Source organism: Balaenoptera acutorostrata, chromosome 6 (genome assembly GCF_949987535.1).
Source record: "Balaenoptera acutorostrata chromosome 6, mBalAcu1.1, whole genome shotgun sequence".
Taxonomy (NCBI): domain Eukaryota; kingdom Metazoa; phylum Chordata; class Mammalia; order Artiodactyla; family Balaenopteridae; genus Balaenoptera; species Balaenoptera acutorostrata.
In genome coordinates, this window is record NC_080069.1 from 41,751,415 (window position 1) to 41,874,421 (window position 123,007).

At 38.8% G+C, this 123,007-nt stretch overlaps 3 protein-coding genes and 2 pseudogenes across 12 annotated transcripts; 4 read left to right on the plus strand and 1 right to left on the minus strand.

Annotated features, from left to right (window-relative positions):
* Nucleotides 1-7,872: 7,872 nt before the first annotated feature.
* LOC103020034 (ATP synthase subunit g, mitochondrial-like) lies at nucleotides 7,873-8,183 on the plus strand (annotated as a pseudogene).
* Nucleotides 8,184-54,952: 46,769 nt separating this feature from the next.
* On the minus strand, nucleotides 54,953-72,847 carry RMI1 (RecQ mediated genome instability 1). The gene is made up of 4 exons (XM_007176932.2): nucleotides 72,654-72,847; nucleotides 66,180-66,240; nucleotides 57,837-57,933; nucleotides 54,953-57,065 (listed from the first exon to the last, which is right to left on the minus strand). Exon 4 carries the CDS (start codon nucleotides 57,027-57,029, stop codon nucleotides 55,146-55,148), a length of 1,884 nt encoding a protein of 627 aa, XP_007176994.2. The 5' UTR covers nucleotides 57,030-57,065; nucleotides 57,837-57,933; nucleotides 66,180-66,240; nucleotides 72,654-72,847; the 3' UTR covers nucleotides 54,953-55,145.
* Nucleotides 72,848-72,876: 29 nt separating this feature from the next.
* On the plus strand, nucleotides 72,877-86,684 carry HNRNPK (heterogeneous nuclear ribonucleoprotein K). Of its 9 annotated transcripts, none has more exons than XM_007176934.2 (17): nucleotides 72,880-73,032; nucleotides 74,964-75,042; nucleotides 75,150-75,234; nucleotides 75,686-75,783; nucleotides 76,464-76,520; nucleotides 77,958-78,001; nucleotides 78,877-78,949; nucleotides 79,483-79,554; nucleotides 80,058-80,171; nucleotides 80,510-80,638; nucleotides 81,253-81,560; nucleotides 81,678-81,732; nucleotides 82,038-82,121; nucleotides 82,399-82,414; nucleotides 82,491-82,573; nucleotides 82,972-83,141; nucleotides 83,855-86,684. In XM_007176934.2, the coding sequence occupies exons 3-17, from the start codon at nucleotides 75,177-75,179 to the stop codon at nucleotides 83,886-83,888; spliced, it is 1,395 nt and encodes a 464-aa protein (XP_007176996.1). In that variant the 5' UTR covers nucleotides 72,880-73,032; nucleotides 74,964-75,042; nucleotides 75,150-75,176; the 3' UTR covers nucleotides 83,889-86,684. The 9 variants fall into 9 exon arrangements, with proteins under 9 accessions (XP_007176995.1, XP_007176996.1, XP_007176998.1 ...); XM_007176936.2 differs by having other exon boundaries at nucleotides 83,915-86,684; XM_057547795.1 differs by having other exon boundaries at nucleotides 82,506-82,573.
* A 2,320-nt stretch (nucleotides 86,685-89,004) lies between these two features.
* LOC103019744 (phosphoserine aminotransferase-like) lies at nucleotides 89,005-92,966 on the plus strand (annotated as a pseudogene).
* A 7,173-nt stretch (nucleotides 92,967-100,139) lies between these two features.
* On the plus strand, nucleotides 100,140-113,689 carry QNG1 (Q-nucleotide N-glycosylase 1). 2 transcript variants are annotated; one of them, XM_028165116.2, is made up of 4 exons: nucleotides 100,140-100,431; nucleotides 101,510-101,769; nucleotides 107,858-108,053; nucleotides 112,876-113,689. In XM_028165116.2, exons 2-4 carry the CDS (start codon nucleotides 101,518-101,520, stop codon nucleotides 113,106-113,108), a joined length of 681 nt encoding a protein of 226 aa, XP_028020917.2. In that variant the 5' UTR covers nucleotides 100,140-100,431; nucleotides 101,510-101,517; the 3' UTR covers nucleotides 113,109-113,689. The 2 variants fall into 2 exon arrangements, with proteins under 2 accessions (XP_028020917.2, XP_007176993.2); XM_007176931.3 differs by lacking the exon at nucleotides 100,140-100,431 and adding an exon at nucleotides 100,451-100,972.
* The last annotated feature ends 9,318 nt before the right edge of the window (nucleotides 113,690-123,007 follow it).

Here is a 123,007-nt window from a genome sequence, read left to right on the forward strand (position 1 = left end):
ATGGTGCTGGTGGGTGTGTCATTTAGCATGCTAATGTATTACAATGAGCGTATAATGAGGTTCAAGGTCCACTGGAAGTCAAATCTTCCACCACCTTGGACCTAGTTGGTTCTAGCCAGTTTTTGTCATGTCCTATGTCTACGTCATTCTTTTAAAGGTTGCGACCTGCCCCCTCCCCTCTTGTCTCACTACCATCTCCCCAGGCCACAGGCCCCTCTGCCAGGAGGCAGTAGAGAAAGAGCAGCAATTAAGAGGATGGGCCAGGAGGTTGGGCCACTGGGCGCTCAGTCCTGATGGTTTGCTATGCTTTGCTAGTTATGTGACCTTGGGCAAGGTGCTTCCCTCTCATGGTTCAGTTTCCTCATTTGAAAAGTTTTGAATAAAAATAATCTCTGTTTAGAAAGACAAATACTATATGATTTCACTTACATGTGGAATCTAAAAAAACAAATGAACAAACATAACAAAACAGAAACAGATATAGATACAGAGAACAAATAGGTGGTTGCCAGAGGGGAGAGGAGTGGGGAGAGGAAAGAAGTAGGTGAGGGAGATTAAGAGGTCCAAACTTCCAGTTGCAAAATAAATGAGTCACGGGTATGAAACAGTACAGTGTGGGGAATACAGTCATAACTATGTAATATATTTTTATGGTAACTGATGTAACTAGACTTATTGTGGTGATCATTTTGAAATGTATAGAAATATTGAATCACTATGTTGTGTAACAGGAGCTAACATAGTGTTGTAGGTCAATTATACTTCAAAAACAAACAAACTCATTGAAAAAAAGATCAGATTTGTAGTTACCAGTGGCAGGGGGTTAGGGGAGAGGGAACTGGGTGAAGGCAGTCAAAAGGTACAAACTTCCAGATATAAGATAAATAAGTATTAGGGATATAATGTGCAACATGATAAATATAATTAACACTGCTGTATGTAATATATGAAAGTTGTTAAAAATGTAAATCCTAAGAGTTCTCATCACAAGGAAAAAAGTTTTTTCTATTTCTTTAATTTTGTATCTATATGAGATGATGGATGTTCTCTAAACTTGTGAAATCATTTCATGATGTATGTAAGTCAAATCACTATGCTTACACAAACTTATGTCAATTATATTTCAACAAAACTGGAAGAAAAAAATAGGCTCTGTTTCATGACTAACACTCATATTTACGCATTTGATCATTACAATGAAACTTATATGTTCAGATGAGAAAAATTAAGCCCTTATTCAGAGTCACACAGCTAGTAAGTGGCAAAGCTAGGATTCATACCCAACTCTCAGACAACTGGAACCAGCCTCATCAAGCCAATAAAAATGAGGAAGTTGATCTAAAAGTTGTTAAATATATTCTATTTTTGCCTAATGCAATTTTATTACTAGACCATAAGAATCTGTGATAATGGGAAATTCTAAGAAAGTTATGTCAAATATTTACTGTAAGCATATGCTCATGTTGACTTGGCCCAGCCAGTGGACAAGACAAACCCAGTAGGCTATGGTGGAATGCTCGTTCTGAATTTGCACAGGCTGGGGGGCTGCCTTGGATTCCAGACACACACTTACGTCTGGTGGCATAAAGCAGCCATCAACATTAAAAGGTTTGCCCATAGTAAGAATTTAACCTAGCATTTAACCCAGGTCGATTAATTCTATATCTTTCTACTTCATCCTTGGGTGATCAACTCATCCCAGTTTGCCTGGGACTGTCCTGGTCTTAGCACTAGGACACCCCCCATTCCTGGGCACACCAGGATACTTGATCACCTTAGTCTCTCACATTCAGTGAATGAGGTTAGAAGATTGGGGTGGGTGGAACAAGAGAGAACAGGTGACCACTTTGTTTATAAAGGTTGGGTCAGACAATGATTTCCGAGGTTGTTTCCAGTCTAATAAGTGCAAAGAAGCAAAGATGTTATCAACTCCTTAGATGTTAATTTTACAATTTAGTAGCTGGTAAGAAAGTGAGACCACACATGAGAAAAGTAATAACTCTAGCAGTACTGTGGAAGGTGAGACAGAAGATAACTTTGGGGAAGATAACTCGATTCTGTCCTCATATCTCCACACAGAATAGACCCTGCCCTCCTGCCCTGTTTCCCACACTGTATGCTATGGTCACACCTTAAATTATCTATTGAACTTGTTTGCATGCTTTTTTGTCTTACTGGACACCAAAGTTCCTTGAGAGACTGAGTCCTATCCATCATTAAATAACCTGGGACAGGGACTTCCCTGGTGGCACAGTGGTTAAGAATCTGCCTGCCGGGCTTTCCTGGTGGTTCAGTGGTTAAGAATCACCTGCCAATGCAGGGGACACGGGTTCGAGCCCTGGTCTGGGAAGATCCCACATGCTGTGGAGCAACTAAGCCCGTGCGCCCCAACTACTGAGCCTGAGCCTGTGCCCTAGAGCCCTCATGCCTAGAGCCCGTGCTCCTCAACAAGAGAAGCCACTGCAATGAGAAGCCCACACACCGCAACAGAGTATCCCCCACTCGCCACAACTAGAGAAAACCCACGCACAGCAATGAAGACCCAACACAGCCAAACATTAATTAATTAATTAATTTTAAAAAAAAGAAAAGAATCTGCCTGCCAATGCAGGGGACACAGGTTAGATCCCTACTCTGGGAAGATCCCACATGCCGCAAAGCAACTAAGCCCGTGTGCCACAACTACTGAGCCAGCGCTCTAGAGCCCGCGAGCCACAACTACTGAGCCCGCACGCCACAACTACTGAAGTCCACGTGCCTAGAGCCCACACTCTGCAACAAAGAGAAGCCACCGCAATGAGAAGCCCGCGCACTGCAACGAAGAGTAGCCCCCGCTCGCTGCAACTAGAGAAAGCCCGCATGCAGCAATGAAGACCCAACGCAGCTAAAAATAAATAAAATAAAATAAATAAATTTATTAAATAAATAAATAAATAAAGAGTGTTTGTTCCTTTTAAAAATAAATAAATAAATAAATGCCCTGGGACAGATCAGGTATTTTTTAATTATTGGTTGATTAATTGAACAAATGAATGATTAATTGAACACTTTTTTCTTCTATATTTAATTCACAATACATTTTGCTACTGAAAGCAGCTTACCTCCAGTGTGTATCATGAGTATCTTGAAAAAAAAAACAGTAGGTAATGATGGTAGCTTTCACAATAATCAAACTAATACTATTAGTGATAGAATTACTGATTACTGATGCCCTTTCACCCCCTTGAAGTTTTGCATTTATGGCAAATCTACACTGCAGCTTTCCGTTTGAATCATGCAAGGTCTAGCTGCACCATTATTACATTGTAGCCATTTCTCAGACAGATGTGGCTCTGTTGCTCAAAACTATATATCTAATCTGACAGAGGATTTCTTTACCCTGTGTCTTGTGTCTCTGAGGTTTTCCAATGTTTTTGTTGGATCTGGCTAACATTTATTAAGTACCCACTAAATATTTGGTATGAATGCCACTGATTCTTCAACATATGTTTTGTTGAATATTTAGGACTAATGAGAACATCAAAGTTGTATTATATAATCTCTGCCTTCAAGGAATTTCTGGTCTACTGGAAGAGCTAAGACTTGTAGACATGAAAAGATAACTAATACTGGATCTTACGTAAAGCAGTACATTTAATAGGCCAAATGAGTGGCATAGAAAATAAATGACAATACCCTCGATTATCATTATCTTACTTGCCTTTCCCATTATACTGTGAGTGCTTTGAGGATATATTATTTGTAAACTCAGCATCTGCTTTTCAAGAGACATCTGATTTTTAACAAGCTTCCCAGGTAATTCTAATGCACAATGAAGGTTAAGAATCAGTATTGTAGACAATAGGGAGGGATGGAGGGGTTTGAAGCAAGAAGATGTCATGATAGAAGTATCCGATGAAGATTCATCTAGCAGAGTGCAAGATGGAGCAGAGCACAGAGAAACTGGAGATCAAAGATACAGAACGAAAGCTGCTGCGTTTCTCCACTCTTGAGATAATAAAAACCAGAAACACTAGGAATAGCATAAAGGGAAAGGAAGGGATGGACATAGAAAGCACTAAGCAGGAGGAATCACCAAACTTGGTGACTGAGTGTTTGCTAGAGAAGAAGAAGAAGAATGAAAAATAACTTCAATATTTCTAACTTAAGGAACTTCAATAATAATAACAATAACAGCTAACATGTAATAATCACTGCGGCGGTCACTATGGCCAGGCTACCTCAACAACCACGCCCAACCCTCTTCTTTTGCGCTCATCTCTCATTACAGAGGCTAGAAACTAGATGGTCTCTTTCCTGGCCTCTTTCACAGACAAGGGTGGACCTCTGACTTATTCTTGGCAATCAGATGTAGGGATAAGTCCTTTGTGAGGCTCCTGGGAAAGCTGTTATTTTCCTGATGAAAGGGACAGTGGATGCTGACCCTGCCCTTCTCCCTTCTTCTTTCCTTGAATGCAGATGTGACACCTGGACTTGCAACACCTGGTGACCACAATGTGATAACCATGGAGATGAAAAGCCAGCATGCTAAAGATGGCAGAGGGGAAGGTAGGAAGAAGTGGGGTCTTTGGTGGCACCACTGAACTGCTGCACCAAACCTAGAACTACCCACCTCTAGAATTCTAGTTATGAAAGATAATTAAATATGTTTTTTTGCCTACCATACCATTAACTGCCGTTCTGTTATTTGCAACGTAACACACCCAAACTGATACAAACACTGACTATGTGCCAGGCACTGGTCTAAAGCACTTTAACCCAATGCTTCCAATAATTTGATGAGGAATGTGTTATTATTATCCCAATGATACAGATGAGGTAATTAAGGCATCAAAAAAGTCAAATAATTTGGCCAAGGCCACACACCTAGTAAGCAGCACAGCAGGGAATTGAACCCAGGCAGTCAGCCTCCCAAGCCCTCACTCTTAACCATTACATACCTAGTCTCTCAATATTGGTGAGAGCATAGACAGAAATAAGGATGTTGGGAATAGGTGTCAACAGCTGGAAATCCAAGTGGAAATGTCCATCAGGCAGTTAGAAATGCCAAGTCTGCAGCACAAGAATATAAAGGACCTTATTTAGAACAAGGAGCTATCTGCATTGAAATAAGAGTTGATTTAGTAACTACAAAAGTTCCAAATTCTCTCCTATCTACAAGGTGAGCTGAGCTGAACAGAACCATACATGTAGCAGCCCTAGCTTGGCCGGAATAATGATGCTTTTGACAAAATGCCTTTGACTATCCAAAAGCTGGCTCCCTTGTTAGTGCAGCATTTAGGTTCTGGCTTATGAGTTCATTGTTTAAAGGAATGTTGTTAAGTGTTACTCTTGACTTCTTAATGCCAGAGAAGATTGTTGGCTGTGTGTAGCAATTTCCCAGGGCAGGCCAATGCAGAACATGACCCCAATCTTCCAGATAGCTGCCAGTTTGCAAGGCTGGCCTGACCCAGCAAAATTACCTGGAATCTGGAATAGGGCTTCCAGGGCTGCTGACTGTTCTATCACCTTCAACAACAGGACAGCCTGTTCTCAGCAAAGAGAATGAATGTTGTTTACCTTCATACCACTGAGGTTCAGAGTAAAAGATGTTTGTGAGAGTGGGAAAAAGAGGGGGAAATAGGTGACATTCATTCCAAATAATGGTAATAAGAGCTTGCACTTATTGAGTCCTGGCTCTGTGTTGAGTGAGTGCCTTTGGTGCATTATCTCACTCAAAACACGGTAATTTCTGGTCTGTTTTTATTTTAACAGAATCACAAAATGTCCAGAGAAAATTGTTGTTAATCTCTGATAGTACCTTGGCACTTGCCAATCGTTTTTTGTTGTTGTTGTTTTCCATCTTTCCTCAAAGGCCTAATAAAGGTCAGCTGGAACACTCTATTGATGCCCATGACACAGCAATAATTCTCATACAAGGCTGACAACTAGGAAAATAGATCAGTCCTGTGGAAAACAAATTGGCCTGCCTGAGAGATCTGAGAGGCCACGTATATGAAAAAGATACATCTATGAACTTCCTATTGCCAACTTTGAAAGGTTGGTATTTACATGGTCCTAGAAATGGAGCCAACCTAATCCTTACTGATCCAACATAAGGTTATAAATGCTCTGCCGCATTGGAAAAGAACTAAAGAAGGGAAAGATGTCTATTACACAATCCAGGTATTGGTCAGAATGTGTTGTCCTTTCCTTGGTGATGAGCTTCAGTTCTGATCTAGATGTTCTGATCCTCATCACAAATCACAGAGGACACTGGAACAATTTTACTATCATTAAATGCTTAAACGATGTTACAATCACTTAAGCAACTAGAGTACGCATATTAAACCTTTAATTTATAATCCTTTTGCCAAAGCACTTCTGTTAGAATTTAATATTTCTCTGGACTCACACTCCAAGCCCAATCATTACAATTAATTCCAATCTACCTAATCAAGGACGCATGTCTTTACTTATTCTCCCTAAAAGTAACAGAGATTACAAATGGATGGATTTCATTACTGTTCACGATTGTGGTCAGTTGTTCTCAGGTCCTCGGTCTGGAACCATTTCCCACCGGGATGCTATTTGGAAGCTAAACAACCATAGATTTAGCTGCTAACAACAATAACAAAAAGGAGACAGGAAAAAATACACATCACGCTTATTACAGAGATAAGAATGAGACAGGCTGAATCACCATTGAAGGGGTCAGTAGTCCAAGGCCACTCATGCCTCATGATTGGCAGCTGCAAAGAGTTCCCTTTGCCAAGCCCACTGTCCAGAGGGCAAGAGGTCATAAAAGCAGGGACAGTGCCTTGGAGAAGTGGCTCATCCAGCATTAGTGGCTAAATCCAGGAAGACTGGAAAAACACCTGCAGGTGGCATCTCATCTAGTATTTAAAAGCACACAGGGAAGTAACTAGCAAGTCCCCTCACAATTCTGCAAAAGTTGATTTTTTTTTGGTCCCAAAAGAGAATGAAGGAGAAATGAATTCCCCCCTAGACTTCAAACTCCTCCAAGATACACACCTAGTGGAGTACTAGGTGCACAATAGGAGATTAATAAATGTTTGTTGGAACTGAAATTAACTGACATGTCCTATCACTGAATCTGCATAACTACCTGACAAAATAGGTACTGTTGTCCCATTTTACCGTGAAGAAATTGAGAAAGAATAGTTTGGTAGCTTGTTAAAAAGGAGTAAAGCCAGGACACAAACTCACGTCTTTGCGGCCCCAAAGCTAATGTTCTTTCCATTGTGTCATGATGCTGCAAACCACCTGCTTTGTTAAATTAGAAAAGAACTCCTGCATCTCTTCTTTTTTTTTTAAATTAATAATTATTTATTTATTTTTGGCTGCATTGGGTCTTTGTTGCTGCACGCGAGCTTTCTCTAGTTTCAGCGAGCAGGGGCTACTCTTAGTTGTGGCGTGGGCTTCTCATTGCAGAGCACAGGCTCTAGGTGCGTGGGTTTCAGTAGTTGTGGCACGCGGGCTCAGTAATTGTGGCTTGCGGGCTCTAGAGCTCAGGCTCAGTAGTTGTGGCACATGAGCTTAGTTGCTCCACGGATCTTCCCGGACCAGGGCTCGAACCCGTGGTCCCTGCACTGGCAGGCAAATTCTTAGCCACTGTGCCACCAGGGAAGTCCCCTGCATCTTTCCTAATTATAACTTTTATAAGACTATTCGATATATGTAAAATCCCCTTTTATTCAGGTCTCCTTATTTCCTGCAGGTGATCTTGTTTATTTCTTTATTCAAAATGTGGACATGCTTCCACATTAACACCACTTCTTTGTCTTTTCCCCCATCCTCCCTTCCTTCACTACTGTCACAGAGAAAGTGGTGGCCCTCTAGTTCTGGGTGAGATTTTTCTGTCATAGAACCATGGCCCTATTTGTTCATAACCTCACAGAGAAGGCTCAAGCCCTGGTCAGTGCTGCTGTGACTTACATGAAGCCTTGACTGGCCACATTTTGGCAATAGGTCAGTGTTGAGCTGGTTCCTCCAACCCTGCTGAGATCCCTACTCCTATTCAGAGGTTTTAAGAAATAGTCATTAGTGCTCAAACTAGTAGCTTCAAACAGCTCACAGTTGAGGAAGCTCTGCTGAATGGTTTGGTGGCCACTGAGGTGTGAATGTGATTTTATGTTGGCAAGATCACAGGCAAGTGTGGCATTGTTGGCTATAGTGTTTGAAGACCAAACTTTAACATGTGATTATATTTGCTTTATTATTTGAGTGTCCTTGGACCACGTGTGACCAGACTGCTGCCTGATTAAAATGATGTCAAAATCAGTGTTTTCTCTATCAAACGCTACATGGATGGTCACAATATTTCTTGGTACTAAGTTGGGTTGTCTTTTGCTTTGATACATTAATACAGCTCTAAATGTATGTCTTTGCTTAGCCTGAAATTGGAAAGAATATGTGCAAACGTAACATTGTGGTACATGTATATATGGGGATAACATTTTAATTTGATGGTTTGAAACATACATATATTTTTAAATATTTATTTATATATTTATTTGGCTGTGCTGGGTCTTCATTGCAGCACACGGGATCTTTAGTTGTGATATGTGGGTTCTTAAGTTGCAGCATGCGGGCTCTTTTAGTTGCGGCATGTGGGCTCTTAATTGCTGCAGGCGGGATCTAGTTCACTGACCAGGGATAGAACCCAGGCCCCCTGCACTGGGACCATGGAGTCTTAACCACTGGACCACCAGGGAACTCCTGGTTTGAAATATATTATGCTGTAGTATATGATGTAGTTAAATCATCTCAGTAGTCATAAAGAATAAAATTTGGACTGTTTCTCCTTGTAAACATCACAGAAAGATCCTTTTGATAACAGCTATGTCTATAAATGTTAGAGTACTTCTTATCAACTTGAATATAGTCTCCTCAAGCGAGAATAGCAAGCTGGTCTTATAAATGTGTATATTTATAACATCTTTAGCAGTAGGACAGAGTGAATGAGAATCATAATCTACATTTTAAATCTAAGTTTGATACATATTATATCATTAATCTATTCAGTCTTATGATTTTTAGAACCTATCCTTGCAAAATAAAATATATAAACAGGATTAAAACTTAGTATCATCCATGGGTCTAAATAGCATATTATGTCCTGAAATAAATAGATGTGATTGGTATTAAAAAAAAAAAGCGGTCTTCCTCTATCTCAAAGTGAAAGCTCCCTCCGTGTCCCTCATTCTCATCCATTCTCTGGGGGCTTACTCCACCAATAATCCCCTCAATTTGACCACATTTTATTACATCTTCATTCTTTCTTCTGTGACTTCTTCCTGCCAATGTATAAATGTTTTGAAATGCTCCCCATCTTAATACACACAGACACACACACACAGACACACACACACACACACACACACACACACACATCACCTCCACTCACCAGGCTACCCCACCTTGAACTAATACATTCCTGCTCCTCCCTCCTTCCCTTCATTACCAAGTTCCTTTATCAAGGCCTCCATTTCCTCACCATCTAACCATGTGCATCCTCATCATGTGCAAAAAATTCTCTCTTGATAACCACTGAAGGATCAAATCCAACAGCTTTTTCTCGGTTTTCATCCTCCTCAGACTCTCCGCAGCCAGCCACCATCAACGACTCTTACTTCTTCATATTATCTTCTCCCATGATTTTTCATAATGTGTTCACTCTAAGATCTTGTTCTCATTCTCTGATTCCTCTTTCTCCTTCTGACCCCAAAAGTAAGTACTCCCTTTGGTTATGCCCATGGTTCATTTCTCTTCTCTTTATGTTCCTCCTTTGGAAATTTTACTCAATCTTTTCTACCAATCTTAGGTCTTGACTAATGCTGGAGTCCACACTTCCAACTGCTTGTTGGCATCTGCCTATCCTCCTGACAACCCAAACTCATTATGCTCAAAATATAGTGAACTTTCTTTTTGTACATATCTATTAATTATACTGTAAATACTATCCTTCTCAATCACTGTGGAAAAAAATATTCACAAGTTAAGGTTGCAGATGTCTAATGCTACAGAAGCCAAATATTAATCATAGGAGGTCTAATATTCAGATAAGATTTTTTCTTTTGTTTAAAGAATGATTTTTCAAAATTAATGAATAGTTTTCTAAAGTAATATGCATAGTAAAAAGAATAATTCAAAAATACAAAATAGGGGCTTCCCTGGTGGCGCAGTGGTTGAGAATCTGCCTGCCAATGCAGGGGACACGGGTTCGAGCCCTGGTCTGGGAAGATCCCACATGCTGCAGAGCAGCTGGGCCCGTGAGCCACAATTACTGAGCCTGCGTGTCTGGAGCCTGTGCTCCGCAACAAGAGAGGCCGGGATAGTGAGAGGCCCGCGCACTGCGATGAAGAGTGGTCCCCACCTGCCACAACTAGAGAAAGCCCTCGCACAGAAACGAAGACCCAACACAGCCATAAATAAATAAATAAATATATTTTAAAAAAAATACAAAATAGTATATTATATACAGTAAAAGGTAGGTTGTCCTCTCATCCCTGACCACCATACCTCCAATTCTCCTTCTCAGGAGCAACCTGTGTTAACAGCTTGCTATATATCCACCCAGATATAGTCTATGCATTTGCAAGTATATATGTATAGATGCTCCTTAAAAATTCCAGCACAATTCAATGGTAGCATGCTACATACATTATTCTCCAAATTACTTTTGTTCACTTAATAATATATTTTGGAGTTTATTTCTTACAAAACATACCTTATTTATTTTTAAGGATTCTATAATATAACCTTGTATGGATACATTTCCTGTTCTTTCCAGTTTTTGCTTTACAAAGAACATGTCAATGACTAGTCTGCAAACTTCTATGAACATATCTGTAGGACAAAGTACTGTAAGTGAAATTGTTAGGTCAAGGGGCTTATGCATTTTTATTTTTAATAGGTATTGCCCCCAACAGCAATGTATGAGATAATTAAAATAATAATAACTGGATTGAATTCAAATGGTCTTAAAACTTTTGAAAATGCCCCATCTTCCATTTTGTCAAGCATCTGACATTCTCTCGTTATGCGGGTGAAGGGTGGTAGGCAAAATGTAGTGAGAGGACAAGCAGGTATGGGGCAGTCTTGGATCCTGCCAATGAGGACCACCTGGAATAGTGTGAAGACCTCAGCAGGAAGATGCTAAAGAGGAACGGACAGATGTCCAACGGTTGTTGAGGCACTCATAAATAACCAGCCAGAGGAGGTCTGTTCACCTCTATCAAGGCATCCCCAAGTGGAGATCCCCAGCTATGCGAAATCGAGGGGGATGATGGTATCAAAAGAAACCACTAATGTGTCCCGAGAAAGTCTGATCACTACTAAGTTCAGACAGAATTAGCCTTAAACAGCTTCAAAGCCCAGGGAACAACAGGCAGTTAAGACATTTCCTATGCATGATCTCTTCAACCCTGGGTGTGTCAGAAGTCATGGATGCCAGGGGTGGGGGAGGTATGGTAATAGAGAGGAGGTGTAGCCCAACCTAATCTTAACTGACACAGAAGCATGCACCCTCAAAAAAATGGTTGCACATATGCACCAAGACCTGTGTGAGGATGTTCATAGCAACATTTGTAAAAGCAAAATACTGAAACAATCTGAATGTCCATGGATACATGGATGCATAAAATGTGGTCTTTTTCTACAATGAAATATTATGCATCAAAACTTGTAAACTGGGCTTCCCTGGTGGCGCAGCGGTTGAGAGTCTGCCTGCCGATGCAGGGGACACGGGTTCGAGCCCTGGTCTGAGAAGATCCCACATGCCGCGGAGCAACTAGGCCCGTGAGCCACAATTGCTGAGCCTGCGCGTCTGGAGCCTGTGCTCCGCAACAAGAGAGGCCGCGACAGTGAGAGGCCCAGGCACCGCGATGAAGAGTGGCCCCCGCTTGCTGCAACTAGAGAAACCCCTCGCACAGAAACGAAGACCCAACACAGCCATAAATAAATAAATAAATAAATAAATAATTTTTTTTTAAAAAACTTGTAAACTATAGCTACATGCATCACCATAGATGAATTTCAGGATTATAATGTTGAGGGGAGAAAAATGAGAAACAGAAAGGTATATATCACATGATTCAAATTATATAATTAACTTTATGTAAGTTAATGCTTTTAAACTAAAACATGTGACACTAAACAATATATTATTTAAGAATGCATACAGAGTGGTAAAATTAAAAAGAAAAGCAAGAAAATGTTAAACAAAAAATTCAGGATAATGGTTCCTTCTGAAGGAGGGGAGTGGAATTGGGAAGGGGCATTCTAGGGAATTCTAAAGTACTGGGAATGTTCTAGTTCTAAAGCTGTGACACTGATAATTTGTTTTATCATCATTCTTTAAACCTTAAATGTATCTTACAAATGCAGTTAATCTCTTCATTATTCAATAAAAACAAATTATAGAAAAAATAGAACCGTAGATATTTTCATTAGTCTGAAAATCCCTTAGTTTTCTTTCACTTTCATAATCATGTGGAATGCATGTAAAGCAATTAGCACAGTGCTTAACAAATGCGATCTATTTTCATGGACCTCCAACTCACCGCTTGTTTGTCCTGTGGGGTTTTTGTTTTTTTTTTTTAAACATCTTTATTAAAGTATAATTGCCTTACAATAGTGTGTTAGCTTCTGCTTTATAACAAAGTGAATCAGTTATACATATACAATATGTTCCCATTTCTCTTCCCTCTTGTCCTGTGGGGTTTTTAAAGAACTAATACAAGGGTAGCAAGAGCATCGATTTGCTGAGACAACAAGCACTCAGCAGCTTTACATGGTCCCAGGCAGTGTCAGCACAACACCCAGTGGAAGTGGGAAGGCTGGAATTGTCACGCTACCCTTCCGATGCTGACTATCTGATTTGAATTATCTTCTCACTGAAGGGAATGTCTGTCCTTCCTCCACAACTATGTTCACCTTCACAACTTATCACCACCAGCCTGCAGCCTCCTGCTCCAGGACCCTCCGCAGTTACGTTCAGCATGTCGGATCAATAATGGCCATAACCCCATGTACAGAGTGCTACTCTGTGCCAGGCATTGCTATCTAGCCCCCCAAAACCCCCCAGGCATAACGAGTTTTAAGCCCATTTTACAGAAGAAAACAAGCTCAGGGAAGATAAACAATCCGTCTAAAGTCATAGTAGTATCAAGTACTGGAGGCAGAATTCAAGTCCAGGTCTCTCTGACTCCAAGTGCAAACCTCTCAACTGGCACCCAGCACTCTTCATCATGGGACTTCCCTTGTCTCTCCAATTTTCCAATGAACCCTCCTCTCCAGTGAGGCAGGCAAGTATCCTGAATGTTTCCTGGAAAAGTCAGGCTCAGTTTGTGTTCATGCCTTTCCTTATGTTATTTCCCCTGCTGCAAACATCCTCTCCTCCACTCATCCAAATACTACAATTCTTTCAAGCTTCTATTTGGGACTGTTCTTCTGAAGTCGTCCCCAACCAATCCGGCTCCAGAGTGGTTTCACTTTATCAGAATCTTTTTTGTCTTCTAGTGTTCTTTTTTTTTTTTTTGCTTACCTAGGCTAAGGTTTCATAATAGACAAGACGCCATCTTCTTTTATATCATTTGGTTTTACTTTATTTGAGGTTCTCCACACCCAGTGACTGCAAAATAAATGAAGACAGTGATCCAGGTACTATACAGACATAATTATAATCCCTGTGGCAGTGGTTCCAAGGAGATTCCAAATTTCCCTCGGAGTTTGTTAAATCTGTAGATGCCAAGCTTCACTCCAGGAACCTAGTGAGTCAGAATCTCCTGGGGTTACAGGGTGGGAAGAACTATGTATCTGTATTTTTTACACATGATTTTAAGTGCACCCTCAGATGAGAACCTTATGCTTTGTTGCAGTTCAGGACCATGTCAATTCAGATAAACACATAAGGAAAAGTGAGTCAAAATTCTAAGAAATATGTAATTATAAGACTTATAAATACATATTTCAAGAAATCTATTTCCTTACGGGCATGATTTGTTTAAGGGAAGAAGAAGGAGAAGGAGGAAGGGAAGAAAGGAAGCAAAGAGGGAGGAAAGGAAAAGAAAGGGGAGGGAAGGGGATGGGGCTGTAACCTTGTAAAACTTCATAGACTCTCCAAGCATCTTATTCTGCATTTAAGCAGTCCTGATTTTTTTTTTTGAAACTTTCTTAATACCTTATTTTTTTAATTTTTATTTTATATTATAGTTGATTAACAATGTTGTGTTAGTTTCAGGTGTATAGCAAAGTGATTCAGTTAAACATATACATGTATCCATTCTTTTTCAAATTCTTTTCCCATTTAGGTTATTACAGAATATTGAGCAGAGCTTCCTGTGCTATTCAGAAGGTCCTTGTGGTTACCTGTTTTTTTTTTTTAGAAATTCACGTTCTTTTATTTATTTATTTATTTATTTATGACTGTGTTGAGTCTTCGTTTCTGTGCGAGGGCTTTCTCTAGTTGCGGCAAGTGGGGACCACTCTTCATTGCGGTGCGCGGCCTCTCTTGTTGCGGAGCACAGGCTCCAGATGCGCAGGCTCAGTAATTGTGGCTCACGGGCCCAGTTGCTCCGTGGCATGTGGGATCTTCCCAGACCAGGGCTCGAACCCGTGTCCCCTGCATTGGCAGGCAGATTCTCAACCACTGCGCCACCAGGGAAGCCCCTGGTTACCTGTTTTAAATATAGCAGTGTGTACTGTTGGTGGGAATGTAAATTGGTACAGCCACTATGGAGAACAGTATGGAGGTTCCTTAAAAAACTAAAAATAGTGCTACCATATGATCCAGCAATCCTACTCCTGGGCATATATTTGGAAAAAAAGCATGGTTTGAAAGGATACATGCCCCCCAATGTTCATTGCAGCACTGTTTACAATAGCCAAGACATGGAAGCAACGTAAATGTCCATCAACAGATGAATGGATAAAGAAGATGTGATTCCATATATACAATGGCATATTACTCAGCCATTAAAAATAATGAAATAATGCCATTTGCAGCAACATGGATGGACCTGGAGATTATCATACTAAGTGAAGTAAGTCAGACAGAGGAAGACAAATATCATATGATATTGCTTATATGCACAATCTAAAAAAAAGATACAAATGAACTTATTTACAAAACAGAAACAGACAAACAGACTTAGAGAACAAATTTATGGTTATGCGGGGGAGGAGGGGAAGGATAGATTGGGAGTTTGAGATTAACATGTACACACTGCTATTTTTAAAACAAGGACCTACTGTATAGCACAGGGAACTCTGCTCTATCATACTCTGTATTAACCTAAATGGGAAAAGAATTTGAAAAAGAATAGATACATGTATCTGTATAACTGAATCACTTTGCTGTACACCTGAAACTAACACAACATTGTTAATCAACTATACTCCAATATAAAATTTTAAAAATTTGTTTAAATTTAAGATAAATAAATATAGCAAATCCTATTTTTTTAAATATAGGATTCCTATCCTATAATAATATTTTAATCGATTCTCCTTAAATTTTCTAACTTCTCCACTTGAAAAAAAATGGTTAAACTATATTAGTACTCAGAATTAAAAGTAAATGATTCTGACTTTTGCTTCCGATTCTGATAGTCAGCACTGTCCCTTTGTTCTTTTTGAAGTATTCCTTTTCCTGTCTTCACTAACTCTTTTTTTTTTTTTTTTGCTGCATCGGGTCTTAGTTGTGGCACATGGGCTCCAGAGTGTGTGGGCTCAGTAGTTGCAGCACACGGGCTTTCTAGTTCTGCTGCACAGGCTCCAGAGTGCGCAGTCTTAGTTGCCCCACAGCACATGGGATTCAATTCCCTAACCAGGGATTGAACCCATGTCCCCTACATTGGAAGGCAGATTCTTAACCACTGGACCACCAGGGAAATCCCTTCATTCTTTTTTTTTTTTTTTTTTTTTTTTAATTTATTTATTTTTGGCTGTGTTGGGTCTTCGTTTCTGTGCGAGGGCTTTCTCCAGTTGCGGCAAGCGGGGGCCACTCTTCATCGCGGTGCGCGGGCCTCTCACTATCGTGGCCTCTTTTGTTGCGGAGCACAGGTTCCAGACGCACAGGCTCAGTAGTTGTGGCTCACGGACCTAGTTGCTCCGGGGCATGTGAGATCTTCCCAGACCAGGGCTCGAACCCGTGTCCCCTGCATCAGCAGGCAGATTCTCAACCACTGCGCCACCAGGGAATCCCCCCCCTTCACTCTTTATAATGAAAATCAAAACAAAATAAAATATAATGAAAGCATAACCCAGAGCTGAGAATTATAAATTCAGTAAATAAGGTTTTTTGGCAATTAAAAGTGTCCTGCTCACAGAGACAAAGGGAACACACCACAGAGGCAGATGTTGGAGTGATACTTCCATAAACCGAGGAATGTCTGGGGCTACCAGAAGATGGAAGAGACAACGAAGGGTCCTCCCCTAGAAATTTTGGAAAGAGCATGGCCTAGCAAACACCTTGATTTCATACTTCTAGCCTCCAGAACTGCAAGAGAATATGCCAAAATAATAATAATAATAATAATAATAATAATAATAAATATAATGTCTTGCTCAATGCAAGAACAATACTAGCTCCGTGTAGAAAAATTAGATAAAAGGTGCACAAAAAGAATAAATTTTAAAATATCCATAATCAGTGATGTGAACAAAAATGGCAAAGTAAGGCCTTGAAAATTCTCTGCTCTGTAAACACAAGGAAAACACCAACAAAAATTATCCGAATCAACTTCTTCAGAACTCTGGAAATTAACCAAAGGCTTGCAGTAATCCAGGGAGTGTTTATTCCAGAAAAATGGCTTGATCTCAGTAAGAACAGCAAGTTCTGTGGCATTTTAATTTACCCTGTCTCTATCCCCCTTTCCCCATCTCTGCAAGAAGCCTTGAAAACCAATATCCCGAGACTTCCGTGGTGGTCTGGTGGGTAAGACTCCATGATACCAATGGCCAGAGTTCAATCACTGGTCAGGGAACTAGATCCCTCATGCATGCCACAACTAAGAGTCTGCATGCCGCAACTAGGAGTCCACATGCCGCAACTAAGAAGCCTGCATGCCACAACTAAGAAGTCCGCATGCTGCAACTAAAGATCCCACATGCCGCAACGAAGATCCCACGTGCCACAACTAAGCCCCAGAGCAACCTAAATAAATAAATAAATAAATAATAAAAATTTTTAAATATTAAAAAAAAAAGAAAGAAAACCAACATCCCACTAGTGAAAACCAGCAGCCTGGCAGCCACTTGAAGGAGCAGAGTGGTTGGAGCGCCTTCAAAGTCCCACTTACAGAGAATTATCATTATTTGACCCGTCTGGTGGTCCCCTGGAAGACCCCACTCAGAAGGCTGTCTTTGTATGACCTAACTCAGAGGTCCTCTAGTGCTAACAACATTTTCCCTATGGGTGTTTGTCAAAAAAATCAGAGACAAAACAAAACAAGCAAAAAAATAAAACAGAAACAGACTCACAGATCCAGAGAACAAACTGTTGGTTACCACAGGGGAGAGGAGGAAGGGAAGGGGCAGAATAGGTAAAGGGGATTAAGAGGTACAAGATAGCAGTTATAAAATAAATGAGTCACAGGGACATAACATACAGCAAAGAAAATATAGTCAATATTTTATAATAACTTCGTATGGTGTGTAATCTATGAAAATATCAAATTGCTATGTTGTATACCTGAAAACAATATAATATTGTAAGTCAAATATACTTCAATAAATAATTTAAAAAAAAGAAAAAACAGAGGTAACTTTTTAACAGTGTAGCTGCCTGAGGTGGTAGATAACAGTTATGTTAAAGCGAAAGAAACCAGACACAAAGGGCCACATGTTATATGATTCCATTTACATGAAATGTCCATAATAGGTAAACTCATAGAGATAGACAGTAGATTACTGGTTCCCGGGGGCTGGGGAGAAGAGGGAAGTAGAAGTGACTGCTTAGGACAGGAATAAAGATGCAGACGTAGACGATGGACTTGAGGACACGGGGAGTGGGAAAGGTAAGCTGGGATGAAGTGAGAGAGTGGCATGGACATATATATACTACCAAATGTAAAACAGATAGCTAGTGGGAAGCAGCCACATAGCACAGGGAGATCAACTCGGTGCTTTGTGACCACCTAGAGGGGTGGGATGGGGAGGGTGGGAGGGAGACGCAAGAGGGAGAAGATATGGGGATATATGTATATGTATAGCTGATTCACATTGTTATAAAGCAGAAACTAACACACCATTGTAAAGCAATTATACTCCAATAAAGATGTTTAAAAAAAAAAAAGAAGTGACTGCTTAATGGCTAAAGAATTTCCTTTGGGAATGATGAAAATGTTCTTGAATTAGTGATGATATTTATGCAACTTTGTGAATATATAAAAACCACTGAATTGTTCACTTTAAGTCAGAAAATTTTATGGTATGTGATTTCTATTTCAATTTAAAGATAGCAATTTTTTAAATTATATGTACCCACAATTATAATTTTTTAATTTAAATAAAAGGAAACTCATAAAAATATTATCGTAATCCCATAATCCAAATATAATCACTATTAATATTTTGGTCTATTTCTAATCTTTCTCTACTGCATCAATGTTATTATGCATTGGTTAAGAGCACTCACTCTGGATCCTCAGTCTGAGTTAGAATCCTGCACTAATTGTGCAATCATGGGCAAGCTCATTAACCTCTCTGGTCTGTTCCTCATCTATACAATGGAGATAATAATATTGACTTCAAATGGTTGTTGTGAGAATTAAGGGAGTTTAAAAATGTAGAGCCCTTAAACATGTGGCTGGCACATAATAAGTGTTCAATATAGGCTGGCTATTTTTATTACTGAAAATAAAGCTGTGTGAATATTCTTGAATATATATCTTTTCATTTGTCTAATTTCTAAAATTAATTCCACAAAGTGAAATTGCTGTTTCAAAATATATGCACATGAAACAGACAAAATGTTATTTTAAGGTTGCCTGAGAGTTTTCTATTACTGGAAATGGATATACTACTGAGTGTTCACAAATTTGGAAACATGTGAAAAAAAATCAAAATAAAGAAGAAAAATAGTCCTGGGAGAAATAATCAAGGGAGAAAAAAAAGAGCGTTAAAAAGTTATAATAATAATTCTCAGAGAGATTTAAGAAAATATGGGTCCATAAAATAAGAAAAGGATGCTGTGAGAAGAAAATAATTTTTGAGTAAGAACTAGCTTTTGGAAATTAAAAAATATAATTTCCTGAACTAAAATTTAGTAAGGAGCTAGAAGACAGAGTTGAGGACATCTCCCAGGATGAAAAACAAAAGGCAAAAATAGAAAAAATATGAGAGAGAGGTAAGACACAGAGAGAGTAAATATGAGAAGCCTCACATTTGACTGATAAGGCTCCAGCAAAAGAGAAGAGAAAAAATGGAGGATTATCAAAGACCCTGTACAAGAGTTTATGCCAAAAAGAAGAATTTATCTTCATTTTGAAAAATCCACAGAACGAGTGAAAAAGACATACACCTAGACATATCTCTATGAAATTTCAGAACTCCAAGATGAAGAAAAGATCTCAAAATCTCCTGGAAGGGGGAAAGGTATGCACTACCCTGCTTATCAGCAGCCCAAGGTTCTAGAAATCAATGGCACAAGCCCTTCAAACTTCCGAGGGAAAATGATTTTCACTTTAAAATTCTATACTCAAACTTTCAGTCAGTATGAGGAGAAAATAAGGACATCATCATTCAAGGACACAGAATTTTTACTTAATCCATATATAAAAGTAACTTCTTTGCAAGTTACTTGAGGATGTACTCCAGCAAGATGAGGGAGTAATAAAGCAAAGAAATAAAAGAGGAATATTCAAAGGAAAATCCTAATATGACAACCCTGTAGCAATTGTAGAAATTGACCAGTCCAGATTGGAGCAAGAATATGGAGGCTTCTGGGAATGGGTGAGTGGTTTGCTATTGCCAGCTCCTACCAGCTCACAAGAGCCCATTGTTAAATTTCAGGAATGTTGCAAGTCAGTTCTTTAAAACATTGTTATTAAAAATTAATGTCTATAAGGGGGAGACTTTCAAGATGGTGGAGGAGTAAGATGTGGAGATCACCCTCCTCCCCTCAAATACATCAGAAACACATCTACATGTGGAACAACTCCTACAGAACACCTACTGAATGCAGGAAGAAGACCTCAGACTCCCCAAAAGGCAAGAAACTCCCCACGTACCTGGGTAGGGCAAGAGAAAAAAGAAAAAACAGAGACAAAAGGATAGGGACAGGGCCTGCACCTCTGGGAGGGAGCTGTGAAGGGGGAAAAGGTTCCAAACACTAGGAAGCCCCTTCACTGGTGGAGACGGGGGGTGGCCGGGGGAAAGCTTCAGAGTCACAGAGGAGAGCACAGCTATAGGGGTGCAGAGGGCAAAGGGGAGAGATTCCCGCACAGAGGATCGGTGCCGAGCAGCACTCACCAACCTGAGAGGCTTGTCTGCTCACCCGCTGGGGGCGGGTCAGGGCTGGGAGCTGAGTCTCAGGCTTCGGAGGTCAGATCCCAGGGAGAGGACTGGGGTTGGCTGTGTGAACACAGCCTGAAGGGGGCTAGTGCACCACAGCAAGCCGGAGGGAGTCCAAGAAAAAGTCTGGACCTGCCTAAGAGGCAAGAGACCATCATTTCAGGGTGCGCGAGGAGAGGGGATTCAGAGCACCGACTAACCGAGCTCCAGAGACGGGCGCGAGCCACGGCTATCAGCGTAGACACCAGAGATGGGCATGAAATGCTAAGGCTGCCGCTGCAGCCACCAAGAAGCCTGTGTGCAAGCACAGGTCACTATCCACACCTCCCCTCCCAGGAGCATGTGCAGCCTGCCACTGCCAGGGTCCCGTGATCCAGGGACAACTTCCCCGGGAGAACACACGGCATGCCTCAGGCTGTTGCAACATCATGCCGGCCTCTGCCATCGTAGGCTCACCCCGCATTCCATACCCCTCCCTTCCCCCGGACTGACTGAGCCAGAGCCCCCTAATCAACTGCTACTTTAACCCGGTCCTGTCTGAGCAAAGAACAGACACCCTCGGGCAACCTACATGCAGAGGTGGGGCCAAACCAAAGCTGAACCCCAGGAGCTGAGCGAACAAAGAAGAGAAAGGGAAATCTCTCCCAGCAGCCTCAGGAACAGCAGATTAAATCTCCACAGTCAACTTGATGTACCCTGCATCTGTGGAACACCTGAATAGACAATGAATCATCCCAAAACTGAGGTGGTGGATTTTGGGAGCAACTATAGACTTGGGGTTTGCTTTCTGTATCTAATTTGTTTCTGGTTTTATGTTTATCTTAGTTTAGTATTTAGTGTTTATTATCATTGGTAGATTTGTTTATCGATTTGGTTACTCTCTTCCTTTTTTATATATATATATTTTTTTTCCTTTTTCTCTTTTTGTGAGTGTGTATGTGTATGCTTCTTTGTGTGATTTTTGTCTGTGTAGCTTTACTTTTACCATTTGTCCTAGGGTTCTGTCTGTCCGTTTTTTTGTGGTTTTTTTTTTTTAGTATAGTTTTTAGTGCTTGTTATCATTGGTGGATTTCTTTTTTGGTTTGGTTGCTCTCTTCTTTCTTTCTTTTTTTCTTTTTTAATTACTTTTTAATTTTTTTATTTTTAACAATTTTTTTAATTTTTTATTTTAATAACTTTATTTTATTTTTTCTTTCTTTTTTTCGCCCTTTTCTTCTGAGCTGCGTGGCTGACAGGGTCTTGGTGCTCTGGTGGGATGTCAACCTGAGCCTTTGAGGTAGGAGAGCCGAATTCAAGACACTGGTCCACCAGAGACCTCCCGGCTCCACGTAATACCAAATGGCGAAAGCTCTCCCAGAGATCTCCATCTCAATGCTAAGAACCAGCTCCATTCAACGACCAGCAAGCTACAGTGCTGGACACCCTATGCCAAACAACTAGCAAGACAGGAACACAGCCCCATCCATTAGCAGAGAGGCTGCCTAAAATCATAATAAGGTCACAGACACCCCAAAACACACCACTGGACGCAGTCCTGCCCACCAGAAAGACAAGATCCAGCCTCGTCCACCAGAACACAGGCACCAGTCCCCTCCACCAGGAAGGCTACACAACCCACTGAACCAACCTTAGCCACTGGGGGCAGACACCAAAAACAACGGGAATTATGAACCTGAAGCCTGTGTAAAGGAGACCCCAAACACAGTAAGTTAAGCAAAATGAGAAGACAGAGAAATACGCAGCAGATGAAGGAGCAAGGTAAAAACCCACCAGACCAAACAAATGAAGAGAAAATAGGCAGTCTACCTGAAAAAGAATTCAGAGTAATGATAGTAAACATAATCCAAATTCTTGGAAATAGAATGGAGAAAATACAAGGAACGTTTAACCAGGACCTAGAAGAATTAAAGAGCAAGCAAACCATGATGAACAACACAATAAATGAAATTTAAAATTCTCTAGAAGGAATCAATAGCAGAATAACTGAGGCAGAAGAACGAATAAGTGACCTGGAAGATAAAATAGTGGAAATAACTACGGCAGAACAGAATAAAGAAAAAAGAATGAAAAGAATTGAGGACAGTCTTAGACACCTCTGGGGCAACACTAAACACACCAACATTAGAATTATAGGGGTCCCAGAAGAAGAGAAAAAGAAAGGGACTGAGAAAATATTTGAAGAGATTATAGTTGACAACTTCCCAAATATGGGAAAGGAAAGAGTCAATCAAGTCCACGATGCGCACAGAGTCCCATACAGGATAAAACCAAGGAGAAACATGCCAAGACACATATTAATCAAACTATCAAAAATTAAATACAAAGAAAAAATATTAAAAGCAGCAAGGGAAAAACAACAAATTACATACAAGGGAATCCCCATAAGGTGAACAGCTGATCTTTCATCAGAAACTCTGCAAGCCAGAAGGGAGTGGCAAGACATATTGAAAGTGATGAAAGGGAAAAACCAACAACAAAGATTACTCTACCCAGCAAGGATCTTATTCAGATTTGACAGAGAAATTAAAACCTTTACAGACAAGCAAAAGCTAAGAGAATTCAGCACCACCAAACCAGCTTTAAAACAAATGCTAAAGGAACTTCTCTAGGCAGGAAACACAAGACAAGGAAAAGACCTACAAAAACAAACCCAAAATAATTAAGAAAATGGTAATGAGAACATACATATCGGTAATTACCTTAAATGTAAATGGATTAAATACTCTAACCAAAAGACATAGACTGGATGAATGGATACAAAAACAAGATCCATATATATGCTGTCTCCAAGAGACCCACTTCAGACCTAGGGACACATACAGACTGAAAGTGAGGGGATGGATAAAGATATTCCATGTAAATAGAGATCAGAAGAAGGCTGGAGTAGCAATTCTCATATCAGAAAAAATAGATTTTAAAATAAAGACTATTACAAGAGACAAAGAAGGACACTACATAATGATCAAAGGATCAATCCAAGAAGAAGATATAACAATTGCAAATATTTATGCATGCCACATAGGAGCACCTCAATACATAAGGCAAATGCTAAGAGCCATAAAAGGGGAAATTGGCATTAACACAATCATAGTAGGGGACTTTAACACCCCACTTTCACTAATGGACACATCATCCAAAATGAAAATAAATAAGGAAACACAAGCTTTAAATGATACATTAAACAAGATGGACCTAATTGATATTTATAGGACATTCCATCCAAAAACAACAGAATACACTTTCTTCTCAAGTGCTCATGGAACATTCCCCAGGATAGATCCTATCTTGGGTCACATATCAAGCCTTGGTAAATTTAAGAAAATTGAAATCGTATCAAGTATCTTTTCCGACAACAACGCTATGAGACTAGATATCAATTACAGGAAAATATCTGTAAAAAATACAAACACATGGAGGCTAAACAATACACTACTAAATAACGAAGAGATCACTGAAGAAATCAAAGAGGAAATCCAAAACTACCTAGAAACAAATGACAATGAAAACACGACCCAAAACCTATGGGATGCAGCAAAAGAAGTTCTAAGAGGGAAGTTTATAGCAATACAATCCTACCTCAAGAAACAAGAAACATCTCAAATAAACAACTTAACCTTACACTTAAAGCAATTAGAGAAAGAAGAACAAAAAACCCCAAAGTGAGCAGAAGGAAAGAAATCATAAAGATCAGATCAGAAATAAATGAGAAAGGAATGAAGGAAACAAGAGCAAAGATCAATAAAACTAAAATCTGGTTCTTTGAAAAGATAAACAAAATTGATAAACCATTAGCCAGCCTCATCAAGAAAAAAAGGGAGAAGACTCAAATCAATAGAATTAGAAATGACAAAGGAGAAGTAACAACTGACACTGCAGAAATACAAAGGATCATGAGAGACTACTACAAGCAACTCTATGCCAATAAAATGACAACCCGGAAGAAATGGACAAATTCTTAGAAAAGCACAACCTTCCAAGACTGAACCAGGAAGAAAAAGAAATTATAAACAGACAAATCACAAACACCGAAATTGAGACTGTGATTAAAAATCTTCCAACAAATAAAAGCCCAGGACCAGATGGCTTCACAGGTGAATTCTATCAAACATTTAGAGAAGAGATAACACCTATCCTTCTGAAACTCTTCCAAAATATAGCAGAGGGAAGAACACTACAAAACTCATTCTATGAGGCCACCACCACCCTGATACCAAAACCAGACAAAGATGTCACAAAGAAAGAAAACTACAGACCAACATCACTGATGCACATGGATGCAAAAATCCTCAACAAAATATTAGCAAACAGAATCCAATAGCACATTAAAAGGATCATACACCATGATCAACTGGGGCTTATCCCAGGAATGCAAGGATTCTTCAATATATGCAAATCAATCAGTGTGATACACCATATTAACAAATTGAAGAATAAAAACCATATGATCATCTCAATAGATGCAGAAAAAGCTTTTGACAAAATTCAACACCAATTTATGATAAAAACCCTCCAGAAAGTAGGCACAGAGGAAACTTACTTCAACATAATAAAGGCCATATATGACAAACCCACAGCCAACATCGTTGTCAATGGTGAAAAACTGAAACCATTTCCTCTGAGATCAGGGACAAGACAAGGTTGTCCACTCTCACCACTATTATTCAACATAGTTTTGGAAGTTTTAGCTACAGCAATCAGAGAAGAAAAAGAAACAAAAGCAATCCAAATCGGAAAAGAAGAAGTAAAACTGTCACTGTTTGCAGATGACATGACACTGTACATAGAGAATACTAAAGGTGCTACCAGGAAACTACTAGAGCTAATCAATGAATCTGGTAAAGTAGCAGGATACAAAATTAATGCACAGAAATCGCGTGCATTCTTATACACTAATGATGAAAAATCTGAAGGAGAAATTAAGGAAACACTCCCATTTACCACTGCAACAAAAAGAATAAAATACGTAGGAATAAACCTACCTAAGGAGACAAAAGACCTGTATGTAGAAAACTATAAGACACTGATGAAAGAAATTAAAGATGATACCAACAGATGGAGAGATATACCATGTTCTTGGATTGGAAGAATCAACATTGTGAAAATGACTCTACTACCCAAAGCAATCTACAGATTCAATGCAATACTTATCAAACTACCAATGGCATTTTTCACAGAACTAGAACAAAAAATTTCACAATTTGTATGGAAACACAAAAGACCCCGAATAGCCAAAGCAATCGTGAGAAAGAAAAACGGAGCTGGAAGAATCAGGCTCCCAGACTTCAGACTATACTACAAAGCTACAGTAATCAAGACAGTATGGTACTGGCACAAAAACAGAAATATAGATCAATGTTACAGGATAGAAAGCCCAGAGATAAACCCACACACATATGGTCACCTTATTTTTTCTAAAGGAGGCAAGCATATACAATGGAGAAAAGACAGCCTCTTCAATAAGTGGTGCTGGGAAAATTGGACAGCTACATGTAAAAGAATGATATTGGAACACTCCCTGACACCATACACAAAAATAAACTCAAAGTGGATTAAAGAGCTAAATGTAAGGCCAGACACTATCAAACTCTTAGAGGAAAACATAGGCAGAACACTCTATGACATAAATCACAGCAAGATCCTTTTTGACCCACCTCCTAGAGAAATGGAAATAAAAACAAAAATAAACAAATGGGACCTAATGAAACGTAAAAGATTTTGCACAGTAAAGGAAACCATAAACAAGATGAAAAGACAACCCTCAGAATGGGAGAAAATATTTTCCAATGAAGCAACTGACAAAGGATTAATCTCCAAAATTTACAAGCAGCTCATGCAGCTCAATATCAAAAAGCAAACAACCCAATCCAAAAATGGGCAGAAGACCTAAATAGACATTTCTCCAAAGAAGACATACAGATGGCCAAGAGACACATGAAAAGCTGCTCAACATCATTAATTATTAGAGAAATGCAAATCAAAACTACAATGAGGTATCACCTCACACCAGTCAGAATGGCCATCATCAAAAAATCTACAGACGGTAAATGCTGGAGAGGGTGTGGAGAAAAGGGAACCCTCTTGCACTGTTGGTGGGAATATAAATTGATACAGCCACTATGGAGAACAGTATGGAGGTTCCTTAAAAAACTAAAAGTAGAACTACCATATGACCCAGCAATCCCACTACTGGGCATATACCCTGAGAAAACCATAATTCAAAAAGAGTCATGTACCAAAATGTTCATTGCAGCTCTATTTACAATAGCCAGGACATGGAAGCAACCTAAATGTCCATCGACAGATGAATGGATAAAGAAGATGTGGCACATATATACAATGGAATATTACTCAGCCATAAAAAGACACAAAATTGAGTTATTTGTAGTGAGGTGGATGGACCTAGGGTCTGTCATACAGAGTGAAGTAAGTCAGAAAGAGAAAAACAAATACCATATGCTAACACATATATATATGGAATCTAAAAAAAAAAAAAAAATTGGTTCTGAAGAACCTAGGGGCAGGACAGGAATAAAAACGCAGATGTAGAGAATGGACATGAGGACATGGGGAGTGGGAAGGGTAAGCTGGGACAAAGTGAGAGAGTGGCATGGACATATATACACTACCAAATGTAAAATAGATAGCTAGTGGGAAGCAGCTGCATAGCACAGGGAGACCAGCTCGGTGCTTTGTGACCACCTAGAGGGGTGGGATTGGGGGGTGGGAGGGAGATGCAAGAGGGAGGAGATATGGGGATATAAGTATACGTATAGCTGATTCACTTTGTCATACAGCAGAAACTAACACACCATTGTAAAGCAATTATATACTCCAATAAAGATGTTAAAAAAATTATTGTCTATAAATTTATAGTTAAATAAGTTATATTTTTTATAAGGGTCACGTCCTTTTTTTAATTAATTAATTAATTTATTTATTTATTTATTTGGTTGCAGGATCTTTTCGTTGCAGTGCACAGGGTCTTCGTTGTGGTGCACGGGCTTCTCAAGTTGCAGCGTGTAGGCTCTCTAGTTGTGGCGCACAGGCTCTAGAGATCACCTGCTCAGTAGTTGCCACACATGGGCTTAGTTGCCTGTGGCATGTGGGATCTTAGTTCCCAGACCAGGGATCGAACCCACGTCCCCTGAAGTCCCTAAATAAGTTATATTAAAAATAAAGATAATAATCACACAAAACTCTTCAATTCCTAATTATTTATTTTATTATCTATGCTTTTGAAGTTATTTACATCTATTTTATCTGCTTGGTGAAAATAATATGTAATAAATAAAAGAATATGGGCTACTATATATCCCTTTCCATTCAGTACCATCATGTTGGTAGCTTGAAATTGGCCATGGTGGGAATATTTACACCATGAAAATTGGTAAACGTTACAAATCAGGTCTTTATTTATTGTTTTCTTGTCTATCTAGACTTTAGGAAGTGTCAGATAAAATGTTAATAACAGACTAAACTTTAAAAGAGGTCATATCTGTAACTATTACATTACAAATAGCACAAAAATTGTCATGCAATTGCAAAATCGTTATGGATTTGCAATCATGGGTTGGCTACAGATACAAGAATTTGGCAAAAATCAGCATCCTGTGAGAATAAATTGCCTATATGGAATTTACAAAGAAGAGTATTTTATACTTTATTATAATTTGTAAATTGTGTGCTACACATCCTTCATATCAGTAAAATTCATAATAAACATATATGTACTGTATTTATATATATTATGTATATATACTATATAAAACCCAGTTGTTAAACAATTACTAGCACACCACTAGACACTAGAGAGTCTAGTGACAAAGTTTGAGGCTTTGATAAAGGGAATTAGAGATTCCATTTGAACCTGGCCCCAGGAATATTCTCTTTTGAGTGGCTCAAGTTTGGGGATGTAGAACTCATAGAAAAAGAAATATAACTCAATAGCATACATGGTTCTATGGGTTTCAACCTTAAACTTCAATCTGTTAAAATTCATCTTCTACCCTCTAAGAAGATTGTAACTAAGCAGGACCCTACGGGGCCTTCCCAGTGGCAAGCCATTGCCCCATATCCTCTGCTTTAGCTCTTCTCTGAAGTACCTAGATAACAGTATCTGCTGCACACTTCCTGAGTTGTTTTACACATGTGAAAACCCCCACCACATGGAAGTTGTTAACCACTTGATGACCATGAGCACATAGCCCCCAGGCCTCCTGGAGCCTGAGGATCGATAATGTTAACCCCTGTGACACCATCCTGTTACCTCACCATCAACCAATCAGAGAATTGGGCAGTAGCTGATCACATACCCTGCAACGCCACTCCCTCACCTGGCCTTCAAAAATACTTTGCTGAACCCTTTCACGGAGTACAGGGTTTTTGGGGCATGAGCCACCCGTCTCCTTCCATGGCCCTGCAATAAAGCTTTCCCTGCTCCAAACTCCAATGTTTCAGTTAGTTTGGCCTCACTGTGCATCAGGCACACGAACTTATGTTCACTAGCAAGATGAGCTAGCCAAACATACATATGGAAAAATTGTTAAGAGACATGCAAGTGGCCTGCAATCCTAATTTAGATTTATTACTTCTATGGGAGAATACACCAAAATTTGGTGCTAGTGATTATCGGTGCTAGTGGTAATAGTGATTATTAACTGTACAAGATGTTTGCATACTTTGTCTCATTTAAGCCTCGCAAGGCTCGCAAGACTGTAGGCTATAAATCATCACTCTCACTCTACCAATGGGAAAACTGGGGCTCAAAGAAATTAGACAGTTGCCAAGGACACATTCCCTAACACCACCACTTGGAAGCCCAAAGCCCTCCCTGGGACACTGGATCAGACTTGTCCTCTTCCAGGTGAACCTTTGCTCTGAGAACTAAAATACTGCCTGCCATATCAGTAAACAAAGGATGTTGCAGCCATCAAGCCCCCCAGACGGTGAGCCCTGAGGGAACTCAGGATGGAGACAAACAGGCTGCCCACTGCCAACCCCATCTAGCAGTCAGCTGCTGCAGCCACCCCCATCGGTGCAGCCTGAGGAAACTCAGGATGAGAAAACACAGGATACTGGCTCCAGATAGCTGAGGTGCATGATAGCAGAGGAATGATTTCAGTGAGCCCACATGCTTGCATCTTCCCATACATAGAAAAGCAATAAATTCCTTGAGATATCTGGTTTTCTTTTATTAACAGTAATCTTTTGATATTCCAACTACTTGATCTTTTGTTGCAAAAACTCCTATACACTCTGGCTCCCCACCGTTGCCTCTTTGGAGCAGTCTCTCAGAGTTATTTGAGACACTGACTCCCAGGCTTGAAGTCCTAAGACTGTCCTCTGAATAAAGCATAACTCTCAACTTTAAGTTATGCTTTTTTTTTTCAGTCGACAGCTCCATTATTATTTATGGGTTATCAGTCAGTGAACAACCATAAAAGGAGTTGAAAATTGTATATCCAATCAATATAATTCACATTAAGAAGTAAAGGCATTTTAATAAATTAATTTCTTAAATCTCTAGAATGTTGGAGGGGAGGGAAAGATTTCATTTTGTTTTGTTTGGGACATATATATGATGATTTGGGAGGGAGAAGCTGGTCAGGCGGTACCTTCCTGTTGCCCCTTAGCTACACTTCCACTCCATCACAGAAAGGCAGGAGTCGGGAATTTGTTCTCCCTTCTGAACATTTGTGAGTTCCAAGGACAAAGCCAAAACAGAAACACTTGAGACACTTCTCTTCCATTCTCCTTCCACCTTCTACTCCTTCTTCCCCTACCTCCACTCAGAGTTAAAAGTTAAAAATTTTTAAACTCTTGAGTAAATAGCTTGATAACATTTAGTGATGTTCATAATGTAAAATTACCAGGGACAATCTGTCAATCTGTATTTCCAGGAAATGCAACCTAACAAAAACATCTTAGCTCTCTGCTTCTTTTCCATAAAAAGAACATGGAGAAAAAAACAGATTAAATAAACTTGGGCTTATGCAGCTCTGTTTCATTTCATTAGCATTGAGGTCCCATAAAATTGACAAAAAAAAACAGGCAAACATGGAAAAGTAATAATGTCAAATACATATTTAAAGTTGTTTTATATTGAATCTTTTAAACACACTCTGAGTCTGCTGCCCTGAATCTCAAAGCCACAATGAATACCAACAGCATGAATTCACAAATAAGACACCAAATTTATTGAATTTACTCATGGGATAATCACCTGTCTTTCACTCCTAATTGTTCGAGACTGTTCTAAAACGTTGGTGCCCTATTGTTCATTCCAATGTTTAAGAAATACTTAAGATCATAATTAAGGAAGACAATTCACAAAAGAAGAAATACAAATGATCAGATTGGCAATGAATTTTTAATGATAATAGCTTATAAGTATTTGAGATGTTGAGAAACCACAAACTCTTAAACACTCCAGGTAGGAATATGAACTGGAAAAACTAAAAAAAAAAAGGGTAAAGTAGCTATCACTGAGTACTTACCATGTGTTAGGCACTGTGCTAACTACTTTAAAACAATATATTTTCACATTATCTCTGTTTTATGGATGAGGAAAATGATGCTCAAAAAGGGTTAAGTAACATATCCAAGAACACAAAGATAGTGGAAAACAACAACAACAGAGCTAGAATGCAATTTGGCAATGAATATTAAACATCTTTAAAATTTGTATATTTTTAGAGCCAGTAGTTCTTGGAGTTTATCATAAAGAAATAATTAGAGAAATATATAATTATATTTATACAGCAATGTCCACCTTAAAATTATTTATAAAAAGGAGAAGTGGCAACAACCTAAAGGTCCAACAATAGACAAATGGCTAGTTTCAGTGTATTGTGCATTGAAGCAATGGAATACTATATGGCTATTTTAAATGATGGTATAACTCTATACTTATTGAAATAGAAATCTAGTCCATGTTTAGTGGAAAAAGCAAAATACAGAGTAGTGTATATAGTACAACTTTATTAAAAATAGTGTAGGTATGGATGGTGACTAGACTTATTGTAGTCACCACTTTGCAATGTATAAAATATCAAATCATTGTTATATATCTGTAACTAATGTTATATATCAATTATATCTCCATTTTTTAAAAAGTCTATTAAACCATAAAAAATTAGCATAGGTATGAAAAAAACAAGAAGAATATACTCCAGTATGTTAACTCATTATGTCTTGTGGTGGCATTCTGAGTGATTTATTTTGTTTACTCACATATTTTTAAATACTTCTACAACAAAAATGAACTACCTATGTAAACATTTGTTTAAAAGGTCATAAGAGAACTCTAATACACTGCTCATGGGAATGTAAAACAATACTACCACTTTGGAAAACTGTTCAAGAGTTTCTTATAAAATTAAGCATACACCTGCAATATGACCCTGTCATTCTACTCCTAGGTGTGTACCTAAGAGAAATGAAAGTGTATATTTACACAAAGACTTGTGACAAATGTTCAAAATAGCTTTATTAACAATAGCCCCAAACTGAAGACAATTCAAATATCCATCAACAGGTGAATGAATAAACAAAATGTAGTACATCCATACAATGGAATACTACTCAGCACCAAAATGAATGAAACACTGATATGCCTGTATACACAACACAGATAAACCTCACATCCATTATACTGAGTAAAAGAAGCCAGACACAAAAGAGCACACATTATATCATGTTATTTACATAAAATACACAAGAATGCAAACTAATTTATAGTGACCAAAAAAAAGATCAGTGATTGCCTGAGGCCAGAAGCAGGAGGAATAGACTACAAAGAGACATGAGAAAATTTTGGGGGGAGGGTGATGATGGAAATGTTCTGTATCTTGATTATGTTGTTTTAAAGGTGTATATAGAATTCATCAAACTGTACCCTTTAAAAGAATGCAGCTTATTGTACATACATAATACTTCAATAAAGTTAAGTTTTTAAAAAGTTTACAGGAGCTTAATTCTTCAAAATATATATATAATTTTTTCCTAAACTCTGTATACAGGAATTTCAGGTCACCAGATTGGTTTTAAACTTAATAGTAATAACAATAACAATTGCAGGTAACATTTATAATATTCCAGAAGTTATCCTATCAATATTTTAATTCTGTTTTCACAGAAAGACAGAAATCCACCCTAAAATTCACATGGAATCTCAAGGGACTCCCAAATAGCCAAAACAACCTTGAAAAAGAATAGCAAAGTCAGAGATTTCACACTTCCTGATTTCAAAACTTATTACAAAGTCAGTAACCAAAATGGTGTGGTACTGGCATAAAGATACACATGTAGAACAATGGAATAAAACAGAGAGTCCAGAAAAAAAACAGCCTTGCATTTATGGCCAAATGAGTTTTGACAGGAGTGCCAACACCATTCAACACCACTGAAACAAATAGTGCTGGGAAAATTGAATATTCACATGCAAAAGAATGAAGTTGAACCTTTATACACCACACACACCATATGTAAAAATTAACTCAAAATAGATCAAAGAACTAAATATGAAACTCTTAGAACACAGGTGAAAAGCTTCATGACATTGATTTGGAGTTCAAGAATGATATCTTGGATATGATACCAAAAGCACATGCAACAAAAGAAAAAATAAATTAGACTACATCAAAATATAAAACTTCTGTGCATCAAGGAACACAGTAAAAAAAGTGAAAAAGCAACCTACACAATGAAAGAAAATATTTGTAAATCATGTATTTGATAACAGACTAATAGTCAGAATATATAAAGAATTCCAGGGGCTTCCCAGGTGGCGCAGTGGTTGAGAGTCTGCCTGCTAATGCAGGGGACACGGGTTCGAGCCCTGGTCTGGGAAGATCCCACATGCCGTGGAGCAACTAGGTCCGTGAGCCACAATTGCTGAGCCTGCACGTCTGGAGCCTATGCTCTGCAACGGGAGAGGCCGCGATGGTGAGAGGCCCGCACACCGCGATGAAGAGTGGCCCCCGCTTGCCACAACTAGAGAAAGCCCTCGCACAGAAACGAAGACCCAACTCAGCCATAAGTAAATAAATAAATAAATAAAGTTAAAGGAAAAAAAAAAAAAAGAATTCCAACAACTCAACAACAAAACCCAATTTCAAAATGGGCAAAGGACTTCAACAGACGTTTCTCCAAAGAAGATATGCAAATAGCCAATATGCACATGAAAAGATGTTCAACATCACTAATCACCTTAAGTTAAAAGAAATAACCAACTGTTCCCATTTATTATTTTTATTTATTTATTTATTTATTTTTGGCTGTGTTGGGTCTTCATTTCTGTGCAAGGGCTTTCTCTAGTTGCAGCAGGCGGGGGCCACTCTTCATTGCGGTGTGTGGGCCTCTCTCTATCGCGGCCTCTCTTGCTGCGGAGCACAGGCTCCCGCGCAGGCTCAGTAGTTGTGGCTCACGGGCCTAGTCGCTCCGTGGCATGTGGGATCTTCCCAGACCAGGGCTTGAACCCGTGTCCCCTGCATTGGCAGGCAGATTCTCAACCACTGTGCCACCAGGGAAGCCCTCCCATTTATTATTAGTTAGGTTCAAAACCTAATAGAAATACTTTGTGTGGTGTTCAACAGATTACACTGTGTCTCTTGAAAATGTAAGTTCCTGTAAGTTCACTGGAATGCCTGGAGCACCTCAGCAAACAGTTTGGGAACCATGGATATAGATAATCACTAAGAATAGAGAAGAAATATATAGTGAGGTTAAATACAACAACTCAAACTAAATTACATTCAAGGTTTTAGACTTGTCTAAAAACTGTGAGATTTTTTAAAAGGTGTAGTCACCGTTTTAATAGTTCTATCATAATATGGGAAATCTTATCACTATAATATTAAACTGTGTTGCTCAGTATTTGGCTTTGCCCTCCAAGTCATAAACTGAAGTATTCTATTTTCTTCTTCAAAATGTGCTTGATGCAGATTTCTATTCTACAAGACATAGTTTCAGAAAGAAGCCATTGATTGAGCTAGTATTAAATGCACTCAGATTTAAATTTAAACTTAGTTTACAATTTAGATTCAAAAGTCCCTGGGCTATAGTTGCAGCTGTGACCAGAAATGATATCTGTTACTTCTAGGCAAAGTCCGTTAAGAAACAGGCATGCCTTCACCACCTTTTCTTAGCCTGCTGGCTGGATGCAGAGAACTCTGAACTCTTAAAGGATAGCAGAGCCACAATATGGAAGAAGCCTGGGTCTCTGAATGAGCTCTAGAATAGACATCTGCTGATGAGGAACACCCACATTGTACTGCTATATAAGCAAGAAATGTACTTCTATTTTGTTAAGCCACTGAAACTTTGGAGTTGGTCTCTTACAGCAATTAATACACTCCAAACTAAGGCCCATTTCTAATATAATTGAGACTGCTTTTCAAGTATTACTATTAAGTATGACACATGCTAAACTTCCTTTGATACATCCTTTTCATCACCTTGAGTAAATTCCTCATATTCCTAGGTTGCCAAGAGATTTTGTAAGCAAGTGTATATGTTTATTGAATGTCATTTTGTCAAGAACTGTGAAGGGAGCAGAAGCAAGAAGAACTACAGTCCTGCAACCTGTGGAACGAAAACCACATTCACAGAAAGATAAACAAAATAAAAAGGCAGAGGACTATGTAACAGATGAAGGAACAAGATAAAACTCCAGAAAAACAACTAAATGAAGTGGAGATAGGGAACCTTCCAGAAAAAGAATTCAGAATAATGATAGTGAAGATGATACAGGACCTCAGAAAAAGAATGGAGGCAAAGATCACGAAGATGCAAGAAATGTTTAACAAAGACCTAGAAGAAATAAAGAACAAAGAGAGATGAACAATACAAAAACTGAAATGAAAAATACACTAGAAGGAATCAATAGCGAATAACTGAGGCAGAAAAACAGATAAGTGACCTGGAAGACAGAATGGTGGAAATCACTGCCACAGAACAGAATAAAGAAAAAAGAATGAAAACAAATGAAGACAACCAAGATTACGCTTCCCAGGAAGGATTTCATTCAGATTCCACGGAGAAATCAAAAGCTTTACAGACAAGCAACAGCTAAGAGAATTCAGCACCACAAAACTAGCTCTACAACAAAGGCTAAAGGAACTTCTCTACGTGGGAAACACAAGATAAGAAAAGGATCTACAGGGCTTCCCTGGTGGCACAGTGGTTAAGAATCTGCCTGCCAATGCAGGGGACATGGGATCGAGCCCTGGTCTGGGAAGATCCCACATGCTGCAGAGCAACTAAGCCCATGTCCCACAACTACTGAGCCTGTGCTCTAGAGCCCGTGAGCCACAACTACTGAGCCCGCATGCCACAACTACTGAAGCCCATGCACCTAGAGCCCATGCTCCACAACAAGAGAAGCCACCACAATGAGAAGCCCATGCACTGCAATGAAGAGTAGCCCCCGTTCCCCGCAACTAGAGAAAAAAAAACCCACATGCAGCAACGAAGACCCAACACAGCCAAATATATATATATATAAAAGAAAAGGACCTACAAAAACAAGCCCAAAACAATTAAGAAAATGGTCATAGGAACATTCATTTACCTTAAATGTGAATGGATTAAATGCTCCCACCAAAAGACACAGGCTCACTAAATGGATACAAAAACAAGACCCATATATATGCTGTCTACAAGAGACCCACTTCAGACCTAGGGACACATACAGACTGAAAGTGAGGGGATGGAAAAAGATATTCCATGCAAATGGAAATCAAAAGAAAGCTGGAGTAGCAATACTCATATCAGATAAAATAGGCTTTAAAATAAAGAATGTTACAAGAGACAAGGAAGGACACTACATAATGATCAAGTGATCAAACCAAGAAGAAGATATATCAATTATAAATATTTATGCACCCAACATAGGAGAACCTCAATACATAAGGCAAATGCTAACAGCTATTAAAGAGGAAATCAACAGTAATGCAATAATAGTGGGGGACTTTAGCACCTCACTCACACCAATGGACAGATCATCCAGACAGAAAATTAATAAGGAAACACAAGCTTTAAATGACATAATAGACCAGATAGATTTAATTGATATTTATAGGACATTCCATCTGAAAACAGCAGATTACACTTTCTTCTCAAATGCACACAGCAAATTCTCCAGGATAGATCACATCTTGGGTCACAAATCAAGCCTTGGTAAATTTAAGAAAACTGAAATCATTTCAAGCATCTTTTCTGGCCACAGCGCTATGAGATTAGAAATAAATTACAGGGAATAAAACGTAAAAAACGCAAACACATGGAGGATAAACAATACGTTCCTAAATAACCAAGAGAGCACTGAAGAAATCAAAGAGGAAATCAGAAAATACCTAGAGACAAATGACAACGAAAACATGATGATCCAAAACCTATAGGATGTAGCAAGAGCAGTTCTAAGAGGGAAGTTTAAAGCAATACAATCCTACCTCAAGAAATAAGAAAAATCTCAAATAACCTAACCTTACACCTAAAGGAACTAGAGAAAGAAGAACAAACAAAACCCGAAGTTAGTAGAAGGAAAGAAATAAAGATAAGAGCAGAAATAAATGAAATAGAAAAAAAACAATAGGAAAGATCAATAAAACTAAAAGCTGGTTCTTTGAGAAGATAAACAAAATTGATAACCTTTAGCCAGACTCATCAAGAGAAAGAGGGAGAGGACTCAAATCAATAAAATTAGAAATGAAAAAGGAGAAGTTACAACAGACACCACAGAAATACAAAGCATCATAAGAGACTACCACAAGCAACTCTATGCCAATAAAATGGACAACCTGGAAGAAATGGACAAATTCTTAGAAAGGTATACCCTTCCAAGCCTGAACCAGGAAGAAATAGAAAATATGAACAGACCAATCACAAGTAATGAAATTGAAGCTGTGATTAAAAATCTTCCAACAAACAAAAGTCCAGGACCAGATGGCTTCACACATGAATTCTACCAAACATTTAGAGAAGACCTAAAACCCATCCTTCTCAAACTTTTCCAAAAAATTCCAGAGGAAGGAACACTCCCAAACTCATTGTACAAGGCCAAAATCACCCTGATACCAAAACCAGACAAAGATACTACAAAAAAAAGAAAATTACAGACCAATACCACTGATGAATATAGATGTAAAAATCCTCAATAAAATACTAGCAAACAGAATCCACCAACACATTAAAAGGATCATACACCATGATCAAGTGGGATTTATCCCAGGGATGCAAGGATTCTTCAATATAGGCAAATCAATCAATGTGATACACCATATTAACAAATTGAAGAATAAAAACCATATGATCATCTCAATAGATGCAGAAAAAGCTTTTGATAAAATTCAACACCCATTTATGATAAAAACTCTCCAGAAAGTGGGCATAGAGGGAAGCTACCTCAACATAATAAAGGCCATATACAAAAAACCCACAGCAAATATCATTCTCAATGGTGAAAAACTGAAACCATTGCCTCTGAGATCAGGAACCAGACAAGGATGTCCACTCTTGCCACTATTATTCAACATAGTTTTGAAGTCCCAGCCATGGCAATCAGAGAAGAAAAAGAAACAAAAGGAATACAAATTGGAAAAGAAGAAGTAAAACTGTCACTGTTTACAGATGACATGATACTATACATAGATAAACCTAAAGATGCCACCAGAAAACTACTAGAGCTAATCAATGAATTTGGTAAAGTTGCAGGATACAAAATTAATGCACCGAAATCTCTTGCATTCCTATACACTAACAACGAAAGATCAGAAAGAGAAATTAAGGAAACAATCCCAGTCACCACTGCAACAAAAAGAATAAAATACTTAGGAATAAACCTACCTAAGGAGGTAAAAGACCTGTACTCAGAAAACTATGACACTGATGAAAGAAATCAAAGATAACACAAACAGATGGAAAGATATACTGTATTCTTGGATTGGAAGAATCAACATTGTGAAAATGACTATACTGCCCAAAGCCATCTACAGATTCAATGCAATCCCTATCAAATTACCAATGGCATTTTTTACAGAACTAGAACAAAAAATCTTAAAATTTGTATGGAGACACAAAGACCCCAAATAGCCAAAACAATCTTGAGGGAAAAAACCAGAGCTGGAGGAATCAGACTCCCTGACTTCAGACTATACTACAAAGCTACAGTAATCAAGGCAGTATGGTACTGGCACAAAAACAGAAGTATAGATCAATGGAACAGGATAGAAAGCCCAGAGATAAACCCACACACCTACAGTCAACTAATCTACGACAAAGGAGGCAAGGGTATACAATGGAGAAAAGATAGTCTCTTCAATAAGTGGTGCTGGGAAAACTGGACAGCTACATGTAAAAGAATGAAATTAGAACACTCCCTAACACCATACACAAAAATAGACTAAAATGGATTAGAGACCTAAGTGTAAGACTGGACACTATCAAACTCTTAGAGGAAAACATAGGCAGAACACTCTATGACATAAATCACAGCAAGATCTTTTTTGACCCACCTCCTAGAGAAACAGAAAAAAAAACAAAAACAAATGGGACCTAATGAAACTTAAAAGTTTTTGCACAGCAAAGGAAACCATAAACAAGACAAAAAAACAACTCTCATAATGGGAGAATATCTTTGCAAACAAATCAGCAAAGGATTAATCTCCAAAATATATAAACAGCTCATGCAGCTCAATATTAAAAAAACAAACAACCCAATCCAAAAATGGGCAGAAGACCTAAATAGACATTTCTCCAAAGAAGACATACAGATGGCCAAGAGACACATGAAAAGCTGCTCAACATCTCTAATTATTAAAGAAATGCAAATCAAAACTACAATGAGGTATCACCTCACACCAGTCAGAATGGCCATCATCAAAAAATCTACAAACAATAAATTCTGGAGAGGGTGTGGAGAAAAGGGAACACTCTTGCACTGTTGGTGGGAATGTAAATTGATACAGCCACTATGGAGAACAGTATGGAGGTTCCTTAAAAAACTAAAAATAGAATTACCATATGACCCAGCAATACCACTACTGAGCATATACCCAGAGAAAACCATAATTCAAAAAGACACATACACCCCAATGTTCATTGCAGCACTATTTACAATACACAGGTCACGGAAGCAACCTAAATGCCCATCGACAGACAAATGGATAAAGAAGATGTGGCATATATATGCAATGGAATATTACTCTGCCATAAAAAGGAACGAAATTGGGTCATTTGTAGAGACTTGGATGGACCTAGAGACTGTCATACAGAGTGAAGTAAGTCAGAAAGAGAAAAACAAATATCGTATATTAACACATATATGTGGAATCTAGAAGAATTGTACAGATAAACTGGTTTGCAAGGCAGAAATAGAGACACAGATTTAGAGAACAAACGTATGGACACCAAGGGGGGAAAGTGAGGGGTGGGGGTGGGATGAATTGGGAGATTGGGATTGACATATATACACTAATATGTATAAAATTGATAATAAGAAACTGCTGTATAAAAATAAATAAAATTTAAAAAAAAAAGAACTGTGAAGGATCTGAGATTTTATGCTACTTGAAATGGAATACTGCTCAGCAATAAAAAGGAATGAATTACTGAAACACACAACAACAAAATCTCAAAATCATTACACTGAGTAAAAGAAGCCACACACTAAAGAGTGCATCAGAAAAAAAAAAAAAAAGAGTGCATCAGTATTTCTTTCCTTTTTCTTGACAAATAGTATTCCATTTTATAGGTATACTGTATGTTGTCTATCCATTCATCAGTTAATAGAGATTTGAGTGGCTTCCACTATTGGTTATTATGAATAACACTGCTATAACATTCATGTACTTTGATGTATAAATAAAACATACTGTCTGATTCCATTTATATAATGCTCAAGAACAGGCAAAACTGGCACTTCCCTGGTGGTCCAGTGGTTAAGAATCCCCCTATCAATGCAGGGGATGAAGGTTCAATCCCTGGTCAGGGAACTAAGATCTCACATGCCTCGGGGCAACTAAGCCCATGCACTGCAACTACTGAGCCTGAGCCACAACTAGAGAGAAGCCCACACTACAACTAGAGAAGCCCACGTGCCACAAGGAAGAGCCCATGCACCACAATGATAGATCCTGTATGCCACAACAAAAAGATCCCATGTGCCGCAACTAAGACCCAATACAGCCAAATAAATATAATTTAAAAAAAAAAAGAACAGGCAAAACTAATATATGGTGGTAGAAGTCAGAAGAGTGGTTACCTAGGGGCAAGCAACTGGTGTTTACTGAGAAAAGGCACAAAAAAACTTTCGGGGCAATGAAAATGTCACATATCTTTATCTGGGTGGGGGTCACAAAGGTGTAGATGTATAAAAAGTCATTGAACAATGAGATGCCACTTCACACATAATAGAATTGTTATAATAAAAGAGACTAGTAAATGTTAGCAAAGATGTAATGAAGCAGAAACCCTCATACATTGCTGGTAGAAATGTAAAATATTACCACCACTTTGGAAAATAGTTTGGCAGTGCCTCAAAATGTTGAACATAAAGCTACCATATGACTTAGTAATTCTCCTAGGTCTCTACCCAAGAGATATATGTCCACACAAATGTTCACAGTGGCATGATTCACTGTAGCAAAAAAGTGGAAACAGCTTAAATGTCCATCATCTAATGAATGGATAAACAAAATGTGGTATATACATAAAATGGAACAGTGTTTAGCAACAAAAAGGAATGAAGTACTGACACTTGCTACAACATGAATGAACCTCAAAAACATTATGCAAAATGAAAGAAGCCAGTCACAAAAGACTGCATATTGTAAGATTCCATTTATATGAAAGGTCCAGAATAGACAAATATAAAAAGATAGAAAGTAGACTAGTAATTGCCAAGGCCTGAGGGGGAAGAGGGACAAGGAGAATGGGCAATGACTGCTAATGTGTATGAGGTTTTTTGGGGGGGCAATGAAATTTTTCTAAACTTAAATTATGGTAATGATTGAAAAATCTGTAAACAGACTAGAAACCATTGAATTGTACACATTAAACAGCTGAATTTCATAATATATTAATTATAGCTCAGTAAATCTGGGGTTTTTCTGTCATCAAGCAATCTATTTTAAATTTGTGTATTCAACCATATGTAAATTATACATCAATAAAGTATTGATCAAAAGGTATATTAAGAACCACCAAAAACAAAATAAGTAGAGCTGAATAATAGAATCAGAATTCTGTGGGAGAATAAGATCTGGTCCAGCCTCTTCACTGTATACATGAGGAAACTGAGGTTCTGAGAAACAAGACTTGCTCATTCTCAATGGCAAAACTGAATAGAAAATCAAGGAGTCAACTCAGTGATCAGTGCCAGGATATAAACTGAATATTTAAAACCAGGTTTCTGGCATTCGATATACAGATTACTATGTTTAAATATACAGGTCTCTTCTAGAGTTTATAAAGCAGTATTTGCTGCAAGTGTTAACCAGATCTCAACATGGCCATCTGGTACATTTCTGTTTTATAGACGTCCCTTAAGAATAAGCCTTCAGGGAAAAAGATATAGGAACAAACTTATGTTTTATGTATGCCACTTTAAGCCACCCCACTGCCCCTTTTCTGTTATTGTTCATTTCTCCAAATGATATCTATTCTTTTCCATTGCACTTCTCTGATTAAAAAAATTTTTTTTCAACAGACGAAACAGTTCTAAATAAATCAAATAATATGAAGCAACTAATGACTGATTAAGGAGATGCAAAGTGGAATAATACAGAACAAACATAAGTTGATACATTTTAGAATGTATCATCTGCCAAACATAATTAGGAATCACATACTTAACCAGGTGTATTCTGGGTTTTTGAAAATGAAATAGTCCAAGATATAATATGTCTGCTGTCTCCTAGGGTATTTCTAAATCTCTTAGAATTTCTTAGTAGTGAATTTAGAGAGAAAACAAGAATATGAAGCTCTGGAGTAGAGCTTCTGGGATTTAATTCCCACTACATCATCAAATAGCTTATTTGTGTTAGAAAAATCTATTTAACCTCCTTGTGCCAATGTTTCCAAATCTGTAAAATAGAATTGTATAAGGTTGTTCTGAGAATTAAATAATTTGTTCCTCTTCAAGATGATGAAGAGCCAAATGCTTTTTGTTAATCTCTCTGAAAACCTTATTTAAATAACCCTGAAAGTTATTTTCAGGGTATAAACCCACAACATTTAAGAGAAAGGAAGGAAAGCCATTAGAAAACACATTATTTTAACAAATTTTTGGGAAACAGAAAGAGGATGAAAGACCGATGACTAATAAAGCAGGGCAGGAGGAACCACTACTTAGAATATGAGTGGAAAAGAATGTAATGGAGGAGTGCACCAATATTACCTGAAGAAACCCAAAATGCTTAAGAGCCAGGAAATTCTGACTAGGATGGACAACAGGAGCTGGGTCTGAAAGCAGGGGAATTAATTAAAGCCTGTATATGGAAAGCACTCACTCTCCTGCCAAGAATCAGGAAGCAAAATAGCCATCAGACAGGTGATTATCTTTGGGGCAAAAAATAATAATAATGCGGGAAGTGGTAGACAGTAGAAAGCATGTTCTTAACCATGAATACTGCATATTTTGTTTTGTTTTGGTTAACTTTCACAACAAAGGAGGTGAAAGACCTGCAGAATGCAAACTATAAGACATTGATCAAAGAAATTGAAGAAGACACAAATTAATGGAAAGATATTCCATGCACATGGTTTGGAAGAATTAATATTGTTAAAATGTCCATTTTACCCAAAGCAATCTATAGATCAGTGCAATCCCTATCAAAATTCCAATGACATTTTTCACAGAAATAGAACAATCCTAAAATCTGTATGGAATCACAGAAGCCCCCATATAGCCAAAGCAATCTGGAGAAAGAACAAAGCTGGAGGCATCATGCTCCCTGATTTCAAGCTATACTACAAAGCTGTAATAATCAAAACAGTATTGGCATAAAAACAGATCAATGAAACAGAATAGAGAGCCCAGAAATAAACCCATATATATAGTCAATTAATTTACAACAAAGGAGCCAAGAATATAAAATGGAGAAAGGACAATCTCTTCAATATATGGTGTTGAGAAAACTGGAAAGCCACATGAAAAAGAATGAAACTAGACCATTATTGTACACCATACAAAAAAATTAACTCAAAATGGATTAAAAACTTGAATGTTAAGACCAGAAACCATAAAACTCCGGGAAAAAAATATTGACAATAAGCTCCTTGACATCACTCTTGGCAATATTTTTTTTGGATCTGACTCCAAAGGCAATGGCAACTAAAGCAAAAATAAACAAATGGGCTGACATTAAACTAAAAAGCTTTTGCACTGCGAAGGAAACCATCAACAAAACAAAAAGACAACCTAGTGAATGGGAGAAGATATTTGCAAATCATATATCCAATAAGCATATCCAAATATATAAAGAACTCATATAGCTCAATAACAACAAAAAAAATCCAATTTAAAAATGGGCAGAGGATCTGAATAGACATTTTCCCAAAGACATACAGATGGCCAGGGGACCGTATATATATATTATATATACAAAACATGTTATGTATATATAATATATATACATATACAATCAACTATACTTCAATTAAAAAAAAAAAAAGTGTGCCTGGAATCACCCAGGGAATTAGGTTAGAGGGAGGTAAAGAGGAGAAAAATGAGGAATTTGGAAAGGGAAAATCCTCCAAAACTGGAAACCAGATGGAGGAGTGTGGGACCTCCAATAATAAAACCCATTCCCCACCCCACCCCACCCCAGCCTGTCAGTGCCCTAATAGGTGACAGGCCTCAAAGGGGAATGGCTATTGGTGTACCTAGGAAAGTTGGGCTTAGCACCGGGGCTCAAGAACCTAAAGAAAGAGTCAAACAGCCTTATGGCCAATATATGGGGAAGCTGAAGAGAAGTAAATCTTTGCAAATTCTGATGAGACCAAAAAACCCTTACATTATCCCTCATCTTCCCCCATATATATATATATATATATATATATATAATTTTTTTTTTTTTTTTGACTGTGTTGGGTGTTCGTTGCTGCATGGGCTTCTCATTGCCGTGGCTTCTCTTGTTGTGGAGCACGGTCTCTAGGCACGCAGGCTTCAGTAGTTGTGGTGCACAGGCTTAGTTGCTCCACGGTATGTGGGATCTTCCCAGACCAGGGATCAAACCCGTGTCCCTGCTTTGGCAGGTGGATTCTTAACCACTGAACCACCAGGGAAGTCCCCCTGCATGTATATTTATATTCTCTAGGCTATTCTGGAGGTTCTGTCCTTGGCAAAGTTGAATGTACCCCACATGGCACAAAAGGAGTCATTTGGGCTTATACCATAAATATCAGCTGTAAACATCATGGACTAGGGACCAGTGGGGCCTCATCTAATGTTCAGCTTCTTCTAAAGCCCTCTGGAAACTTCACACGAATCTGAGTAATGGAACCCAACTATTATCTGTGGTTGAGCTTTCCACCAACCCAAGAAGGATTAAAGTCAAATTAAAGATGTAGGGGGAAATGTGTGCTACAATAGAAAACTACATCTTGTGTAGATAACTCTCCTCCAAGTTATCTAATTCTGATCCTGAGGGAGCTATTTTACAACTCTGTAAGTTGTAGATACCTGATAGCAATGCAAAACAATTGTCTATAGACATGCAAGTTGTCTTATCTGACAGAGGATCAGCTAAGTTCCTGTCCTCTCTGTGGAAAGACCAGTTTTGCCTCCATTTGTACATTAATTTCAACATCCCTTTACATCATATAAATTTGTGTGTTTCCTATTCTGATTACATATATTGTAAGCGTTTATAGGAAATACTTGCTGAAGTATTTGGGGGTGACACAGCTTAAGTTTGCATTTTCATATAAATTTTAGAATCAGCTCGGTTTACACTAACATGTTCTACTGAAAATGTGATATTGCATTGAATCCATAGATCAATTTGGGGAGCACTGACATCTTTAAAATATTGAGTATTCTAATCTATGAACTGAATTTACTTAAATCTTTAATATTTTGTGGGTTTTAGTGTAGAAGTCTTATACATCTTTCATTACATTTGCTGCAAAGTATCTGATGCTTATGCTAGTAAATTGCAGTTTCTCTTTTCATTTTATATTTGTTCCTGATACATGAAAATATAATCAAGTGTTTTTTTCTATTGTCCTATATACAGTAACATTGCCAAGTACAACGCACTACTAATAGTTTATAGATTTTGGATTTCCTACATACACAAGTCATTGGCAAAGAAATAAAGAAGTTTATTTCTTTCTCTCCAACACTTGTTTGGTTTCTTTTTTCTAGCCTTATTACTCTGGCTAGGACCTCCAGAACAGAGTTGAACAGAGGTAGTAATAGCAGATATCCTGGTCTTAATCCCAATCCCAAGTATGATGTCTACGATAGGTTTTATGTAGATAGCCTTCATTAGAATAAGAAAACTACCTCTTAGTAGTTTGCTTTTATTATGAATACATAAATTTTATCAAATGCTTCTTCTGCATCTACTGGAATGGCCTTATAGTTTTTATCTCTTAATGTGAATTACATTGACTGGTTAAAATATCCTTGCATTCCTGAAATAACACCACTTTGTCATGATGTATTCTTTTTATATTTTTAGGTTTAATTGCTAATATTATATTTAGGATGAATTTATATTTTGAAATTATATTCAAGAGAGGATTAATCTGTAATTCTTTTTTTCAATCTCCTATGCACGTTCAAAGTTATGTCAGCCTAGTAAAAAGAATTGGGAAATATCCTCTTGCTGCCTAATCTCTGGAAGAATTTATGTAGAGTGGTGTTAATTTTTAATATTTGGAAGAACTCACTGGGGATGCCATCTAGGTCTGGATTTGTGAGCTTTCAAATAGTAGATCACCCTTTTAAAGTGTACAATTGACTGTGGTTCTTAGTATATTAATAAAGTTGTGCAACCATCACAACCATCTAATTTCAGAGCATGTAAGTCATCCCCCAAAAAAGCCCATATCCATTAGCAGTCATTCACTGATTATCCTCCCTCCTGCTCTGGGCAACCAAGAATCACTTTCTGTCTCTATGGATTTAAATATTATGGATATTTCATATAAGTGGGATCATACACTGTGTGGTCTTTCGTGTTACTTTTTACACTTAGAATAATGCTTTTCAAGATTCATCCATGTTGTTCCATTTATCAATAATTCCTTTTTATGGATGAATAGTATTCCATTTTACATATGTATGCATTTTGTTTCATCAGTTGATGAACATTTGGGTTGTTTCCACTTTTTGGTTATTATGAGTAATGCAGCTATGAATATTCATATATGTTTCTGTGTGAACATACACTTTCAATTTTCTTGGGTAAGAATGGAATTGCTAAGTCATATGGTAACTCTATATTTAGGAAATGTCAGACTGTTTTCCAAAGAGGCTGTACCATTTTACAGCCCCATCAATATATGAAGGTTCCAATTTCTCCACATCCTTGTCGAAACTATCATTGCCTTTTTGATTATAGCTATCCTAGTGAGTATATAGTACCTCACTGTGGTGTTCATTTGCATTTCCCTAGTGACTCATGATCTTGAGCATTTTATGTACTTATTGGCCATTCATAGATCTTCTTTGAAGAAATATCTATTTAAACACTTTGCCCATTTTTAAATTGAGTTATTTGTCTTTTTATTGTTGAGTTGTAGGATTTTAGATACTAATCTCTTATCAGATATATAACTTACAAATATATTCTCCCAGTCTGAGGGTTGTTTTTTCATTTTCTTGATAGCCTTTGGAAGCACAATTTTTTTTTAATTTTTATGAAGTCCAATTTATCTGTTTCTTCTTTGGTTGCCATGTATAAGAAACCATTGCCCCATCCAAGGTCACAAAAACTTACAACTATGTTTTCTTCCAAAGAGTTTTATAGTTACAGCTCTTACATTTGGGTATTCAATCCACTCTGAGTTAATTTTTGTATATGATGTGAGCTATAGGTTCAACTTCATTCTTTTGCATGTGGCTATGCAGTTGTACCAACACCATTAATTGAAAAGACTATTATTTCGCCTTGTCAAAAATAAATTCAACTACTTTAACAAATACAGAGCGATTTAGATTTTTCTCTTTCTTCTTCTATCTGTAGCTTTTCAGGTATTTGACCACTTCATCTAAATTGTTTAATGCCTCAGCATTAAGTTATTCATAATATCTTCTTAGATTTTTAATATATATAGAAACAATAAGTGATGTCTCCATTTCATTTGATATTTTTGTCTTCACACTTTTCCCTTCACTTTAATCTCAAAGAAGCAACTCTGAGCTTTAGTTTTATTATGTTTGATCCCTATTTCAATAAATTAAGCTCTTCTTCTTCCCCCTTTGTGCTTAATTTGCAGTTTTTATACCTTACTGGGATAAATGCTCCACTCATCGACTTTTAGCCATCTTTTCTACTAAATTAAAGATATAAAGTCCCCTCTAAGCACAGCTTTACCTACACCTCATGAATTGATACTTTATTTTTTAAATGAAATACTTTCTAATTTTCATTGTGGATTCTTTCTTAACCCAAGGTTACTTTGGAGTATGTTTTGTAGTTTCTAAATATATGAGATTTTCTAAACCTCGTTTTTTTTTTTTTTGTATCTCATTTTAATTATGGTCAGAGAATATACTCTGGTTACAATTCTTTAAATCTTGTTTAGATTTGCTTCCTGGTATGGAAAATGGACAGTTTTTGTAAATGTCCCACATGTCCATGAAAAACTGTATTATCCATTTGTTGAGTACGATAACCTACACATGGTTATTAGGTCAATTGTACTTTCTACATCCCTACTAACTTTTGATTACTGAGTGTGTGATCTTCCTCTATGATTGTAGATTTCTCTATTTCTCCTTGTAGTCCTCTGATAAACTTAGAAGCAATATATTGAATTCTATAAATTTAGAATTGCAAAATCTTCCTAATGACTTAGTTCTTTTATCATTATCAACTACTAGTAAGTCTTTACTAGTAGTAAGTCTCTTTACTACTAGTAAGTCTTTTGCCTAAAATTCTGTTTGATATTAATATAATATAGCAGCTTTCTTTTGGTTAGTGTTTACATATTTTTTATATAAATTTTTCTGTATCATTACATTTTTGTCTCTCTTGTATAAACAAGCATACCTCAGAGATATTGTGGGTTCAGTTCCAGACCTCCACAATAAAGCGATTATCACAATAAAGTGAATCACACAAATGTTTTTGCTTTCCCAGTGCATATAAAAGTTATGTTTACACTATACTGTAGACTATTAAGTGTGCACTAGCATTATGTCTAAAAAAATGTACATACCTTAATTTAAAAATAACACTGTTGGGAAAATGGTGCCAAAAGACTTGCTTGACACAGGGTTACCACAAACCTTCAATTTATAAAAATCACAATAAAGCAAAGCACAGTAAAGCAAAGCACAAGGTATGCCTGTCAATTGGATTGTGTTGTTAACTGACAATGTTTGTCTTTTATTGGAAGAATTAGCTTATTTACATTTAATGGAATTTCTGATCCATTTGGATTTTTTTAACATCTTTATTAGAGTATAATCACTTTACAATGTTGTTAGTTTCTGCTGTATAACAAAGTGAATCAGCTACATGTATACATATATCCCCATATCCCCTCCCTCTTGCATCTCCCTCCCACCCTCCCTTTCCCACCCCTCTAGGTGGTCACAAAGCATCGAGCTGATCCCCCTGTGCTATGCAGCTGCTTCCCACTATCTATTTTACATTTGGTAGTGTATATACATCAATGTTACTCTCTCACTTTGTCCCAGCTTACCCTTCCCCCTCCCCATGTCCTCAAGTCCATTCTCTACATCTGCGTCTTTATTCCTGTCCTGCCCCTAGGTTCATCAGAACCTTTTTTTTTTAGATTCCATATATATGTGTTAGCATATGGTATTTGTTTTTCTGACTTTCTTCACTCTGTATGACAGACTCTAGGTCCATCCACCTCACTACAAATAACTCAATTTCATTTTTTATGGCTGAGTAATATTCCATTGTATATATGCGCTACATCTTCTTTAACCATTCGTCTGTCAATGAACACTTCGGTTGCTTCCATGACCTGGCTATTGTAAATAGTGCTGCAGTGAACATTGTGGTACATGACTCTTTTTGAATTATGGTTTTCCCAGGGTATATGCCCCATAGAGGGATTGCTGGGTCATATGGTAGTTCTATTTTTAGTTTTTTAAGGAACCTCCATACTGCTCTCCATAGTAGCTGTATCAATTTACATTCCCACCAACAGTGCAAGAGGGTTCCCTTTTCTCCACACCCTCTCCAGCATTTGTTTGCAGATTTTCTGATGATGCCCATTCTAACTGGTGTGAGGTGATACCTCATTGTAGTTTTGATTTGCATTTCTCTAATGATCAGTGATGCTGAGCAGCTTTTCATGTCTCTTGGCCATCTGTATGTCTTCTTTGTAGAAATGTCTATTTACGTCTTCTGCCCATTTTGGGATTGGGTTGTTTGTTTTTTTAATATTGAGCTGCATGAGCTGCTTATATATTTTGGAGATTAATCCTTTGTCCATTGATTCATTTGCAAATATTTTCTCCCATTCTGAGGGTTGTCTTTTCGTCTTTTTTATGGTTTCCTTTGCTGTGCAAAAGCTTTTAAGTTTCATTAGGTCCCATCTGTTTATTTTTGTTTTTATTTCCATTTCTCTAGGAGGTGGGTCAGAAAGGATCTTGCTATGATTTATGTCATAGAGTGTTCTGCCTATGTTTTCCTCTAAGAGTTTTATAGTGTCTGGCCTTATATTTAGGTCTTTAATCCATTTTGAGTTTATTTTTGTGTATGGTGTTAGGGAGTGTTCCAATTTCATTCTTTTACATGTAGCTGTCCAGTTTTCCCAGCACCACTTATTGAAGAGGCTGTCTTTTCCCCACTGTATATTCTTTCCTCTTTTATCAAAGATAAGGTGACCATATGTGTGTGGGTTTATCTCTGGGTGATCCATTTGGATTTAAATTTACCACCTCACCGTTTTTCCTATATACCATTTTTTCTCTGTTCTTTTCTCTTTCTTGCTTTCTTTTGGGTTGAGTACATTTTTTTGCTGTTGTTATTCTTTTTATTCCCATTAGTATATAGTGATAGACTACTTTTCAAATCTTTTAGTGTCTATACTCTAAATATTATAACATGCAACTTTCAATATTCAAGTCCAATATAAAACAGCAGCTTTAACCTTTTCTCTGACATAAGGACCTTAAAATACTTTTCTTTATCCCTCACTCAACTTAACTGCCATTGTTTTCATGTAGTTTAGTCCTTTGGTTTTTTTTAACCCTCAAGACATTATTTTCATTTCAAAATCACTATTCATTTAACCCATATATTTACCCTTTCAGTTGTTCATCATTCCTTCCTGCGTCTCCAAGCTTCCATCTGGTTATCTTTTTCCTTCTGCTTAGAGACAACCTTGGGCTTCCCTGGTGGCGCAGTGGTTGAGAATCTGCCTGCTAATGCAGGGGACACGGGTTCGAGCCCTGGTCTGGGAAGATCCCACATGCCACGGAGCAACTAGGCCCGTGAGTCACAACTACTGAGCCTGCGCGTCTGGAGCCTGTGCTCCGCAACAAGAGAGGCCGCGATAGTGAGAGGCCCGTGCACCGCGATGAAGAGTGGCCCCCGCTTGCTGCAATTAGAGAAAGCCCTCGCACAGAAACGAAGACCCAACATAGCAATCAATTAATCAATCAATAAATCTTTAAAAAAAAAAAAAAAAAAAGACAACCTTTTTGTGTAGTTTGTTAGGGAAAAAATTATTTTTGTGTGTGAAATTTTCTTAATTTTACCAATTGCACCCTTACTGTTAAGGGCATTTTTGGTTTGTATAGAACTCTAGGTTGGTACTTATTTTTTCCATCACTTTGAAGATGCCATCCCATTGTCTTCTGATCCCCAAATTTTTAAATTGAGGTAAAACTGGCATATAAGTTTCAGGAGCACACCATCATGATTCCCACTGTCTTTATTTAGTCAGTTGTCATGTTTTTGGTCCTTTGAAATATGCCTTCTTTCACTGCTCTAGATTTTTTTTCTTTTTTTAGCTTTCAATGGTATTGATATTATTTGCACAGGTATGACTTTCTCTGAATATATTTTGCTTGGGGTTTGTGGGACTTCTGAAACCTGTAGCTTGATTTCCATAAACTTTATAAATTTCTTAAGCATTAACTCTAAGTGTTCTCTATTTCCTCTCTTTTGGGGACTACAGTTACATTAATGTTAGCCCTTCTTGGTGTTATATTGTTTTCTGGTTCTTTTCCATGCTTTTGCCTCTCTATACATTAATCTGAATTTTTTTCTTCTGACCAAATTTAATTCACTGTATCCTCAGCTGTGTTTCATCTGGAGTTAAACTCATTCACTGATTTTTTATTTTTAGCTATTATAGTCTTATAGTTTTTTTAAATTCCCAATTCCCTATTGATATTTTCAAACTTTTTTCGTTTTCCTCTTGTGCATATTACACAGTTGTCCATGAGTGTCTGAGCATTTCTTGTAGTGCCTGCTAACCCCAGAACTGAGCAGATGTACCCACCCAGTCACAAGCAGTGGTGGACTAGGGCAGGGGCCAATACATGTAAGATATACAGAATGCAGGAGCAAAGAACATGTACTCTCTGAAAGCAGATTCACTCCTAAGAGGAACACAAAGATGATCTGAATATGCCCATTTTTTCCCCTTCCCATTTGCTTCTGCCAGCCTCCCACAGCGTCATTCTTTTTTGAATTCTCAGTTGGAGATTATCACGCAGGTAACTTGAGTGTCTGCTTAGCCTCGCACAAGAGCAGACCTATGGCTACAAATTCTCAGGGAAAACTTTTTACCCCTCTACTAGAATCTAGGCGAAGTCAACCAAGTTTTCTTATAGTCTCCCTTTGCTATTGGGCAGATTTTTCTAATTTACTCTTTCACTGAAGAAGATATTTGAGGTGCCATGTATGCAGAGGTTTCAGGGCTTTAAGTACCATGCTATTGAACAGATGATGAGAAATCACTAAAAGATATTAAGCAAGGGAACACAGATGATCAGATATGTTGATTCATTTATAATAACAATAAATACTTACTGGAGTTACAAAGGTAAATCACTTAGCCATACCCCCAAGCAGCTTATATTCCACTAAAGCAATGGTTCTCAACCAAGGGCAGCTTTGTCTCCCAGGGAATATTTTCTGGTTGTCACAACTGGAAGGATTCTACTGACATCACATGGGTAGAGGCCAGCATGTTGCTAAAGGGAGCCCATGACAGCTCTCTACAACAAAGAATTATTCTGCCCAAAATATAGCAGTAAAGTAAGGGAAGCAAATAAGTACAATAAAACATATAATATTAGTCTGTACAATGTATAGAGGGGCATGAAAGTGGGCAGGGGAATTCATGAAACACTTCAATGGGCATCCAAAGCTTAAGCTGAGTGGAAATACAAATGAATATAGGAGGTAGGGGTATTACTATGAGCCATGCATGAGGTATATTCCCCATATCTGGAGAACAACTATGACTAAAATTTAGTGGCAGACCAGGTAGGTGAAGAATAAGGAGGCAAGATGAGGCTGAAAAGGCAGGCAAGAGGCAGATTGCAAAAGGCCTTCCATACTATACATGAAGAGTTTGGACTTCACCCTGTAGGTAAGCGGATAGGAGGAGGTTGATATTAAAGGGTAACAAAGAGAAAACAAGAAATTTATTCAAGAAAGATCATTCAGGAAGAATTACGGGAAAAGGCTTAAGGGCAAAATAAGGCACAGGCCAATTAGTAAACCTACTGGAATACTTAAGGCCAGAGAAGACTAGAGCCAGAATTAAAGCACCAATTAGAAGGATGGACTGATAATAGTAAAGTACTATACCCAGTCTTTAGTGATGGAATATGAAGAGAAAATAAGGTTTAATCCCAGCTTTCCAGCACTACTCAAAGAGATAGAGCACAGGAGAAGATTTACAAGAAAGATAATGAAAGATAACACCATCCATTTAGATCTCTTGCAGTAACAGAGCTATGCAAGTATATAGAAGCGGTTATTATCAGAGGATATAGCAGCAAAATCTGAATTGTGCCTTGAACTCTCATTATCATCCTTCAACCAATAATGACAAAAGACTCTTAGAATATTTTTCTACTATATCCATATCATATTTTTATATATGTATTTATCTTACTTCCAGATATTTTCCTATTACATTATTTTAACTAAAAACACAATGTCTTCATTTTATTATTTAAGTATTTGTTTAATGTTTTAAAATTCAAGATACTTTAGATTTTTTTAAAGACAAAAGAATAATAAAAATAATTTTACCTTTCAAATGTGACTTTTTAACAGCAAAGTGGAAAAGTGGGAAACAGTCTTCCTTATGGTTTTTTTTGGGGGGGGTGGGGGGCCAGGGGGAACAATCTCCCTTAAAAAAGAACAGCACTTCCAACAAAACTAAAGGAAGAACTTACATGTACACCTAATTCAGAAAGGAGACAACTGGGACTTCCCTGGTGGTGCAGTGGTTAAGCATCTGCCTGCCAATGCAGGGGACATGGGTTCGAGCCCTGGGCCAGGAAGATCCCACATGCCGCGGAGCAACTAAGCCCATGCGCCACAACTACTGAGCCTGCGCTCAGGAGCCCACGAGCCACAACTACTGAGCCTACGTGCCACAACTACTGAAGCCCATGCACCTAGAGCCCATGCTCCGCAACAAGAGAAGCCACCACAATGAGAAGCCTGCGCACCACGACGAAGAGTAGCCCCCGCTTGCCGCAACTAGAGAAAGCCCGTGTGCAGCAACAAAGACCCAACACAGCCAAAAATAAATAAATTAAATAAAATAAATTTAAAAAAAAAAGAAAGGAGATAACTAAAGACATGCATAAATACCTTATTTTAATCCAGAAAAAAAAAATGAAATACTTACTGGATCTTCTTAATAATAATAGATTATCGTTGAAAATAAGGTTTTTAACTATTCAATATAATCTCTGAAATGGTATCTAGTTAAGATAATATTTGCTTTAAATATACCAGACAAATATTTCCAATCAGCAAAACAAAAACCAGCACAACAACTTGCATCTGAGAGTCTGACATTCTAATCCACTGGATTTACATTTTTTCCTAAGAAAAATAATATAAACAAATCTTTTGGGGTACTCTACATATTAGAAGTACTCAACTACCTATTTGTAATTGTTAACTTTCAACAGTATGATTCATCAGTAAACACCAATACAGTACTTTAGCAGTCACCTTATGTGAAATAACAAGTGGAAAACAAAATTTCTCAACAACAGTGGGTCATCAAATTGCTTCAGCGGTTACTATAAAAAAATTTATTAAAAAAACTTACACACACAAACATAATTAAACATTTTAAAATTAGACTGAAATCAGTTATGAAACTTCCTTTTCCCCTTTTACAAAAAGAAAGTTGCAAAAGTAAAAGGACAAACTTAATTCTAAATATTTCCTTGTTTTTTTAAATTGCTTGCTAGTAAATTATTTCTTTACTCGCCTCTTTAGGTTCTCAAGGTGTTCCACATTAACATCTTGTATTGCCAGTACCGTTGCCTTAGACAAGGAGGGATTGAATGAAATAGTCATTAGACAGCACAAATCTATTAGATCTCTCTGACATTTCTGCAAACCTTCCAGGAACTTTTGGTATTTACAAGGATCCTTTTTTAACTGTTTCATTTGTAGCACTGAAAACCCTATCAGACCAGTAAGTATTTCATCTACAAAGTCTACATCTAGATATGCAGTACCATCAGAAATTTTTGCTGTTATACTCCAAATGCCACCAGAACTTGAGAGATTTCCAGTTAAGGTTACAATAAATGCTTTGACTTTCACTGTTGTAACTTCCTTTGGTTTGCTGGCCATTAGAAGAGACAAATAGATAAAAGGTGGAGAATATAAATCCATGCTGATAGAAAGATTAGTGCTATTCTCTGATGATCTTGAAGAACAAGTCTGTAAGTGTTGCTCATTTTTATTAGAAATGTGTGAACAACTTCTTGGTACATAATTGACCAGCTCTCCATTTAATATTTTATTATTTAAGGAATGTCCCTCTGAACTGCTGGTTTGTTTTATTTTATTATATGTCTCTGAGTTCTTATCTTTATTTGTAAAATTATGGGGTACGGGTACATTATGATTAACTGAAACAATACTACTGTTTTGGTCTCTAGCAGATGGACAACTAAAAGATTTGTCTTCATTAGTTATTTGCTCAGATAAATTTTTTTCACTCCAATTATTATTTCCATTTTTGCAAATCAAAGAAAAATTATTCAGAGTATTAGATCTACGTGAAAATCTCTCTATACTTTCATCTGTAGTTCTGTTCAAAGTCAGTGGCTGTAATTCTTTGGTCTCTGTTTGTTCTTTCTGGACAGCTTCTTCTAAAAGCAAGGCCTCCTCCAATGAAAAGTCATCTAATTCCTCATCAGTAAAAAGCATAGACTGGTTTCGTGGTTTCTCCTTTGGTCTTGGAGAAATAACAAGTCCTGGTTCAAAATCTGACTGTCTGATGGTATTTGAAGTATTTGAAGAACTACCTGTGCTGAAACAACTTCTTTCCAAAGAGGTGTTATTATTTGCTGCAAGCTCATCGTTTTCATCAAGACTTGCCAAGAGTTCTTCATCAGAAGGTCCTAACGCAGGCTGTAGAACATCTGTAATTCTGGGGATGCTTTGGTTAGAATTATTTGGTATGACTGGAACTATAGGATCAGGTTCCCCAATTAATCTTGCAAGAACTTTTTCTTGGGCATATTCCTCTAAAAGAGCATCTACTTCTCCTCCCAACACCTTCACATTTTCTGGTTTCAATAAGAGAACACCAAGACGGAAAGAAATGTTTCCATAAATCAAAATTTTTGTACCTGGAGGAAGATCACTATGAAGAGCTGGAATAGACTGATATTCCATCCCCTGTATTTGTACAATTCCATCAGTTAGCTGTAGCATCAACATTCGTGAAGGCTTTGCTTCCCAAGGTTTTGGGGTTACTTGTGTTTCAGCTGTAATTAGGTCATTGGTTGTATTCTTTCCTCTCAACTTTTGTATCTGGGCATACGCAGGTTGACTTACATCAACCAATGAATTAATCTGCAGAGCAAAAAATCCATTCAGTTCTCCTTTTGGAACTTCTAAAATGCCATCAGGTAAAAGACGATGCTCCAAATCTCTCAGATCAGTAAGGAGCCATTGCTCAAACACTTGTTTATTCATTTGTGCCTGACTCAAATTAACATTATCATTTTCTTCTTGGATCCAGTTAATACAAGCTTCCAGCCACATTAAAGGCACTTTAACATGCCATGTAGCTAAAAGCCAGGTTTCAACTCTTAATGCAATACTAGCTATACTCATTTCTTTTATATAAAAGAAATATTAGGCATCTATTACCTGAAAACAAACAAAAAAAATTATGGTAATTCAGTATCTAAATACAGTTTCTATAATTCTCTACAATGTACAAACAGGAGTAATCAAACTTTTAGATTTTTCTCTCTTCAGCACCTTTATAATTCTTTGACTTTCTACATGGCAAAACTTCAAATGCCACAAGTAATCAGATGGTAAAATAAGAAAAGCAAAAGGTTTGAGACAAGATATACCTAGGTTTGATGACTAGCTCTTCAAATTATAAGTTCTGTGACCTAGTATAAATTTCTTAACTTCTCTAGCCTAATTTTTTCATCTATAAAATGTCAGTACCACCTCCTATCTAACACAGTTGTTGTGAGGATTACATGATTAACATTTGTAAAGCATAATGTCAGACCTACAAAATACATGTAGTAATTAGTAGTTATTATGTTAATATAATAATCAGATTCTAATAATTTAAAATTTAGCTAAGAAACAATATTTACTAAGGTTCTTTCTATATCTATAATTCATACTCTATTAAAACTTATACCATTGTATTCCATAAAATTGTAACAAGTAACAATAGATTCTGAGCTGATGTAAAGCATCTTATTTGTTTGGGTAAATAATTCTCAACAGTCCTATCAGGTAAATATACTTCTGATTTTCTCAGTATGATAAAAAAACGTAGCCAAACACTAAAGACTAACATTTTTTCACAAAAGTATTTTTCTCCTTCTACAGATGAAGATATCTAAGAGTTCGAATTTATAAAAGTTTTAACATGCCCATAAGAAAACTTACCATTTGGAACAGGAGCACAGGATTTGAGGACGGGATTTGGAACTGGTTGTTCAGTGGAGTACTTGTAACCTCTATTGCTCAGAAATGGCCCTGAGAGCTAAGACAAGAAGCAGTAAGGGTTATAAGAGGAAGCTGCAGAAAGAATCACTGGCCTATTTTCATAAGTGCAAAGTTTGATGGTATGGTTTGAAGTTTCCTATTATCAATCAGGGTAGAGTAGAGGTAGTACAGAATAAAAACATGAGGTTTGGAATGAAATAAACAAAAGCAAGTTACCACAAGAAACTCACTCTACCTTAGCTTGTTTCCTTCCCTATATACTTACTTCATAGGGCTACTATGAAAATTAAAGGATAGGAGAAGATGGCGGGCAGAGCACCAGCATAGGCACAAATCAGCTGACCCGAGGTGGCAATCCAATCATTTAGGCTGCTCACTTAGGCCCCAGCAATGGTTGCAGGCCAGAAGCAGGCCACCCAAAAGGCGTCCGAGGTCCGCAAGCAACCTGAGGCTGAAGCAGACCAAAGCAGCTGAAAGTGAAATTGAACAGTACCAACTGCAGAGGGAGAAAAGGTTCAAAGCCAGAGAAGCTGGAGCTCTGGGATTCCATGGCAGGGGCATCACTGGGGTGGAAAAAGAGACCCAGGTGATGACCATTCTCCAGATCTACCTCTGGCAAAACAGGGATGAAGTGCTAGATAACCTCTTGGCCTTGGTCTGCTACATCTAGACAGAGATCCATGAAAACTACTGCATAAATGCATAGGGGAAGAAGCTCTGTTCCACGGACTGGCATTTTAGATGACTTCATGGAAAATGAAATTTTAACAAAGCTCAAGTTACATTCTTGTGAAAAGGCATTAAATTATCTCTGTATATTATATAGTAGGTTCTCTCACTTTTTGGAAAATAGCAAATCTAGCTTCCTTGTAAAAACTTAAAGCTAATCCAAATATTTCATTTTTTTAACCTTGCATTTCTTAGAAAATTTAATAGGCATATATTGTCTGGTTTCCCACATCTTTTAGCTAAAGCAACATATATGTATATATCAATACTGACTTCTTCTTTTGTAGATGTAGTTTTTTTTTTTTTTAATTTTTAAGAAAAAAAGGGATTAATTTTTTCCCCCTAAAGCTTTGTGAAGGTCAGGGGATTTATCTATGAAAAAACAGTAGATAGTTATTTGTAACCTGTACTAAGCAGCATTCAGCCTTAAAACAGTCTTTTCTGGCTAAAGGTTAGAACAATGAATACTAGTATAATTGTTTGGGCTGCTTTTAATATCTTTTAATAAAAATTACTAGAAGACAGAAATCAAGAATTTGTTACATGTTGTTATTTGGTGTACCGATAATCATTTAAAAGTAAAACCCGCTTACCGTGCAAAAAAAAAAAAAAAGAAAGAAAAAAACAAAGGAGAGCCAGTATATAATCTAGTGGTTCAGCGTGCAAATGTGATGCCAAATTATCTTTCACTTACAAACTCTGTGACCCTAAACAAGTGGTCACATTATTAATTTAAGAAATGGTTAAAATTTAAAGGAAGAGTTACAGTTATTGTGAGGAATACAAGAATAACATTTTAAAGGAGGAATTAAGAAGGTCATAACTACCATACTGATGAATCTTTACACTGAAGAAAATAATTTAGAGTACAGATACATAATTTTTAAATTACATGTGAAAAACAATGTAAAAATCCAAAGGTAGGAGAGGTCCCTGCCCATAGTGATAAAAATAAACCATGCAGAGTCAAATCGGCATGTCTCTTTAACAAAGAAACCAACAATCTCTACATGAGCCCTCTGATTTATCAAATGGAAATATTTTCTACCTTCTGGCTAAAAAAAAGCAAAACACAGTGTGCTAACTTTTGTGTACAAAAGAAAGGAAAATAAGCACATTCTTCTTTTTATACATAAAGGACTTCTAGAAGGATATACAAGAAACTAGATAAAACTTTAAATACATAGCTACACTCAATAACAAAGAGTAAAATCTTGTGGGCCAGGGCTTCCCTGGTGGCACAGTGGTTAAGACTCTGCCTGCCAATGCAGGAGACACGGGTTTGAGCCCTAGTCCGGGAAGATCCCACATGCCACGGAGCAACTAACCCCATGGGCCACAACTGCTGAGCCTGTGCTCTAGAGCCTGCGAGCCACAACAACTGAGCCTGTGTGCCACAACTACTGAAGCCCACGTGCCTAGAGCCCGTGCTCCACAACAAGAGAAGCCACCGGAATGAGAAGCCTGTGCACCTCAGTGAAGAGTAGCCCCCGCTCGCTGCAACTAGAGAAAAGCCCGCACACAGCAACGAAGAACCAACGCAGCCAAAAATAAAAAATAATTAATTAATTTAAAAAAAAAAAAGTCTTGTGGGCCAGGAACAGAGGAGAAACCTAGAGTTTTAGTGCTGATATAAAGCCACCAGGAAAAGGGGACTTCAGGCTAAAGCTCCAAGGCTTTAAGTTTAAGGGTCCAGTGTGCCAATTATAGGTCAGAAGACCAGAACAGACTACTTGCTAGAACTGGGCCAAAAAAATCTTCCACTCAATACCTACCTATGGCTTATGGAGGGAACAGGGATAACCTAAGAATGGAAATGGGGCCTACATAACTTGTATAGTACATATAGCAGGGTCCAGAACTAGGCTATTCACATAAAAACCCAAGTCTCTAATGACACAGCTGATTTAGAGCTATGCCAGCCAGAGGGTCAGGTTGAAGCAACTCCAAAAACACACAAAAGGGAAAAACACACATGGGAAAAACCTCTATCCAACATAAGCTCTCAAACCAAAATTATAACATATTTAAGGAAATCACCACCATAAGCCACATCAGCAGACACAACAAACAGGAGGATTTATACCTGGAGAAATCTGTTTTTAAATGAAGAATCTTAAATATTTTTAAAATGTTTCTGAGCATACTAAATACACTTTAAAAGTAGGACTAATCCTTAAAGAAGAATAGAAGATAATTAAACAGTAACAGACATTTATGAAAAGTATCAATTGGACATCTTGGGAATGGGAAACAGCCTCAGAAATTTAAAACTCAGTAGATGGGATAAACAAAAGGCTAAAAACAAATGAAGAAAGAACTTACACTTTGGAAATTACATAGAACAGAGTATGAAGATTTAAGAAATTAAGCAAAGAAGGGGAAAAAAAGGTAAGTAGGGAAAATAGGCTCCTACACTGAAGTAATCACAGTTTCAGAAGAAAATAGAAGAGGTGAAGGAAACAGTTTCGTTTTTTTTTAAGATAATGGTTGAAGGTGGTCAAAAGGAACAAATTTCCAATTATAAGATAAACAAGTAATAGGGATGTAAGGCACAACATGATGACTGTAGTTAACACTGCTGTACAATATATACGAAAGTTGTTAAGAGAGTAGATCCTAACAGTTCTCATCACAAGGAGAATTTTTTTTTCCTTTTTCTTTTTTTTTTTTGGCTGCATTGGGTCTTTGTTGCTGCCTGCAGGCCTTCTCTAGTTGCAGTGAGCGGGGGCTACTCTTCCTTGCAGTGCGCGGGCTTCTCATCGCCGGTGGCTTCTCTTGTTTCGGAGCACAGGCTCTGGGTGTGTGGGTTTCAGTAGTTGTGGCACGTGGGCTCAGTAGTTGTGGCTCGCAGGCTCTAGAGCGCAGGCTCAGCAGTTGTGGCACACGGGCTTAGTTGCTCCGTGGCATGTGGGATCTCCCCGGACCAGGGCTCGAACCCATGTCCCCTGCATTGGCAGGTGGATTCTTAACCACTGCACCACCAGGGAAGCCCAATTATCTTTTTATCTATATGAGATGATGGATGTTAGCTTAATCTGTTGTGGTAATCATTTCACAGTATATGTAAATGCTATACACTTTAAACTTATATGGTGATATATGCCAATTATTTCTCAATAAAACTAGAAAAAAATATATAAATAAAAGTGAAATTTTTTCATAATAAAAAAATAAAGAATAATGGTTGAAATTTTTCTAAAATTCAAAAAGGTATGATTCTGTAGGGTGTAAAAGCTCAATATTGCTAAGCAACACGTGTAAAAATCCACCTCTAAACATAGCATGGTAAACTGTAAAACATCAAGGACAAAGAAAAAAAATCTTTTTTATTTTAAATCTTAAGATTCAACAAGCTGGATCTAAAATTTGAGGTAACAAAAATGTAGAAAATACAAAAAGAATTCAGAGGGAAGTTAAGGTATTATGTTTTGTCAAGGAGGATAATAGAGATTCTGATTATGTTTACTATTTTATAAGAAAAATATAAAAATTATGTGTTTAAGGGTAAAAATGAAAGATTGAAAAAACATTCTTATAATCCCCGCGAAACTCAGATAATAGATTTTTAAAAAGCCATAAAATTCTAAGAACAAAGAAAATGGGAGAAGAAACAATGGCAACAAATTTTGGAAACTGGAAAGCAAACAGATTAGTACATGATTTAGCAGACACTAGAAAGTTGAATTCTAAGGTGGTATTAAGAATGGCTGATATAAAAACCCGGAACCCACAAAAGGCAATACTAAGTATGCCTGGAAGTAAAGGGTACTCTAAAAACAAGATTGATTAGACGATTCTTTAAGACATTTAAGACTGTGGCATCCCTATCCCACATCAGGAAGATACATAATGTACACTTCAAAACTGTTAAGAGGGTAAATTTATGTTATATGTTTTTTACCATAATTTTTTAGAAAGAGAGAAAAATCAAGAGGGAAGTAGAGGAGGAAAAAAAGGAAAAAATAAAATTACCTCTATTTGCAGATGACATGAATGTTTATGAAAAAATGCCAAAGAATGTAAAAAGAAGCTATATCACCTGATAAATGAGTTAGCGAGATGCGTCTTTTTTGTGCTCTATTTAGTGCCACATTTTCACACTTTTGTGCTTTTTGTTGATGATTTCACTATTTAAAACGGCCCCGTAGCATACTGCTGAAGCGCTGTCTAGTGTTCCAAACCATAAGAAAACTGTGTGTGATGTGTCATATGTAAAATCTGTGTGTTAGATTAAGCTTCATTCAGGCGTTAGTTATAGTGCCACTGGTCATAACTTCAGTTAATGAATCAACAACATATAGTGAATAAAGTGTCTTTAAACACAAACACAAATAAAACAAGGTTATGTACTAATCAGTGGTGAAATGTCATGACCAGAGGCTCACAGGAACCTAACCTTGTCTTTTCTCTAGGAACAATAGTTCAGTATTCCCTAACTCAGTGTTCACAGGGACTTTATACAGAACATAACTACCAGGAATAATGAGACTTGACTGTACGAGCAATGAACAAAGAGTACAATTTACAGTAGCCCTCAAAACTTAAATCTAACAAAATATGTGCAGGATGTATATGCTGAAAACTACAAACTACTGGTGAAAGAAATCAAAGACGACCTAAACAAATGAACAGACATGCTGTGTTGAAGACTCTATGATCAAGTTTCAGTTCTCCCCAAACAGATATATAGGTTCAATGCAATTCCATTCAAAATCCCAGCATTCTTTTTTTTTTTTTAAAGAATGGCAAGCTGATTCTAAGATTTACATGGAAAGGGAAAGAAACTAGAATAGCCAAGGTAATTTCAAAAAAAAAAAAGTTGGGGCTTCCCTGGTGGCGCAGTGGTTGAGAATCTGCCTGCTAATGCAGGGGACACGGGTTCGAGCCCTGGTCTGGGAAGATCCCACATGCCGCGGAGCAACTAGGCCCGTGAGCCACAGCTGCTGAGCCTGCGCGTCTGGAGCCCGTGCTCCGCAACAGGAGAGGCCGCGATGGTGAGAGGCCCGCGCACCGCGATGAAGAGTGGCCCCCACTTGCCGCAACTGGAGAGGGCCCTTGCACAGAAACGAAGACCCAACACAGCCAAAAAATAATAAAAAAAAAAAAAAAAAAAAAAAGTTGGAGACTCACACTGAGTTCAAGACTTAGTATAAACTACAGTAATCAAGACAGTGAAGTATTGGCAAAAGGATTAACATATCGGTCAATGGGAAGACAGCCTAGAAAATAGACCCATTCATATATAGTCAATTGATTTTCTACAAAGTTGCAAAGGCAATTCAAAGGAAACAGGATAGTCTTTTGAACAAATGATGCTACAACAATTGGACATCCATATGCAAAACTATGAACCTCCATCAATACCTCACATCATATATAAAAATTAAATGGACCACAGACCTAAATGTGAAAACTAAAACTATAAAACATCTATAAGAAAAGTTAGGAGAAAAAAAAACCGAGCTCATAGATAAGAGAGAACAGACTGGTAGCTGCAAGAGGTAAGGGGTGGGGGTGGGCAAAATGGGTGCAGGGGGTCACAAGGTACAAACTTCCAGTTATAAAATCAGTAAGTCATGGAAATGTAATGTACAGCATGGTCACTGTAGTTAAAATACTATATTGCATATCTAAAAGTTGCTAAGAGAGTAGATCTTAAAAGTTCTCATCACAAGAAAAAAAAATTTTTTGTTACTAAGTGTGGTGATGGATGTTAAGTGGATTTACTGTGGTGATCATTTTGCTATGTATACAAATATCAAATTATTATGTTGTATACCTGAAACTAAAAGGTTATATGTCAATTATACCTCAATTTTTTTTAAAGGGGAAGAAAAGTTAGGAGAAAAATCTTTGTGATCTTGGTTTCTTAACAGTGTTCTTAGATACAACACCAGAAGCATAATCCATAAAAGAAAGAAATTAATAAACTGAGCTTCACCAAAATTTTAAAATTCTGCTCTATGAAAGACACTGTTAAGAGTATAAAGACAAGCCAAACACACACAACGACAAGCCACAGACTGGGAGAAACACATAATTGACAAAAGACTTATATCCAGACTATATAAAGAATTCTAAAATTCAATAGGAAAACAAACTAATTTTAAAAGGAACAAAAGATTTGAATAGACATTTCACCAAAAGATATGCAGATAACAAGTAAGACATTAGGGAAATGCAAAATTGAAATCACAGTGTGATATTACACATCTATTAGCATAGCTAAAATAAAAAATAACTGACAATACCCACTACTGGAATTCTCATACATTGCTGGTGGGAAAGCAAAATGACACAGCCACTTTAAAAAACAGTTTAGCAGTTTCTTAGGAAGAAAAACAGTTTAGCATTTTCTTACAAAGTTAAACTCACCATACAACCCAGCATTACTAGGTATTTACTCAAGAAAAATGAAAACGTATACTCATTAAAAATCTCTATGTGAACATTTATAGCAGCTTTTTTCATAATCACCAAAAAACTAGAAACAACCCACATGTCCTTCAACTGGTGAATGGATTAACAAATTGTTGTACATCATTACAATGGAATACTATTCAGTAATAAAAAGGAATAAACTAATAGATGCAATAACATGGATGAATATTGCTACAGATGATATCACTCAGAAAATTCATATGTTGAAATCCTAATGCCCAATGTGATGGTATTAGGAGGTGGGGCCGTTGCGAAGTGCTTACATTATGAGAATGAAGCCCTCATGGGACTTCCCTGGCAGTCCAGTGGTTAAGACTCTGTGCTTCCACTGCAGGGAGCACGGGTTCGATCCCTGGTTGGGGAACTAAGATCCCACATGCCGTGCAGCATGGCCAAAATAAATCAATAAATCAATAAATAAAAATAAAGTCAGAATTCTGAAAAGATATTAATTTAAAAAAAAACTTACAACCCAATAACAAAAAAATAAATAAACAGTAGAGACGTCTCCACACAGCTACTTACCCCTTCTGCCATGGGAGATCACTGTAAAAAGACTGTCATCTAAGAACCAAGAAGCATGTCCTCATCAGACACCCACTAAATCTGCCATCACCTTGACCTTGGACTTCCCAGTCTCCAAAGAAATAAATCTCTGTTGTTTATCAACCACTCAGTTTATGCTATTTTGTCACAATAGCCCAAATAGACTAAGACAAATGTTAAATGCATCAAGCTAAGTAAAAGAAGCCAGACAAACACTGTATAAGTCCATTTAGATGGCATTATGGAAAAGGCAACACTATAGAAACAGGTGGCAGCGATGATGTGACTAATGTTTGTCAAAACTCATAGAACTATATACAAAAAAGAACATGAATTTTACTGAATGTAAATTATATCCTCAATAAAAATACTGAAGACAAACACCAAAAGGATAGATATTTAATAACTAATTTTCAAACTTGCTGAGGAAAACACAGAATAAAGAAAACAATCCAAAATAAGGCACAAAAGGAACTGGCAAGCACTATAAATAGAAAGAATAAACAAGGTGGTAGAAATAAGTCTAAATATATCAGCAATCATAATGAACATAGATTAACTCACCTGTTAAAAGATACTCTCAAATTGAAAAAACCAAGTTCAGCTGCATGCTTAAAAGATGACCCTAAAACAAAATAACATCGAAGCATGAAATTAATTAAAATAAGGCATGTTAAAATCTCCAAGCATATTATGAGGCCACAGTTGAGTGACATCTTAACCTCAAGACAGAGATCTGTACATGTATAACCTAAGATTCCCAAGTGCTACTTTATCGCATCTGTTGTCATTTTCTTAACCTCAAAAATTAAGCAAGATCCAAGGCTCTTAGGTGTGCTCATTCAATTATAAGTTACCTTATTTCCTCCACTAAAATTTAAACACCACAGCACTGGCAAATGGGCCTAGTCTAACTGGCAGAGGTGTTGTAGTAATGAGATGACAGTCATTAAGTAAACTGAAATCAAGACAGTGTACTTTCAGTAGAGTTATAATTATTTAAATGAATTATCAAGTATAAATGCCACAATTAATTAAGTTGTTTGCAGAATGTTTTATACTATAAATTACTCGGTGTATACAGTATGTACCCCTAAATTATTATATGCAGCCATTTAACACAAGTGTTATTTTCTACCTGAACCTGTTAAATAGTAGGAGTTAATACTGTTAGTACTTCTAGGAGGAGGAAGGAACCAATAAAAAAGAAAGACTGATTGATTGTGAACTGAAAAGGTCAAGGCTGGATAGAAAATGAAAGAAAGGAATTTCAGTGGTGTTAATTCTATATCTCAGCAGTACAGCTGTTTAAACAGAGAACTGAAGAAAAAGGTTTAATAAAAATTAAAACCTCTTATTTGTAAGATTTTAAACTTTTTCAAAATACATACTTTTACATCTGTAATATTATCTAAACCTCAAAATAGTCATTTATGATAGAAAGGGTAGGGATTGTCATCTATTTGGGTGAGAATGAAACAGGCATGAAGATTAAGACATACAGATCAGGGGCTTCCCTGGTGGCGCAGTGGTTGAGAATCTGCCTGCTAATGCAGGGGACACGGGTTCGAGCCCTGGTCTGGGAAGATCCCACATGCCACGGAGCAGCTGGGCCCGTGAGCCACAATTGCTGAGCCTGCGCGTCTGGAGCCTGTGCCCCGCAACGGGAGGGGCCGCGATAGAGAAAGGCCCGCGCACCGCGATGAAGAGCGGTCCCCGCACCGCGATGAAGAGTGGCCCCCGCTTGCCGCAACTGGAGAAAGCCCTCGCACGAACCGAAGACCCAACACAGCCAAAAATAAATAAATAAATAAATAAATAAATAAGAAAATCCTTTAAAAAAAAAAAAAAAAAAAAAAGACATACAGATCATACATAGTAGCAGACGCAGAACGAAATTCTGCTAACCTCCATTTCTATATCATTTTCTAGACCCTGTTTGACTTAAAAGAGAAAGTAAAACCAGTCCTTCATTTACATATACCCACTTGCATACAAACTATAAAACTCATTCATAAATGGCCATTCTATAAGAGCACTACACTATTACAATGAACAGACTTTTCTCAGATCTCATTTAAACGACAAGCTCACCTAGTATATTCTAAATTATTTCCTTTACAAAGTCAAATCAAAGAAACACAACATCACCTACTGCATCTATCTTTGTAACAGCTTCAAAACAGTGTTATCATTAAGTACTTTTCCTTTTGCTATAACTCTACTAAAATGACATAAGTTTTTTTAATTTTTAAATATTACAAACTGACATTTTAAAGCTTATGTATTCATTTATTTTATTTTTTTAATTTTGTAGTTATTTCAAACACGCACTTCCTTGTTTGTGTTGTTGAATACGGCAAGTGACAAAACTCCTTTCAGATGATAGTTGGGACAAATTCTGAGAAACAGTGCTCAATGAACCACAGTGAAATTGTTCTATTAACACGTGGCAGTTCTAATTAATAATTTTCTCCAACTACTACCTTCTAGGATTTAAATTTCCACTTCCAGAGCTACATGATATACTACAATTTTATAATAATGTTATAACTAAGTGCACATTTGCTACATAGAATTCTTCATTTAACAGCAAAGTAAGTAAAGTGGAGGGCATATTGATCTGAAACATGGTTTACTCCCCACAACTGCATGTTAAAACAATTTTAATAAAAAGATGTTTCTACATATAATAGGATTTTTTTTTCCTACAGGTAAAAAAGAAAAGCTTATTAAATTTTTTAATTAAATGGAAAAAGTATTATCATGTGGGATTATAAAGTCTAGACTGGGTTTCAATAACCGAGCCCCTTAATAATTTAGTAAATTGTATTACTTGCATCTACTCCTTCAAGAGAATTCCTAAGGTTTTTGTTCCTCCCTTTCTTGAGAAACTGAGTAACCATAGTCACCGCAGGTAGAAGCAACTCAGAGGGGAGGTGTTAGCTAGAGCAGCACAACTTCTCATCTGCTCATACATAAAGAACAGCCCCTGATCCTCCAGAACATCACTGTCCAAGAAAAAAATATGAAAAAGTATACGTTGTTGAAATTGTACATTAAGAAATGTTCACACCGTATGACTTCAAAACTTAATCTTAAGAAAATAATCAGAAATGAAGACAAAGATTTTATGTGCCAGAGTGTTTATCATTGTGCTTTTACAGTGTGGGAAAAAAACAGAAACAATCTAAATGTTCAACAACAGTAAAAAAAAAAAAAAAAAAAAAAAATTAAATATATTACATTGGATCCATGAAATAGTCTTCTGAAAAAACATTTTTAAGTACTATTTAATGACATGAAAATATGTTCATATTTTATTCTGTTAGGAGAAAAGGCCAGATGTAAAACTACATACATCTTAATCTCCATTAATTTTATAATCATGAAAAAAATGTTTTTTAAAAATTGATTTACATCTTGCGCTTGCTAAACTTGGCTGACCACACTAATCTACATTCTAGATCTTGACTGCAGGAACTGAGCAGAAGAGAATAGAGTAAGAAAATTCTATCACTCGCCACTAAGACTTAGACAAATTTGATTTATAAGTTAATTTTCAGTCAGCCTCACATATTTCAATTTTTTAAAAAACAGAAAAAGAGGCAGAAGTACTGATGCCATCCTTTTGGACACTGTATGTGGCATTCAATCAATAGCTAAGACTTAAAAGCACTAACAAATACTCAAGTTATAACCAGTCCATGTTTCCACTGTCTTCATCTAAAAAATACAGGTGAGTCTGTGTTTTAACTCCTTGGGGATGACTTTAAGGTAACCCCAGAATTTTGAGAAGGCACTCTGAAAATTATGGGAAAAAAATTTATATTTAATGACTGAAATCAGAAAGAAGTAATTAGTGGAGCTGTTTGTGGATCCTCTATAACCTAATGTAAGGAAAAGACAGAGAATAGGTTTAGGAGTCTGAATCCCATTTCTGCTATGTGACCTTAGACGTGTTCCTTAACTTTGTCTTAACCACAATTTACTCGCAGAACTGTGATAAGCATTAAAACTGCCAGCACAAGGTCTGGCACAAACTCAGAAAATGGTAGTTAAAAAATTTTAAGTAATCATCCAGCTCGCTAGTGTACAATCTCAATTATATTAGTTTATCAAAAGTAAATCCCACAGCTAAGTAATACTAGCTTTAAATTCATCAGGAGTCCAAATAATCATACAATTATTTACTCAAGACAGGAGCCACAATGTATCAACCAAGTTGGTAAGTCCTTGAATGAGCACAGATGTAACATAGTTTGGCTGAAAACAATAGAGAATGGAAGGATGGTGAAAAGAGACTTTCCTCAAGCTAGCAAGTCCCTGAATGACGATGGTGGAAAAAACAGACCTTCTTGTTATTTAAAGAGTAAACCTATAAAGCAAATTAAAAGAGGTAAGGAAGTAAACAAGTAGAAAAAGAAAAAAGAAAAAAAAAAAAATCTGACAATGGCATCTAAAAAAGAGGAATAAGACCTTTCAGCAGTTAGGGTCCAGTCAGAAGACAGTGAAACTGGGAATAAGTTCTTAAGATAAAGCTGCTTACTTTGCATTCCTGCCCATCAATCATCACTGTTTATCAAGGCAGAAAATAATGGTTGCAACAGAAATACTAGCTTGAAAGAAAACATCATTAGTACAGTACCCCTATATGTACCTATTTGTGTTAGTGAAGTGTCCCAGGTTTTAAATGACAGATTCAATTAAATGCTGCAAATCCTGACTGGCAGATTAAATCTCTATAATCCAAGTATCCCCAGCCCCTTCATACACTCAATTTTCTTGGCTGAACATTAAATAAAAATCCAAACTATGTATCGTAAAACCAAATGCAAGAACCCAATCCAAAAATGGGCAGAAGATCTAAATAGACATTTCTCCAAAGAAGATATACAGATGGCCTACAGACACATGAAAGAATGCTCAACATCATTAATCATTAGAGAAATGCAAATCAAAACTACAATGAGATATCATCTCCCACCGGTCAGAATGGCCATCATCAAAAAATCTAGAAACAATAAATGCTGGAGAGGGTGTGGAGGAAAGGGAACACTCTTGCACTGTTGGTGGGAATGTAAATTGATACAGCCACTATGGAGAACAGTATGGAGGTTCCTTAAAAAACTACAAATAGAACTACCATACGACCCAGCAATCCCACTACTGGGCATATACCCTGAGAAAACCATAGGTCAAAAAGAGTCATGTACCAAAATGTTCATTGCAGCTCTATTTACAATAGCCAGGACATGGAAGCAACCTAAATGTCCATCGACAGATGAGTGGATAAAGAAGATGTGGCACATATATACAATGGAATATTACTCAGCCATAAAAAGAAATGAAATGGAGGTATTTGTAATGAGGTGGATGGAGTTAGAGTCTGTCATACAGAGTGAAGTAAGTCAGAAAGAGAAAAACAAATACAGTATGCTAACACATATATATGGAATCTAAGGGAAAAAAAAAAAAAGGCCATGAAGAACCTAGTGGCAAGACGGGAATAAAGACACAGACCTACTAGAGAATGGACTTGAGGATATGGGGAGGGGGTGGGGTGAGATGTGACAGGGTAAGAGAGTGTCATGGACATATATACACTACCAAATGTAAAATAGATAGCTAGTGGGAAGCAGCCGCATAGCACAGGGAGATCAGCTCGGTGCTTTGTGACCACCTAGAGGGGTGGGATGGGGAGGGTGGGAGGGAGGGAGATGCAAGAGGGAAGAGAAATGGTAACATATTGTATATGTATAACTGATTTACTTTGTTATAAAGCAGATGCTAACACACTATTGTAAGGCAAATATACTTCAATAAAGATGTTTAAAAAAAAAAAAAAAAACCAAATGCAAGTTAAGTTTTACCTCCCAACAAGACTATAATATTCTTCATGGTGGGGCCATTAAAAAATTATATTACAACTCAAAGAGCCTTTTAAAAACTCCACAATCCCAAACACTATGCTCTAACAGTATTTGTTAACTATCCTCCCAGCCAGTAAATGTTGGTGCTTCATGAAGTTCTCAGTTCCTCCTAAAGAGTTCTCTTCCTGATTAAGCAAGTAAAAGATAAAAGATGACGGAAATCAGACATTTTTTTAAAATGCTGGTTACATCTAATTTGCAAAGTATTCAAGAGGAAAATCAAGTTACAGCGGAATGAATCAGCACAAATTCATCATTACAAAAAAAAAAAGTGTATTCTAACGGTGGGTTTAGCGTCCCATGTAAATTATAACATTTTTATGCTTCAACATAAGTTTGGGGTTGTGGGTGAGAGTTGGAGGGCTAAGAGTCAGGATGTGGATACTGGGTACTACTTACTGGCAATTTCCCAGGTTTGTCACCGATTCAGAGTGACCTTAAGTGCCTTAACAAAAGAAACCATCAAAGCCTGACACAGGGGCCTTAGAAGTAACCGCACACAAAGCAAGTATAAACTGAACACGCTAGAACGGTAACATATCTGAGGGCGAGGGTTTTAGTCTGTTTTAATCACTGCCGAATACCTTGACACACGGTGGGCGCTTTAAAGAGGTGAACGAACGCAAAGCGGATGTCTACAACGCATTTTGCGATTTGCATTCATTGTAGGATATGAAAGCAATACTTCCAGAAATTTTTCACACGTAGCGGCAGCACCGACACTACAAAATACTCGTACCTCAGGTCCCATTAACAAAAAAGAAAGAAAGGAAAAACAAAAGGTTTCGTCAGAACGGAGAGCCCTGTAAAGACCCCGGGAGTACAGGCTCAGCGCCGGAAGCAAAGGGACTGAGCTCCCCCGGACTCCGAGGCTCGCCCGCCACAGCCCAGCGGGACGGCCAACATCTCCCGGAACCCCGAGCCCAGCGGACAGCGGGCCGCGACCCTCCGGCTGCGCCCCCGGCCCGGGCCACGCCTGACGGGCGCTGCGGCCCGTTACACACAGCTCGCCCCGCAGCCCGGGCGAGAGGGGAGCACGGGGGAAAAAGGGAGACGCGAATGCGGGCTGTGGAAACGGGGGCATTCGTCTGGGCCTAACACCGACCTGGGCGTCCCGCCTTCCCCTCGTGCAACACTGGTTCCTGGGCCTCGCGACTGTGAGAACAGGAACAGCCACGGCGCGCGCCCTAATCCTTTTTTGCTCCTTCCCGCCCGTTTTGCCGCGCACTCACGCCCCTCCTCCAAACCCTGAAGACTTCTCAGGGCCCAGAGGACGCCTCTTCATCCGCCCCCTCCCTGTGCGCGTGAACTGGACAGCCTTTAGTTCTCGCGAGAGGTTTTCCCCCTCCCCCAGCTAGTGAGTGCGTGAACGAGAAAGGAGGAGGGCTCTCCAGGCGAAAGCACTGCAGGCGCCATTATCCTCTGTTTCTCTAGTGCACCAACCTCGACGTCTTGCCTACTTCCCGGTTATTTGCGGCCTATAGGTAATTAGGGTTATTGGGGCTTGAGTATTATGGGTTCGGGCAGGGGTTTGGCCTCCCTAAAGGCTGCGCTGACTTTTTCCAAGTCTGGTTTTTCTCGGGCCCTTAGCGGCCTTACAGCCTGAAGGGAGGCGCCGGCGGGAGGCGGGGCAGTCGCCTCCTCCAACGCCTTGATTGACGCGGCCTTGGGCCAATCGCTTCGCCCTCGCGCCACCGCTGTAGCTAGGGCAGCCAATCGGGCCCGGCGGCGGGGTAGGAGAGCGCGGGGAGGGTGGTGGGGGCCTACGCTCGTTCTCTGTCTAGCTGTGAGCGGGTGAGGCGGCTCGGCGGCATAGGGACGGTACCCTTGCCCGGTGAGGAATGGGGCTGGGCGAACGGCGCGTGGGGGCGAGGGCCGGAGACCAGTTTCTCCACTTGAGGGAGGCGGTTGGGGCGGCTTGGTGGTTGGCCTGTTCTGGGAGGGAACGTTGCCGGGTTTCCCCTCCCCCCACCTCCGCCATTTCCCTGAGCGTATATCTGCAGTCTGCGCTGCGGTACTGGAAGCTTCGGGAAGTCGCGAGGCTTGTGACGGTGGGATGAGCTGCAGTTTTGTAGTGTTGGGAACTAGGTTTTGTGGGAAGGAGAGGGGGTCGGCGGGCGGGCCCCGAGGGCGGTAGAGAACGCCGCCGCTCTCTTTGTGTGGGGCCCGGCGCACTTCGGCACTCCCGGCCTGGGCCCGACGCGGGAGCGGGCGAGCTGGAAGGGTCGGGGTTGCCACCGTTGCTTTGTCTCTCCCGCGGTGGGGGGAGGGCGCGGGGGACGAGGTCTCGGGACCGCGTGGTGGGTGGGGGAGGGGGTCCGCGCTCGGCTCCGCCTAGTAGCACGTAGTCGCCATTACGCGGGCCGCCATTTCCTGTCGGATCCGGGTGAGGAGAGGTGCGGCGCTGGTGCTCTCGCCTCGGGAGCTTTTTCAACTCCTGTTGCTGGGCCGTTGCCGGTCCCGGTATCCCGGGCGTTGGAGAGAGAAAGGCATGTTTGCGCTCGGCTGGACACGCATGTACTTAGCGATTTTCATGGTCTGAGAAACGGTGACTAAAGGACCTGAAGGATACTTGTTTATTTTCGTAAATAGAGCTTGCGGTCTTTAAACCACGTTAGCGTTTCAGTTGGTCATTGGAAGAGTGGAAGGCGTAAATATGGCCTTGATTTTTAGCTCTAAGCTGTTTAGCTCTTCCTGGGGGCCTCAGGTCGCCGCTTTTTGCCAGTCATGAGAGGCAAGCTAAAAGGCTGTTTGCAGTCCTGTCGCTAGTGTGGTGTTGGAGGTATAATTGTCAGGTTATATCGCTTTTAACGTAATGTAAAATACCTCGCTAGTGATGGTGTTGGTGTTCAGGGGTTCTGTTGGATACTAGTATTGGCAGTTTGGGTGTGCTCCTGTATCAGCTTTGCAGGTTTATCGCTCCAGTAGATTGACCTGACGGTTGGGTATGGCTTGAATTCGCTTTTGTATTTGTAAACTTTAAAGATTTCAGAAGGTAGTTTTTCAAGTCACCAATGGAAAGAACCCCAAAAGCGGTTTAAAATCCCAATGTGAAAATAATTTTGTGTATCTTTTTATAAATTTATATTTTTCGGGAACAATAGTGAGCCTCGTGGGTTTATTGATATGCCCTACATGTGTCTAGTTTTCTTTGTATTTATCATATAAGGTAACTAATTGCTGTGGTGGGGCTTGATCCAAAGGCTAAAAATGTGTTTTTCCTTTTACAAAAGCATCAGATACGGTCTTTTGGTTTGTGTTTTTGTGTTTGAAGGCAATCGTTTGGAAGTTTAAGACCCTAAAACAAAGAAGCAAGTTTTAGAAATAGATCTTTTGTTCGTTGTGTTCAAATTGGTGTTGATTAGTATTCAGTAATAACCAAAAAAGCAAAACTGATTTGTGTTGGTTTTTATAGGCTACTGCAGCACTAGGGTGTCAGTTGGTCCCGCCCAGAACACTTCAGTTCTGCCCTGCAAGGATATATTTAATAACTGGTACGTTCTAGAAACAGTCATTACTTTCCCTTGTTTTTAATATTTAGCAAGATGCACAGCTTACTTTCCAATAAACCAATTGTACTAGCCTCTTTATTTTTCAACAGATTGGTGTGTCCCTTTAATACGAGGAAATGGAAACTGAACAGCCAGAGGAAACCTTTCCCAACACCGAAACCAATGGCGAATTTGGTGAGAAGACATTTTAACAATTTCATTTTTTTTTTGTTCTGTTAATTTCATTATTACTTTGTTTAATTTGAGATCCCTGTCAGTTACATTTGAGCGTTTATTTATGAACCAGAAGTAACTGTCATTTGCATAGGTAACTGTAAAGTGATTAAAAGAAAGCCAGTAAACGTAAAACTTTTTTTTCTTGCATTTTGAAGTTTCTTATCCTTTGAAGTGTTGTCACAATATCTTGTTTGGAAAACCATTTGGAATGGAGTGCTTAAATTCATGCTTAAAAGTCCAAGAACCAGTGCCTTTGGCCTTTTTAAAACATACTTAAGATTAGCAACAAATCCCTTTAAACAGTGGAGTTAAAGTTTCTCTAATCTGTAGGTTAAAACTGAAATGTAATTAAACATAACTTTTCTTGAAGATGCTGGTGCTTTCTGAAATCTGAACTGTTAATTTTTAGGTAAGCGCCCTGCTGAAGATATGGAAGAGGAACAAGCTTTTAAAAGATCTAGAAACACTGATGAGATGGTTGAATTACGCATTCTGCTTCAGAGCAAGGTATAAATTTTATTCTTGAAACTTTGAAAGTGGTTCTTAAGTAGGAATTAAGAAAAGTTCTGATTGAGCCTTCTGGGAAGCTTGCAAAACCTTATAGGCTGCAGAATATAAAAGATTTGTGTGGCTTTTCCTAAACAGACTTTTTAGGCTATGGTAATTGTGTTATTTTGCCAGCAATTAAAAAGAAAGCCCTGAACATAGTGAGCCTACTACAGGGCTGAACTAGGAGATGGGTGTGGATGATCCTTAAAGCATTAACGGATTAAAGATAGTGTCTGGTTACATTGTGAGTTCATTAGGAAACATCCTGGTTTGGCAGCTTACCCGACTGATAATACACCTCACAATGTGAAAGTACCTACTAGCGTTTAAATTATTTAATTGGCTTGCAGAAAGGCATTGTAAAGTTAGTGCTGTTGCTTAAGTTTTAGACTCAGTATATTTCTGGCGTTCTCAGTATTTCAAAGCTCTGCCTTGGTGTTTAGTCCGCAAAGCACATAGACTCTTTAATTTTTGGTAACCTGATGGTCTTGATATCCCCAAATAGATTTTCATCTCTATAACCAAAAAAGAGGTTAGACAAGTGTGGTGTTTGTTTTTGGCTAAAAAAAGCTTAAGAGCGTAGGAAGACACATTAATTCTAGGAAAAGACAAAATGAGTTTCTTTTTATTTTCTCCAGAATGCTGGGGCAGTGATTGGAAAAGGAGGCAAGAATATTAAGGCTCTCCGTACAGACGTAAGTATTAAAGAGTTTAAACTACTACACAGGAAGCTTCAGTTTATGTTTGTAGGATTAAAGAATTGCATCATAGAAATCATTTAATAGTCTAGATTCAAGCCTTTTATAATAATTGGTTACATAGATGATTTTCAAGGTTTGACATTCCTGATTTAACAAAGCCCATATTGAGTTGGGGGGTTCTATATTAAACCACCTCACTTTCTAATAACTTTACACCAAATTATTCACTTCAAGCAAGATAACATCTTAATTAGAAATAACAATATAAAATTCCTAATTGTACCATTTCCTGTGTATGAATCAAGTACAGTATTACTGAAAACCATTGCAGGTGGCTGATTAAACTCCAAAATTTTTATTCCTTTTTTTTTCCAATTTGCCCATCTGTTCTTTAACAGCTTGCACATGGAGCACAAAGAAATTAAGGTTGCATGATTAAGATACGGGTAAAGAATAGAGTAGGCACTTAATCTTACAACTGGGAAGCTGTTTGTCAATGCCAATGATTTGTTTGAGTCTTCATATTTTATAGTGGGTTGACTCTTGTGATTAGACACATTAAATGTTGGTATCACCAGAAGTGAGCATATTTATAGGACTTGGGTACACCAAATTTCCTAAATTTTTTTTCTCATGTACACACTCTTGATGTTTCCTTGCTAAAGTTGAGGCAAATAATAACTGTGTTGAATACTTATTTGGTATTTTTTCATTTCTCTCTTGGTCACAGATCTTTGTATGTTCCTCTTGATTACTGTAAACTGAACTTGAAAATTTGTTTAAATTTTACAAACTTGCCTGTTAGGTTCTAGGAGTGCGTTTTTAAATCTCCGGGAAACCAAACAAGAGTTAGGGTTTTTGATGGTGTGGGAATTTTTGTTTTGTCTTTTATAAACCTCTTTCCTTTTAATCCAGATGTTCTGTATAATTATCTGGGTTAATAATTTCCCCATTTCCTCAAGAATTCGAGTCATGACAGGTTTTGTGTCTACCCTCATGAGCCAGCCTGCTACTGAAACATTGTTTGTTTAAAAAAAAAAAAAAAGTACCATCATTAAAGGTCCTTAAATGTTAAGCCACAGTCAGATATAGAGAAGTCCATTATTGTGTTAGTCTTCAGAACAACTTAAGCTTGTTTCATTAATTGAGAGTATGAGTATAGTTTGTATTAAATTAAAATTTATTGCTTTTCCCCCTTTTCCCTCTCCTTGTTTTTTTGGCCATATATCTCCGTTGCCCATGTACTGGATCGACTTACCCCTGCGTTGCCCACCATGACGTTGGCCCATCCGCCCCTGAACGCCCATGTGAAAACCCTGGTTGGCTATGCCCAAAAATGTGCTCGTTGCCAAACGGGTACCATACTTGACAACTTCTGATTGAATGCCCATGCCCAATGCCAACATCCACGAACGCCAATGACCAATGCAGTACAATGCCAGTGTTTCAGTCCCAGACAGCAGTGGCCCCGAGCGGTATGTCCCAACAGTTTATGCCTCACTGCCTGATTAGAAAGAGAGAAATGTATTTTATTACCTGCCTTTTATATAATTAAATAGTATCCCCTTTAGACGGTGTATTGTTTTTCAAGTTTCTGTCTTATTTTCCCCATTAAGTCTTTTTGTCACTGAACTTTTACCGTGAGTTGCCCACCCAAACGATCCACTAATTTTATTTCGATGGAAGGAGCACAGCTTCAAGTGTTGCATATTTGCTGCATTGTAAATCAAATTGTTACCGAAATAGTCTCTCGCTCTGTCTTTGTGGCCCACCTTGCTTCCCAACATTGCCTGTTCATAATTTTTTCTGATGAAATGCTAACTCTGGTTCACTTTCCTTCACTTCTCATTTGTGTTGTCTTTGTTTTTGTCTCGCATTTGTATTTGTTTTCTTGCAGAGCCCATTAGTGATCTAATTTCTAACTGGTATCCATAACCTTACTCCAAATATAATGTTCACCACTTGCATATTCCCCCACTTTGCCTAAGAGAAGGTGTGCCAGTTTTACCAATGTAACAGCGAGGGTATCCTTAATTAACTTAGTGGTGGCGGGGAACATAAGTATTCAACTCTGCTTCAGTTCTGGTCAGTTTATTGCCCACTTAATCTGAGCCCTTCCAAGAGCCCATTCTCTGTCTCTCTGCAAGTCTCCTAATAATGTTACCATGTTTGTATTGGGCATAAAACAAAATGCATGTGAAAATGTATAAATAGGCTACTTTAAATGGGGAGGATTAAATAATTGTATGTTCTTCTCTGTAAAAGTTGTTTGACTACTGGTGATGACCACAAAACTCATTTTTCTTTTCCACCTTTTTTTGTACTATCTGATATTTGTGATGTTTGACAGCATATTGAGTATCAGTGCTGACATTGAAACAATTGGAGAAATTCTGAAGAAAATCATCCCTACCTTGGAAGAGGTAGGCTCATTTTTAAAATGTATTTGGCAGTTGGGGGGTGCTTAAAGGATGTTTTAATGAGGCAAAATTTGGGAGGCGGAGAGACATTGGCTATAACAGTTTTGTAGCAGCAACGTGTTGTTACACTCTGCCACTTAATGTGCAGGGTTATTAACCGACATTACTTGTTTGAAAATGTAGTCTAGCCACTGGAGTAGATAGGAACTACCTGTGGCCATGCACTTTCATGAGGTTTAGCATATATTTTATGGGCTTTAGTTTTAGAGGAGGTTTTGAGTAGAATATTGATTGTGGGACTGTGTCAGAAAGGACTGTGTTTGATCTAGTTCAAGGATTTTTAAATTTTATGTAATCATTTATTTACTAGGTGTACAGAGAAAAGCAATGTATGTTGATTCTTAATGTAGATAAGTAGTTTCTTGTTATTTAACGATATAGATGTGAAATATGTTGTAGTAGCTTTACCAATATATGCGACAATAGCCTGATCACACTAGACACTTAACCTATTACTCTTATTTTTCTACTTTCAGGGCCTGCAGTTGCCATCACCCACTGCAACCAGCCAGCTCCCGCTCGAATCTGATGCTGTGGAATGCTTAAATGTATGTCATAGTGCCATTGAACCCCACTGAAGTATGGAGCCTGGCCCATAGGATCAATTTTATTTTCAACATAGCGTACTTTTCCCGTCTCTATAGAAAAAAGGCTTAAAAACATGATAAATGAATGGTCTTACAACTCACTGTTGACCCTGCTCCATGCTGCAGTGGGAATTAACTACATTTGCAAAGTGCTTTGCAGTCATTTTTATTATGGTGTTATTTGAATGTTAATAATAATTTTGTGGTAACAGCGACATGCTAAATGGCTGCAGTGTGGGTATGGTGTTGCAGGACCTGAAAATAAAATAGTTTTTTAAGGTGGTGCAGAATGTCCTTTTTGGGCCTGGCTATTGAGGATAATAAGCACATAACTGGTAAAGTTATTGAAATATAAATTCAGGTTGCTGACTGCAACAGTATATTGGTATGCTTATAGCAGATAAGTGTGTATTCTTGGGGAATCCTTGATTTGGGACTAAAATTTTATAACTCTCCCTCCGCAGTACCAACACTATAAAGGAAGCGACTTTGACTGCGAGTTGAGACTGTTGATTCATCAGAGTCTGGCAGGAGGAATTATTGGGGTCAAAGGTGCTAAAATCAAAGAACTTCGAGAGGTAAAGTGATAGTTCTGTTTTCTCCTCCTGCCGTATTACTAGAAAATAGCTTTTTATGTGGACTTGGTTCCGTGGGCTTCTCTCATTCCCCTTTTTGAGTTTCCTCCCTTAAGTTTATCTAGTTTGCTAATGAAAATAAAACAGAAAGGCCTGGCCATGCTAGACAAGTTATTTTGCCAAAAATTTATCATGCCAAGTCCTAGTGTTACTAACAAGCTTTTTATATGGGGGAAAATTTTACTGAAATACAAATTAAATATGTCTAAACCTGGACATTTTTTTGTACTGCATTTCCTTTTTTCTGATTGATTAATGCTTTTTTTGTAAACCTATTACAGAACACTCAGACAACAATCAAGCTTTTCCAGGAATGTTGTCCTCAATCCACTGACAGAGTCGTTCTTATTGGAGGAAAACCTGATAGGGTTGTAGAGTGCATAAAGATCATCCTTGATCTTATATCAGAGGTACCTTCAGAACTCTTTATTTTACTTGCGTTTAATTTTGTAAAACAAATGTCTTGTTCAAAAGTACTTTGAGAACGTTTAGACAAATGGCTTTTACTTTTCCTTTTCCTTCACCTAACAATTTTCTGTCACCCTGCTTTTAGCTATCACTTTAGCTTAGAAATACTTTGGGAGAATCTGGAGAGTTGTCTTTACATTGTTGGTGAGGTTTTTAATAGCTTTTGGTCTTTCAAAAGAAGTTCCTATGGTTCCTCTATAGTACTACACTGCATACCCAGGATACTGATCCCCTCAGCCCTTGGGGTGGTCACTTCTTCATAATCCCCATTGTGAAATGTGAAAGGAGTTTGTAGTCTGTTACTTAAGCTCTAAGGGTAAAATTAAGCTGTTAATCCTTACCTCGCAAGCAGTAAAACTCAATTTTTTTTTTGTTTGAAACTCACCAGAAATGCGTTTTTTAAATCCTTCCTATCTTTGCATATATCCCTATCCCTATCTCGAGTACCTCCCAGGATAAATACAAAGGGCTTGAAATGTTCTGTTTGTTAAAAGAATGGTTGGTGTGAACTAAGGTTTTTTCCTCAGTCTATAAAGTTGCTATGTTTTTGTTTCAGTCTCCCATCAAAGGACGTGCTCAGCCTTATGATCCCAATTTTTACGATGAAACCTATGATTATGGTGGTTTTACAATGATGTTTGATGACCGCCGTGGACGTCCTGTGGGATTTCCCATGCGGGGAAGAGGTGGTTTTGACAGAATGCCTCCTGGTCGGGGTGGGCGTCCCATGCCTCCGTCCAGAAGAGATTATGATGATATGAGCCCTCGTCGAGGACCTCCTCCACCTCCTCCTGGACGAGGTGGCCGGGGTGGTAGCAGAGCTCGGAATCTTCCTCTTCCTCCACCACCACCACCTAGAGGGGGGTAAGTTTCTTTCCTCCACACATTAATGTACAAGAAGCTACACTTTATGGGTAGAGGGGGTAGGTTTTTATTTGATAGTGTGACCAGCTGAGATTACAACAAGTACTATGCTTGCAGAGATCTAATGGCCTATGACAGAAGAGGAAGACCTGGAGACCGTTATGATGGCATGGTAAGAACTTTGATATTTCTTCAGTGTATTTATGAGTGCTAAAAGGGGTCTTCAGATAGCTAACATTTTGTTCAAGATTATTAACAGGAGTTTTGTCTTACAAACGGGCTTTTGTAGATAGCCACTTAAATCATTGTTTCGGGTGTTTGCTGGGATATTTAAGACTTGTTACATCTTTTTTCCCCCCAAAATACATGATTACTGCCAGTTTATATAGAGATGTTAAGTAGTAATTGGTCATATAAAAATGATGGCTCAGACAAATGTAGTGCAGGTTCATGTTAATAGTTTTATCTCTAACACAGGTTGGTTTCAGTGCTGATGAAACCTGGGACTCTGCCATAGATACATGGAGCCCATCAGAGTGGCAGATGGCTTATGAACCACAGGTTGAGTATCATGGGTGTTTATTATTCATGTCACTGATAATTTTAAGATTCTCGTTTACTCATCGATAAGTGTTTTGTTTCCCCCCATATAACATTTTTGTTTCTTGGGATGCTGTGTACCTGAATGATTTCTTCCCCTGAGGATTGTCTTTGAAATTTACTTACTAGGGAAGATATGGGAGGACTTTGGTTTTCTAAACTCTGGGGGATTTAATGTTAAAATACCTGAAGTTTTGAAGGCGAAGTAATTTTCTATTTTTTTCTGTTCTGTTTTTAGGGTGGCTCTGGATATGGTAAGTTTTCTTCTTTGTGAAATCAAATATTATTTCATGCTTTGTAAATGAACTTAATACTCATTATTTAAATCAGATTATTCCTACGCAGGGGGTCGTGGCTCATATGGTGATCTTGGTGGACCTATTATTACTACACAAGTAACTATTCCCAAAGATGTAAGTATCTTTAATATTGTAAGGGACATTTAATGAGTCATTATAAGTTCCCTGGCTTTTAATAAAAGGTTTTAACAAAAATATTCCATTTTAGGATTAAAATTGTGTTTCAAGGACTTCAGCTGAGGTGTCATTCTCCAGTTTAAGCCTTGTCAAAAGATGTTCAGTACCATTAAAAAGCAGTTAGGAGGGTTCTGAGCCCCTGGTTCATTTATTAAAAGAAATGTCAATGGGTGATGTAACTACATTGTAATTCAAACCTTGACTAGTGGGGGGCATTAAATTAGCACAGCATAGTCAATAAATTGTACAAAGTAAATACTCCTGATGGTCACTGAACATACAGGATAATACTTTGAAAGTATATAATAAACACTTGTTTTTAAAATTCTTTTCAGCTGGCTGGATCTATTATTGGCAAAGGTGGTCAGCGGATTAAACAAATCCGTCATGAGTCAGGAGCGTCGATCAAAATTGATGAGCCTTTAGAAGGGTCCGAAGACCGGATCATTACCATTACAGGAACACAGGACCAGATACAGAATGCACAGTACTTGCTGCAGAACAGGTCAGTTTGTTTAGCTTTATGTTAGCCTAAACATACTAAAACCTTAAAAAACTTCTCTTCTCAACTGATTTTTCTTTTTAGAAGCCATGGTGTCTCAACCTTTTGGGGACCTAACTTCTAAACATTCTAATAGCTTTGCTTTAATTTTCTTCTGCTTTCTTACTAAAAAAAGAAGACATTCAATACTAATCTTGCTGGAAGAAGCCTTAACCAAGCAAACTTCTCATTTCTCTGGTGAAAACTGCTGCCAAAACCACTTGTTATAAATTATACAGAGCCTGTAGAAAATATAGAAGATTCAATGGATGTTGGTCTAGTTCTGTGTGGAAGACTAGTGATTTTGTTGTTTTTAGATAACTAAATCGACAACAAATCACAGTCTGCCATATGGCACAGGCCATGCCTCTACAGGACAAATGATTGGTGCTGTAAAATGCAGCATTTCACACCTTAACTGACATTTCTTTGTCTTTTCTACCAAATATTAACAACTTTTGATTTTCTTAATTCTGCTCCACTAATGTCTGATTTACTGTTAATCTTTTTTCTTGGGTTTTACATTGCTCTAATTTGTAATTGCTAATGTTTTAATTCTTATCTCTGTGTAATGGACATGTTTATCATTTTAATTTAGCATTGAAATTGTCTTAATGTTGATTAAGATGTTACGAACAAAAATTCTAATTCGTACTTTTTTTTCTTTTCTTTTATAGTGTGAAGCAGTATGCAGATGTTGAAGGATTCTAATGCAAGATATTTTTTCTTTTTTATAGTGTGAAGCAGTATTCTGGAAAGTTTTTCTAAGACTAGTGAAGAACTGAAGGAGTCCTGCATCTTTTTTTTTTTATCTGCTTCTGTTTAAAAAGCCAACATTCCTCTGCTTCATAGGTGTTCTGCATTTGAGGTGTAGTGAAATCTTTGCTGTTCACCAGATGTAATGTTTTAGTTCCTTACAAACAGGGGTGGGGGGTGGGGGAGGGTGTGCAAAAACTAACATTGAAATTTTGAAACAGCAGCAGAGTGAGTGAATTTTAATTTTTGTTCATTGTTGGTGGTTTAAAAAAAAAATCCCCCCATGTAATTATTGTGAACACTTTGTGATCACTGTAACATTTGGGGGGGTGGGACAGGGAGGAAAAGTAACAATAGTCCATATGTCCCTGGCATCTATTCAGAGCAGTGTGCAGAATGTAATGCTCTTTTGTAAGAAACGTTTTATGATTTTTAAAATAAATTTAGTGAACCTATTTTTGGTGGTCATTTTTTTTTTAAGACGGTCATTTTTCAAATGGCTGAATTCCCCCCAACCTGCCCCCAAACTAAACACTAAGTTTAATTTTCAGTCCTCTGTTGGATATAAATAAATGCATCTCTTCTTGGACTTAGGCGAAATGTCTTAACACATTCAGTTCTGGTGATTTCTTAAGTGATTTGAAAGTCCATTGCTTGGGAGGAAATTCCACCACACATTCATGCTTATAATAAGCTGGGGATTTTTGTTTGTTTTTGCAAATGCTTGCCCCTACTTTGCAACGATTTTCTGTTTGTAATTGTGAAGAACCAAGGTGGGGAGCAATACAACAGATGGAGTAGTTGGTATAAGTATATACCAGAAGCTTAATGGCAGCAAGTTTTATTAATCAGAATAATACTTGGTTATGGAAGTGACTGATGCTAAATAAATTGATTATTTTTTATTAGATAATTTCTCACCTATAGACTAAACTGTCAGCTTGGTAGTGTCTATTAGTTAAACTTTGTAAAATATATATATATATTCTTGTTTTTCCATTGTATGCAAATTGAAAGAAAAAGATGTACCATTTCTCTGTTGTATGTTGGATTATGTAGGAAATGTTTGTGAACAATTCAAAAAAGATGAAAAAAGTTCCTGTGGATGTTTTGTGTAGTATCTTGGCATTTGTATTGATAGTTAAAAGTTCACTTCCAAATAAAACTCCCAAAATGCTAGATTTGATGTGTGCCCAATTCGAACAAAGGTTGATTGACACCTGTAAAATTTGTTAAAACATTCCTCTTGTAAGGAAATACAATAATCTTAAATTATGTATTTTTCGTGTGAAGTGTTTTTCTAGCATTTATAAATCAGATATGATAGGGGTGTTAAGTTAAAAATTACAGTAGTTGGGCTCTTAGTTTTAAAGGGAAGTCCAGCATAATGAGAGCTGAGTCATTCCAATTCTACAAGTCCTCGTATTCTCACGTTACGTGTGAGCTGCTTTGAGTTTCTTAGGTTTAACTTTAAAATAGTTCCAGTTTGTTGTGAGAGTGTTTATAGATAAATGTAAACTATTTTTTTCTGGTTCTTGGCTGGTAAATCCTTAAAATGCTACCTATTAACTTCCAACTGTCCAGAAAGCCTGAGAACAACTCAGCAATTACATGGAAGAGAATTCATGGATGCAATTCTGTTTAAGTTTAGAAAAGAGACTTGTGTATGATAGAAGAAGGTGAAGTGAACAGAATTTTCTGAACTATGTATGACTAGTGCACACAAAGGTGTTTAACATTTCAGTGATACCCCTTTTAGTTTAGGGACGGAGCTGGGGTGTTCTCTTGCTAAGTGACAGTGATATCACAGCATCACTTAAAATGCTATCTGTGATAAGGTTTCCCCAAAGGTGAAATTAGTCTGAATTGCCACTTGGGTGTTAGTTTCCCTCTTGGGTATTTTAAGTATGGGTAAGTTTGGGTTGCATAGTGTCAGTATAGTGTACTCATGCTGAAATGTGCCCCTCCCCTAGAGAAAAACTGTTGGTAATGACATTTTAGTCAAATTGTTACTTCTGTTGGAGGAAAGTATCCCTGGAGAGAACACTGGCTTTCAAAGTTTTCGTTTGTCATTCAAAAATTAGTTGTGTAGGGACTTCCTGGGGGTCCAGTGGTTAAGACTCCCCATTCCAATGCAGGAGGTGCGGGTTCTGTCCCTGGTTGGGGAGCTGGGATCCCACATGCCTTGCAGCCAGAGAACCAAAAAGCAAAAGCATTATTGTAACAAGTTCAATAAAGACTTTAAAATGGTCCACATCAAAAAACTTTAAAAAATTAGTTACGTAAATAGACTCTTGGCTGAAAGTTTTTATTTTTGCCTTTTAAAAATCAGGCCTTGAAGCAATGTACTAAAAAAAAACTATCTGATGTTGGTAAATTGGGGATACAACTTTGGAGGGAGGGGCCTTTTTCATTTCCACTCTTACCTGGTAAATGGTGTCTGAACATAGGCTGGCAATTTGAGAAAATTCTCTGAAGTAAGCTTAAAATTCACTGAACAAATGGAATTTTGAACCTATTTTGTAAAAAGTAAATACTAGGCTGATTTATTGAAGTTTTAAAAGTTTAAATGTAGTTTCAAAAATGTTTTCAGCTTAACTTTTTGAAAATCAACTGATAGGCAAACAATGTGGGAAACCAGATTGCACCAAAGTTTTTTCAGGAGCGAGGAAAGGAATTTAAATCTTTTCTCTACTATTCAAATGTTAATAGTTTGCATAATGAAACTGATAATAAAGTACTTGAATTTTATTGAATGATCTGTCAGTTACTCTTAAATCTAATCACTGATACCACTGCAACACATAGAGACTGAATCTTTTAGGAAAATGGACAGTAATTTTTCTCTTAACCATATTAGTGGTTTTGTATTAAAATGCCTTATGTTGTTGGTACTCAAAATGGAATTACTGTTCCACAAACAAATGATAGGTTGTGGTTTGCTTAAGACTGCTGTTAGATAAAGAGACCTGTATTTTGTCTCTTTAGACCAGTGGAAACTTCTGTTAATAGGTGTTCAGTGCCATCAAAATGTTTATTGAAAAGGGACTCGATGATGGTTGAATGTAAAAGTAACCTTGAATGCTACATTTTACATCTCCCACTTACCAAGGTTTGCCCATTGTTGGCAAGTTTGAAATGAAACTGATCCAGCTTTTTTTTTTTTTTTGCCGCACCTTGTGGCCTGCAGGATCACAGTTCCCCAAGAAGGAATCAAACCTGTGCCCCCTGCAGTGGAAGCGTGGAGTCTTAACTATTGGACAGCCAGGGAAGTCCCGACCCAACTTCTTGATGGTGGCATTGAACTCTTGGGAAGCAATATTGCAGTGTTTCTCAAACTGTTCTTAGGACCACCTTCAAAATCAACAGTGCTGGTTAAAAATGAGAATTTCTGGACCATACTTCAGCTCTACTGAACCAGAATCTCTAGAGAGAGGTGCCAGGAATCTGCATATTTAACAAATTCCTCAAGTTAAAATAGTTTTGAAGACCTGTAATATAGCAACATGTAGTTAAGAGGACCACAAGTTTCCATATTTTTTCATTCATCAAATACATACTTAGTTCCTAGGTGTACAGTGGTAGGCCCTGAAGAGGCAGTGGTTAGCAAAAAGTATTTGGAGAGACCAATAATTAAAACAAGCTGATACTGAAAAAGAAACCTCATAGTACTGTGAGATGTGTTTAAGAAAGCAGAAACCAGCATACATGTGTGTACATGTATGTATAGTCATTCACAAACATATTGCTTGAAACAAAACTGCACTAGGAAAATCCCAGTGTGTTGACTAAAATTCTGCCTTCTGCTCCTCTTAGCAGATGAAAAAATAAAGACATGGGGCATATATACACAGGTTAACATCATTTACCCAAGCCAGGCCTCAACACTTCCAGTCAGGGAAGAAATCTGACCTGAGGAAAAGGAGAGAAGGGAATACCTGAAAAATTAAAGCCCAAGCAGTTATCCATTTGTCTATATTAAAAATGGGGAGCTCATCTGCTGAGTCAAGGTGGTTGAATGTGCAAATACACATTGAAAGATGTAAAATGGCAAGTGTTTTGTGGGGTTGGGCTTCCCTGTTTGCTAACTGAGCAACAGGCGCTAGCAACAGTGTTGGGGTAAAATGATATGCCAGCTATCCTATGACCTCAAAGCTTTCTATCCACCTCACTGTGTCCAGAACCCATAAGAATTTCCTATCCTCCCTCTCTACAGATCTCCCCCTATTTCTCCCTCCTACCCTGAACTTAGACCTGTAACCCCCAAACCTGTAATTGTGAAGGAAATAAACATTTGGTCACCAAAACCTCACACTTTGCGAAATCTCAAACATTCTCCCCACTTCCCCTTTTTTTTTTGGCCACACCACACGGCTTGCGGGATCTTAGCTCCCGGACCAGGGATCAAACCCATTCCCCTGGCATCGGAAACACAGTGTCCTAACCACTGGACTGCCAGGGAATTCTCCATTTTCCCCTTTTGGACATCTTATTCCCTTTGCCCCTTTTTTCCCTAAAGTCTTTCTACGATTAAGGACAGGCTTCATTGGAAAGGAAGGGCCACCTTGTTCACCTAGTATGAAGAAAGTCTATAAATAAGTAGCAAGGGAAAGCATATGATACCTGCTTATCAGACCAAAAGTGGGAGAAGTGATTTTGATAGTAATGAGACAGATTTGGCAGAAACAGTGTAGAAAGTGCCAGCTAAGTCCCTCAGAGACTGATCTAGGGTTCAGCATGGGGCTGGGCAAGTGAGAGCAGAAATTCCAGGTAGGTTGAATAAGAAGCCAAAAACAGGAGCAAGGCTCAAGACACCTATTTGAAACACTGCAAAGTGTCCCTATGACCACATAAGCTAGTAAAGCACAGCAGAATTGAGACATAATCACGTTTGGGCACAGAGGGAACCTGAGATTTCGCTCTTGTTCTCTCCTCAATTCCCTTTGATTCCTATATGGCATAAGAGGAACATTAGTTAAGTGCTAAGGGGCTTGCCACGGGGCCACTGTGATGAAGGGGGTGGTTACTGCATAACAGGAGCTATAAGGTAGACAGCCCACCCAGGGACTGGATGGAGAGACAGCAGAATTTCAAAGGGTTGTCAATACCAGTGAAAGCCAAAGTGAGATCAAGTTGGTCAAGGAAGACCACTGGGCTGAGTGCTGAGAAACCAGACCAGCAGTTAACTCTAGCTTTGGTCATTCAGTGGTAACTATAGGGAGAGTAGATGCCAAAATTCAGACACCAGACAGACCACGCCTCAGAGGTCAGAGTTTACTAACAAAGGTCCTTTCCTTCCATTATCAGAACACCTAAACCCTTTGCACCCAGACCTTGGAAAGTCTTGGAAAGGTGGAAATGAAAGAGCTTACCCAGACCTTGGAAAGTCTTGGAAAGGTGGAAATGAAAGAGCTTTTAGCGAAAACAAACAGCCCTAATAATAGGTCTGACCTTTAAGTTAACTGAATAGTTATCTACCTTGAATTAGATCATTTTAAACTGGAAGAGATCAACTTACTTTTACTTGGCAAGTTTATGTGTTTTTTCTAACCTCAATGGAAAATGAAAACTTAATGAGAAGGAGGGTATAAGGGAATTTGGGACCTCTAGAAGTTCCCATTTTAAAAGCAGGAGAGGGTCTTCCCTGGTGGTGCAGTGGTTAAGAATCTGCCTGACAATGCAGGGAACACGGGTTCGAGCCCTGGTCGGGGAAGGTCCCACATGCTGCGGAGCAACTAAGCCTATGTGCCACAACTACTGAGCCTGCTGAGCCACAAATACTGAAGCCCATGTGCCTAGAGCCCATGCTCCGCAACAAGAGAAGCCACCACAATGAAGAGTAGCCCCCGCTCGCCACAACTAGAGAAAAACCCGCACGCAGCAACGAAGACCCAATGCAGCCAAAAATAAAAAATAAATAAATAAAATCAGGAGAGGTAAGGCTAATACTACCAAACTATATGTTCCAGGTGGAGGTGGCCCCAGTTGGGTTGGGGCCTTCATTTGGTAAATCACGTGGCCTTTTTTATCTAGATCATTTATTCATACCTGTGTTTCAAATTGGCACCAATTCTGTGTACGGTCCAGACTCCAGGATTCTGTTGGATGAGGCTGACACTAATCTTCAGCTGAGATCAAATCATGGCTTGACTGATTCCCTGCCCTATCCTGCTTCCCTCACTCCCTTTCACCTGAGAGCATTTCCCCAGCAAATCATTTGCACAAGAATCCCTGGGCTGGGCTCTGCTTCTAGGCACTTGATCTAAGACAGCTGAGCTGGAGCTAGAGCAGAAATTTATTTCACCTAGACACCCTTGACATAGACTTTGATGCAGTAAATAATGATACATTGAATTATCTCCTTCTGAGGAAGGAGTGAGAATTTTTTTACTTTATGAGGCATAGCTGCATTCTGTTAGGCAGGAGTATTTTTGAAAGTATATATATGGGAATAAAATTGTTTGGATGCTGAACAGCCATAGGGGTGAATTTTGTTAAACAACACAGCATCAGTTTTTCCTTTCTAACAGAACCCAGTTTTCCTTTTAGAGTTTTTCTCTCCTGGTTGTACGTAGACTTGATGAGATAGAAATCTTGGTCATTAGAGACTCCTTATCACCCAAAAGAGTGGGCATTTGACCCAGCCTTGCCCAACCAGACACTTTGTCCTGGGACTTTGAACCTTGAACAAAATAACGGAAGCAAGTTAAAATTATCATAGTTTTGTCAGCAGCACCAGTAGAAGAGAACTTTGGGTAGTTTCTGCTCTCAGTACTCTAGAACTGCCTGATTTCTGTTTACACGTTTCATTCCCCAGCCTTCCCTTCCATCCTGAGAGCTTTTTCATAACTTTTTTAAAAATTCGTTTTCCTTAATTAGCTAGCTAGTTGCTATTATATGCAGCCCATCAAATGAAGAGGCTTTTCTACTTATTTATTTATATCGAGGTATAGTTGATGTACAATATTATATAAGTTGCAGGTGTACAACATAGTGAGTCACAATTTTTAAAGGTTATACTTCATTTATAGTTATTATAAAATATTTGCTACATTCCCTGTGTGTACTATATATCCTTGTTTATCTTACACATAGTAGTTTGTACCTCTTAATCCCCTACCCCGATCTTGCCCCTCCACCCTTCCCTCTTCCCACTGGTAACCACTAGTTTGTTCTCTATATCTGGTGAGTCTGCTTCTGTTTTGTTATATTCACTAGTTTGTTGTATTTTTTAGATTCCACATGAGTGATATCATACAGTATTTGTCTTTCGCTGCGCAGCTTATTTCACTAAGCATAATACCCTCCAAGTCCATCCATGTTGTTGCAAGAAGAGGCTTTTCTTGTACAGGCAGCATGGCTAATTTCAGTGAGGAGAGCCACAAAGTATCGGTGAGAGCTTCCTGCTCCACCTCAGCAGCCACTGCTGCAACCAATGTCAGTTGGGCCTTCACAGCTATGCCATCTGGGACATAAATCAGTCATTTTATAGGAGCGTGCCAGGCCCTATCTCAAGGCTGCCACTGAACATCCAGAGCAACTAGCAATGTGCCCCGAGTTTCTGGCTTTTTCTTCCACTTTCAGACTGCGATAAAATGCCACACCTCACACGCAAGGAATCTGACTTCTCTAACAGCCACCAAAGGGGCTGGGTGATGCAATCTGGGATGATGGAGGAGTTAACTCCCAGTGGGGAAAACTCTGACTAAAGGGAAATAAGAGACAGGAGAGAGACGTGCACTGTCCCGTGGTGGATCCTCTCCGGCCAGCTCCACCCATGCCGCTCGGGATGCACTGCGAACACTTGGAGGTAGGCAGTCAGTTTTAGCTCAGGCCACCAAGCTGCCTAGCTCTGTGTTGTTAGAGATACAAAAAGAACTACTAGACCACAAAGGAGTTGGCATTAGTGTTCTTGAAATGAGCCACAGGCCATCAGATTTAGATGAGATTATTAACAACACATAGAATCTCATGCGGAAATTGTTAGCCATTCCAGATAATGATTTTTATGCAAAGAGGAGGGTTGGTTGGGCCTGTTCAGTGCTGTCGCCTTAAACCTGATTGACGTGAAAACCCCCAGAAGCCCAGAAGTTTGGGAACTGTGAATGTCATCCATTCTGAACTTAGAAGTTGTAGGAAAATTCTGGATCCAAGCCCCTGGAACTTCAATCAGGTCACTTCCTCTATGTATTACTGCACAAGTGAGACCAGGTCCAGAGTAGAATTTTACTTTATCCCTGATGTCAGGGGAGCACTGCTGGTTTTTGACACGTCCTCAAATTTCCCATATAAACAAGTTTGGTGTGATTTTTGATGGTGCCCAGCAGAATGCTGGCTCTGCAGGGGTCACAGTGGTGATCTTTCAAGATATCCTGCAAGGGTTCACCCTCAGAAAGTTCCCCTCCATCCTGGAATACAAAGTGCAAGCCAGAAACAGCTCTATTCAACACAGCTCCCTGTTTCGGCTTCTATGGCATTGGCTTGGTCTTGGAGTATATTAAGAATAACAGTGGTGAAGGACTTCCCTGGTGGCCCAGTGGTTAAGACTCCATGCTTCCACTGCAGGGGGAAGAGGGTTTGTTCCCTCGTCGGGGAAGTTCTGCAAAAAAAAAAAAAAAAAAGACTAACAGTGGTGAAGCAACCATGAAGCTTAGCTCTGTCAAATTTCAAATGATTTATGATATTATTGATAATTCTCAAGGATCCTATGTATATCCAGTAAAGCCCAGAATAGAAGCAAGACGAATATTCCATTCTGCATTGGCAATGCCAAAGGAGATGATGCTTTAGACTAAAAGATTTCTCAATAAAGCTCTTGAAATCAATATAATCTCCTTGAAAGGGCGTGGGTCTGTGGCAGGCATCATAGCTTCTCTGTACAATGCCAACAGGAGATAAGATGTTCAGAAGCTGGCAGCCTTCATGAAAAATTATTTGGAGATAATCTATGAACACATCCTAACCAATACGTACTCTGTCCTTGAACATCGGACAAAATTTAAAGTAACTTGGGAATGGCTACGAAAAACTTAACAAACATGGCATTTTTCTCGAATGGACATATTTATTATAGACTCTTCTTTTTTTCAAGGAACAATAGCAAAACATTCACAGCTGGTGGGACTTAGACACCTTAATTCTGACTTGAACTGGAAGCATTTTAAAAATCTTCCTCTTGCTTTTCTAACAAAAACTAGCTTATGTTGCCTTTGCTGCTACTTTTTCTAGCTAGATCTCAGTATTCACACTTGATTGTGGACTTAATTATGCAAACTGCAGTTGTTTCTAGAGGCACACAAACACACAGTGAGGAGGGTGGATGGTGTCCTCTAGAAACTCGATTCTTGATCCTTTACAAAGTGACAGCAGTGGGGTCTCTGGGTTCCGCAGCTGTTAATTCAGGTCTGCACTGACCGTGTGCTGAGTGTTCAGAAGTTCCAGACTAAAGGGCAAACTGGAGATCTTTCTTTATACTGTCATTCTCATAAAGAGATAAAAGTGACATACTACATGTTTATATAGCAAGGTCTGTTTTTAGTACCAAATAGTTTATATCTCTATGCGCTTATATTTCCAATGATGTGGTTCTCAGTAATACACATAGAGACTTCTAGAATTTGTTAGAATCCTTCACTTCCTGCATTATAGCATTACATTAGCCACAGTTGCGCTCCCCACTTCCACCCTCCCTCCCTTTGAAAGCTGCTTTACAAAAAAGATTTAGAAGTTCTCAGGTTCACTTTTGCTTTCCTTTCAAAGAGTAGAAGAGAAGGTTGGTTGATTGGCTCTTTTTTGGTTATGTGGTTGAACTAAAAATTCTCTGTTAAACTCCCTTATCCTTTGTTCACTTGAATGTTCTCTTTATAGTGTTTGACGAGAGGGAAACTGTGAGTTCTGGAAAATCTTTGCTGAAGAGTCTTTTCCCTTATTGTTTATACATTGTCAGTATTTTATGTTGAATAGGTGAAGAACATTAAAATCCTAAAACATCTAAAAAAAGAGAGAGACAGAGAGAGAGGAGGATTTCCTTTCTTTTCTCCCACCACAGACTGCTCTGAGGCACAGTTTCTTCACATAGTTTGTCCAGGATAGTGCAGGCTGTGCCAATGCTTCTACACAGTGATTAGCTGTGTCTCTTCCAGGCTCATCATGAAGCAGTAGCCAGCACATATACTATGTCCCCCTGTGTTACTTGCCAACCGAACTTCCTCTTTTCCTCTCCCTCACTGTCGATGCCCTCAGATTGCACCTCACAGATAAAACATCAGCACTTAATCCCTGCCTCAGGTTCTGTCATGATAAATATTCCTTTGTGTCTGTTTATTTTGGCACTTTTTAAAAGTAGGGTTTTTACATATGTTACTGTGAATCCCCACTCCACCCACACCTTTTTTTTTCACTACTAAGTGATCTACTGCCAACTGGCACCAATTCTGCAAATCAAAGTGTGCATTGCAAACATGATCATGTGATCCTCTTTACCAGAAGGTACACCAGGCAATCTGTCTACTTCTGTTCCCCAGAACCTCTCCCACATTTGTGTTGTTTTGGTTCGTTTGTTGTTTTCTTCCAGTTTTATTGAGATATAATTGACATACAGCACTGTATAAGTTTAAGATGTACAGCATAATGATTTTTTTTTTTTTTTTGGCTACTTTTTTTTGTTGTTTTTGGTCTTTATTGCCGTGCGCAGGTTTTCTCTAGTTGTGGCAAGCAGGGGCTCTTCATTGCAGTGCACGGACTTCTCATTGTGGTGGCTTCTCTTGTTGTGGAGCACGGGCTCTAGGCGCATGGGCTTCAGTAGTTGTGGCACGTGGGCTCAGTAGTTGTGGTGCAGGGGCTTAGTTGCTCCACAGCATGTGGGATCTTCCTGGACCAGGGATGGAACCCATTTCCCCTGCATTGACAGGTGGATTCTTAACCACTGCACCATCAGGGAAGTCCCCAGCATAATGATTTGATTTACATACATCAATTTTATTATGAAGTGATTATCATAAGTTCAGTGAACATCCATAATCTCATATAGGTACAAAATTAAAGAAATAGGAAAAAATTTATTTCTCTTGTGATGAGAACTCTTAGGATTTACTCTCTTAACAACTTGCATATATAACATCCGGCAATGTTAATTATATTTATCATGTGGTACATTACATCCCTAGTACTTATTTCTCTTATAACTGGAAATTTGTATCTTTTGACTGCCTTCATCCAATTCTCCCTTCCCCTGCCCTGCTTCCACATATTTAAATGTCAGTTATGGAAATTTCTTTAGCTTGTCTTTGGGCAGTGCAACAACCCCTTGCTTGATGATTTCCAGAACCCATTCCAATGACAGCTCAGCTCCAGCTTGTAGCATCCTTGAGCTAAAGAAGGTGATTACCAGATCAATATTTTGTGTTATATCCTGAAATGAAGGGTGAGTTCAAAATTGTTCAAAGAGGGGCTTCCCTGGTGGCGCAGTGGTTGAGAATCTGCCTGCCAATGCAGGGGACATGGGTTCGAGCCCTGGTCTGGGAAGATCCCACATGCCGCGGAGCAACTCGGCCCATGAGCCACAATTACTGAGCCTGCGCGTCTGGAGCCTGTGCTCCGCAACAAGAGAGGCCGCAATTATGAAAGGCCCGCGCACCGCGATGAAGAGTGGCCCTCACTTGCCGCAACTAGAGAAAGCCCTCGCAGGGAAACGAAGACCCAACACAGCCATAAATAAATAAATAAATAAATAAAAATTGTATAACTTAAAAAAAAAAAACAGATTAAAAAAAATTGTTCAAAGAGATCTCATGTGTAAAGCAGTGCATACACCAAGTTTGGAGGGTGGTGAAGAGAATTTGGCAGGCAGGAACTGATGATCTCTAATATCATTCAAATCACTTCTTCAACGACATTTAAGTCTTGTTTGTAATCTGCTAAGGGAACATCCCTGGAACTCAGCAAACCTCTCAAGGACTGTCTGGCTTGTTCCAGAACTTTGTTGTGTTTTTTAGACAGGAAGGAAAACAAATAGATTATCAGTTTACTGTAAAAGGATAAAACTCAGGAACAGCACAGCTTGTGAAAGAGACACATAGGGCAAGGTATGTGGGAAGGGGCGTGGAGTGTCCATGCTCTCCCAGCATGTTACTCTCCCCGAATCTCACCAATCTGGAAGCTCTGTACTGTTTTTTTTTAATAATACTTAGTTCTTCCTCCAAAGTAGGAAATGTTAATATTAATATTTCACTAGTTAAAAGCAAACTATGGTTCAAAAAAATTCAAATTGATTTTGAACTGTAGTGAGAATGTTAATGATATATAATGGAAATGATATATTTATTCCATTATAGCTGCATATTTTTAAATAGAAATTGAAGTATTTAAGAGTCAAAATTTTCACTAAAAAGAGTCCATTCTGTCCATAAGCCAAGCCTGTAGATGGGACATTTTACATACAATAAGAAGAGAGGAGGAAGAGAAGGAGCCTTCAATGGTACTAAGAAAACTAGGATAATATAATATAATGCCCTAGAAGCCAAGAGTGAATTTAAGGAAGTGATCAATTTTAAATGCTATACATGGATAAATCAAGGAGAAAATGAACAGAAAAATTACATAGTAGTGAACCATATCTCTTTTCTGTTAAGCCTTCTTGGGGCTTTAGTATATTGGTCACTTCGGGAGAGTCAGGAGAAATGAAAATAACAGATATCCTACCTTCACAAAATCCATTTTACTTCTTTGATTTCTTCCTTCTGCATATATCAGAAACTACTGCTCTCTAGCAATGTCTACTGTCCATCCATTGCTCCAGCCAACTTTTGCAAATTTTGCTCAAGAATACATTTTAACCCACTTTCTTTAAGTACCTGCCATAGCGGATCATGACAGAAAATAGCAGATGTAGCAATGATTGTTGCCAATGCTTGACATTTAATTTAGCTATTCAGAATGATGGCTCTCTTGATAACTGGAATAATCTAACTTGATTACTGTTCGGGGGGTGGAAAATGATAGGGACACAACATCATTGATCATGCCTCCCTCCCTTGATCTCTTCAAAAGCCTATGCCTATGTGGTAGAGCTTCTGGCAAAGGTTTTCAAAAGAAACATACTCAGTTGGCATGTTTCCTTTGCCCTTTGCCCCCTTTACTTTCCTCCTTCTTTTTGTGGACACAATGCCTTGTAAGGGTAGAGCCATCTTACAACCATAAAGCCACATACTAGTGATAGTGAGACAGAAAGCGAGGAGCCTAGCTCCTTGCTGGCATTCTCAAATAGTTGCACCAGCCCTGGAGTGCCTACCTCTGGACTTCTTATTATATGAGAATAACAATCCCCTTTTTGTTTAGTCACTAGAATCTGGTTTTCTGTTGCTTGAAGCATAATTCTACCCAGACATTTGACTGTCTGCCTTCCCCACTAGATCATAAGATGTCAGGTAGCATGCCTGTATTTGCTACTTAAGATAGGAAGCTTTCATAGCAAGTAATAGAAAACCCAACTCAAAACTGCTTTAACTATAAGGAAGTTTATTAACTCGGATAACTGGAATCCAAAAGTAAGACAAACTTAAGAGTTGACGTAATCCCATGACTCCAGTTCTGATACTCAGGAGCGCCCTGTGGGGCTCCTGAGCACAAAAGCCTGTCCACCATTTCTTTGATTACAGGAAACAGACTTCATTCAGCTTCCATGACCTTCCCTGAGTTCCAACGGGGCAGATTCAAGAAGTTGTTAATTAGAGAATTGAGGGGATGTGAGACAAGGGAGAAACAGTCAAGAGAAACGATAGTACAGCCTTGGGGCAAGGTCCTGGTTCCCCACCAATGGATACACATAACAATATCTTTGAGCTGTTTTGCAGATACTGAAACCCTCACCAGGTGGGTATGGTGTGCTGCCCACAAGCAGTGTAGACCCCAGACCAGCTGGAACCAGAAGGTTGATGATGCTGACTCCCACCTACCTCACCACCAACCAATCAGAAGAACGTCCAAGAGATGATCACGCCCTCTTTGAACCATTACGATAAAACTTCTCACTACCCTCTCCAAGCTGGGACACACAGTTTTGAGGGCATTAGCCCACTGTGGCCCTCTCTGCCTGGCAAAGCAACAAAGCTATTCTTTTCTACTTCATCCAAAACTCTGTCTCTGAGATTTAATGCAGTGTCAGGGTACAGAGGCCAGATTCAGCTTCAGTTCCATTTCTCTGCTATTCTTTTGGCTTCCCCCATGTGTAACTTCATGCTCAGGTTGCCATCAAAAGGACTGTAGCAATTTCAAGCCTCATATCCAAGAACAACCATGTCCAGAAGGAGCATGAATCACTTCTCCTGGAAAAGCTTTTCTGGAAGCATCCTGCAAACCTATCCTTGCAACTCATTGAGGTGAACTGGGGAACATGCATGATCCTAATCCAATCCCTGGCAAGAGGGTAATATTACCCTTAGACCAGTCCAGACCACCTCTGGAGCTGAGGATGCTGTGCTACACCAACTATGGGTAAGAGAGAGGGATTCCTGAACAACATCAGAATTCTGCTGGACAGGGAGATCAGCTCCGTGCTTTGTGACCACCTAGAGGGGTGGGAGGGAGATGCAAGAGGGAGGAGATATGGGGACATATGTTTATGTATAGCTGATTCACTTTGTTATAAAGCAGAAACTAACACACCATTGTAAAGCAATTATACTCCAATAAAGATGTTAAAAAAAAAATTCTGCTGGGAAGGAAGAAAGAGGGAAAGGATGCTGAGTAGGTAAAGAACTCACTTTTTCTATTCCTAGCATCTTGCAAACATACTTAAAAAAAAAAACTCCTCCTATACACGAAAAGTTTATGCTTTATCTTAAGTTCCTTGAGAGAAGGAAGCATGTTTTACTTTTGTTTATACTACTCTTATGTCTCACTCAATAGCCTAAACATAGTCGAATTTTGATTTTTTTTTTTGTCAACAAGCCTCAGTATAAGAAAATGGCCTAAATTATTTAACCTCTTGGATTCTTTTGTAGATTGCTAAATTTTCTTGCTAATCAAACAACTTCTTTTTTTCCTTTGGCCACATGGCTTGCAGTATGTTAGCTCCGGACCAGGGATTGAACCTGGGGCCGTGGCAGTGAAAGCACCAAGTCCTAACCACTGGACCGCCAGGGAACTCCCTACTAATCAACTTCTTTGACTCCCAAGACTTACAACTGCTGGAGTAGTCAACAGGTTGACATTTATTCAACAACCGTATTACTGTACTAGTGACTTTTTCTGGGAGAGCAAATCGTAGTGAAGCTTTTAAAGTTCCTTTTTCTTATCCAAATGAAGAAACTGCAGGGATGACGGTGTTCTGCTCCTCTAAAGGCACAGTTGTCAGACTTAAAGTTCCAAATACTCCCCAAATTCAATAACTAGAGATGACTACTGATGATTATTTTTAATAGGTGATTTTCAAAGATGTGAACGTTTTATATGATCCATGGAGATTTAAGTCTCTGAAGGAGAAAAAAATACATGCCTCTATACTAAAATTTCATCAAGAGGCAAACTTGGATCATCACTAAATTGACTCCTAAACCTCTCTCCTTATACTACTAGAAGGTTTGTGTGCGTTTGTTTTGTTTTGCTTTTTTAAGTTTGGGGCTGTAAGGTGATACTTATATTTTATACTAATGTCTCTTCAGTTGATTAGAGCCACTGACATAGTCCCTTACTTGACCAGGATGGTTGGCACTGGTGAGCTTGGTTCGAAGAAAGTGCCTTTGACTTGGAGATGGAATCTCAGCCCAGACCACTGCTGTGACCAGGAAGTAAGCACTGAACCACTCAGCTTCTCTTGCACAAATGGGGATTATGATTGCTGCTTTTGACACGGCCGTAGACTAAACTGGATTCGGTATCTAAGCACAAATCCAGGCACATAATATTAATTTAACGATTTAATACACTTGTTTCCTCATCCATTTCTCCAAACATTCCAACTAATCCTAAACCTCCAAATGGGCCAGGATTCAGCAAAATGAAGAAGTGGCCTGCCTGGGACATGGGAGTGGGGGTGGCGGGACCGCCAACCCGTGTCGTAGTCTAGGGGTGGCTCGGCCCCCCGCACCGAGACCCGCGGCCAGAAAGCTCGCGTTCCAGGAACCCGGATGCAGGGCGTCGCCAATGGTATCTTGCCCAGACTTCGCCCTCCGTGGAGAGGGGAGGGGCGGAAGCCGAGGGAGGGCAACGCAGTACACCGGTTGGAATCATCGCGACTCGGGCCACGGCGGCGGACGCAGGCCCACGTGCCCGCGGGAGGGGGTGGGGAGCACGGGCAAAACGGCCGAGCCCCACGTCTCGGAGTGGGCAACTCCCAGCAAGGGCGCGCCGGACGCTTCGAGGCGGTTTCCAGACCTCCAAAAGCGGAAGCGGGTCCCGGGAGTGCGCCCCGGCACGAGTGGGCGGAGCCACCCTCCTGGAAATGCCTGCGGCCTCCGGCCGGCGCGCGGCGCAGCGCAGCAGTCTGCACAGTTCCCCAGTGGTACGGCTGCGGCTGTGGGGGCTGGGCCCAGTCGGTTTTGCTAGCCTCTCTGAGAGGGCGGGAGCCTTTTAGGGCAGCGATCCCGCGGTGGGAAGGGAGGGGGAGTCGTAGGGGACCCTGACCCTTAACCCAGCTAGAGAGGGAAGAGAGTTTGGCCAGCCCGCGGGCGAAAGCGTCGGTTCCCTTTCCACAGGGGAGGGGCGGATGGACGGGCTTCTGACTCCCAGGGAGTCCGCAAAATTCATTGCCGAGAACAGTCGAGATGTATTCATTGACGGCGGAGGCGTGCGGAGAGTGGCCGAGCTTCTGCTGGCCAAGGCCGCGGGGCCGGAGCTGCGCGTGGGGGCCTGGAAGGCCTTTCACGAGCTGAACCCCAAGGCGGCCGACGAGGCCGCCGTTAACTGGGTGTTCGTGACAGACACGCTCAACTTCTCCTTTTGGTCGGAGAGTGACGAGCACAAATGTCTGGTCGGGTACGGGGGGAAGACGTACAGTGGGTACTGGTCCCTGTGCGCCGCGGTCAACAGAGCCCTGGATGAAGGTTGGTGCCCCTTCTCCCGGTCAGACCCAGTAGCTTTGAGGTTTCAGTTTAGTGGGAGGGTCCCACAGAGCGGGTTGGGAGATGGAATAATGTGTTGATAAGGCGAAATTGAAGATCTTCACTGCCGGTACCTCTGCTTAAAAGTATGAGAAGAGGCTGGCATGAAATCTTTATTCAGTGGGAAATGATTCTAATATTTATTGTCACAGCTAAGTCAAAGTCAGTTTTCTAAGGAATGCCACTTTGATGGCATCTGAGGAACAAAGGGCAGAAATTATAACACATTTTACACTGTCAAAATACATCTGATGTAATATTACAGTTGTTAGAAGAGGATGAATAAATACAGACAAGCAAATAGAGAATGAGGGATCTGCTTCTGATTTTTAATTACTCGTCCACTTTTACTGCATTCCTGTAACAATTATGCATTCCTTTAACAATTATGTGGTTTCATTTTAATTGTGTTGCAATAGCAAGGGCCTAATGAATATAAAAGTATGACATTGTTCCAATGCCTTTTCTTTTCTCCCCAAGGGATACCAATGACTAGTGCTTCGTACTATGCCACAGTGACCCTGGATGAGGTTCGGCATATACTCCGTTCTGACACAGACGTCCCCATGCCTTTGATAGAAGAGAGGCATCGGATTCTCAATGAAACCGGGAAAATTCTGCTTGAGAAATTTGAAGGCTCTTTTCTTAATTGTGTCCGAAAAAGTGATAAAAGTGCTCAGAAGTTATTGCACCTAGTAGTTGAAAGCTTTCCTTCTTATAGAGATGTGACTCAGTTTGAGGTGAGTTGCTTCTGTTGGCCATTTTATTTTTTTTAGTTTTTATTTTTTAAAATATACTTATTTATTTATTTTTTGGCGGCATTGGGTCTTTGTTGCTGCGCGCAGGCTTTCTCTAGTTGCGGCGAGCGGGGGCTACTCTTTGTTGCGGTGCGCGGGCTTCTCGTTGCAGTGGCTTCTCTTGTTGCGGAGCACTGGCTCTAGGTGCGCGGGCTTCAGTAGTTGTGGCACACAGGCTCAGTAGTTGTGGCTCACAGGCTCTAGAGCGCAGGCTCAGTAGTTGTGGCACACGGGCTTACTTGCTCTGCGGCATGTAGGATCTTCCCGGACCAGGGCTCGAACCCGTGTCCCCTGCATTGGCAGGCGGATTCTTAACCACTGTGCCACCAGGGAAGCCCTTGTTGGCCATTTTAGAGTTCTTTAATTATCTTCTCATAGTTAACTCTTTTACTTCCAGAATTCCTTTTGAGAATAAAAATTTTAATTTTGGAATTTTTTTCCATGTGGAACAAAGGAACAATAACAAAATTATTAAGTAGTGTTTCAGAGATATTGCTTTTCTTATTGTTTTCTAATCAGTGTATTCTCTTTATTCTTCTGTCCTTTAAAATGTTTCAAACCTGAATTAACACTAGACCTTCAACATGATGTTGTCACTTAGGGATAGTGAGGTCCTTTTAGTACTTCAAAAAATTTACTTCATTGGATGAAAATCAGGATGCATACTAAATTCTCTCTAATAAAAAATATTTCTTGCAGAGTTCTAATGTATATATACTATGTGTTTTCTTTTTCATGCACAGGGTACTTTAACAGTATTATTTGTTTTATGGTACAAAGAAGTTTAAATAGGCGTTCTTTTAAAATGGTGAACATTTTGTGTACTCTCCCAGTGTACACCTGGATTTTGATTTTGTATAATTCTTTTAGAATTCGTTATCACTGTTTATTTTAACTGTGACGTAGAATTGAAAGCAACTTCAGGGGGATCATATAATGTAAATCTATTGACTAAGTTAATGAATACTTGTGTCAACTTAAAATTTTGAAGCTACCCTTTTGTAATCACAATTCAACAACTAAAATTACCAGTAATATTGTTCAAATCATTCTTTATGATTTACAAGGTGTTTGCACAGACACTCTCATTTGATCCACAGAACAACTCTGTGGGGCCTAGGGACAAGGAACATTACAGTCCTGTTTGCAGACCAAGAACCAAAGTCTGAAAAAAAGAAAGGTTAACTAGTGTATCTTAGGTCATTTAGTCAAGAAATAGCTAGCTTTTCAATTCTGCTATAAAGTGAGAGATGCCTGATTATGTATGTTAAGATTCTTTTAATTGCAACTGACAGACACAAAACAAGAAAAAACTTAAGCAAAAAGAATTTGGGGATAGGTACTGGGGATAAACATCCAGGATCAGGGACTCAGTGCCATCAGGATTCAGTCTCTCTTCTTTGTTTCTGTTGACTCCATTTTTCCCTTACTGCAGACCAGCTTTCTCCATGAAGTAGAAAAGGTCCATGAATTTTGCATTTTATCGCTTCAGCCATCAGGGAGAGAGGGAGAAACTTCCTCTCGGTTCTGAAACTCCTGGGCGAGGACTGAATGGACCGGACAGAGGCAGTTCTTAGAAAAGAGGCCCTAGGCCACTGTTGAACTTTATTCTCTTCTGAGGAACCATTTTACTAATGCAGAGGGTACTTTGAGATTTATCTTTGTCTTCAAAGTATGTCATTTCAACCTTGTTTTCAGGAAATTTGGATCAAGTTCCTTGGTCCATCATTCCGACCATTTATAAATATATTAAACGGTGTATAAAATAAATCAAACTGCCATTAATGTGGCTAAGAATCTGTGTATTCCAGAAATGACATGGTTGTTGTAGAAGGAGGGCTAAGATTAAATCTAACATGACTTCAGGATGGAATGAATTCAGGACACCATGTAGTTTATTTACTTTCAAGTTGTCTTGAATTTTTGTCATTGTGAAAGAAAGCAGTGATTTTTTGGGTAGATTATGATATTGATTTAGTAAGCATTTGTTGAATTTCTCTTTTATTTACAGCATAGTGCTTTCTTTTGATTTGTTATGTATGCTGAAAAGTTCAGTTAAAAACTGTACCAGGATATAGATTAATTTTAAGGCTGATACATTTTAAATGCAAATTAGTATCTGAACCATTTCCCATCAGTATTTATTTCTAAAATACATTCTTACAGAAATATCACCAAAATGTAACAAAAATCAAACCTAAACCTTTTAACACTTTCCTAAAGGAGTATTATATTTTTTCATAAGTTTATCATTATTGTTACTCAAAAGCACTATATTTCTGAAAGCCATATGATTCCTGACATAACATTGAGCATGTAGTGGGTGCTCATTTAACCCTTTGATTAGTTAATTTACAGTTATCTTTGCATATTCATTTAAAAGATATATAAATAGTTAAAGCACTTTGCTCAATTAATTCCAAGTCTAAAGGAATTCTAATGAAGTTTTGGCGCTGCTTCTGAATTCAGAAAGTGCTAAAATCAAATGTCTTTTAATCCATATTTAAAAATTTTCTAATTGCAGAAGTAAAACAAATTAATACAGAATTTGGAAGGTACAGAGGAGCAGTCTTTATTCTGCCAAGAGGTAACCACTGTTCACAATTTGGTCTTTTTCTCTGTGTGTGTGAACGTGTATACATATGAGCGGGGGAGAGTTATGCTATATAAACTGTTTTAAAATTTAACATATTATGAGCATCTGTGTCAATAAAAATTCTTCACAGCACACTTTTTTTTCCATACTACTATTTTTAATGACTTCACATTAAAAGTCATTAATGGATGTATGGATGTACATTATGGATGTACATTACCATAATTATTTGCCCGAACTATTTTACCACAATAATTGTGATACACAGTTGTAGTTTTTAAATTGAATTTTGTATCTTATTGTTTTCATTTTATATAATAATAAGCAATACTGACAACAGTTCACACCCATAATATTTTCTTAGGATGGATTCCTAGTAATGGGATTACTGAGTCAGAGCATGGCCAGGATTTTCAGGCTTGTGATACATAAAAATGGTAACTCTTCTCCAGAAAGATGATCAGCCGCAGCATATTGGAATGCCCTTTTCCCTGCTCCTTCGTAATATGGTCATGGTATTGGTTGCTGTATTTTTAAATCTTCAGCAAGTTACATAAAAATAGTTACAATTGTTTTTAATGTTTATTTAGTTACTGAGATTATCATTCATTTTTTAGACATTATGAACAAATAAATGAAATTAGAAAATTTGTCTAAATGAGACAGTTTTAGATCAGTGATTTCCCAACCTGGCTGTGCCCCAGAATCAGTTAGGAAACTTCAGAATTCAGATACATTTCCAAAGCAGCATCCTCGAAGATTCTGATCTATGGGTAAAAGAACTATTTTTTTTAAGCTCTTCAAGTGACTCTGATTTAGACTATTCAGTAGCTATATAAAAGTTCTAATTAATAGATTGGCTTCTTTACGCTGATGTACTGATAAATATACATGAAAAGCATGAGCTTTTCTGATATTTTAATTGATATCATTTTATGTTAGTCTTAAGCATTTGTAATTTTTGACCTTTCTAATTTGTTCATAATAAGTTTGTTGCAGAAAATCAGCTCATGGTTATAGAGTTTTACACTGGTAATTATTTTATAAAGGTACTATTTTGAAAATATTTTATTCACAAAGCAATATTATGGAACATATAGGGTAATTGTTATTTGGGGATTTACTGGTATTTTCAGTGATATCAGTTAATATTTTAGAGATGTAGAATTTTATTACTAAAATTATTTCATTACTAAAAACCATATCAGCTTGTTAAGAAAATGTTTTATAGGTGATTTGAGTTTATTTTTAGATTCCTCACTTGAATTTGTTTTTGTTTTCATTTTAGGGTATTATAATCTAATCTTTGTGATACTAGTTGGCTACCATGGAAACAGTGCTCATGATGTGACAATTTGTGTTTTGTTAGATACTAGCACTGATTTTGTTATATAAGTCTGGTTCCTAGATTTTTCCAGTTTGCTCTGTGAATCTTGTTAGAAATAGGAGACAATAGCTTCTATCATAGTAAATATTATGATGTAATAATTTTGTTTGAAACAGTTTTATTTTGCAAATTAAGTTTTATGCCTTGCTGTTTAATAAAGTAGACTTGAATTAGAAACCTAGTTACCATATATAAGTCCAGCGTATATAGAGGAACAGCTGCCAGGTTGTCATATTTTGATAGGTTTGAGAATATAGATTATTCCCAAATGATATAAGGATATTTCTTAGTGGTGATTTGTTCCCCCAGCACTCAGTGTAATTTACAGTCTTTGCACTATGTCAAAAAATGAGTGTATGTGTTTGCCCGAGAAAACAAGATACCTGCTTTTTTAGTGGTGGCCTTAGAAAATTTAGTTTAAAAAAAAAAATGAAATTTAGTTTATTTAGTAAAAGTAAGTCTGGATTGATTGTAAGAGGTATACCTTAAGGTTAAGCAATATCAGGTTATTTCTCATTAGGACAGTGTAGCATTGGAGTTGTTTTTAGTAAATATAGGAATCTATATTATCATCTTAAAGAATTTTTATATGGAGTCTTTCCTTGAAGAATTTAATTTCATTTTTAATTTACTTCTTTATGTCACTTACTTATTAAAACATTCTCCGAGGTGATCAGAATATATTTTGGGAGCCAGTGATACTGATTATTCACATTTAACAGACAAGCAGTTACAAAAGATGATTTGAGGTTATTAGCACTGGTGTTAGGACTAGGAGTAGACTGTAATTATCTTTGTTCTTCCATAGTGAAAGCTAACGAGCATTTGTAGTTTTATAGAGCGTTTTAAAATATATATATATATTTATTTATTTATTTGGCTGCACCGGGGTCTTAGTTGTGGCACGTGGGATCTAGTTCCCTGGCCAGGGATTGAACCCAGGCCCCCTGCATTGGGAGCATGGAGTCTTAACCACTGGACCACCAGGGAAGTCCCTATAGAGAATTTTTGAGTTAAATTATGACCCATTCTCTTATAATGCCTGGTTAAATTTGTTTCTTCCATGTATAAATATAATTGGTAACTAATTTTGTTATATGAACTTACATATTAACTTGGACCATTTCCAAAAAGGGTAGGCTTGATAAATTCTAGCTATTGATCAGTTTTGTCTTTATCTCTGAAATAAGTTAATCATTTTATCTGAAAGGAAACAGTTAAAAAATGGATGTTGTGGGCTTCCCTGGTGGCGCAGTGGTTGAGAATCTGCCTGCCAATGCAGGGGACGCGGGTTCGAGCCCTGGTCTGGGAAGATCCCACATGCCGCGGAGCAACTCGGCCCATGAGCCACAATTACTGAGCCTGCGCGTCTGGAGCCTGTGCTCCGCAACAAGTGAGGCCGCGATAGTGAGAGGCCCGCGCACCGCGATGAAGAGTGGCCCCCGCTCGCCGCAACTAGAGAAAGCCCTCGCACAGAAACGAAGACCCAACAAAGCCATACATACATACATACATACATAAATAAAAAGAATGTAAGCAGACAAGAATAGCATTAAAAAAAGAAAAATGGATGTTGTAATTCTCTTCAGAGGTGAATTTAGGAATGATTATTTTCTTCTTTATACTCTTCCATACTTTATACAATTAATGTGAATTATGTTGCAATCAGAAGAACATATATTTTTTAACTTAAGAAACTTTCTAAAGAAATACTATCTAGCCCTTAACAATAGCAAGCAGGTGGATTATAGTGACACAGAAATATGTATATGAAGTAATGCCATTGAAAAAGAACACTAAATAGTGCCATGATTACATAAATTGTATTTTATGTGCTTTGAAAACTATAGGAAGTAAATTTGGAGTGATAGAGATAACTTAGTATTTATTAGACCCCTTCTTTTTTTCTGTAAAAGGTCTATAAATTCTTACCAAAGAGTAAGATTATTCTACCCTTGAAAAATGTTTTCTATGTGTGCCTTTTTTTTAATAGCATACATAAAGCTTTCACATACCCAGGTAACATTTATATTCTCCTCATTCATCAGGGGAAAAGAATTTCTTTTTACAAACGGGCCCAAATCCTTGTGGCAGATACGTGGAGTGTATTAGAGGGAAAAGGAGACGGCTGCTTTAAGGACATCTCCAGAATCACCATGTTTGCTGACTATAGATTACCTCAGGTTCTTGTTTACCTGGGAGCCCTGAAATACTCTGACGAACTACTGGAGAAGCTTCTCAAAGGTTTGCCAGCTTAATTAAGACATTCTTTGTTATACTATGAATTGTCGTTGGGTCTTTGTCTAGTTTCTTTTACAAAAGGTCTTCTTTCCTTAAAAAACAAAACAAAACACTTATTGTTAAAAGCACATGTAAAGAAGAATGCAGGGGCAATTAAATTACAGAGAAAATTGCTTTTTGTTGTTTACAGTGTGGAATATAGATATTGTTGGAAATCACAGTATTTGGACATCATCATTTCAGAGTCTTATAATAAAATGAAACCTAAATCTATGTCACGTGAAGGTGTGCAACACTAAGACAGTTCAGGTTTGTATTTAAAGAGTGTTAAGCTGAAGAGCACACTACACTGTGAAATAAAAGGTGGGCTGAGAGATAGGTAATATGTACTGGATTTTGAGTTAGGAGGCTCCAAGTTCTGTCACTGGCTTATCTTACACAAGTCACTCACTTTCCTAGGCTTATTTTTTACCATTATTGGGTTTGATTATTGATTCTCAAGAGTAGGAGCCTTATTATAATATATGAGTATAGATAATTGTGTTTGTATGAAAAGTAGCTTTTTGTTTTTTGGGGTTTTTTTTTTGTTTTTTTCCCCTCCCCCTTCTCTGCCCTCCCCCGCAGCTTTTTGTTTTTTAAACATTTCTTTGTATAAGGAAAATAATTATATTGTACAATTTTCATGTTAATTTCTCTTTTAGGTGCAGTACTTTCAGCTACTTTTTTCTTTATTTTTAAAAGAAGTAGTTTTTATGATTGAATAATTTTCTCTTGTGAAATAGATTTCAATCACCCAAAATAAGAATAGCACAGGATAGAAAAGTACCATTATTCCTATGATTGCTTCTACCAGGTTTTTATGCAGCCTTGGGCAATCCGTTTTGCCCATTTCCTCATTTGGAAAATAACAAGCTATTTTATGTCATAATGCTCATGTCTGGGTCATTAATTGTTGGATACCTTTAAAAGGGACAACATTTAGCAGTCAGGGCTTCTACATACAGCCATATTCAGCTGATCTTTTTTCTGGCCAACGTATAGAATGTTCATTCCTATCTCTAAACACACTGTTGCTTGGTTTCCCTCACCCATATTTTCTTTTTTTCAATTCAAATTCTACACATCCACAAAGGCTTAGTTCAAATGTTACCTCTTCCACATAGCTTTTCCTGACTCTCCATGCTTTGTCCATCTCCTTCTCCTGAGTTTTTAGAGCACCCAGTTGTCTCTGCTACTGTGAGAAAAACTCTGGTGAGAAGGGGTCACCCAGCATAGTTGTACAGAGTTGTCTGAATTTTCTTCTACCATCCATTTCACCTCCAGAGGCTGTTTTCCAGATGTCCAGCTGCAGCTGTTACTGCCTCTTATTACATCCAGCTTCAAACTATCCTTCGCTAGTTTGTCATAGGGGGAACAAATTCCCTTGCCTCTTAGTTTATTTAAGCAAAGTTGGAATTTTTTTTTCCCCAAAAAGTACTTTACTAGCAAACTAGAGGAGAAATACTGATGGAACTTATAACTATAAAGGAGCACACGTAAGTCAAGGACACTGATTAAAAAAAATTTTTTTTTAATATTTATTTATTTGGCTGCGCCAGGTCTTAGTTGCGGCATGCGGGCTCTTAGTTGCAGCATGTGGAATCTAGTTCCCTGACCAGGGATTGAACCCGGGCCCCCTGAATTGGGAGCATGGAGTCTTAACCACTGGACCACCAGGGAAGTCCCTAAAAATTATCTTAAGTGAAATCTAGAACCAGGTGGCTTGATTAGATGAGGTAGAAACTTCCTTAACTGGTCTCCAGTGATACTTTTTTCAAACTTGAGGATATGCTACGCGTATAATTCTTTTCTTCTCTTCTCTTCCGGGAAGGGCAGCCCTTGGAAGACCTACTTAGATTTCTGTTCATTTACCTACCTAGATTTCTGTTCATGTTATCTTTAGCCCATCTCTTCGCCAAAGGCATATTTTTTAGCCAGCTATAAAGACTGACAATGCAGTTTGGCTAAATTAGATTCTTCATTGTGATTCTAAGGCTGACTTTTAGGCCTAATATGTTGGCCAGGTTACCTTCCTTGACTCTAATCTATGTCAGTCCTCTCAAATGGTTTCATTCTTTTTCTGTTTCAAAGTCCATGTCCTATTCCATACTATAAGTTGCTGTATTAGTTACTTTGTTAGTTTCCTTATGGCTGACATAACAAATTATCACAAACTTGATGGCTTAAAACAACAGAAATATATTCTCTCATGTCTCTGGAGGCTAGAAGTCTGAAATCATGGTGTTTGCAGGGCCATGCTTGCTCCCTCTGAAGGGTGTTGGGAAGAATCCTTCTTTGCCTCTTCCTAGCTTCTGGTGGCTACCAGCAGTCCTTGGCATTCCTTAGCTTTGTAGCTGCATCACTCCAACCATGGCTTTCTTCCCTGTGTGTCTCCTCTGTCTCTTCGTATCTTCTCCTTTTTTTTATGAAGACAGCAGTCATGGCATTGAAGGCCCATCTTAACACAGTTACGACCTCATCTTAACTTGATTACATCTGTAGGAGCTCTTTACGAGTAAGGCCACATCCACAGGTACCAGGAGTTAGGACTCGAAAGTATTTTGGCGGGGGGAGGGGAGAGGTGGGGAGGAACACAGTTCAACTCTACAGTCATTTGTTACTGTGTAACAAATTATGCTCATATTTAATGACTTAAAGTAACAAACATTATCTCACAGTTTCTATGGATCAGGAATTTGGGTGCTGCTTAACTGAGTGCATCTGGCTCAAGATTGCAGTCAAGCTGTTAGCTGGGGCAGTGGTCTTATCTAATGGCTCCACTTGGGTGGTGGTATCTACCTCCAAATTCACTGTCATGGTTGATTTGGCAAATCTGGCAAGTTGATAGTCAAGTTTGAAGGAATTGATTAGCAAGAGAACTGAAGAATGGATTTGTATGCTGGCACCTGGGGCAAAGTAGGGAAATGGAGGGACACAGCCAGTGTCTGTTCTTCCACCTGCCCCAGGGATCAGGGAGAGATGGATGGAGGGGACACTATTTAAGATCCTAGGTGACAGAGTGGAACTCAGTGGGGCTAGGGTATTTCCCCTGGGTCTCAGTGGATCACAGGGCCTCTCAGATACTGTGAAGCTCTGTGCAAGGGTACAGATTGGTGGCCAGATATATATATATATAATATATATATATATATATATATATATAATATATATATATAATATATATATATTGGTGGCCAAATATAGCTTGCAGATGTGTTTTGTTTGGCTTGAACCGTGTTTTAAGCAATTTTTAATTAGTTATCAGCACTTGACAAGTAGGAGATTTCACATGAAAATCAACTTTCTGGCTTCTCTTGTAAGAGTAGAGAAATACAGGAACATTGGGTTTACCTTTACACGGGGCAGCACATGCTCTCTAGCTCACCACAGTTTGCATCTGGCAGCTGCATCCACTTACTCTATCTGGCTTATCTTTATAGGCAGTTGAGTTGATGAGCCCAACTCTAGTCTCCCTGGCAAAGCACTGAGAGTGCCCACCCTGCAGGATCAGATATACCCTGGAGGTGGGTGCTGAATAGACTGCAGGTCCTATAGGAGCTCGCGGCTCCGTATTCAGGCAGAGCTGACTAAAGGATCCTGAATCCAGGATGTGAGGGCAATCTGGCTGCGACATCTGTCACCCCATTGATGGCCAGGGTTGATTCGGCTGATCTGGCTGGTTAGGTGGGTGGCCCCTTCCTCCCTCACCACTCCATATGCGTCCCTCCCGAAGCTGCGCGCTCGGTGGAAGAGGACAACCTTCCCCGATAGAGGAGGACCGTTCTTCGGTCAAGGGTATACGAGCAGCTGTGCTCCCCTGCTAGAACCTCCAAACAAGCTCTCAAGGATCCTGAATCCGAAGAACGATCATGGTTTTCCTTGCTCAAGCTAAGAACTTTGATTTCCTAGGTTTTCCTTGATGTACCTGGCGTGTCCCCAAGACAGTGTTAAGTGGGGAAGGGAGGTACTGTTTATTTGGCCCCCTAGGAGTCCTCTAGATTTTGCAATAATGTTTTTATTTTTCCTGACATTAAACCCAAATTTTAAATCCTCTCTAAAAGTAATTTAATAATCTTGCTGTCATATTTTAAAATGTATGGTTAGGGACTTCCCTGGTGGTGCAGTGGTTAAGAATCTGCCTGCCAATGCAGGGGACACGGGTTCGAGCCCTGGTCTGGGAAGATCCCACATGCCGCGGAGCAACTAAGCCCGTGCGCCGCAACTACTGAGCCTGCGCTCTAGAGCCCACGAGCCACAACTACTGAGCCCGCGTGCCACAACTACTGCAGCCCGCGTGCCAAGAGCCTGTGCTCCGCAACAAAGAGAAGCTACCGCAACGAGAAGCCTGCGCACCGCAACAAAGAGTAGCCCCTGCTCACCACAACTGGAGAAAGCCCGCGCACGCAACAAAGACCCAACATAGCCAAAAAATAAATAAATAAATAAAATTTTTAAAATAAATAAATAAAAATAAAATGTATGGTTACCCCATACTTATTTAGCAAATATTTATTGGGGAGCGAGTATATGCAAGGTGCTAGGCTAGGTCCTAGGAATATTGAGACAACTAAGCCAGACATGGTCCTTGTCCTTGTGGAACTTAACTTGCAATTTTGAATTCATGCCTGAGTTTAGAAATGGTTTAAATTACCAAAAATAAATCTGAGATTTACAATTTTAAAATGAGTACTATTTAAATACTGTGTTTTGTCCTATAGTAAAGTTTTGAGTAGATTTCATTTCATTGACTAATAGTGCTTCTTGCTCTGTCTTTTTTCCCTTGCAGGAGAAATGCTTTTGTATGGGAATAGGCAAGAGGTGGAAATCAGAGGGTGTTCACTTTGGTGTGTTGAGCTGATCCGGGATTGTCTTCTGGAGCTTACTGAAAAAAAGGGTGAAAAAACTAGTGGAGAGATCAATTCCATTCTTCTGGATTATTTCTTATGGGACTATGCCCGTGATCACAGGGAAGATATGAAAGGAATTCCATTTCATCACACACGTTGCATATATTATTGACCCACAATGTAAACTGATCCTAAGAAAACTTGCATTTTTATATCACATAATTATTTGTATAATTTTTCTTTGTTATTAGAGACGGTGGTAGAGGTTACAGCAACAAGAAAATTGATTACCCAGGCTCTCTTAAAATATTTTCCTGACATATCACTCTGTATTGCCAACTTTTTCCTTTGTTTGCTTATTTAGTTTTGACTGTATTTTCCTTTTCTATGGATACATGACAGAAATAGTAAAGGAAATTTAATGCTTTCTTTAAATCTCAGATTTCTTAAAATTAATCATGCCTTATAATGTGATTGACCTTTGGTAATAATATTTCATCCATTCAATTGGTATCTTTTTTCAAGGTGTTGTAATTTTCTATATACCTTAATCATTTGATATAAGAGAGAGAGAAAGCAGGGTCTTTGCTGTATGAATGCTGCTGCTCTTGTAGAAATCAATCTTGACAGATTTTTTAAAACTTCTTATTGATAAACATAATGATTTTCAATTTAGGATATCTGTACAGTTTTTTTTTTTTTCTTCAGAGTAACTACATTAGAATTTATTGAATAAAGGTTTTTTAAACTTCTCTTAAATCTGGAAGGAATTATTTCATTAAAATAGAATTTACCACACATACTTTTTTTTTTTTTTTTTTTAATTTATTTATTTTATTTATCTATTTTTGGCTGCATTGGGTCTTCGTTGCTGCGTGCAGGATTTCTCTAGTTGCGGCGACCGGGGGCTACTCTTTGTTGCGATGCGCAGGCTTCTCATTGCAGTGGCTTCTCTTGTTGGGAAGCACGGGCTCTAGAGCGCAGGCTCAGTAGTTGTGGCACACAGGCTTAGTTGCTCTGCGGCATGTGGGATCTTCCCAGACCAGGGCTCGAACCCGTGTCCCCTCCATTGGCAGGCGGATTCTCAACCACTGCGCCACCAGGGAAGTCCCCCCACACATACTTTTAAAAGGTTTACAATGAATCTGACTATTTACTTTATGTTGCAGGACTCTCATTACCCACCAAGCAAGCACTCGTCTCCCATCTTCATCCCCACCTCCCTTCTAACGTAATCTTGATTTTTGTTACCTACCTTATCACCTCACCGTGACTGTGTGAATCAGAAAAAGCCGTCCTTTCTCCAGGCACTTCACTGCCATCTGCTGGAAACTTGTCATAATAGCTTTACAAATGACAATGACTGGGAATGTGAGTGGGGCCCCCTGGAGTCCTGTACTGCACAACTTGCCCCACCTGAAGTAGTGGTCCTGTATCTGTCTCTCTCCTATGTGACTAAGGGGAAGGTGATCTTGTCCCCAGTTCTGGAGATAGACCTGAGTTAATATGAATGGTGTATTATTCATGATAATCCTATTCTCTGCCTGTGATTGTTCTAGTAATAGAAATATAATCTAGTTCTGGCCAGTGACACTGGAGGGCAAGTCTGCAGGGAGGCTTATGGGAAAAGGTTTCTTCACTTTGAAGAAAGGGCCATGGTAGAAGATCCCTCTTCTTCCTCTGAGCAATGTTCTGCCGTAAATGTAATACCTGAAGCTGTAGTAACGATTGTGTGGAGCCAGAGCCCTCCTGAACCTGCCCTGCCTGAGTCCAGCCTAGCTATGGCCTTCATTGCTGAGATAATGAACTCAGCACCTTATTATTGCCATAATTTTGAATTAGTTTTCTGTAGAAAGTATCATAGTTAATAGTTTCCAATTTAACCCGCTCTTACAAGGCTCCAGGAAGCGCAAGCAAAACAGTTGCTTAGACCTCAGGACTGGCCCAGCTCCTCCTCCTGTCGCCCTTTTGCTCCTCTCCCTGTCCTGCCCACCCCTGTACCCTTTCCCCTGCTTCCTGTCTTTTCCCTCTTCTCCCTCCTCCCCACCTCTCCCTCTCCTCCCCTCTCCTTCCCCCTCCAGGCTCAGCCAGCTCTGGGCTTCCTGCTTTCCCCATTTACTTCTCCATCATGTAAAAGACAGGGAAGGCAGTTTAGGGCTGTATGGTGCTCCTTGATGTCCAAGACGCAGCTGTCTTTTCTCTTGTTACACTGAGCATAGCCTGGACTGCTGATCCAAGATGTCTGCGTTCTAATCTAGGCAGCAGGATTGAAGAAGCTACAAAGTTGAAGAGTGCAAGGGTTGACAGGAAGGCTCTAGCAGTTACCACGTGCAGTTTTGCTTTCATTTCACTGACTAGAACTTAGTCACATGACCACAACTTACTGCCAGGGAGGCCAGGGAGCTATTCTCTATTCCAGGCATTGGGTACCAGCTAAACTAAGGAGTGTGGATGGATATTAAGAAACAGCAAGTTTTCATCACCATGCATGGATTTTATAGTTTTCATACCTGATACAGACTAAGAATTTAAATTAAATAACAATTCACCTAATGGTTTTAACAGCCAATGATGCTCACTTTCCAGATCTATTGTGGGATTGCAAAATAGTAATATTCTAATTCTAATATTCTTGGTTGTGTGAGCCTTGCACAGAGATAACTTCTCTCTTGATGGATTTCAGGATAGACTGAGGAGCATAATGAACTTGGAGCCAGCTCCTGAAGTTCCAGAAGATGAGAATGTAGAAATAGGATCTAGAAAGGTTTTTGGTTATGTTGATTTATTCTGCATGCTAATCTCAAAGACAATTAATGTAAATGTGCACAGCTCCTGGAGCCCCTCCCTGCCCTCCCCATCACAGCCCTCCATTCAGGGAAGTCCTTTGTTTACTGTCGTTAAACCAGTTCCCTAGCAGAGATGAAACATTAGTTCTGATTCCTTGGTGACTGTTTCCTTTAATAGCTTTTGCTTTGTAACAAGCTCAAAAAACATTTTTTTAAAACATATTTCATTGATTTCTTTAGGATTATCTGGTGGTTTAGCCGTGGTACCATGTCAATGTCTTCCAGCCAAAGTAAACAGGTTGGGTTAATTACTTGTTGCAGCATGGGCTGTCTCAGTAACAGGATGCCTTGGGACAGGGTCTAAGGAAGCAAGGTTCTCTCTAAATTGGATGCCATCAGCCAAAGGCAATTCTACCTTTGGCTATCTCAAATCTTATCTATAAAGAGGGCAGGCTGAAGCAAAGAAAGACAGAAATTGGTAAAGAAGCGGCAGTCACTCATTTCAGCCAAGATAGCACGATGTTTGGTTCTGTGTGTGTGGCACAGTAGCTTAGGCAAAATTATCAAGTGGCCTTATTTTGTCTCACTTTATCAAGGTCTCTGAGTAACCTTGTCTGAGATTATGTTCAACAGGAGAATACCATGGCATAGCTGTGAGTGCCAGGGCAGCTTTTGTCAGGGGCTGCTTTTGTTCCTTTCTCAACCTTTAACTTCTCCCTGATTAGCACTAAAGAAATTAATAGATTTCATTCAATTCAATCCAGAAATCAATTAATGAACTCCTTCACTGTTCCTCTTCCCTGAAGCTGAATGGATAATGGTTTAATAATCCAGTTGAGGAGGTATAGGTTTAATGAGCCACAGTACATGACTTTAGGCAACTACACCTTCCTTTTCCTTGTAGCTCTATGACTCATCTCTCTCTCAGTGTGCTTAGATCACTTTTTTCCTTTTTTCTTCTTTTTTTACTTTGGTTTTTTATTCTCAGCCCTTTGGTGGATGTTATTGCCAAAGACAATACCTGAACAAGTAAGAAAATTGACCTTATTCAGTTAATTGCAATATGAAGAGCACCCCAGATGCGAAGATCAGAGTTTCTTGGCAGGGTGGTGTTGCCCTAGTCTTTTATAGGGAGGAGTAGACAGGTTACAGGTGGGGGAATTCACAGGTGGGTTTGTTTTGCAATCAGGAGGCATCTCAGTCAGTTCGCTGAAGAGGAAATTTTTATCTTTGTGTCTAGCTAGTTTGAGGCAGACAGATAGTTCTAATCTCAGCTAATCATTCACAAAGACAAAGAATGAGGAATTGGAGAGTCTGTGGCTGGCCTCGCGTCAGCAGGTTTGGGTGAAGGGAAAGATCCGTGTTTGGTCTTGTCACAGTCACAAGTCAAGCAGGGAGACATGAGAAAGAGTCGACAGTTAGTCTTATCTAAGTCACATGGTTTTCTTTTGGGTAAACCGTTTCCCAGAACATAAAAGGGTGGGGGATTTCAGAAAACAAAAGGTTAAAAGGTTGAAGGGATTTCTTTTTTTTCTTTTTTTAAATATTCACTTAGTCATTTGGCCACGTTGGGTCTTAGTTACGGCATGCGTGATCTTCATTGTGGCACATGGGATCTTTTGTTGTGGCACGCAGGCTCTTTAGTTGTGGCTTGCAGGCTCCAGAGTGTGCAGGCTCAGTAGTTGCGGCACATGGGCTCTGTAGTTGTGGCATGCGGACTAAGTAGTTGCGGCATGCGGGCTCAGTAGTTGTGGCACGCGGGCTCCTGAGTGAGGGCTCAGTAGCTGTGGTGTGCAGGCCTAGTTGCCTTGCGGCATGTGTGATCCTAGTTCCTTGACCAGGGATCTAACCTGCGTCCCCTGCATTGAAAGGCGGATTCCCAACCACTGGACCACCAAGGAAGTCCCTGGAGGAGTTTCTTTTTTCTAATTTTAAAAATTAATTAATTAATTAATTAATTTTATTTTGGGCTGCATTGGGTCTTCATTGCTGTCCGTGGGCTTTCTCTCGTTGTGGTGAGCGGGGGTTACTCTTTGTTGCGGTGTGCGGGCTTCTCATTGCAGTGGCTTCTCTTGTTGTGGAGCATGGGCTCTAGGCACACAGGCTTCAGTAGTTGTGGCTTGCGGGCTCTAGAGCACAGGCTCAGTAGTTGTGGCACACAGGCTTAGTTGCTCTGCAGCATGTGGGATCTTCCCGGCCCAGGGCCTGAACCTGTGTCCTCTGCATTGGCAGGCAGATTCTTAACCACCGCATCAAAAGGGAAGCCCCTCTGGAGGGATTCCTTAATGTCACTGTTTTCTGAAAGTACAGAGCTCAGGTAAAGTTCAACGTTGTCACCATCAACCCTTTCTTGTGCTTGTGCGTTTGTTGGGAAAAAGATAAGCTGCCATGGCCTAGGCAACATTTTTATTTGCTCTCAAACCATGGGAGGTAATGATCCTCAAAGTAAGGAAATCCAGAATTGTGAGTTCTCCATAGTATAAAGTATCCAGAGTTAAGATCCAAGGGTCTGGGCTGCCCTAAGGGGAATCACTGTATGCTCACTCCCTTGGTTCTGTCATCAGCTTTTGAACAAATCAGTTAAAATCTCTATGCCTACTTAATTTACATATGCAAGAGGATAATCTGAGTCTGATTTTCTAGTTCTGGTTCCAGTTTTCTTTTTGTATCATTTTGTAAAATATATGCATGTCTCATTTACAGGCTGTGGTAGGATGATATCATGGTGGTTAATTTTGTGTCAGCTTGACTAGTCCAAGGTGCCCAGTTTTTGGTCAAACAAACACTAGTCTAGATGTTGCTGTGAAGATATTCTCCAGGTGTGATTAACATTTACAGTCAATAGACTTGAGTAAAGCAGTTACACTCCATAACGTGGGGGCTTCAGCCAATCAGTTGAAGGCCTTAAGAGCAAAGACTGAGCTTTCCAGAAGAAGGAACAACTCTGCCTCAAGGCTAAAACATAGAAACCCTGCCTGAGTTTCCCACTTGCTGCCCTGCCCTGAAGATTTTAGATTCAAGACTGTAACATCAACTCTTATCTGAATTTCCAATTTGCTAGCCTGCCCTACAGATTTCAGACTTGACAGCTCCCACAATCACATGAGCCAATTCCTTAAAATAAATCTCTTTCTCTCTAGATAGATGAATGGATGGGTGGAGGGATAGATAGACATATATAGATTATATGTCTATAGTTAGATCTGTATCTATATCTATCTCTCTCTATATATTCTATTGGCTCTGTTTCTCTGGAGAACCCTAATACAGGTATGAATAAATAAAATGGCAAAATAATTTTTGTCTAACTCAGGGATATCGAATATAAAATAAGAAATTAATAAATGTATAATGGGACTAAGTAATTTTTAAGATTCCTTTCAGGTATAAAATTTGCTGACTAGGGCTTCCCTGGTCGTGCAGTGGTTAAGAATCCGCCTGCCAACTCAGGGAACACGGGTTCGATCCCTGGTCCGGGAAGATCCCACATGCCGTGGAGCAACTAAGCCCGTGCACCACAACTACTGAGCCTGCACTCTAGAGTCCGTGTGCCGCAACTACTGAGCCCCCGCGCCACAGCTACTGAAGCCCGCATGCCTAGAGCCCATGCTCCGCAACAAGAGAGGCCACCACAATGAGAAGCCTGCACACCACAACAAAGAGTAGCCCCTGCTCACCACAACTAGAGAAAGCCCACGTGCAGCAATGAAGACCCAATGCAGCCAAAAATAAATTTAAAAATTATATCTTTAAAAGAGAAAGAAAAAATCAAGCATGGTTCCTGTACTAACTGTATTTCAGGATAACCTGATAGTGGGAAAGCTCTTCTTTATAGAACAATTCTAGCTAATAAATGCAAAAAGGAATATTAGAATTAGAACATTACCATTTTGGAATCCCTAATGAAATAATACATCTGTAAAATAATATCAATGGTTGTTAAAACCATTAGGTAAAAAGCTGATGGGTAAATTTTAAAGGGATGGATTAGGCTGAAAGCACCTGAACTCACTAATAATCTTAACGTCACCAGAAGTGAGATACTCAGACATCATGTACCTCCTGGTGTGTTGCAATAGGGAAGTACACAGCCCTGTATTCTTGCCAGAAAAATTGAGCCTGAATCTAATCAAGAATCTAGATCTACAAGTTTACAGGAAATGTAGGAAAAAAGAGGAACAAATTAAATGGCAACACAAAGATGCCATCGCCAAATACAGAATGTGAGATGTTCTAAAGGACAAATGGCACAATTTCTTCAACAAATAAGTGATTAAAAAAAAAAAGGTGAGCATTGGTGAGGATGTGGAGAAATTGGATCCCTTGTGTACTGTTGGTGGGATTGTAAAATGGTGAAGCTGCTATGGAAAACAGTACGGCAGTTCCTCAAAAAATTGAAGATAGGATTACCACACAATCCAGCAATTCCATTCTGGGTATATACCCAAAAGAACTGAAAGCAGGATCTTGAAGAGATAGTTGTACACCTTTGTGCTTAGCATTATTTTCAATAGCCAAAAGTTGGAAGCAACTCAAGTGTCCAACAAGAGATGAATGGATAAACAAAATGTTATATGCATACAGTGGAATATTAGCCTTAAGAAGGAAAGAAATTCTGACACATGCTACTGAGGCAAGAGACAGATGGGCCCTCAGGGCAAACGGTTTGAGTTCGTTCCTTGTGGACCGATACTCTGAGACGGGAATAACAGGACAACTGAGAGAGGAGGCTCAGCCCTGCCTAGATAGAAGATAAGAGACCTCATTCTCGAAGTCAGGAGACCTTCCCGACTACACACGTGCAGAAAGGCTCCTTGGAGGTCAAAAGGGGAGTCATGCCAAGTGACCAAACCTACACATAGGCCTCGTTGGTAGAATCCATCTTGGCTAAGAGATGCGTGCGCACACATGGGAAAAGCCTGAGATACACCAAATATGGACTCTGAATCAGACAAATCAAAATGATTGGTCAAAGGAAACATGGAAGAAATGCCCCATATAAGTGATTTAAACTGCCACGAGGGCGCGACTCTCTCTCTGAGCCCGCCTGTGTGTCTATCCACACATACTGTACTCTTTTTTTCTCTTAATAAATACTTTACTTGTTTCACTACTTTCCATCTTTGTGGGAATTCTTCTTCTGCAAAGACTTAGGGCCAGGGCCTTGTCACTGACCACTGGTCTAGTGGCTAGGGTTCGGTGCTCTCACCGCCACGACCCGACCTCAGTCACTGGCCAGGAACCAAAACCCCGCTTCAAGCCGCTTCAGGCCAAGGCCACCCAAGATCACTACAACATGGGTGAAGCTTGAGGATATTATGCTAAGAGAATAAGTCAGTCACAAAAGGACAAATACCATATGAATCCACTTATATGAGGTACTTAGGGTAGTCAAATTCATAGAGACGGAAATTAGAATGGTGGTTTCCAGGGGGGAAAGGGGTGAATGGGGAATTGTTGTTTACTGGGTATAGAGTTTCAGTTTTGCAAGACAGAAAGTTCTGGAAATTTGTTGAACAACAGTGTGAATGGACTTAACACTACTCAACTGCACACCTAAAAATGGTCAAGATGGTAAATTTTATGTTATGTGTATTTTACCACAGTTTTTAAAAAGGTGGAGGTAACTGTTACTAAAAGAGAATTAAGGGACCTGTCAACCAAATGCTACATGTGAACCATGTTTGGATCCTGATTTGAGTAAATACAGGGAGAGAGAAAGACCGAGAGGGGAACAGAGAGAGAGAGAGACGTACATTATGTAGAAAGCTATAGCTGAGCTCAATTTTTGAGGAGGCAGTGTTGACTTTGTCATCTGACACATATAGGCTTCAGTCTTGCCTCTGCCACTTACCAACCATGTAGCCTTGAGCAAATTACTTGCTGTCTGTTTTTTAGTTTTTTATTTCCATAAATATTTGTTGCATCTCTGCGACGAGCTTAGTATTTACTATGTATTAAATGCTGCTCAACATTGGAGGCATAAAAATAAATAATATATGGTCTCTGCTGATGCTGGAGAATAAAATGTGAGGCAAGAAATAACAGGGATGAGTCTAGAAAGGTAGGCAAAAAGTAGATTAAGGAAGGCCTTTGTATACCATGTCAAGAAGACTGGACCTTATCATGAGAGCCGTTTAATCTTTTTCATAAAAGAGCCATGCAGTTTATACATTTTAAAATTTGTCCTCTATGTTTATAAAAATGTGTTATAAATTTTTAAAATTTAACTGCAATTCAATTAAAAAAATCTCAATGGAACTTTCTTCTGGAAAATGTCAAACTGATTCAAAAGTTCTTCTGGAAGAGAAATGCTAAGAATAGTCAAGAAAGTTACAATAATGAGGAAGGGCTTGCCCTATCAGCAAAATATACAGCAAAATGTGCAAATATACAGTCTGTCTCACTGAATGTTTGCCTGTATTACATTATGAAAAGATGTTGCCAACTTTATAGGCGAAAATGGTTTATCATTTTAATTTTTAAAAATATTTATTTATTTTATTTATTTAATTAATTTTTTTTTTTGGCTACGTCAGGTCAGTTGCAGTATGCAGGGTCTTTGTTGAGGCGTGTGGGATCTTTCGTTGTGGTGCAGGCTCTTCATTGCGGCATGCAGGTTTCTCTCTAGTTGTGGCTCGTGGGTTTCTCTCTAGTTGTGGCATGCAGGTTTTCTCTCTCTAGTTGTGGCACGCAGGCTCCAGGGCACATGGGCTCTGTATTTGTGGTGTGTGGGTTCCAGAGTGCGTGGGTTCTGTAGTTTGCAGCATGCGGGCTGTCTAGTTGAGGCACACGAGCTCAGTAGTTGTGGCAAGTGGGCTTAGTTGCCCCGCAGCATGTGGGATCTTAGTACCCCGACCAGGGATCGAACGTGCGTCCCCTGCGTTGGAAGGCGGATTGTTTACCACTGGACCACCAGGGAAGTCCCTATCATTTTAATTTACATTGTTTTGGTTTATTAGTGAAGTAAAACATCACTGACATGTAAGCCAGACTTCAGCTTTCTTCTAATCCTCTGCCTTCTAGGTTCACGTGGTTTTGTCCAGCACCAGACTTGACTTAGGGGCTGGCAGATCTTTAAGTTGCTACAAACAATCCTCTGTCACAAATACCTCGGTTAGCAATGTAGACTTTACTGAAGATTTTGCAGGGGAGAGAGAGGAAGAGGTTCACCTTCCTCACAGCATGCAACCTAAAAATCTCCATTAGCCATTTCTGTTCTCCCTGGAATTCCTTTATCAGCTATCCTTTCCCTCTCTCTGATTCAGCTTCTTCTCAGCATCTT

Excerpts from the sequence above, each read along its gene's own strand:
- RMI1 (XM_007176932.2), bottom strand. The coding sequence starts at position 57,029 with ATGAGTATAGCTAGTATTGCATTAAGAGTTGAAACCTGGCTTTTAGCT.
- HNRNPK (XM_007176933.3), top strand. The coding sequence starts at position 75,177 with ATGGAAACTGAACAGCCAGAGGAAACCTTTCCCAACACCGAAACCAAT. Across the intron at positions 80,639-81,252 it reads TCCTTGATCTTATATCAGAG|TCTCCCATCAAAGGACGTGC; the intron begins GTACCTTCAGAA and ends TTTTTGTTTCAG. Across the intron at positions 81,733-82,037 it reads GAGACCGTTATGATGGCATG|GTTGGTTTCAGTGCTGATGA; the intron begins GTAAGAACTTTG and ends TCTCTAACACAG.
- QNG1 (XM_007176931.3), top strand. The coding sequence starts at position 100,636 with ATGGACGGGCTTCTGACTCCCAGGGAGTCCGCAAAATTCATTGCCGAG. Across the intron at positions 100,973-101,509 it reads CAACAGAGCCCTGGATGAAG|GGATACCAATGACTAGTGCT; the intron begins GTTGGTGCCCCT and ends TTTCTCCCCAAG. Across the intron at positions 108,054-112,875 it reads ACTGGAGAAGCTTCTCAAAG|GAGAAATGCTTTTGTATGGG; the intron begins GTTTGCCAGCTT and ends TTTCCCTTGCAG.